Source organism: Salmo salar, chromosome 18, assembly GCF_965601325.2.
Source record: "Salmo salar chromosome 18, fSalSal1, whole genome shotgun sequence".
Classification (NCBI taxonomy): domain Eukaryota; kingdom Metazoa; phylum Chordata; class Actinopteri; order Salmoniformes; family Salmonidae; genus Salmo; species Salmo salar.
Genome location: NC_138308.1, coordinates 17,555,875 through 17,682,698, shown reverse-complemented (window position 1 = coordinate 17,682,698; position 126,824 = coordinate 17,555,875). Strand labels below are relative to the sequence as shown.

At 42.6% G+C, this 126,824-nt stretch overlaps 1 protein-coding gene across 2 annotated transcripts; it reads right to left on the bottom strand.

The window, feature by feature from the left end:
- Positions 1–5,203: 5,203 nt before the first annotated feature.
- kcnq5a (potassium voltage-gated channel, KQT-like subfamily, member 5a) lies at positions 5,204–116,590 on the bottom strand. Of its 2 annotated transcripts, XM_014154578.3 has the most exons (14): positions 115,942–116,589; positions 46,097–46,187; positions 42,288–42,414; positions 35,406–35,581; positions 35,061–35,186; positions 33,166–33,276; positions 32,951–33,046; positions 30,314–30,408; positions 29,124–29,150; positions 23,762–23,997; positions 21,949–22,057; positions 18,679–18,810; positions 13,866–13,992; positions 5,204–12,251 (listed from the first exon to the last, which is right to left on the bottom strand). In XM_014154578.3, exons 1-14 carry the CDS (start codon positions 116,277–116,279, stop codon positions 11,139–11,141), a joined length of 2,904 nt encoding a protein of 967 aa, XP_014010053.1. In that variant the 5' UTR covers positions 116,280–116,589; the 3' UTR covers positions 5,204–11,138. The 2 variants fall into 2 exon arrangements, with proteins under 2 accessions (XP_014010053.1, XP_014010054.1); XM_014154579.3 differs by lacking the exon at positions 29,124–29,150 and having other exon boundaries at positions 115,942–116,590.
- Positions 116,591–126,824: the final 10,234 nt, after the last annotated feature.

Here is a 126,824-nt window from a genome sequence, read left to right as displayed (position 1 = left end):
CTTTGAGAGGGTCTTCTCAAAAACGGGACAAATAATTACTGAGAGAAGAAACCGCATTATCCCCTCAAAAGTGAGGCAGCTTGCATTTCTGAATGCAAATCTTTCATAAAAGCAAAGTATGGTCATCATTGCTGTGTGCTGCTGGTTATAACATGGCAATAAGGAAGAGAGAGAAAAGAGGGACCAGTTTAATGTTTTAAGTGGGATGTTGGAGTTTTGCACATTGTTATTTATTTTTCTTTGATATGGTGCAATACTCTATTATTATGTTGTTCAGATTGTATTCGTTTTGAATTGTTACATTTATATGCACTTTGTTTATATACGTTAAAAAAGTTATACTTCAAATGCACATGGGTAATAGCATCCTTCTTTTTTTTACATTTATTTCAATTTGTGGGATGTTGCAGTTTTGCAAATTGTTATTTATTTTTCTTTGATATGGTGCAATATTATATTATGCTGTTCAGATTGTATTAGTTTTGAATGATTAGATTTATATGCACTTTGTTTATATACATTAAAAAGTTATACTTTAAATGCAAATGTTTAATAGCATTCTTTTTCATAACAAACCAATTCACTTTTAAATACATTGTGGTTAAGGTAGAGTATGATTTCATTTAATAATTTAATTAGAATTGTTTTAACACCAATCATAGTCAAACTATTGCAAACTGTTTGACTTGAAAAAATAGAGCCGTTTGGGAGCCAAAAGACCCGGCTCCTTTTGGTGAGCTGAGCCGAACGGGTCACTGAAAAGAGCCTGAATGCCCATCACTAATCCACTGAACACCCCTCCAACTCGTAATTACTAGTGGTGAAACTCTTCTATCATCCCTGAGCTCCAACTTCTCCCACATACTGACCTCTGATGTCACCTACTAAGGAAATTACCTCAATAATAGCATGTTTGGCAGGTGTTAAAGAAAGGTTAAATAAAAAAAATAATAAAGAAATCGGCAGGTGGGTGTGGCTTGAAGCAATGAGTGACGTATTTAAAGGGCAGCAGTGTATTTTGAACCCACAAACCAACCCCTCCCTGTTTTTCAACTGGTCGTTCAGAGCAGCACTGTTTCCGTTTAATTGAACATTCAACTAGTTTTTTTTTCGTGCTGAACGCAGCCCTTTGAGGACTTCAAGTTAGGCGTAGTGCTGCATTTATAACAAAGTGGGTAGGTGTTATTTACCACATATGATTGGGAAAAATGTACTTGAACCCCCCTCAAACTCGTAATTACTAGTGGAAAACTTGTTTATCATCCCTGAGCTCCGACTTCTCCCACAAGCATGATAGCTGTACTTTTAGTTCATGGATGACACAGCTTGTTTTTTAGCCAGTCAGCGTTTCTCAATAAGTTCATAGCTCATGAATGCATCCAACTGGTATTTACGACTTCACAACTGGTAATTACCACCTTCCCACTTGGTTATGAAAGCAACATGAACCAGACTTAGAGGAGCTTCCTCTTACACAGACATCTTAGCATAGTAGGGCATAGGCTGTAGTATCAAAGATGGTGGTGTATATTGACTGGTGTATATAGGAGAATCCCCCTCCATCACCCACCTTTGACCTTCTAATCCAATGGGTTTTGAGAAGGAGGCGAGGAGAGAGGAAGCGAGGAATCAAAGAAATGCAATTGAGATTCTTCATATGGCTCTGCCTCTCCTCTCTTGTAGGCTATTATCTATATTGAACAAATATATAAACGCGACATGTTACAATTTCAAAGATTTTACTGAGTTACACTTCATAGAAGGAAATCAGTCAATTGAAATAAATGAATTAGGCCCTAATGGCCTGGGAGGGCATAGGCCACCCACTGGGGAGCCAGCCCAGCCAATCAGAATTAGTTTTTCCCCACAAAAGGGCTTTATTAGACAGAAATACTCCTCAGCACCCTTCCTCCCCCTCAGACGATCCCGCAGGTGAAAAAAATGGATGAGGAGGTCCTGGACAGGCGAGGTTACAAGCTGTCTGTGGTTGTGAGGCCGGTTGGATGTACTGACAAATTCTCAAAAACAATGGCTTACGGTAGAGAAATTTCTCTGGCAACAGCTCTGTAGGACATTCTTGCAATCACAACATGCTAATTGCACGCTCCCTCAAAACTTGACATCTGTGGCATTGTGCTGTATGACAAAACTGCATATTTTAGAGTTGCCATTTATTGTCCTCGGCACAAGGTACACCTGTTTAATGATCTTGCTTTTTAATCAGCTTCTTGATATGCCACACCTGTCAGGTGGATGGATGATCTTGGCAAAGGAGAAATACTAACAGGGATGTAAACACATTTTGGGGATCTTTTATTTCAGCTCATGAAAAATGGGACCAACACTATACATGTTGCTTTTCTATTTTTGTTCAGTATACTTAAAGTGACAGGTCTGTCCAAGGTACTTCTCAGACAGCCCGCACTTGGCTGCCAAGCTTTCTGTAGGCTGCAGAAAGATCTGGCTTTTGTGAGTTGAGTGCCCTATGCAGGGTTGCAAAGGGACGGTATATTACTGGTAACTTTCTAAGTTTACCAGTAAACTACCAGAGTTTTTGTAACTTAAGGATTTTATGGGATTTTAGGATTTTATCACATTTTTTGTATTTTTTTATCTAGTGGCTTTTTGAGTAATTCAGATTATCACAGGTGTCATTAATTATCTCTGGCCCTCTTATAAAATAATAAAATAAGATGATTTTAAAATCAAAAATAGAATGACAAAACTGTAAACATTATCTTAAATACAACTCATCAACTTAGTGAATACGATTGATGTTTAATATGAGAGTTTCAACATGAAATATCCTTTACATATTGTTCACATTTTTATTTATTTAACAATGTCAATGTCACACCAAACTGGTGACAGTTGTGAAAAAGTAAATAGTTGGAAGAGATGCAGAGTTATCTATTTGTTAATTGTCTTACTTTTTATCTGCATTGTTGGGAAAGGGATGGTAAATGAGCATTTCACGGTAAAGTCTACACTTGTTGTGTGTTACGATCGTGAGGAAAGACGGACCAAGGCGCAGCGTGATTAGAGTTCCACATCTTTAATATACAGTGAAACTTCCACAAAACAATAAACAAACAACGAAACGTGACCTAACTGGTGCAACAAGCACATACACAAAACAATATCCCACAAAGCAGGTGGCAGAAAGGGCTTCCTAAATATGATCCCCAATTAGAGGCAACGATTACCAGCTGCCTCTAATTGGGAACCATACAACTCAACAACATAGAAATAGAATGACTAGAACACCCCCCTAGTCACGCTCTGACCTAAACACCATAGAGAACCAAGGGCTCTCTATGGTCAGGGCGTGACAGTACCCCACCCCAAAGGTGCGGACTCTGGCCGCAAAACCTGAAACCAGATGGGGAGGGTAGGGGGGGTGACTAGTGTCGGTGACGGCTCCGGTGCGGGTCGTAGCCCCCGCCCAGACCCAGCCATGGCGCCGGGCTGAACACTGTGCCTGGACATCGGCGCAGAGGAAGGCTCCGGCCTTGGAGCGGTACTGGATGCCGTGCCTGGACTGGGCACTGGCGCAGAGGGCTCCGGCCATGGAACTGGGTTGGCCGCCATGCCTAGACTGGGCACCGGCGCAGAGGAAGGCTCCGGCCTTGGAGTGGGACTGGATGCCGTGCCTGGACTGGGCACCGGCGCAGAGGGCTCCGGCCATGGAGCTGGGTTGGACGCCGTGCCTGGACTGTGCCTGGACTGGGCACCGGCGCAGAGTAAGGCTCCAGCCTTGGAGCGGGACTAGACACCGTGCCTGGACTGGGCATCGGAGCAGGTTGCACCAGACTGATGACACGCTCCTCAGGTCAAGTGCGTGAAGCCAGCACAGGACGTACCGGACTGGGGAGGTGCACTGGAGGCCTGGTGAGTGGAGCCGGCACAGGTGGCACCGGACTGGTGACACGCACTTCAGGGCGAGTGCGTGAAGCCGGCACAGGACGTACCGGACTGGGGAGGCGCACTGGAGGCCTGGTGCGTGGAGCCGGCACAAGTGGCACCGGACTGGTGACACACACTTCAGGGAGAGTGCGGGGAGCTGGCACAGGACTCTCCAGACTGCTGACAGGCTCTTCAGGTCGAATGTTGTGCAGAACACACCTGCACAACATCTCTCTCCTCTCAACTTCTCCATCGCCTCTCTGACAGTCTCTGGCTCTTCAGGGCGAGTGTGGGGAGCTGGCACAGATGCACCGGACTGGTGTCACGCTCTTCAGCACGCCTGCGCTGCAGCATACTCCTCTCCAACATCATTCTCCAATATCCCTCCTCACACTGCTCCATCGACTCCCAGGCTCTCTCCTTGGCTCGGCCGACCACCCCTCGTGCCCCCCCCAAAAAAAATATAATCTTGGGGTTTCTGTGGCCGCGGTCCCCGGCGTCGTCGCTGTCCTTCCTGAGTCCTCTGCGACTCCCGCCAAGGAAGGGTCTCGTGTCCTCCCATGATTTCTTCCCAGATCCAAAACTCCTTTACCTCCATCACACGCTGCTTGGTCCTTGCTTGGTGGGATATTCTGTCACGATCGTGAGGAAAGACGGACCAAAGCGCAGTGTGATTAGTGTTCCACATCTTTAATATACAGTGAAACTTCCATAAAACAATAAACAAACAACGAAATGTGACCTAACTGGTGCAACAAGCACATACACAAAACAATATCCCACAAAGCAGGTGGGAGAAAGGGCTTCCTAAATATGATCCCCAATTAGAGGCAACGATTACCAGCTGCCTCTAATTGGGAACCATACAACTCACCAACATAGAAATAGAATGACTAGAACACCCCCCAGTCACGCTCTGACCTAAACACCATAGAGAACCAAGGGCTCTCTATGGTCAGGGCGTGACATTGTGTTTGGCGCATGTGACAAATAAAAATGTATTTGATTTGATTCCTCATTAACCTTATGTCTATCATCTAGAAACCCATGGACAATATGGACACAGATATTACAAATTAATACTTTATATGAATACATTTTTTAAAGTTAATCAAGTGTAAATTACCAGAATTACCATAGATTGCCATAGATTACCTGTTAATTACTAACATTACCGGAAATTCTGATAACTTTTGTAAACTACCAGTAGTTTTGCAATCCTAGCCCTAAGCCTCTTTTTATAGTGCAACTTGGTGTGGTTATACAGTATTTCATTCAAGACATCCAGACCAAAAAATACTTTCATGTTTGTAGTTTATTGATGTATAATATTACAATTCATTTTGTATTTCTCCTCCACAGAGATCTTGTAACCTCTGTTATGTGCATTTTAATACATTAATTTGAAAGAATTAGGAATGTTAACATTATCAACCATGTATTTTCAAGGGCAATTCTGATGTATTCATTATCTCCAGCACCAAAACAGTATCGACATACACTGAGTGTACGAAACATTAGAAACACCTTCCTAATATTGAGTTCCACCCCCCTTTGCCCTCAGAACAGCCTCAATTCGTCAGGGCATGGACTCTACACAGCGTCAAAAGCATTCCACAGGGATGCTGGCCCATGTTGACTCCAATGCTTCCCACAGTTGTGTCTAGTTGGCTGGATGTCTATTGGGTGGTGGACCATTCTTGATACACACGGGAAACTGTTGAGCGTGAAAAACCCAGCAGCATTGCAGTTCTTGAAACAAACCGGTGCGCCTGGCACCTACTGCCATACCCCGTTCAAAGACACTTAAATCTTTTGTCTTGCCGATTCACCCTCTGAATGGCACACATACACAATTTATGTCGCAATTGTCTGAAGGCTTAAAAATCATTCTTTACAATTATCCTGTCTTCTCCCCTTCATTTACACTGATTGAAATAGATTTAACAGGTGACTTCAATAAGGGATCATAGCTTTCACCTGGATCCACCTGGTCAGTCTATGTTATGGAAAGAAGAGGTGTTCCTAATGTTTTGTACACTCAGGATGTTTCTCAAAATGCATACAACTGTGCTCCGAGCACGCAAATTGGAGCATGGGAGGGTCAGAGTATGAGCCAAAATCAAAGTATGCGAAACGGAGCACTGAGAGCACTTCTTGAATGCGTACTCTGTTTAAGTAATAATGCCCGGTGTTTGGATGATATATTGGCACTGGTGTTATAAATGCCAATATATCCTCCAAACACCGGCTTCAAGGGAATTATCACTTTTATTCAAGGAGTTACCAACATATTCAAATAATGATTGACATATTTTCATAAAAACATTATTTTGATAAATGAATTCATATCATTTCATTCTTCCACAAGATATAGTCCCGACACAAATCTAGGGTTGCTACACAAGCCGGCTGGTCGTTCGTTCTATTGGTTCGGTTGCTAGAGACGCGATCCAGTCGTTAGACCTTTTTGTTCTGTATCCATGGACGCGACTCAGTAGTTTGTTCTAAATGTTCCATTGCCATACTGGCTGGCAACGTTCTTATTCCTCGTTTGATAGCTAGCCAACTACGGCTAACTACGGCCAGAATAACAGCAAAGTAGCTGCATTTGCGATTGTTTAAACTGTTTTCTAGTGACATTTATTTAGATACATCCTTAACAATGAGCTAATGATGCGCGATTTCGCCTGGCATAGAAAATGTGCTCTCTCGTTAGGACACTGTTGTTCATAGGAGCTAGCCAACAACACAGCTAACACAATCACTTCAGTCTGAAGCTAGAAAGACTGCAAACTAGCTGCTCTTCAACTTCATTTAGTTTGACCTGTTTTCTGTTGACATTTCTTTGTATATATTCATAAAAATGATACCAGCTGATTCATGATTTCGACTGGCTAAGAACATCTGTCTGCCTGTCTGTCTAGTCCCGACTCCCGACATGTTCATTACTATGGGACAGCCGGAGATACATTTAAATATTGAAACAATGTTGCAAATGTTGGAGGACAGACTGCAAGGTTTACACAAATCTCTGCTGTTGAAAACCAAATGATAGTCTAAAAGAAATGGGAGATAATGTGTAGATGCTTTTTATAGTGGAGATCAAGTTTAGAAATTGCCTGGCTGGGTTGATGAGACAGTGGATTGCGCAGTGAGAGTAAATAGGTATTTCAATGTCATAGCATTAGCCGGTGGTAACTTGTGGAATAGACACCGGCTGGAATGTGGTTTTAACCAATCAGCATCCAGGATTAGACCCACCCATTGTATAATAGTACATATTTTGAAGCATGCATCGATGCAAGCTTCAATTGAAAGTATGGAAAGTATGCAAAGAAATATGACGCAGCCACGTAAAAAATGACGGCCATTATTTAAGCTGAAGCGAGAGAAAATACACTCTGAATTCAGAATGAAATGTTGCCTATTCACATCTCATATGTTGCCTGACTACAATATTTTATCTTGATACGTTAATAAATACATGCTGTGTTAATGTTTACCTGCCTACGTACCGTAGATCTCAAGCCCATAATAAGTCAATAGGGCTAACTGTCTAGCTACTACTTTTAGCTAGCCAGATAGCCACAAAGAATAGTTAGCTAGCTACCCATGAAAACTTGACATCTATCTTGCATAATATTCATTTTAGGTCATTTTTTGTTTAGTCTATTCTTGCCATTGTCCTGGCTGGATGAAGGTTCAGGGAATGGGGAAGTGAAGCGTGAGGTAATACAGTAGGGGGTGCTTCTCAAACGTAATGTTGTATGTCCTGTAGTCCTGTAAATGTTTTATACATTCTCCACACTCTCGTCCTCACAAGAACATACTCAAGAGAAAGCATCAGAGAATGCACTCAGAGCATGAGAGTGTGGAGCAAGGTAGTATGCATATGGAGAAACACCCTCAGTATATGTGAAAACAGTGCGTTTCTATGATCTGTGGTTAAAAAGATAATAGGGAAAGTCCTAAAAACAGGGTAGGATTAAAAGTAAAGAAAACTGTGATTTTCAAAACCTGCAATGACTTTCTAGCCAGAGCGAGGGTATTTTCATGCTCCCCACATCACCGCGAGTCTCATAGTCTTAGGGAATCACTGTTAAATAAATGTTTATTTTTTTACGTTCACATAGAACTTTTTTACTTTATATATATATGTTTTCTAGAAATGCGCCATTTTCACATATGAAGACACTATAATTGTGCTGGAGATAATGAAAATAAGGTTGAAAAGTGTTGGAATTGCCCTTTTAGGCCTGTTTTGGATAATAAATGACAGTACAAGTGATATAGAACATGTACTGTAGTAGATTTGCAGCCATTAAAAGTGTGTTATCCAAGTTTCAGAAACTGAACTTACACCTGTATGAGTTATTCTACGTAGCTAAGCACTGTAGCTACATATACAGCCCAGTGGAGAAAATATAGATATAATCATATTAAAACGCAAGAAAGGCACTGTTAAGCATTTACAGAAGAAACTAAGGGAAATGAACCATTAATTAACCAGTACATTTTATATAACTTCAGTCTGCAGACCAAGCATGACATTTCTTCAAAGGAAGACTCCATACTCTATAGTTAACTAAACTCAGCCTTCTTCCAATGGAGCAGACCTCTACAAGTACCTCCTGTCTGTCACATTGTTTTGATTATGTATCTGAAAAACATTTCATTACAGAGCATAAAACCACCAGTTACATATGCAGGTTCCAAAGTCTCCAAACGATTGTGCTTTCAGTTGTGCATTTATCGTACCAACTCTGCTCAAACACTGCGGCCATAGTCATATAATATCCCATTTTAACACACAGCTATGTAGATTTTGCAGGTCACATACTGTATTAACATAAATTATATACAGGTAACTGCCAAAATAAAGGAAACACCAGCATAAAGTGTCTTAATAGGGCATTGGGCCACCACGAGCTGCCAGAACAGCTTCAATGTGCCTTGGCATAGATTCTAACGTCTGGAACTCTATAATTTGGTGTTTTGTTGATGGTTGTGGAAAACGCTGTCTCAGGCATCGCGTTTTAGTATCTCCCATAAGGGTTAATTGGGTTGAGATCTGTTGATTGAGAGAGACACACACACATGAAAATATACTACAGTTTACTGTAGAATACTACAGTACTTACTATAGAAAATAATGATATAGTAAAATGTAGAATATTATACTACACAATGTAGTATCCCTCGATCATGTGTAGTACTTACTATAGAAGGTTGTAGTATAATGTAGAATACTATAGTAACTACTAGAGTATTATCCCGACAAAAAAACACTAGTAAATACTACAGTAATGACTGAAAATATACAAAAAAATGTTAACTATAGTAAATACTACAGTATTTCATTTGTATATACCCTGACCATTCCCCTACTCAATATCGCAATTTGTGCCACCCATAAGTGAGAAACCTACATGCCAAGTATAGACCATATATTGTGTTCCTTACAGGTTATGGAAAAGAGCAGAAGCTCTGAACTATCCGTTCAGACCCCAGTCCTACCTACCTACAGGTTATGCAAAATGTGCTCTTTTATTAGTTCTCCAGAAGGTTTCTTGAAGGAGAAAGCCTTCACTTCTGTCAAAGATTATAATACAATAACACTATAGTAAATACTACAGTAATGTCAGCAAAAACACTACAGTAAATACTACAGTATATTACAATCTGCAAAAACACTACATTAATTACTACAGTATATACTACAGTTTTCCTTTTACTACAGTATTTACACTATAGTTAACAGTAAATACTACAGTAAAGTCTGCAAAAACACTACAGTGAATACTATAGTATTTATACCAGAGTATACAATAGTATTTTGTCATGTGCGCACAAACACGCACACCCTTTAATAAACCCTTCTGCTACTTTGAGACACCTGTTTCAAAGTCACTGAGATCTTCTAGCCATGGGAGCCAAAATAATAGGCAACTGGACTTTTTCTATACATGACCCTAAGCATGATGGGATGTTAATTAACTCAGGAACCACACCTGCGTGAAAGTGCCTGCTTTCAATATACTTTGAATCCCTAATTTACTCAAGTGTTTTCTTTATTTTGGCAGTTATCTGTACATATTGCATTCTACAGTGTAATTGTTAATCAGCTAAGCCAAGTGCACTTATGCACCATAAAAACAAATGTGTTGAATGGAAGTTGTCATCGTTAACTCCACAGAAGACATTTAAGACTGTTGTGTCTGTCTCTTCTTCAAGAACAAAAAAGGTGCAACATAGAGGAAATCAAAATGTCTGACACAGTTTTGGGCATATTCTCACTCAAGAGCAGTCATCTGCGTTCAGGCTGAGTGGCAGTCAAACAGTGCTGCTGCCTGTGTACCACAAGGCAGTGGTACACATGAGCTGTAAGACAAGAAACCCTGCATTCTGTAGTGTTTATTGTGACCTACAACTGCAGTGTACCACAGCCTTGTTTCACTATCTACTGTATCACAGTCATAACTGATCTTATTTGGCTGCTGTTTGTCTTTCACTAAATGCCTTTAAAAGTCAAAAACAATGAATCCTACTGGAGCACGCAATCAGCAAATTGGATTTGTTCAAAATCAAATGGCCTCACAAGATTGTAGAATTTATTAGGAAAATAATTGACAAATTTACTTCAATAGGGTTATCTTCTTATGTTAATATCAAATTAATTATTGTATTATCTATTACTAATGGTGAGCTTGTTAGGAATACTTGGGTAATAATAGCTGACTGCTCCAAATTGCCTCTCAAGGGTTTGGAAGATACATGAATGGAACATGCAGGTAAACAGGTGAGATGTGGGCTTATGAGGTTGGACTCAGCCATCATAACTGTGGTTCCAAGGCTATCGAAGGGGCTCGGGGGCTTGAATGCTCTCGACCCTAAAGTGCGGTTTAGACATGCGGTGGTCATGCATAGTCAAGAGAGCAAACAGTACCCCTATCTGACCATCCTCTCTTTTGTTCAATCTTCCTCCCCCATCTCCCCTTCCCCTGTTAGTTTCTCAGCTTGTTGCTGTTTTAGGAAATAGTCCATGCAATGATATGCATGAGAGCACATCTTTTGTTGACATCTCAAACATCTTAAAAACAGAGTTATAATCAACAGTTTCAAATCTTTTTTTCTTTTTTTTTGTCCAGTGAATCCTTTATGCTGGATGGTCGTATTAGTAATGTGTGTGTTGGGGAGAAGGGGTTATTTTATTCACTCCTATGGAATAGTTATTTTAGTCGTACATGGGGAGGCTGGTTGAGGGACTCTGCACTGTCCATTGTGGTGATGTGGGGCCCGGTCAAACTGCTTGAGGACCCCCCATCTTCAGTCAGCAAGAGGTCCAAGCAGCCAGTACCGTCTGCTGTGGGATGGGACAGGAAGCCACTCTCCTGGGACAGGAAATCAAACTGGTCCACCTGCGGCTCCAGGTCACAGACGGTGATGAAAAGGTCTGTCTCACGCCAGTTGCTAACGTCGGGGTTGCCATGGGAGCCATCACTGGAACTGCTACTGTTGCCGAGCGGGGAGGACAGGTTGGGATGGTTGTCTGCAGATGGCTGGGTAAGGTTGTGTGCTGACCAGGACTTCCCCAGACCCTGTCCCTGTCCCCGCTCAGAGGGTACCCCCTCACATCCAGAGGAGAGCAGCAGCAAGGGGTCCACCTCCAGGCTCAAGTGCCTCCTCCAGGGGCCCTCTTCCCTCAAGTGGGGCTTCCCCCTCAGCTGCACTCTACTCTGGGCATGTTCCCCCTCTCTGTCCTCCTCTCCATCGTCCACCCTGGAGCCCACCATCACAGAGGGGCCTGAGCTCTCCTCCAGCCTACCCCTTCGAGGAGCATCCGGGGTGGGGCAGAGGGGGCGTCTGTGCTGGGGGCCAGTGGTGGGCAGCTGGAGAGTGGCGGCACCAGCGGATGGTGGAGGGGGCAGGAGGTTAGAGAAATGAGCTCGCCTGGGGAAACTACTGGGGGTGACGAGGAGCGGGTAGGGGCTATCAGGGGGCAGGAAGGGCAAGGGTGTGAGGGATGCGGTGGAGGCAGGGTAGGAGGGGGGGCAGGTGTTGAGGGTGAGCTCGCTGGGGGCCAGTATGAGCTGGAGGCCCCTGGGGAGATGGTCACCTGTTGTTGACCGGGACATACCCCCACCCCCTTCACCTGGATGCCCTCTTACACCCTCCCCTCCCAGGGGGGAGCCAGAGGACAGGTCCTTGCTGAGGATGGAGCTCTGGTAGTCGGATGTCTGGTGCTCCAGCTCGAAAAGGGGCAGGGAGGAGAGGGTGAGGGCAGAGGAGCCCTGCCTGTACACATCTAGCAGAGAGTCCAGCTTTGACTCTATGGACGTCACCTGGGGGGGGGGGGGGGGGGTTGACAGTTAAAAGCAACAAGGGTTCACTGTGCAAGTGACAAACACACACTATAGACACTAAACAAAAATATAAACGCAACAAGCAACAATTTCAAAGATTTTACTGAGTTACAGTTCATATAAGGAAATCAGTCAATTGAAATAAATGAATTAGGTCCTAATCTAAGGATTTCACATGACTTGGAATACAGATATGCATCTGTTGGTCACACCTCTCAACATCAACTGTTCAGAGGAGACTGCGTGAATCAGGCCTTAATGGTCGAATTTCTGCAAAGAAACAACTGCTTAAGGACACCAATAATAAGAGACTTGCTTGGGCCAAGAAACACGAGCAATGGACATTAGACCGTTGGAAATCTGATGAGTACAAATTTGAGATTTTTGGGCCAGACCGTGTCTTTGTGAGATGCAGAGTAGGTGAACGGATGATCTCCGCATGTGTGGTTCCCACCATGAAGCATGGAGGTGGTGGTGTGATGGTGTGGGTTGCTTTGCTGTGATTTATTTAGAATTCAAGGCACACTTAACCAGCATGACTACCACAGAATTCTGCAGCGATCCCATCTGGTTTGCTCTTAGTGGGACTATCATTTGTTTTTCAACAGGACAATGACACAACACACCTCCAGGCTATTTGACCAAGAAGGAGAGTGATGGAGTGCTGCATCAGATGACCTGGCCTCCACAATCACCCAACCTCAACCCAATTGAGATGGTTTGGGATGAGAGTGAAGGAAAAGCAGCCAACAAGTGCTCAGCATATGTGGGAACTCCTGCAATACTGATGGAAAAGCATTCCAGGTGAAGCTGGTTGAGAGAATGCCAAGAGTGTGCAAAGCTGTCATCAAGGCAAAGGGTGGCTACTTTGAAGAATCTAAAATCTAAAATATATTTTGATTTGTTTAACACTTTTTTGGCTACTACATTGATTCCATATGTGCTATTTCATAGTTCTGATGTCTTCACTATTATTCTACAATGTAGAAAATAGTAAAAATAAGAAAAACCCTTGAATGAGTAGGTGTGTCCAAACTTTTGACTGGCCATCGAAAGTGAGCATTTGTCCACTGAAGTCAGTTACGACGCCGAACTGCAGTCAGGTCAAGACCCTGGTGAGGACCACGATCATGCAGATGAGCTTCAGATGAGCTGGCGTGGTTACATGTGGTCTGCGGTTGTGATGTCGGTTGGACATACTGACAAATTCTCAAACACAACGTTGGAGATGGCTTATGGTAGTGAAATGAACATTACGTTCTCTGGAAACGGCTCTTTTGGACATTCCTGCAGTCAGCATGCCAATTGCACGCCCCCTCAAACTTGACATCTGTGGCATTGTGCTGTGTGACAAAACTGCACATTTTAGAGTGGCCTATTATTGTCCCAAGCACATGGTGCACCTGTGTAATGATCGTGCTGTTTAATCAGCTTCTTGATATGCCACGCCTGTCAGGTTCATGGATTATCTTTGCAAAAGAGAAATGCTCACAAAATTTCAAGGATATTTTATTTCAGCTCGTGAAACATAGGACCAACACTTTACATGTTGCATTTATATTTTTGTTCAGTATAATTGACTCAAATGCTCACCTGTCTCTCCACTTTACACACACGTCCCAGCATACTCATGTCCCCCAGTGTGTCCCCATCAGGGTGAAGCTTGTCCCTGATCTTTTTGTCCATGGGGATCTGGCCCTTACCCAGTATCTGATCCACCCTGTGATACACACATTTCATTGAATTAAACACAAATAGTGGACTTTGATAGCCAGTTGGTACATTATATTTTCACATGGTTCAGACAGGTGGTTTTACGTGTGAAGTTTCACATGTACTTTTTTCTTTCTTGACAAAAATAATTCCCCACATGTGGCATTTCTTTCACACATACATTTTCCCACTTCCACTACATCTGGTCGCCCATTCAGGTCCGCACCTGATTTGATTTGATTTAGCCCATTCAAATCAAATGTTATTTGACCGAGACGCACCGCGACAGAAAGACAATCTCATTTAAAGCATCAGAGCCAGCGAAATAGCGCCCCTCTGTCTCAGTATTTTTAGACCAAGTATCTGATGCTGTCTGGACCAAATGAGTATGGCATGTCATACTATTTCTGGCCAGACAGAATCAAATATTGTACATGGGCTATAATGTAGGGGGGCGCTGTTTCGCTAGCTCGCATGTTTTCTCCGGTGACATAGGTTTAGCAGAGAGGAAGAGACGAAGCGAGAGGGCTCACTCTCGCCAACATTTGTCCAGAATAAGCCCAATGTGTTTCTATGGGAATAATATACAGAAATAAGGTTTTCGCCTGCCTTCCGCCTTTGGTACAAAAACGTCCATTGTTAGGGTGGAGACGTGCATCTCGTTATTATATACGGATCTCTGAGTTCAGCCTTTTGCGAATTGGAAAGGAAAGTTGTTAGGATGCTGGAGTCCCCTAAAATAAATGGATATTTCGCCGTTATAGGCTATAATTACTCCTGTCTAAATAAAATAATAAAAAATTATTCACCAGGGAGCATGACTTAGCCACAGAGGATCATTAGCTTATTTTATTTTTAAATAGCTGTGTATTGTTTCAAATCACAATCGTTTAGGCCTATGCCTATTTGGGAAGCCCGCAATTTGGTTAACGCGTGTGGCAATATGTCTAGCTGATTGAGTTGTGGCTGTCAGTGATACGCATCTACAATATATGTGAAGATAATGTGTCTTGAGTATAATTGAAAATGTTGCATGAAGAAGGGGAGTGGTGTGTGGCAAAGATATGGCGCATCTCTATCCAGAATGTACTCAGCTGTCTCCCGCCAATTCTGGCGCATTCATTGTTTCATTGTGTGAATTGTTTTCCCTTTGATTGTTTATTTGTTTGATCAATTCCCCATAACTTATGTCACCAGTAGGGCTAGCAAATGTACAGTTAATCCCCCATCATTTGGTTATATGAATTTCTGCTAATGCATGTTTTACTTATGCTACAGTCATTCTCAGAATTCCCAACCTGCTCTATTTGTGAGAAACACGATGTTTTATTTCATAACCATTACTAGTTTTGTAAAAAATATATATATATATTGTATTTTGTTTGGAGTGCTCCATGTGAGCAATGAGCACATGTCTGGTTTTGTCTTTCCTGATAATGTTGGCGAGCACGTGCACCTGAGCACACAGAAGTAGGCCTACTTGGCCTGCTGCGTGCAAAAGTAGGAAAGTGCCCAATTAGCAATGTTTGATTTCTGATTGTCATAATTTATCACGTCCACCTCTAATAAGCTGAGCTTAGTCATTTTTTCTTCACCTCACACAGAAAGTCAATGAAGTCAGTTTTTTTAACATCCATTGCTAATGATAGCTCCTCGGTATATGAAAAATATTTCCAAAACTGCCGGCCTGGATGATCACCAAGCCTAGTTGAGAAAGAGCAAAATGTCATGATCTGATGACTCCATATATCTAGTGGAAACTTCATTAAAATACAGCGGTCTGTCCGGAGCTCACTGGTGCGGAAAACTCAGAGAGCCCGGAATAGGCTAGTTGATAGATATAATGTTGCTACTTCGCTAGCTTCTTTAACTTTTAGATTTTTATCGTTTTACTTTTTATGATTAACCAGGTGACAATGATTTTGAGAGACGAAAACGTTATTATTTAAATGAAACTGTTCCACGAAAATGCACATAATATAATCATAACTGGCATGCAGATCGGTAAAAGTGGTAGAAGAAATTGTAAGCTTCCTCAAACTTGAAACTCACGAGCTGCCTATAGTCTTTACTATAACACTCATTAAAACAATTGTGAACGCGCAAGCGTGTGCACACATAGGAGGTCCCTGAAAAAAACGTGCCTGCCTATGGAAATCAAATGCCCCTCCAACTGATTCCTTCTGGCGCTGGCCCTGCTCCCATCCTGGGACCGGTCAGGGCCGACCCTGCTTAGCTTCCGAGGCAAACCAGCAGTGGGATGCAGGGTGCTATGTTGCTGGAATGAATGTGCCAAAACTTGCAACTTGGAACAAGGCAGTGAAAGCAAAGGCCAGGGTAACATCACCAAAGATATGGAAAACTGCAAGAAGTGGTTTCCATGCAACATTTTGTTTTGCTACCAATACTTTAGGGTTTATGTTTTGCTTTCGATATCATTATTTTTGTTTGCAATACTTAGAATTGTGTCCTCTACTTCTGTAGTTTTGCTTGATATTGACCATCCATGATATCAACATTTTAGTTTTAACCATGTCTATATGGTTAAACAAACATTTTTCAAATCAGGAGAATAACATTATTCCACATGTGAAAGTGAGATTTTCACATGTGGAGTTCTCTTACATGTGAAACTGAAATTTTGATTTTCACTCTCTCATGTGGAATTTCAAGTTCAAATGTGCAAAAACGATCACATGTAAATATATAATCTGCAGTTTCACATGTGAAATTAAACACACGTTCACATGTAAAAACTGCAAATTTGACATGTGTTTTTTGTAAGGGCAGGCTATAGTTAAAACACAATCATACAGTGTTTCTAAACTACAGTTTAAATCAACTACAATGCAATCTACAGTGCATGATAAAAAACAACAATCTGCACCAACTAGTAACTACAGCCATTCAGTTCACAAAATATCCATGTTGAGAGCAGAGGAGACTGGTGGGACGAGCTATGGGAGGATAGGCTCATTGTAATGGCTGGAATGGAATTCATGGAACAGATTCGAACATGTAGATTCCATATGTTTGATGTGTTTGATACTACTCCATTCCAGCCATTACAATGAGCCCGCCCTCCTAGCCTCCTCTGGTTGACAAAATCCTTAGTCATTAGCCAGTCCTTTGAAGGAGGAAAATCGATTCTGTTAGTAAAGATACAGCAGCAGCTGTCAATCTATTTCCCCGAAGCACAGCAACATGCAAAAGATTTGAAACAGACCACACATTCATAACAGCTTTTCTTCTACCACACGCTTGGCGAGATGTTACACACGTAACATCTGCTTGTTGAATGCGTCCGTTGGTTAGAAAGCATATGTCATCAGGGAGTCCAGAGCTCCTACAACTGGGTTGCTTCTGGGAAAGCAGTGTCTCCTGTCTAGTCAATATGCAGAACTATAGTGATCGAAATCAAAAGATCTAAAAGTAACTAGATAGTGTAAGCAATATGGTAGAAACTCTTCTAGTCCCATTGGAAGCCTGCAGGTTGAGCCATCACCATTTCACCTTTAAACCTATCCTGTCTCTGTGGATCTACAAACACAGGCTTTGTGCTCCCTGATGGACACATGGACATAGTACCATCTCCTTTCAAACTCTGTCTTCTGTGTGAGGGACCGGGGACAGGGTGGAGTTGGGGGTAGTGGCTAGGGGGTTTATGTTATTAGGGGTTGGTGTGGGAGGGGGGTTGTCTAACCCTGGGGCGGACTTCCTCCTGGCCTGGCTGTAATATAATTGCAGGGAGGGGGAGGACATGTTCCTGGGTTTGCTGCTCAGGGTGTGGCCCACTCCAGTGTCCAGTCTGTATGAGAGAGACATGGGGGTCAGATACAACACACACACACACACACACACATTCAGACTCTTGAAGCGTAGCAAAAAAGGACAACTACAGGCACCACGTACCCGCTACAATTACATTCTCCAAAACAGACTAACTACTAGAATCCACTAGTAGATTCCACTCTATTAATCAGTAAAAGTACACAATGTAATGTCATGTCTAACAGGATTATATCACTGATATAACCGAAGACAACAATCTAAACTCCTGAAATGTTATGGTTGGTTAGTCTCAGACAATAACGCAATGCAAGAGACTACAGTCACACATAGAGATGTATGAGATGTCTACAATTAGGCGGGGGGGGGGGTTGTCTAACCCTGGGTCAGACTTCGTCCCTGGCATGCACTTCCTCCTGGCCTGGCTGTAATATAAATGCGGGGGGGGGGCACAGCCTGGGAGGGAGAGGTACATAGGAGGGTCAGATATATACACACACGCAAACACACACGTTAATGAAGTGGAGAAGGTGAACATACGTATATAGAAAGGTGTGTGAGTGCGTGTGTTTCAGTGTCTGTGTGTCTGCTTGTGTGTGTAGTGTGTGCACTCTTAGAAAAAAATTGGTTCCAAAAGTGTTCCTTGGCTGTCCCCATAGGAGAACCATTTTTGGTTCCCAGGATAATTTTTTTTTGTTTCCACGTAGAACCCTTTTGGGTTCCATGTAGAACCCTCTGTGGAGGGTTCTAAATGAAACCCAAAAGTGTTCTACCGGGAACCAAAAGGGTGCTACCTGGAACTCAAAAAGGGTTCTTCAAAGGGTTCTCCTATGGGCACAGCTGAAGAACCCTTTAGGTTCTAGATAGCTCCTTTTTTCTAAGAGTGTGTGTCTGTGCATCTCACCTAGTCTGTAGACTCTTGATTCTGCAGAGCATATCCAGGTGTCCTGCAGAGTACTGCTCTATCACATCCTTCACATCGTATGGACGCAGAGTCTCCTTAAACTTCTTCTTTGCTACATGAAACTTCATGATCCTGAGTGGAAAAGAAGGGAGAATCACAAAGAGAGCCGTCAATGTTCTACCTGTCATCTCTAAGTCAGCCACTAGAGGGTAACAACAGCTTAACTATGCATAACCCTGTATGTTGGCAAGAAGCTGACAGTTGTTATTGTAGCCTTTATTTTTGTGTATTTAAACATTTTTTAAAACAAGACCAGCTTTCAAAAATATATTTCTCAGTTTATTTTATCTTTCTTGAGATACAATCAGTTCTTTGCATCACTTCTTGTTTTTGTAACTTTTGATTTTATTTAACCTTTATTTAACTAGGCAAGTCAGTTAAGAACAAATTCTTATTTACATTGACGGCCTACCAAAAGGCAAAAGGCCTCTTGCGGGACCAGGGGGTGGGATTAAAAATAAAATAAAAATATAGGACAAAACACACATCACAACAAGAGAGACAACACAACAGTACATAAAGAGAGACCAAAGACAACAACATAGCATGGCAGCAACATATGACAACACAGCATGGTAGCAACACCACATGACAACAACATGGTACAAACACAAAACATGGTACAAACATTATTGGGCATAGCCAACAGCACAAAGGGCAAGAAGGTAGAGACAACAATACATCACGTGAAGCAGTCACAACTGTTGTTGCTTTTAAAAAAGAATTAGGCTATCTTTATTATTTTTAAACTGGATTAACATCATACATTGTAAGTTCCATCACATTTACATTATGTATGTATGATAATGCATAAAAAAAATCTAAAGTCAAGAACTTCCCATTGTTCACCCCCTCCTCCTTTTGTTTTGATGGTTCTTCTCATTTTCAGTTCCATCCATCAGTTCCTAATTTGTTTAAAAACTTTTTCACCAGGTGTTGGATCTGGTTCGGTGAACAGAACCAAAAACCGGAAAATAATGACATTTCACATTGGATTATTAACTACATAAAGGTAAGATGTGTTTTTAATTCTGGTGCCGCTCCGCACACGGAAGCTTGTTAGCTAGCTAGCTTCTCTGGTCCAACGTTAATCCAACTCTGAAGTTCAGACATTCAGAGTTCCTCCACAGAAGCTGCTCCTCCGTAGGTATAATTCTGTGGGCCTAATTCAGATAATGCATGTCATCACAAAATGCCCAGCGCTTCAAGCCAAGCCTCCTCTTTCACTCTCTCCCAACCTGCAAAATGTTAGTTGCATCTCGTACTCTACACTTGTCTTTCCATCACGAATACAAACAACTCACTGAGCAACAGCTTGCCTGCTCCATAGCAAGCTGCCCTATCTGCACTGCATAATTCATGAAGTAATTTAATGTTGAGCTAAATGTAAAGAAAACAATGATTTCAGAGGTCTAAAAAGGAACAGAAAGGAATGATATAAACAGGTATTTTTGGGGGGGTTTGAACCGGTTCAGAACATTATTTGGCTGGTCAGAACAGTGGAACGGATGATTCTGCTCAGAACTAAACGACTGGAAAATCATTTTGGTTCCAACCCCTGGCCTTTACCTTTTATTTTCAGAGCATCAGTTAAAAAAATATTACTCAGATATTTTCACAAGAACATTATGAAACCTTAGCTCATGTCAACAAAACCTGACTGAGCTATGTTGAAACCAAACCATGCTAGAATTGTATTATCCCTCAACCTTAATGTACTGTACAAGTACAACTACTGCTGGGTAAATAATATTGATGCAGGTAAGTGGATCTACAGTTGGTTCATTCTGACCCCCTGATGGCTTCAGAATTGCTCCAGTTGCTCATTAGCCTCACTGTATAAATGAAAACCATCATGACAGATGAGCTACTGCAATAATAGTTCTGACTGAGAGGGTGTCAACCCGACACCCTGGGAAAGCCAGGGGCATGTCTCCACTCCCGTTGCCCATTGAGGGGGCCTGCTGAGTGGGCAGGCTGGGCCAGGGGAGAGGGGGTCCTCTGGAGCAACAACCTGGTGTTGGGAATTGGGGTGTTGGCAGCCAATCAAAATAGGACATCTTCCGACACCGTCAGAGAGAGGTGAGGGAGAGGGGGAGGTAAAGGAAAATGGAGAGTCCGAGGGAGGGAGGGAGAGAGAGAGAGAAGAGGTAGTAAAAAAGAGAGTGAGAGGTGCTGAGTGAGGGAGAGGGGGGAGGAGAGGGAGAGACAGTACCATTAGGGTGGCCACATTAGTAAACAGAGACACGTTGCTGGTGCGAGAGTGAGTAACTGGACAGCTGTAACAAAAAACACAGCCCCCAAAACTGTACTCCCTGACCTCTCACTGAGTAAACAGAATCCCCTGAAGCACCACAGAGCCTCACAGCAGTAGGCTGTGGACTGACAGAGACTGTCAGCGAAAACACCTCCCTGGTCAGGCAGACAACCACAGTACCGTAGTATCCACATGTCTTGCCCTGTGAGAGTATGTGAACAACATAGAGGAGGTCCATGCTCTGGATCTGGATCTAAGAACCTGGAAGGCTCAGATATATATTCTTACAATATATGTCTATGTTTACGATTGTTGTAGTGTATGCATTCGCTATGTACACTGTTTACAACAGCCAAGCCCTGAACAAAATAGAATGAACGTTTTACAAAGGATTGTGTAAGAAAACACAAGTCTACATAGAGATTTGTATAGAGATATAGATAAATCAAATCAGATTCTATTCATCGCATGCTTCATAAACAACAGGTGTGGACTAACAATGAAATTCTTACTTACGGGCCCTTCCCAACAATACAGCGAGAAAGAAAATAGAGAAATAATAGAAAAGTAAAATGCCATTCCATTCACTCCGTTCCACCCATTATTATGAGCCTTCCTCCACTTATCAGCCTCCACTGCTATATACAAGGAGTACCAGTACAGAGTCGATGTGCAGGGGTACGAGGTAATTGAGGTAGATATGTACATATAACCAGGAATAAAGTGGCAGATAGTAAACAGTAGCAGCATCGTATGTGGTGAGTCAAAAAAGTTAGTGCAACAAGGGTCAATGCAGATAGTCAGGGTAGCTATTTGGTTAACTGTTTAATGAACTATTTAGCAGTGTTATTGCCTGGGGGTAGAAGCTATTCAGCGTCCTGTTGTTTGAAGACTTGGTGCATCGGTATTGCTTGCAGTGGTAGCAGAGAGAACAGTCTATGATAAGCACTCACCTGACGGCTCTGATGACAGCCTTCTGTGGAGCTGATATGTCCTCCATGGTGACATCACAGTGGCAGCCCCTGTCGTCGAACGTGTCATCATTCCCCATTCCTGTGTCCACTGAGATACAGACAGAGGGGTTGTGTCAAATTTACTTGTCTCTTATACTGCCATAGCCCGCTAGTCAGCTTCCAATTGGCTCTTTAAACCCCTCACCGTTGCATCTCTTCCCGAGGTCATAATTACAAAAGAGAATGCATTCTAAATTAAAGGTGTCCAAATAAGGTGTCCTTCCTGACAGACTTCAGCTCCAAGCTGAAATTCCACAATATAATATTTCAATATAAGTTGGTAGCTTTCCATTTTCTCCTCAAATGAAAATTGGATCTCTAGGAATGGTCAATAATTGTCCACTCAGCTGTATGCGTGATGAGCGAAGGATGCATACATCACTTAGCCAATAATATGAGAGTTGTCAGAGTTTCTCAGGTTAGATTGATTTTTAATAGGATAAGTGTCCTGAAGAGCACAGATAAAGAGCATAGATATACAGGGGAGAGGCGGGGTGACAGAAACAGGGAACTTCTCAGCCAAACACTTCCCCCCCTCTATTAGAAGGTTACATACAGCTTGAATTCTCTGTTACAGTAGAGGTTTATACACTGAGTGTACAAAACATTAAGAACACCTGCTCTTTCCATGACATAGACTGACCAGGTGAATCCAAGTGAAAGCAACGATCCCTTTTTGATGTCACTTGTTAAATCCACTTAAATAGTCAGGGGGCTGGAACATAATTAAAAATAATTTGTAGACTGCAAATTGACCTCAAGAAGCCCAAACAGATATGTTTGACTAAAACATAATTTCAAAACTTGCTTACATTTGTATACAATCACATATCTCTCTATTATGCGTGGGAATACTTGGGAACAGATTTCATCAATTAAAATCAATTGGAGCTGATTTCCTGGTGTTTTTAGTCTTTTATGTCCAACAATGAAAATTGAAAAATAAGTTACAAACAAATATGATTATTTTTTGCTCAGAAAACGTGGGGTGCAAAATAGGTACGGGGGCAGCGTCGTTGGAGTAGAGATGCCAAGCAGCCCAGGGTACGAGGTGACACGTGCAGACAGACACAGACAGAAATTGCAACATGGTGAAGAGATAGGGTACACGTAATCATACACACACAGATAGAGTTGCAAAACACATACACAGACAGACATATACTGGGCGTACAAAACATTAAGAACACCTGCTGTTTTCATGACAGACTGACCAGGTGACAGAAACACACAGGTGAAAGCTATGATGCCTTATTGACGTCACTTGTTAAATCTAACTTCAATCAGTGTAGATGAAGGGGAGGAGACAGGTTAAAGACAATTGATTGTCTATGTGTAAGGACAACCAGCAAACTTGACACAAATGTGGGAGGCATTGGAGTCAACATGGGCCAGCACACTTTCGGCACCTTGTAGAGTTCATGCCCCGACGAATTGAGGCTGTTCTGAGGGCAAAAGTCCGGGGTGCAACTCAATATTAGGAAGGTGTTCCTAATGTTTGGTATACTCTGTGTATATGGCAGTGGACTGGAACTCCATATGTCATGTTGGAGGATATTGTTACTTCTGTGTATTGCAAGTCTTGACTCATTAATCTACCCTTGTGGGAAAAAAAGCTCATACCGTATACACACGTATGTACACAGGCATGCACACACATACACACACATTCACGTAACCCCCCCCCCCCCCCCCCCCCCCCACACACACACACACACACACACACACAGAGGCACACATCCTCTCCACTCACCTTCGGAGGGCGCGGTGCGTGATTGGCTCTTAAGGCGTAAGGAGGGTCTAAAGCGGGTGCGGTCATTGAAGCTCCAGCTCTTCTGCACCTTGGCAGGGCTGCTGCGCGTCTCAGCACCCGCCACATTGTTACCCGGGGAACAGCGCCGATCGTTGTTGACAGACGTCTGGCGGCTCTTCATACTCTGGCCGCGAGGACTTGCCATACGAACCCGCTCCTTAAAGCTCAACTTAGTACTAAAGAGAAAGACAGAGAGGAAGAGAGAGAGAGCGAGAGAGAGAGAGCAAAAGCCTCTTATTATGCATTCCCCCTGAGAGAGACAAATGTGTGCAGACAGAGTGTAGTCACAGTGTAGTGCAGTGTACTGTCCTTTCCTTTCCTCAAACATTACAAACATGCTTACCTCATCCACAATACACTCAGAGTACCCCATCTACTCTCTAAGACAGTGGTCCCTGGTCCCCTGGTCCTGAGGAGATATAGGGTGTGCAGGCTTTTGCTCCAGCCTAGCCGACTAAACTCTACGATTTACGAACGTTGTGTGTAATTGCGAGCTTTTCTTTGCGTTCTGAAATCAGTAGTTTATGATAAAAATGTTATGTGATGTCGGAGCTCTAATCCGCCCACACTAGTCGACGCTCAACTCTGTCGTAAATCACAGAGTTGAGTTTAATCAACTAACGCAAGCCCAGCACTAAAGGAGTTGAATCAGCTGGGCAGAAACAAAAGCTTAAACTCTTCAAAAGAAGTTCCTACCTAGAACCATAAAGGGTTATTCAATTGTCTCCATATGAGAACCTTCTGAAAAGCACTCTTTTTGCTTCCTAGTGGAACCCACCACTAATACAACGTTAAACATTGCCTTTGGAAAGTATTCAGAACCCTTGACTTTTTCCAAATGTTGTTACGTAACAATCAATCTACACACAATACCCCATAATGACAATGCAAAACCAGGTTTTTGAAATTCTTATAAATGTATAAAAAAAAAAAATCGGAAATATTACATTTACATAAGTATTCAGACCCTTTACTCAGTACTTTGTTGAAGCAGGTTTCAGGTTGGATGGGGAGCGTTGCTACACAGCTATTTTCAGGTCTCTCCAGAGATGTTTGATTGGGTTCAAGTCCGGGCTTTGGCTGGGCCACTCAAAGACATTCAGAAACTTTTCCTGAAGCCACTCCTGTGCTGTCTAGGCTGTATGCTTAGTGTCGTTGTCCTGTTGGAAGGTGAACCTTCAACCCAATCTGAGGTCTGGAGCGCTCTGGAGCAGGTTTTCATCAAGGATCTTTTCATCTTTACCTCAAGCCTGACTAGTCTCCCAGTCCCTGCTGCTGAAAAACATCACCACATCATGATGCTGCCACCACCATGCTTCACCGTAGGGATGGTGCCAGGTTTCCTCTAAATGTGACGCTTGGCATTCAGGACAAATAGTTCAATCTTGGTTTCATCCGATCTTGTTTCTCCTGGTCTGAGAGTCTTTAGGTGGCTTTTGGCAAATTCCAAGTGGGCTGCCATATGCCTTTTACTGAGGAGTGGCTTCTGTCTGGTCACTCTACCAGAAGGGCCTGAGTGGTGGAGTGCTGCAGAGATGGTTGTCCTTCTGGAAGGTTCTCCCATTTCCACAGGAACTCTGGCGCTCTATCAGAGTGACCATCGGTTCTTGGTCACCTCCCTGACCATGGCCCATCTCCCCCGATTGCTCAGTTTTGCTGGGTGGCCAGCTCTAGGAAGAGTCTTGATGGTTCCAAACTTCTTCCATTTAAGAATGATGGAGGCAGCTGTGTTCTTGGGGACCTTCAATGCTTCAGACATTTTTAAGTACCCTTCCCCAGATCTGTGCCCCGACACAATCCTGTCTTGGAGCTCTACGGACAATTCCTTCAACCTCATGGCTTGGCTTTTGCTCTGACATGCACTGTCAACTTTGGGACCTTATATAGACAGGTATGTGCCTTTCCAAATCATGTCCAATCAATTGAATTTACCACAGGTGGAATCCAATCAAGTTGTAGAAACATCTCAAGGATGATCAATGGAAACAGGATGCACCTGAGCTCAATTTCGAGTGTCATAGCAAAGGGTCTGAATACTTATGGAAACAAGGTATTTCTGTTTATTATTTTTAAAACATTTGCAAAAATGTTGCTTTGTCATTATTGGGTATTGTGTGTAGATTGATGAGGAAAAACATGTATTTAATACATTTTAGAATGAGGCTGTAACGCAACAAAATGTGGAAAAAATTGAAGGGGTCTGAATACTTTCCGATGGCACTGTATGTGGAACTATTTCACCACTAAAAGGATCTACCTGGAACCAAAAAGGTGTCTCCTATGGGGACAAACGAAGAACCCTTTTTTTCTAAAACACCTTGTAGCTCTCCAGGATCTCTATAGTAGCTCTTGGGGACTACTGTTGTAGAGATCAGTGTTCCAAGACAAAGACAATAACCAGGGAACACCGCAAGATCTACAATTTATACAGATGCATAGAAGCACTCTTCCTATTTATACTGTAAGCTAGTGTCTCAGTATCTGTAGGACACTTAGACCTGTATTGTGCCAGTGAGCCTGTGCTTAGACATACTGTAGCTTTATAGATGGGTGGGAGATGCAGACAGCCTCTACCTGAGACACACCCTAACCCTTGCCGTGACAACAAGAGAAGCATGCAATACTGTGAACCAATCAGATGGCGTGACAGCAGGCCCAATGGTCAAGCTTGATTCTTCAGGCACCAATGATCAGTGAGCAAACTCCCAGTTTCTGTGGAAACTTCAGGAGGGAATATTGCGCTCCAGTAACCATTAGGAAGTTATTCATGATAACAGGGACCTTGCCCAAGCCTAGGTAAAGGAAGATGCATCAATGCCGTGTGGGATGAGTAGGGTCAAAGGTCAGTCGGGGTGGTGGTGACCATTTTTTTATGAGGACATGCATTGGCACCATGCAGCCAAGCCAAGAGACCTCAGCAGACAAATGGAGGTCTAGATGGACTGTAGATTTTATGGCGATGAAAGACTGTTAAGAGTTCTGATTTCTACACACAGAACTACTTCCACTATATAAGGGGACCGGGATACAGTTATTTAGGGGTTGTGTCTGATAAGGGGGTCCAAGGGAGGTGGGGGTCGAAACCAACAGGCAACATGTAACAGGCAGCAGTCCCATTAGACAAGCAAAGGGCTAATATAATTATTTAATGGGGAGGGGGTAGGTGGCAGTTTTGGGGTTCTCTCATCATCCTCCATGCACCTGGCAGTTAGTCAGCATTCCCAGAGCTCATGTGACCAGGGAGGAGAGGATGCTGTGTAGTGGGTACTTCCTAAATGTCCGTGCGTAATACCTTCTGAAGCGCCTCCTATTACTATGAGCCTTACTAGGGAGGTAGGGAGGAAGACAGATAGAGGAGGAAGGGGTTAAAACACCAAGGAGTGGGGAAGGGAGGGACGAGAGACATCTGTACGGTCAATACTGTCAGAAGCAGTGGAGGTTGCTGAGGGGAGAACAGTTCATAATAATGGCCTGAACGGAGCAAATGGAATGGCATCAAACACCTGGAAACCATGTGTCTGATGTATTGGATACCATTCCACTGATTCTGCTCCAGTCATTACCACGAGCCCGTTCCCCCCCCCCCCCCCCCCCCCCAATTAAGGTGCCACCAACCTCCTGTGGTCAGAACTATAGAACTATGGTCTGATTATATACAGTAGCTCATACACCTTTAGCTGTAGGAGTTGCAATACAAACCATGAGAGTCATTTATGGTGGTTGTGTCCTTACATTCCAGATAGTCAGAAGTCAGAAGTTGTGAAAAGAGCAGAATAAGCAGACACACCCCAATTCTCATACTCTCACACATATAAACAGACCACCCACCCACCAACTCACCCACACAACAACCCACACACGTGCACTCACACGCACGCACGCACGCACCCACACACACCCACAAACGCACGCACGTGCACGCGCGCACACACACACACACACACACACACACACACACACACACACACACACACACACACACACACACACACACACACACACACACACACACACACACACACACACACACACACACCACACACACAGTGTTTAGCTTTTTAGTGCTTGTTGAGTATATAAGTCAGTTTTACCAGACTAATTTGCTACTGTAAAGCAATTATAACATTACCTAAGTTCTCAACCGTTGATGTGAGCGATGCTTAGGAAAAATCCTATTATACAGCTAATTGTATAGTATACATTTTAGGGTATGAAAAGCTGGGCTATAATTATGATTTCTAAAGCTCTCGCCTAATTGACTAAACCACAACAGTTACTTGAGAAGCCAATGAAAGCATACAAAACCTCAGGACTTCTAACAGCTTGGAGGATTAGCAGGGAATGACAGTTTGGTTGTGTGTGTGTGTGTGTGTGTGTGTGTGTGTGTGTGTGTGTGTGTGTGTGTGTGTGTGTGTGTGTGTGTGTGTGTGTGTGTGTGTGTGGTGTGTGCCTGCGCATGTGCTGTGCATATGTCTCTCAACATAAAGTCCAAATTTAGCTGCACTGGCATGACACGAGGAATCCACCGTTGCTAAAGGAGCCCTGTATTGTAAAAACAATAACCTGAAATCATACTTAAAGTCACAGATCTCTCTGTCTCTCCCACCTCCTCCTTGTCTCTCGGGCCTGCCGACCGAGACTGGTGTTTGACAAGTTAAATAAATACCCTTGGAATGGAAAACGCGCGTCATGGTGCAGACATGGTACAGACGCTGGTTTGCACATAACACACACATATTGTAGAAACACACACACACACACACACCCATAGACAGTGTAGAAATACGCACACAAACCTCTCTCACACACACACACACACACACACACACACACACACACACACACACACACACACACACACACACACACACACACACACACACACACACACACACACACACACACACACACACACACAGCAAGCAAGCAAAGAAACACACCCAGAAACTCTCTCAAACACGACAGAGACACAGAAAAGTGGTACTCCAGTCATGGTGGCTTGGAAAGCCAGGAGCCAAGAGAGACCATGGTGCTCTGAGAGACAGAGGCTGCTACACTAGAGAGCCATTTCTCAAACCAGGACGGCGACTTTCATAGCACCGTTGTTCCCCTCTGACCAGGGACTGATTCTGACCAGGGACACCAGGTGAGTGCAAGCTCTGGCTAAACAGTGACTTTCAAAACAATTTGAAAATAAGGGTTCAGTTTCAACACGTTTATCAACCAGCATAGTTCTTCTTTTTAGAGTGAATGTCTTTGAATGAACCATTGCGTGATGTGTGTAGAGGCGAGTGCTACAAACCTGCTAATCGTCTCACCCTGTTCTTTCCTTTAGGTGTTAGTGAGAAGAGAGGAGAGAGACAAGGGAAGAGATATCAGTCGTTAATGACAGAGTCTACAGGGTCTCCCTACACCACACACAGGGACAGAGAGATGAAGGAGTCAGCCAGCTTCATACTGTAACGTCCTCCCTGTGTGTATCGCATGCGGGACATGATGTCAGAAGACAAACCGTCAGGCTTGAAGAACACAAACTACTACAGTCAAAGCCTTGTGCAAGACCAATGTTGTCAACTAGTTTACAGAACATTGCAGCAAGCAATAGCTGTGCCACTCAACTGGGCTCGGAAAGCACCGGCAGACAGAGATAGAAGATAGAAAGGTGTGTGTCCCTACAGAGATAGAAGATAGAAAGGTGTGTGTCCCTGGTCAAAAACTGGTTTAATCAATGTTGTTTGCACGTCACTTCACCCCCAAAATTCTATGTGATGACATTGAATTAATGCGGATATTGGTAAAATGTTGTGTTGATTTCACGTTGAATTCACATTAGTTGACAACTCAACCAAAGGTAATTCAAAGCTAGACGTTGAACTGACGTCTGTGCCCAGTGGGGTGTGTGTGTATATTTGTGATTGAAAGAGCAGATGTTTGTGTTTGCGGCCACACTGTATGTAGACCTATAGGGTATGTATGTGTATGTTTGCGTGAGAAAGAGCGAGCGATAAAGCGGGTCATCCTGTGAATATTTCCAGGATCCTCTCATGTGCCCTAAAACACACCCTAAAATCTACAGAGAAAACATGGATGTCATTTCAAGACAACATAAGCTAGAAAATGTTCATGTTTGTACACTCTGTTTTACTTTCAATGTTTAAATGAATTAATGAAAGCAAAGTATTTGTAAGTTGGTTCTTTGTGTGTGGGCGCCTGGAAATATTGGAATATTTGATGACTGTGAGCCTTTAAAAAAAAAAGTTCATATGAAAGTATTGTAACCATACAAGTATCAAATTATAATAACAGCAAAATAAGTATAGGAAGGAATGTCAAAAGGAGTTGACGAGCTGATTAAAACTCAAGTAGGGAGAAATATCCACAAGGGACCAACCGCTAAAAAAGTAGAGCAGGAAATTGTGAAAAAAACTAGATGAGCACAGAGACCAAATAGGAAGAGAGCAGAGCAGCAGCCATACTTTAGTTGTTACCTACTTTGCAGGACTGCAGGTATGCAACGCCTTCAAATGAGGCTTCCAGGTAGCTATGGAAACCGAGTTCTCATCAGCAGCATAACTACGCCAGACACACTACGTGCAGAGTCAACAGAAAACAAAAGAAAAACAGAGAGAGAGAGAGAGAGAGGGGAGGGAGAACGGGGGGATAATAAAAAATAAAACAAGGCCAGAGGGAACGGAGGAGGGAGGAAGGAGGATTGGGGTAGAGAAAGAAAGAAAGAAAGAAAGAAAGAAAGAAAGAAAGAAAGAAAGAAAGAAAGAAAGAAAGAAAGAAAGAAAGAAAGAAAGAGAAATAAAACAAAGAGAGTGATTAGTAAAACCGGTGGTGTCAAGGCATCATGGGGCGGGGGGAGGGGGGGATACATGCCTGAAGGGGGAGTGGGCGCCCTGGTAGTGCTGCCACGTGGCACTGAGGTAGGTACGGGCACCGTCGGTGGAGTAGAGACGCCAAGCAGCCTGGGATATGAGGTGACACGCATAGAGAGACATACATAGACGGGAGCAATGGCAATATGGTGAGGAGATAGGGTACACATAATCATACACACACGGATAGAGGTGCACAACACATACACAGACAGACACACATACAAAGAGTGTACAAAACATTAAGAACACCTGCTTTTCCACATGGATTCAGCTGGTGAATCTAGGTGAAAGCTATGATCCCTTATTGATGTCACTTGTTAAATCTAACTTCAATCAGAGACGATGAATGGGAGGGGACAGTTTAACAGAGGATTATTAAGCCTTGACACAATTGAGACATGGATTGTGTATGTGTGCCACTCAGAGGCTGAATGGGCAAGATATTTAAGTGCCTTTGAATGGTGTGTGGTAGACGCACCAGTTTGTGTTAAGAACTGCATCGCTGCTGGATGTTTCACGGTCAACAGTTTCCTGTGTGTATCAAGAATGGTCCACCACCCAAAGGACATCCAGCAAACTTGACACAACTGTGGGAAGCATTGGAGTCAACATGGGCCAGCATCTCTGTGGAACGCTTTTGCCATATTGGTCCATGCTTTGAGGCTGTTTTGAGGGCAAAAGTGGGGAAGGTGTTCCTAATGTTTTGTACACTCAGTGTATATACAAAGCGAAAGACCAGGGGCTAACAAACAACAGAGGTAACACATTCCTGCCGACTGCAGATGTAAGTCCATCTGTCGAGAGAAAATATCTGGTCAGATGAAGAAGTGTTGAGGTCCTTATCAACTCAGCCATACTATACAGAAATGATGAATAGAGCAAATGGAGTTGCCTTTTGCGGGCCTTAAAGCGGTGGAAAAGGGGAGCTAAATTGAATACATGAATCAAACGAGTAGCCTAATCGTTTTTTTTCCTGCTTGATGTTAAAATCTCTTGAAAAACAAGATCTGTGTGTGTTTTGTGTTTGTTTTTGAGGTCATTGTGTATGTTGCGTTGATGGGGTATTGTAATAGTCCAGGTCTTGTCTGATAGGATGAGCTATTGCGTAGAGGGAAATCCACCCAGGGCTCTAGTGGAAACAGCTCATAAATATCACCTCTGTATTTCCTTTGGACCTGAGAGAGGACAAAGAGTCTCATCCACGATTAGGTATCGACTACACACAAACACACGTACGAACACACACACATACTGTACACACACGTGCATGCTTCTACACACACACGCATACACATACAGTACCAGTCAGAAGTTTGGACACAGCTACTCATTCAGGGGTTTTCTTTATTTTTACTATTTTCTACATTGGAGAATAATAGTGAAGACATCAAAACTATGACATAACACATATGGAAACATGTGGTAACCAAAAAAGTGTTAAACAAATCAAAAAATATTTTCTATTTGAGATTCTTCAAAGTAGCCACCCTTTGCCTTGATGACTGCTTTGCACACTCTTGGCATTCTCTCAACCAGCTTCATGAGGTCGTCACCTGGAATGCATTTCAATTAACATGTGTGCCTTGTTAAAAGTTAATTTGTGGTTTATTTTTCTTCTTTATGCGTTTGAGCCAATCAGTTGAGTTGTGACAAGGTAGGAGTGGTATACAGAAGATAGCCCTATTTGGTAAAGCTGTCATCAAGGCAAAGGGTGGCTACTTTGAAGAATCTCAAATATAAAATATTTTTTGATTTGTTTAACACTTTTTTGGTTACTACATGATTCCATATGTGTTCTTTCATAGTTTTGATGTCTTCAATATTATTATTGACTGGTACTGTATATAAACACACACACTCTGATACAAAGACACGCGGGCATGTTCACTTACACACACACACACACACACACACACACACACACACACACACACACCACACACCACACACACACACACACACACACACACACACACACACACACACACACACACACACACACACACACAGAACAGTTCAGTGGTAGCAGATGGCACTGTAAATGGAGAAGACGGGATCATAGTAATGTCTAGAACAAAATGAATGGAATGATATCAAACACATCAGATACCTGTTTTTTAATGTGTTTGATACCATTCCATTCACTCCAATCCTTCCACCATTATCAGCCTTCCTCCCCTCACCAGCCTCCAATGGAACAGTTATAGCATGTCTGGTGATAAAGTTGTTAGTGTGTGTTGTGTACCTGGATGAGGCTGGCTGCTGGGTTCCTCCTCTTCTCAAAGTGTTTTTGTCTGTGCTGCTCCTGTACCTTCAGGGCAAAGCCTGAGCCCAGGATACCCTGTACACACACACATACACACGATGGACTGAATCTGTGGGTCTTGACACCATGTTTGGTGAATCAACTTCAAACTGTGTGTGTGTGTGTCTGTGTCTGTGTGGCTGTCTGTGTCTCACGGCAGGCAGGGCGAAGAAGGAGATCCCCATCAGAGCAAAGCCAGCTGAGATCAGACGACCCGTCCACGTCTGAGGAGTCTTGTCTCCGTAGCCGATGGTTGTTAGAGTGATCTGGACACACACATCATCATCACAGAGTTCAGAAGTCACAACACAATAGTTACACTGTAACTCCCACAGCCCCACAAGATGCACAGAAAAACTCAATTATCCACCATTACCCTAGGCCAGTGTTTCCCAAATGCCGTTTTGTAGTATTTGGGTAAATTCCATTTTCAATTCAGTCAATTCCTTCCTGAATAGAAAGATCCACCCTATAGAGCCCTCCAGGACGAGGTTTGAATAACACTGCACTGTGTGTTGTGTATTTCAGTGACCTCCTTTCTCTCCCTGTCCCTGTCTCCCCTTGCACATCTAATAGCCCAGTCTCCCCTGACAGACACTGTAAATTACATTCATCGATTGGGTAATTTTAGCAGGTCTGAAGCAGTGGGCATTCATTGTTTGTGTCGACATTGTATAAAGTCTGGTAAGTAGTGCCTGGGAAAGGGAACGAGAGGTGTTTGAAGACCAGCCAAGCATGACCTTGTAGGTCTGTTACCATGCCACATGGTCATTAAAGGATAAGTTTGCTTTTTACAACCAAATGTGCATTTTTTTATGTAAATGTGATGTTAAGGGTCCAGATTTAAAAAAAAGCGATTTCACATGTTATGGGAAACTTACCCCAACTTACCCCAAACTTACCCCAATCATTAATTTCCTCATCCTCGTTGTGCAGTACGTGGTCTCTGAAAATGGGGTCTCTGAAAAAACATGCACGAATGCTTGAAAAACAACCAAATACGTCCTTTTAGAAACGGAAACGCTCTCAGTATAGTGATGCAGGTCTTTAGCTGTTGTACACGTGAAATTGTGTCATTCCAAAATGTGTCCGCAACGTTATTCCATTTTGTGAGACTCAAGCCGTTTTCCCATATCCAGCTGTTCCATTCGCCGTGAAGCCTGTTGCTACATGTAACTGCCAAAATAAAGGAAACACCAACATAAAGTGTCTTAACAGGGTGTTGGGTCCCCATGAGCCGCCAGAACAGCTTCAGTGAGCCTTGGCATAGATTCTACAAGTGTCTGGAACTTCCTGTGTGGAAGCACCTGCTTTCAATATACTTTGTATCCCTCGCTTACTCAAGTGTTTCCTTTATTTTGGCAGTTACATATAGACCGAACAGACAGGTATCTCTCAAGTCACAACACAATGCAATATAATGTTGCGGATAAAGTTCAGAATCACACAATTTCATGTGTACAACTTATAAAGACCCGCATCACTATACTGAGAGCTTTTCCATTTCTAAAAGGACGTATTTGGGTGTTTTTGGAGCCTTTGTTCATGATTTTTCAGAGCTCCCATAGTACACAACCAGGAATCCCTGATTGGGTGTACGTTTCTCCAAAACAAGTGAAATTGCATGTCTGGACCCTTCTATAATGTGCTATTTAATTAATGTTTTGTTGTTGTTGATTTTGTTGTAAAAATAAATATCTTAAGGTCATATTATAGACTGGTCGGCAAGTCCAGTAATGATATTAAAGCTAGTCTGTCTCTTTGTCTTTCAGAGATGGGCTGGTTAGGTTGTTTTCTTGTATCTGCTGATTAAACTTCAGTCCTGTGAATATCAATATGGGCTACATAGAAACATCTTGATCAAACTACACATTATTGTGTGTATGTGAGGAGTGTGCACGTGTGTTTGTGTGGTGTATGCATGGGCCAGTGTGTGTGCATGTGTGTGCGTGTGTGTGCGTGTGTGTGCGTGCGTGCGTGCGTGCGTGCGTGCGTGTGTGTGTGTGTGTGTGTGTGTGTGTGTGTGTGATGTGTGTGTGTGTAGACTCACTGTGCCCCACCACAGAGCATCGGCATAGGTGGCAAAGTCTTTGTTGAACTCCTTCTCCACAAGATAGACCAGGAATGAAGAGAAGATAAGCACCAGGAACCCAATGTACCAAGCTGTCACCAACTCCTATAGGAAATCAATGTATTATTCATGTAAACAAATACATCCGATCTCACTGTATTTGTTGTGTCAACCAGGTCCTAAATCCCTAAAGATCAAGTTGCGGTGACAGTGAAGAAAACATTCACTAGCAAGAAACCTTGAGAGGAACCAGACACTAGGGAGCTCATCCTCCTATTTGTTATAGGAGACAGAGTACATAGGACTATGTAGGCATGGTCGTACCTTACTGTGTGCGTAGACAACAGATCCCAGTAGTTTCCAGGTGCCCCCTCTGCGGTCCATGCGCACCATTCGCAGGATCTGCAGGAAGCGAAGGCTCCTCAATGCCGAGGTGGCAAAGATGTTACCTTGGCTACCCGCTGACACCACAGCAATGGAAGCTATGAGTACAATGATGTCTGGAAAGAGACAATGACAGATAAAGGGGAATGGGGAAAAGTCACTAAAAGCAACTTCAATACTATAGTAGTATTTACAGTCTTGTAAACTTCCATGAGAGCCTACCGATAATGTATTGCAGTGTGTATGAATGATACATGTGATACTATCACACAAAGGCGTAACTTTGTGTTGCATATTGGGTCAATGGCTTCCTTAGTGTTCCCTTTATTTTTTTGAGCAGTGTATATATATATATGCATAGGAACTGAGAAGTGGTCTGTGGTCCCCACCTGCAGAACCACTCCTTTATTGGGGGTGTCTTGCTAATTGCCTATAATTTCCACCTGTTGTCTATTCCATTTGCACAACAGCATGTGAAATGTATTGTCAATCAGTGTTGCTTCCTAAGTGGACAGTTTGATTTCACAGAAGTGTGATTGACTTGGAGTTACATTGTGTTGTTTAAGTGTTCCCTTTATTTTTTTGAGCAGTATATATACATTTGCAAAAATCGATTTGTCATTATGGGGTATTGTGTGTAGAATGATGAGGAAAAGATGGAATTTAATGCATTTTAGAATAAGGTGACAAAATGTGGAAAAAGTAAAGGGGTCTGAATACTTTCCGAATGCACTGTATCTGCAGTAGAAGCCTATTGACAAGGATTTTTTTAAATGATGTCGGTGTCGGGAACATGATTCTGAATATGCTTCACATCAAATCAGAACAAGTAGTTTTTTGTCATTTGTTATCGCCAGTTTTTAAGGACACGTAACTGTGGAACATTTGGTCAATTTAGTTAATTTGTTGATGGTGCTGGAAGTGCCCAGTCGGATATTTCCTTTTCGCTCTCTTTCTACTCTCAAATCTGAATGGGTCTCTTGGATCCGAACTGGCACGTGTCTGTTTACGTCTGTTTTTAAACTTGCCTTTTCGGAACAGGTCTGATTGTCCTCGGGTCCATTTGGAACGGCTCTCTGTTTTTTTGGGACCCGTTAAGACCTCTAGCTTGAAGAAATGAGTGACGTATTTAAAGGGCAGCAGTGCATTTTGAACCCACAACCAAACACCTCCCTGTTTTTTAACTGGTTGTTCAGAACAGCACCGTTTCCATTTAATTGAATGTTGCAATACGTTTTTTTCATACTGAACTCAGCCCTGGTGACTTTGCTATAAATAAATAGGCTGAAGCATGCCTATCTGTATTTGTGCTAATCATTAGCTAGATCAGTGCTTCCCAAACTTTTTCAGTCATGGGCCCCCTTTTATCATGGGGGAACATCCTATCATGAAACGGGGACACCTTTTACTCATCAAGAAACAGTACATACAAACACCAGTATCTGGTTTCTCTTCCAAATTGAAATCAAGAATAACATTTTTATAAAGGAGAAATAAACCAGTTTACTGTTGCAAGGGGTGAGCCAATTTATTTTGTAGGTTTTCTCAGTTGAAATAAAATATAATGGTGATTTTGGAAGTATTGTTAGGGTGATTATTAGGTTGCATAAACATGATGAGTGCTATCCCCCTTCAATTTTGGCCTTCACATTTGTTTTCTAAACATAAATAGGTTGCTGCTGCTGGTCAGAGTCTGTGAGACAGGCAGGCTGCCTCTGACTGGGGAGAGAAACAGGCTTGCTTGAAACTACTGGTTTCAGAGAAACAGCCCTTCTCTAATTCTGTAGCCTACAAGAAACCAGTTGTTTCAAAGTTTATAATACTACCAAAGTTGTCTATGAACTCACTAAATTGAGCCCAATATAACCATTAGCAGTTATTCATCGATTTTCGCACTCATCACTTAGCAATAGAAACCTTCTGCATTTAAAAAGTGGTATATATTTATTCATGCTTATGAATTTACCATGTTAAATGTGACTGTACTTCTTTACTTCTTACAAGTTAGCTCACAGAATTAAGGGTTTTATTAAGAAGAGAGAGGAAAGAGAGAAAGAGAGAAGCTATTGCTCCATTCTCCTTACAAACATTGCGCAACTTTCTTTCCCTTCACTAACCACGGCCTCTGAGGACCAGGCCAAACCAAGCATAATTGGCGATTGGGGGATCCAATCATAAAATTAGGAATAGATTAGTACTGTGTAGTGTAAAGCCACAGAAAGCCAGTAGCTACTGTAGGAAAATAATTTCCAATTCATCAAATTTATCATGGTATATTATCGGGAGGGTCAAATTGACTGTTGATGCCCAACACCGGAGAGAGGGCCAGAGGCCTCAACTGTGTTGATCTGGAGCGCTAAGACTGGTTAAGAAAATAGACATGTGTACTGGAGGAGTCATCACAGGGATCTAAAGTACCTAGTATTCACTTTCATATGATCAGAGGAGAAAGGGAAGAGTATAAGAGATAGAGCGAGAATAAGAGGGGCTGTCCCGCCCTGGCCATAGAGAGGTTTTTTATTCTCTATTTTGGGTAGGCCAGGGTGTGACTAGGGTGGGCATTCTATGTTCCTTTTTCTATGTTCTTTATTTTCTATGTTTTGGCCGGGTATGATTCTCAATCAGGGACAGCTGTCTATCGTTGTCTCTGATTGGGAACCATACTTAGGTAGCCCTTTTCCCTCCTTGTGTTGTGGGAAGTTGACTTTGTTTATGGCACATAGCCTTTAGCTTCACGGTTTGTTGGGTAGTGTTTATTGTTTTGTTCGGCGTCTTTTCAAATAAAAAGAATATGTACGCTCACCACGCTGCACCTTGGTCCTCTCCTTTCAACCGATGTGACAGGGGCAAAGAGGGACATACTTAGGGCCATCACAGCGAGGGTCCTGAAGCATACAAACCACTATTGCTCCTACAGTAAACCACGATAATATTGTTACGCTCAAATTCACATCAATCACATTTCAGCAAACTCATTTCAAACTCTGAAACTAACCTCTATTGAAAGAAGACATAGATTGTGATCTAGGTTTTTGGAAACTGTGTTTATCCTTTCTTTTATGAGAACTCAATGCCAGCTTCTGTTCTCCCTGTTTGTGTATTTAAGTGCATTATCTTTCAATCAGAAATCAGCCTTGTTGAAGATCTCTTGGTGGAGTGATAGGGCCTTTGCAGTGCAGCACACTCAACGATACAAAAATATACAGTGCCTTCGGGAAAGTATTCAGACCCCTTGACTTTTTCCACATTTTGTTACGTTACAACCTTATTCTAAAATGGATTAATTAAAAATGTTCCTCATCAATCTACACACAATACCCTATAATGACTAAATGAAAACAGGTTTTTATACATTTTATCAAATGTATTAAAATAAAAAACAGAAATACTTCATTTACATCAGTATTCAGACCTTTTGCTATGAGACTCAAAATTGAGCTCAGGTGCATCCTGTTTCCATTGATCATCCTTGAGATGCTTCTACAACTTGATTGGAGTCCACCTGTGGTAAATTCAATTGATTGGACATGATTTGGAAAGGCACACACCTGTCTATATAAGGTCCCACAGTTGACAGGGCATGTCAGAGTAAAAACCAAGCCATGAGGTCGAAATAATTGTCAGTAGAGCGCAGAGACAGGATTGTGTCGAGCACAGATCTGGGGAAGGGTACAAAAATGTTTTTGCAGCATTGAAGGTCCTCAAGGACACGGTGCACTCCATTATTCTTAAATGGAAGAAGTGTGGGAGATGGAAGAACCTTCCAGAAGGACAATCATCTCTGCAGCAATCCAACAATCAGGCCTTTATGGTAGAGTGGCCAGACTAAAGCCACTCCTCAGTAAAAAGCACATGACAGCCCACTTGGAGTTTGCCAAAAGGCACCTAAAGGACTCTCAGACCATGAGAAACAAGATTCTCTGGTCTGATGAAACCAAGATTGATCTCTTTGGCCTGAATGCCAAGTGTCATGTCTGGAGGAAACCTGGCACTATCCCTAAGGTGAAGCATTGTGGTGACAGCATCATGCTGTGCGGATGTTTTTCAGTGGCAGGGACTGGGAGACTAGTCAGGATCGAGGGAAAGTACAGGGATCCTTGATGAAAACCTGCTCTAGAGTGCTCAGGACCTCAGATTGGGGCGAAGGTTTACCTTCCAACAGGACAACGACCCTAAGCAGCCAAGACAACGCAGGAGTGGCTTCGGGTTTGAAAGTCCTTGAGTGGCCCAGCCAGAGCCTGGCCTTGAACCCGATCGAACATCTCTGGAGAGACCTGAAAATAGCTGTGCAGAGACGCTCCTCATCCAACCTGACAGAGCTTGAGAGGATCTGCAGAGAAGAATGGGAGAAACTCCCCAAATACAGGTGTGCCAAGCTTGTAGCATCATGCCTAAGATTCGAGTCTGTAATCGCTGCCAAAAGTGCTTCATCAAAGTACTGAGTGAAGGGTCTGTATACTTATGTAAATGTGATATTTCATTGTTTTTTATATATACATTTGCAAAAATGTATAAAAACATGCTTTTGCTTTTGCCATTTTAGAATAAGGCTGTAATGTAACAAAATGTGGAAAAAGTCAATGGGCCTGAATACTTTCCTAATGCACTGTATTTCACTAGATTATTTCACTAGATTTCATTACGTAAACTGTATTTGAAATGCATGCATATACATTTGCATCTTTGCTCAAAGCATTTAACACCTGACAATATTCCAGAAATGCATGGCTATGACATCTAGTCTACAGGGTGGCCAAAGTGGTTCCTAATTCGGCTTCTTAAATGACTCTCTAGGTATTGATCAATGGAGATCATTTTTGGGGCCCCCAAGCCAAAACTTTGCCGGTGATATAATTGAAATTGTGATGAGTAAAAAAAATATTTCGATTTCACCTAATTCACACCCAAAAATGTATTGTTAAAACATTTCTAGCCTGTCTATATATGAGTAACAGGGTTGACGTGTTACGCTCGACCCACTCAGTTTTTCACCACAAAACACCAGAACATTACCAAAAAGAATAGAACCAGCTCACCTGCTTTTACGCTACGATTTGATGTTCAATGTTTCTTTTGAATTAAATATTTTACTAAAGTTCAGTTCAGGTTACCAGGGTTGACCTTAAAATGAGGGACAGACCTAAATGAATCACTAATCACATGAAAAAAAAAAAATTCAGAAAGTTTGTCAAAGCAACGAAATAACTAGGGCTTCACAATGATGGTTCTAGAAGTCCTAGAGGGTGCACGGAGGGACATGTCAAAATGCAGAATTTTGGCATTTTAGCAAGTCTTTATTCATATTGAAAATCATATTTATTAAATCTCCATGTGGTCTATATTATAGGCCACTTCATTTTATATAACAGGCTTTTAAAATGTAATATTGGTGCATCATTTCTACTTAACATATCAAAGGGACACAAAAGGCACTCATTTCGTGGAACCACCCAGTACACGTTAAGTTCTGCCTCTTGGATGTTGGCTGCAATGCACTCCTCAAGTTTGTTTGTTTTTGTCATATGCACATGAAAGACATGGAGTTACTACATGACCAATAATGTATCATGTTTGTAGTAATTTTTGTAGTCATTTAAATGCATGTAAATGCATGTTAGTGCTTTTGGTGTGTGTCAAGTACATTAAAAAGGCATTTTGATAAAATATATTGTAGCGGTGGCAGCCTACTAGAAGACTTGGAGGTGTGGCTTGTTGGGGGCGTGGCTTTGTCATAGTGTATTTTGTCATGCCAGTTAATGTGTTACAGTATGTTGTGTTCTGTGATTAAAGGTTAAGCTTGTACACTGCCAGTTCTGCGGTTTTAATGAGACTGACATACGTGCATGTGATACCAAAGAACCTACTAGACAGTCACCATTTTGTTCCAATATAACTTGGCAAATTTTGATATTTACTATACATTTTAATTAAAAATATATTTATTACAAATACATTTAAATGCATATTGGAATATATTTTAAATATATATTCTAAAATGCGTTCTTTAATGTATTTCAGAATGTGTTTTGAAATACATTAAATACATTTCTGATGCATTTAACATATATTGTGATATGCATTTGACATACATTTATATACTGTATACAGGTAACTGCGAAAATAATGGAAACACTTGAGTAAATGCCGGATACAAAGTATATTGAGAGCGTGTGCTTCTACACAGGTGTGGTTCCTGAGTTAACGTCCCATCATGCTTAGGGTCATGTATAAAAATCCGTTATTTTGGCCATTATTTTGACTATACCTCATGGGCTATAGCTATGGCTATACCCCATAGGATGACAATGCCCGCATCCACAGGGCACGAATGGTCACTGAATGGTTTGATGAGCATGAAACTATGTCAACCACATGCCATGACTGTCTCAATCACCAGATCTCAAACCAATTGTACACTTATGGGTGACTCTGGTGTGGCACCTGAGAAAGCGTTTTCCACCACCATGAACAGAACACCAAATTATAGAATTTCTTGTGAAAAAATGGTGTCTCATTCCTCCATTAGACATTCAGACACTTGTAGAATCTATGCCAAGGTGCATTGAAGCTGTTCTGACTCGTGGTGGCCCAAAGCCCAAATAAAAAACACTTTATGTTGGTGCTTCCTTTATTTTGGCGGTTACCTGTATATTTCAAATATATTCCATAATATATGTTGGAATATACAGTAGATATTTATTTTACATTTCCGGTATGGGTGCACACACACACACACACACACACACACACACACACACACACACACACACACACACACACACACACACACACACACACACACACACACACACACACACTTACCTATAACACAGAAGGGTTTCCTGGCAAAGCGGAGTCGTCCCTGCCAGCCCCTGTAGCGACTGCAGCAGCCTGCGCTCCATATCCTGATGATGTACTCCAGCCCAAACACCACGATCATCACAAACTCCTACAAGGCACACATGATATCATAGACCATTATTGTCAGTCAAGAGGCGACAGGAGACAGTTTAATATACTGCAAAATGGTATATTTATTCCAGACAGTTTTAGTATAAAGGCAAATGATTAATAATGATCACCAATAATCAATATAGCATCTCGGGTTGTTAAGTTTGATAAACTATAGTTGCAGTAAATTAAATGTCTCCATTATTCATGTGTTTTAATTTGTGCGGTGCTGCAAAATAACAAGAGAGCAGTCAGGAAGATTAGTATGCAGAGTGTTAAGTCTGTGTTGTTTCACTGTAGCACACACACACACACACACACACACACACACACACACACACACACACACACACACACACACACACACACACACACACATTATGTTCATTACGTACTCTTTTGACTCATCACATACGCTGCTGTTACTTTTAATCTATCATGTTGCCTAGTCACTTTACCCCTACCTACTGTATATGTCCATATCTCCCTCAACAACCTCGTACCCCTGCACATCGACATGATACTGGTACCAAGTGTGTATCGCCAAGTTATCGTTACTCATTGTGTATTTATTCCTCCTGTTATTATTTTTCTATTTCTATTCTATTTATACGTATTTTTCTCTCTACATTGTTTCACTTCAACACACACATGTACAGTTCACACACACACACACACACACACCACACACACACACACACACACACACACACACACATCGCAGTTAGAGGCAGACCCAGTAATTAATATGTTTGCAGTCCATCAGTGCCCCATGTAGTGTACAGTAGAGAGGCTGTAATTTCCGTGGATGATAAGAAATGACACAGGTCTACACGCACGTCAGCGTGTACCTGCCCTTGAATGTAACAGTGACATGCTTGCATCCCGCTGACCTCTGCGAACAGTTTTTAAGATTCATTACAGAAAATGTAAAAAATATTACATCCCAAATTGACAGTAGCCGACACCATACCAGCATTTCTGGTCAGGAGACACTTCAGGCAACTACTCTGTAACTGTCTACTGCTTCCTTTAGCTTATTTCAGCCAATATCCTTTGGGTCCCTCATTGACACTATAGCTCACATGAAGACCTCCTCCTGCCCCTTGGACGTGATCCCTACTAGACTACTCAAAAAGGTTATGCCTACTGCTGGCCCCAACATTCTGTCTATTGTAAATAGCTCCTTGAACTCTGGCTCCTTTATAGCTTTAAAGTCAACAATGACCTAATGTTGGCTGCCGATGCCGGTGAATGCTCTATTCTAGTTCTTTAGGATCTGAGTGCCGTGTTTGATACTATTGATCATAGCATCCTTGTTGACCGGCTAGAGAGGTGGGTGGGAACCTCCGGCATTGCCCTCGACTTGTTCAGGTCATATCTACGTGGCAGATGTTTCTCAGTGAGCATGGGTGGTTTAGTATTGTCCCAAGCACCTATTCACCACGGTGTCCATCGGGTCAATTCTGGGCACCATCCTTTTTTCCCTGTACATGCTTTCCCTTTGTGACATCATCCTCAATCATAACATTCAGTTTCACTGATACGTGGATGACACGTAGCTTTATTTACCAAGCATATCCAGTGACGAAGCCAGCGTAGCTACCCTTCACCAGTGTCTTGCTGACATCAAATGATGGATGTCTGACCATTTTCTCCAGCTCAATGATAAGAGATGTGTTTTATTTGGCCCTCACCTTGCCAGAACCCAGATTGTAAATAACCTTGGTCATTTGTCCACCAATGTAAAGCCTACGGCCAGAAGTATCTTAGTGTCTTCTTTGACCCTGACCTAAACCTCGAGCTGCATTTACAGAAGATTGTCCAGTCTTGCTTTTATCATCTAAGAAATATAACTAAAGTTAAGTATTTTATTTCAGTGAAATCAAATCAAATTGTATTTGTCACATGCGCCAAATACAACAGGTGTAGACCTTACAGTGAAATGCTTACTTACAAGCCCTTAACCAACAACACAGTTTTAAGAAAAATACATGTTAAGTAAAAAATAGATAAGTAAAAAATAAGAAATAAAAGTAACAAATCTGGAGAACGTTATACATGCTTTGATTTCCTCACACCTAGATTACTGTTACTCTTTGTATACATGTCTCAGTCAGGAATCTCTCCATCGTCTACAGTTTGTTCAAAATGCTGCAGCTCGGCTTTGAACAGACACCAGGAAATGCAACCATATCACACCTATTTCAGCTTCTATACACTGGCTACCAGTCACTTTTACAATCGATTTCAAAATTGTATTAATCACGTTTAAGGCTTGGTTTAGCCCCATCCTGTATCTCCAGGACGCAGCCTGAGATCCTCTGGCAGGGAACTGTTGACCACTGTCTAGGTGAAAACTAAAGGAGACTGGGCATTTGCCATTCGGGCCCCTAAACATTGGAATGGTCCATCAGAAGAGATCAGGTTTGCAGATTCAGTGCTTCTTTATAAATCTCCATAAAGATGCTTTAATGTATCATTTGAATTAGCTATCTTTTTTTATTCTCCTTCCTCCTTTCTTTGTTAGCAATTGTATTTATTTCATTATGTGAAACCTTCCTTACTTGTACTGGAAAGCGCTATACACATAATAATAATAATAATAATAATAATAATTAGAAAAATACATCTCTGAAACGGCACCTTTGTAAAAATATGTGTATGTCCTAGCGTCCTGCCCATGGGGTGTACATTTACATCAAGCTGCCTAACACAGAAAGAGGAGACAGAGTCCTGTCCCTAAGGGCCATTCTGGCCTCGGACAAGGCTTCCTTGTCCAATGCTTACTTACTTCTTACTTATATGTCCTGCAGCCTTGAGGGGAAATGTAGTGGTAGGTACAGGACATTAGGTGCTCATGCTGCTTGGGGCCTTGTCTCTGACATTCAGATTCAAATGAAAACAGAGTTCCCCATAGAATAGTGTTTATTATCCTACAGTCTGTCTGATCCTCTGAGCCTGGCACACACACTGTGCTCTCATCAGTAGGGATACACACACGCGCACACACACCTACGAGCACAGACACACACACCTCATGCCCCGTACACAACTCCGTTGGGATATGACCTTTTAATTCAATACAGGAGAAACATATTGTTTTAGGTGATAATAAAACCTGTTTCGTTGAGTTACTTTTTACTCAACTTGTTTCTCTAACTTTCTAGCAAGTCAAGCTAGCTTACAGAGCAGATAGCTAGCTAAAAGCTAGACTAGGTTGAAGATACTGTAGCTAATGACAATCTAATATCATCAAAAACAAAACGTCATTACCATCACAATAACTAAAATGGGAAGCAACAGTCATATAATATAACTGGCTTAGCAGCCAATGTGTATTATTTAATATAACTAATAAAACAGTACTCACTTATAGGAATGGGTAATTGTTTACAAGTTGCTAGCTATCCCATAAAGCCATTACCGAAAACGACATATTTTCATCTTGTTCTGTGGTTTGGTAACTTCCTGTTCTATTGACGGACTCTGGCTGAACTGAAGACGACACAAAGTTTGAAAAAATTCAAAGTATATGGCATCCGTTTTGGAACGGAGTCTTCAACTGCAAGGGGGCGCTGCGATTCCACTCAATTGAAACGGTCCCCATTGAAATGAATGACATCCAACGCAATGCAACAGACTGCTAATTTGTAATGTGAATGAGGCATTATACTCACCAGGATGAGCAGAAAGTGGTTGGACAGGTCCTGATGGGCAGGGATCGTGGAGAACACTGACAGAACCAGACAGCCAAACACCAAGATGAACCTGACAGAGAGAGAAACAGACATACACTACATTAGATAACACATATATCACCTACAGATAATACGCAATACACATGAAATCAAGGTCAGGTCGCGCTGTCAGAAACCCCCCCCCCCCCAGCTTTATTACTGTAATGAGGTACACTGCTGAGGATAAAACTGCAGAACAAGCAGTTAACACAGCATGAAAGTGTGTGATGATTATACTGTGTTAAACTCTTTTCTTCCTCTTTCTTCATCTTCTGCTCACCTTTATTGCTGCCTTTTCCCTTTTCTCCCCTCTTCTCCATCTCTTTCTCTCTAAGAAAGTCCACTCTGCCTAGGGCTATGGCTGGTACAGGATTTTTCCATTTCATTAAAAAGACTGTTCATCTTGTCAAGAGTCAGCAAGAGGCATTTTGTTATTCTCTTTGTCTTATGACTTGCTCTTCCCTCACGCTCTGCTATGAGTGTGTACGTGAGTGTCACTCTTTAAGTCTTATCTCCACAGCTCTCACCCCTCACCCCTCTTCCATCTTTCCCCTCGCTCACCCCTTTCTCCTCTACCGTCTCCCTTCTCTCCTCTGTCTCCCTCTTCCCTCTCTCCCCTCTCCTGGAGCTGAACTCAGCCCTTTCTCCTCTACCGTCTCCCTTCTCTCCTCTGTCTCCCTCTTCCACCTCTCCCCTCTCCTGGAGCTGAACTCAGCCCTTTCCCCTTAGACGGTGATTCATAACATCATTTATTTTCCATGGGATTCATGTGAAATATTAGGGTGAGTAAAGGGCTGTTGGCGGTCCCCTCCAGGCTGAGTTACAGTAAACCTAGAGACGGAGGTGAGTTAGGGCATGGTATGGACCTAACAGCCGGGGAACATAGATAGAGCAGCAGACACTCATACGCCTTTACTGTCAGAAAGACCAGGCATGGCCACCAGATCCACTCCCAGCTGCTGCTCAGAGAGTAGGTGTGTGTGTGTGTGTGTGTGTGTGTGTGTGTGTGTGTGTGTGTGTGTGTGTGTGTGTGTGTGTGTGGTGTGTGTGTGTGTGTGTGTGTGTGTGTGTGTGTGTGTGTGTGTGTGTGTGTGTGTGTGTCTGTAGATGAGGAGAGTTTTACACTTTATTGTGTTGCTATTTTTACAATAATACAGATCAATGATACATTTCACAAGATCAATCTAACACAACGTGGAATCAACAATGGGTTGCCACTTTTCATCCCACATTGGCACAGAACCCCTTTCTATTGTGAAATATCAATGTGTGTCGTGGCCTGTGGATGGACTTTTATCCCTGACACACCACAACCCACCATGGGTCATTACATTTGGATTAGTTGACAGTATGACTGACACCTCTGTAACTAATGACCTCATCGATGACTGGACCAATCAATCCATCAATCAGTCCCTGGACAGAGGGATCGATAACCAACTAATCACAAGGAGGATCAATCATTGTCTAACTTGTTGTGTCTAACTTGCTTGTGGCTGGTATGTATGGTGTGTGTAAATTGCATATCTCTGGCATCTTTCTAGTGTGCAACTGGTTGAGACAGAAAAACAGAGGCAGAGACAGAGAAAGACACAGAGACAGAGACAGACAGAGAGAGAGACAGACAGACAGAGACAGAGATGGAGACAAATACAGAGATGGAGAGGTGAAGTGCCTCTCTCTCTCCTCTCGTAATGATGAGCGCACAGAAGAGCAAAGACAAAACCATATAAAGCCAAAACGCCCCTAAACCTCATACCCAACTTAATGGAATGGAACAGCCAGTGTGAGTGTGTTAGCACCGTAGGAGTGTGTTCTGTTGGAGTGCCGCTCTGCTTCCCCGGTTTAGGGGGATGTGGCTGGGGAGATGGCTTCTGGTCAGGGTGGAAGTGGAGGAGAAAGTGAAGAAGGCAAAAATTGCAGGGTCTAGCTAACCATGCCTTGTAGGTCCTTTAATATATCATTTTATTGTTAGTAATTCTTCCGCCCCAAATAGTCTCTCTTTGTCAATGATCCATGAGCAACATTATAGAATGGACTGACACACACACACTCACACACAAAACACATCTTACCATCCTGTTTCATCTGGGCCGTAAATCTCCCTTAAGCGGACTCATCCAACTGGGAGAAGATTTAGAGTCAAGGAGCAGAAATACAGCTGTGTGTGTGTGTGTGTGTGTGTGTGTGCATGACCGAAAGAGAGTGTGTGTATACTGTAAATGGTATATGTCAAATTTCAATCAAATGTATTTATAAAGCCCTTCGTACATCAGCTGATGTCACAAAGTGCTGTACAGAAACCCAGCCTAAAATATGTAGTTTGTGTATATTGATATGCAATGTGTCTGTGTCATGTGCGTGTCTGTGTGTGTGTTTGTGTGTGTGTGTGTGTGTGACGGATCAGCTATGTGAGAGGTCAGTGTTTTCCACAACATACTGCCTGGTACCATTATCTATTTCCTCCTTTCTTTTGATGCCAGCCATGCCATGCCAGCCCTTCAATCAGAGAGAGAGGGAGGGAGGGAAGGAGGGAGGGAGGGAGAATAAGGCAAGTGCTAAAAATACAAACAAAATAGATAATACTGAAAGGAGATGGAGAACAGGACAGTGTGAAATAGCAAATTCATTTTAAGCACTTTTCTATGTACAATTATCAATTTTCTGAATATTCCAGTGATTGAATACCGACACGTGAATATGTGGAGTGGAATTAGAAAGGCTTCTTAGGGTAACGGTAGTGCAGATATGATCAAACATTCTGCTATAAATACACAACAGCATTACATGGCAGCATGGAGCACCCTGACGACAACCTCTGCAGTGTGCCTGCGTGTGTGTGTGTGTGTGTGTGTTTGGGATTGTGTGTGTGTGTGTGTGTGTGTGTGTGTGTGTGTGTGTGTGTGTGTGTGTGTGTGTGTGTGTGTGTGTGTGTGTGTGTGTGTGTGTGTGTGTGTGTGTGTGTGTGTGTGTGCTGTGTGTGTTTGCTTTCCTGTTTTTGCCCACTAATGTAAGTGACAAATTAAAGCTGGCCCTGAGTATGTCTGTTTCTGGGGAGAGAGAGCGAAGGAGAGAGGGAGAAGAGAAGAGAAGAGAAGAGAAGAGAAGAGAAGGGAGAAAAGAGTTGAGAAAGTGAGAGGCACAGACATATTGTCTCCTTGCCAAGAGTCTATTAGTTCATCCCTGTGTTTTATCAAGTGTAGTGTAATATCTTACCTGCTGATGGGAGCGATAAAGCACAAGGTTTTATTTCTAAGCAACTACTTAACAAAACACACCAGGGCCAAGGCCACTCAGACTGAAGAGACAAACGTTCTCCAAATGAAAAACCACAACCCCTCAGTCTTCCAAACATTCTCCAGACGTTCTCCAAGTGAACAACCACAACCTCTCAGCCTTCCAAACTTTCTCCAGACATTCTCCAAGTGAACAACCACAACCTCTCAGCCTTCCAAACTTTCTCCAGACGTTCTCCAAGTGAACAACCACAACCTCTCAGCCTTCCAAACTTTCTCCAGACGTTCTCCAAGTGAACAACCACAACCTCTCAGCCTTCCAAACATTCTCCAGACGTTCTCCAAGTGAACAACCACAACCTCTCAGCCTTCCAAACATTTTCCAGTGGCGTCATTAAGCCTGGGCTTCTTGGGCTTCAGCCCCGGACGTTTTTGGTGCAGCTCCAAACCTTTTGATGGTCCAATAAAAGTATTATTATTGTAATTTTCTTTTTCAGTCTAATATGTGTTTCCATAACCACAATTCACTTGTGCTGTGCAGCTGGATGTGTAACAACCACACTCTAACCTTGATTGATTTTAGAGCTGTAATTTACTTTTCACTGATATTTATTTATGACAAAAATGAACAAGACAATATCCTGCGCAAGGCAGTAGGAGGCAAGAAAACCCTGGAGTGATGCGATGCCTGCTGTGATTGGTCAAGATTTCACAACGCAGTGGACCGTTTATGTCCCTTGTCAATGTTATCACTCAGCAAAATGCCTGTTACTCAGTCAGAGTCTGCAGTATAGCACACAGTAAACATGTACATTCTGAACTTCTTTTCCGGAAGAGAGGCAAATAAATCTTGCAGGTTGAGCACGAGCAGGCAGCAGTGAATGAGGTTTGTGTAGCTAACTAGCTAACGTTAGTCTCCCTCAGCATATGGTTGGCTAATGCTAATAAGCTAGCGTTAGCGCTCAGCATCGTTAAGCTGTTAGGTTATTTAACAGTATATTTTGTGAATGGGCAAGCTAAAGATGTTGATATGTCATGATATAAGGAAAAGTGTTTATTTCTAGCGTGTATTTGGGTTTCGTTTCTGTAGCTAGCATGGCTGGCTAGCCAGTTCCGTAGCTACTGGCTGGCTTGCTGAAATTATTTAATTTAGCTTTTATTTGTATTATTCTTTCTATTCACTTAGCTACTTACTTTTCTATTGTTGTTGCATTGATGACAGGTTAACCTGCAAGTCAGCATTTCATTGCAATGTGTACTCCATGCATATCATGTGTATATGACAAATAAACAAACTTGAATTTGAACTTACAAGGGAAGTGGGAGGGCAGCCAGAAAGAGAAGGAAAATATGGACAGCTTTGTGGTTAGATTGTAGGTGAACAACACATTGAAAATACATACAGTTGAAGTCGGAAGTTTACATACAGCTTAGCCAAATACATTTAAACTCAGTTTTTCACAATTCCTGACATTTAATCCCAGTAAAAATTCCCTGTCTTAGGTCAATTAGGATCACCACTTTATTTTAAGAATGTGAAATGTCAGAATAATAGTAGAGAGAATGATTTATTTCAGATTTTATTTCTTTCATCACATTCTCAGTGGGTCAGAAGTATTTATACACTCAATTAGTATTTGGTAGCATTGACTTGAAATTGTTTAACTTGGGTCAAACGTTTTGGGTAGCCTTCCACAAGCTTCCCATAAGTTGGGTGAATTTTGGCCCATTCCTCCTGACAGAACTGGTGTAACCGAGTCAGGTTTGTGGGCCTCCTTGCTCGCACACACTTTTTCAGTTCTGCCCACAAATTTTCTATAGGATTGAGGTCAGGGCTTTGTGATGGCCACTCCAATACCTCGACTTTCTTGTCCTTAAGCCATTTTGCCACAACTTTGGAAGTATGCTTGGGGTCATTGTCCATTTGGAAGACCCATTTACGACCAAGCTTTAACTTCCTGACTGATGTCTGAGAAGTTGCTTCAATATATCCACATCATTTTCCTACCTCATGATGCCATCTATTTTGTGAAGTGCACCAGTCCCTCCTGCAGCAAAGCACCCCCACAACATGATGCTGCCACCCCCATGCTTCACGGTTGGGATGGTGTTCTTCGGCTTGCAAGCGTCCCCCTTTTTCCTCCAAACATAATGATGGTCATTATGGCCAAACAGTTCTATTTTTGTTTCATCAGACCAGAGGATATTTCTCCAAAAAGTACTATCTTTGTCCCCATGTGCAGTTGCCACCGTAGTCCGGCTTTTCTATGGCGGTTTGGAGCAGTGGCTTCTTCCTTGCTGAGCGGCCTTTCAGGTTATGTTGATATAGGACTCGTTATACTGTGGATATAGATACTTTTGTACCTGTTTCCTCCAGCATCTTCACAAGGCCCTTTGCTGTTGTTCTGGGATTGATTTGCACTTTTCACACCAAAGTACGTTCATCTCTAGGAGACAGAACATGTCTCCTTCCTGAGCGGTATGACAGCTGATGGTCCCATGGTGTTTATACTTGTGTACTATTGTTTGTACAGATGAACGTGGTACCTTCAGGCGTTTGGAAATTGCTCCCAAGGATGAACCAGACTTGTGGAGGGCTACAATTGTTTTCTGAGGTCTTGGCTGATTTCTTTTGATTTTCCCATGATGTCAAGGAAAGAGGCACTGAGTTTGAAGATAGACCTTGAAATACATCCACAGGTACACCTCCAATAGACTCAAATTATGTCAATTAGCCTATCAGAAGCTTCTAAAGCCATGACATCCTTTTCTGGAATTTTCCAAGCTGTTTAAAGGCACAGTCAACTTAGTGTATGTAAACTTCTGACCCACTGGAATTGTGATACAGTGAACTAATCTGTCTGTAAACAGTTGTTGGAAAAATTACTTGTGTCATGCACAAAGTAGATGTCCTAACCGACTTGCCAAAACTATAGTTTGTTAACTTTTTAGGGTATAGGGGGCAGTATTTTCGATTTCGGATGAAAAGCGTGCCCAGAGTAAACTGCCGAATACTCGGGCCCAGAGTCAAATATTTGCATAGTATTAGTATATTTGGATAGAAAACACTCTGAAGTTTCTAAAACTGCAAAAACCTGAGGAAAATCCAACCAGGAAGTGGGAAATCTGAGAATTTTAGTTCTTCTTTTGAATCCCTATAAAACTACAGTGTCTGTGGGGTCACGTTGCACTTCCTAAGGCTTCCATTGGTTGTCAACAGCCTTTAGAACATTTTTTCATCCTTCTCCTGTTACTCGGCAGAGAATAGTAGCTCAGTCAATGAGTGGACTGCCTATGGACAAAGGGCTTGGGTATGCGCGAGCCCGCGAGCGCGCCATTCCTTCTTTTTCTCCTGGAATGAATACGCTATTGTCTGTTTGGAATATTATCAACTTTTTATCTTAACCTGTTATGGCTAGGGGGCAGTATTTTCACGGCCGGATAAAAAACGTACCCGATTTAATCTGATTATTACTCCTGCCCAGAAACTAGAATATGCATATAATTATTAGCTTTGGATAGAAAACACTCCAAAGTTTCTAAAACTGTTTGAATGGTGTCTGTGAGTATAACAGAACTCATTTGGCAGGCCAAAACCTGAGAAGATTCCATGCAGGAAGTGCCCTGTCTGACAATTTCTTGGCCTTCTTGATTATCTCTATCCATTACAGGGGATCTCTGCTGTTACGTGACACTTCCTACGGCTCCCATGGGCTCTCAGAAGGCGGCAAAAAGCTGAATCGTGGCTTTGCAGGCTCTGGCTGAAAAAAAGTAGCGCGTTTGGATAGTGGCTGCTCACAGTACTGTGAGACTCAGGCGCGTGCACGAGGGGACTCCATGTTTTATCTTTGAACGAAAACCACCGCTCCTGGTCGGAATATTATCGCTTTTTTACGAGAAAAATGGCATAAAAATTGATTTTAAACAGCGGTTGACATGCTTCGAAGTACGGTAATGGAATATTTAGAATTTTTTTGTCACGAAATGCGTCATGCGCGTGACCCTTATTTACACTTCGGATAGTGTCTTGAACGCACGAACAAAACGCCGTTATTTGGATATAACTATGGATTATTTTGAACCAAACCAACATTTGTTATTGAAGTAGCAGTCCTGGGAGTGCATTCTGACGAAGAACACCAAAGGTAATCAAACTTTTCTAATAGTAAATCTGACTTTGGTGAAGGCTAAACTTGCTGGGTGTCTAAATAGCTAGCCCGTGATGCCGGGCTATGTACTCAGAATATTGCAAAATGTGCTTTTACCGAAAAGCTATTTTAAAATCGGACACCTCGATTGCACAAAGGAGTTCTGTATCTATAATTCTTAAAATAATTGTTATGCTTTTTGTGAACGTTTATCGTGAGTAATTTAGTAAATTCACCGGAAGTGTTCGGTGGGAATGCTAGTTCTGAACGTCACATGCTAATGTAAAAAGCTGGTTTTTGATATAAATATGAACTTGATTGAACAAAACATGCATGTATTGTATAACATAATGTCCTAGGGTTGTCATCTGATGAAGATCATCAAAGGTTAGTGCTGCATTTAGCTGTGGTTTTGTTTTTTGTGACATTATATGCTAGCTTGAAAAATGGGTGTCTGATTATTTCTGGCTGGGTACTCTGCTGACATAATCTAATGTTTTGCTTTCGCTGTAAAGCCTTTTTGAAATCGGACAGTGTGGTTAGATAAAGGAGAGTCTTGTCTTTAAAATGCTGTAAAATAGTCATATGTGTAACAGCTGTCTTCAGAAATGGACCAAGGCGCAGCAGGTATGTGAATACTCATATTTAATTACAAATAAGGAGTAAAGCATCCACTTAACAATACAATAAAGGTGACAACAGCTACAGTTCTGCAGGCTATAAACGCAGTGCAAAAACAACCACCCACAACCCCAAAGAAAAACACACACACCTATATAGGACTTCCAATCAAAGGCAACTCAACACACCTGCCTTCAATTGGAAGTCCCAATCAACAATACAAACATTCCCATACACAAAACTGCCACGTCCTGACCCCAAAACTAAAACAATAGCTCCATCTGCTGGTCAGGACGTGACAATATGTTTGAAAAATTGAAGTTTTTGTATTTTTGAGGAATTTGTAATTCGCGCCACGCCTATCATTGGATATTGGAGCAGGTGTTCCGCTAGCGGAACGTCTAGATGTAAGAGGTTAAAAAGACCCTAAGGATTGATTGTAAACAACGTTTGACATGTTTCTACGACCGGTAATGGAACATTTTGACTTTTCGTGTCCTGATTTAAGCTCGCACGTTATGCCTTTGGATAGTGATCTGAACGCAATAACAAAACGGAGGTATTTGGACATAAATGTGGAGTATTTCAAACAAAATGAACATTTCTTGTGGAATGCAGGAGTGCAAAGGTAAGAGAATATTTATAATACTAATTCAGAGTTTTGTTGATGCCAGAACTTGGCGGGTAGCTGTATAGCTTGCTTCGATGGCTGAGCTATGTACTCAGAGTATTGAACAATGTGCTTTCTCCGTAAAGTTATTTTCAAATCTGACAAAGCGGTTGCGTCAAGGAGTAGTGTATCTATAATTCTTTCAATAACTGTTGTACATTTTATCAATGTTTATGATGAGTATTTTTGTAAATTGATGTGCACAAGTTTTGGTGGGAATACATTTTCTGAACATCACCCGCCAACGTAAAATGCTGTTTTGGGATATAAATATGAACTTTATCGAGCAAAACATACATGTATTGTCTAACATGAAGTCCTATGAGTGCCATCTGATGAAGATCATCAAAGGTTAGTGAATATTTTAGCTGTACTTTTGGTTTTTGTGATGCATGTCCTTGCTTGGAAAATGCCTGTGTGATTTTTCTTGTGAAGTTTATGTCCTAACATAATCTAATTTTATGCTTTCGCCGTAAAGCCTTTTTGAAATCGGACAATGTGGTTAGATTAACTAGAGTCTTATCTTTAAAATGGTGTAAAATAGTTGATTGTTTCAGAAAATGAAATTATGAGATTTTTGCTGTTTTGTATTTCGCGCTATGCTATTTCACTGGCTGTTGAATAGTGTGTCCCGCAGGTGGGACGGTCACGTCCCACCTAGCCCAGAGAGGTTAACAAGAAAAAATAAAAATTACTTGTGTCATGCACAAAGTAGATGTCCTAACAGATATGTCAAAACTATAGTTTGTTAACAAGAAATGTGTGTAGTGTTTGAAAAACAAGTTTTAATGACTCCATCCTAAGTATATGTAAACTTCTGTAAACTGTAGACCCTTAAGTGTCCTCAAATGTTATGTAATCAAAAAATCTGAAAAGAACTGACAAAATGAAATGAATCATAGATGTCTTGTACCTTATTCCATTCTACAGGTAAATTGTTTTGTCTCATGTCTTCTTGGTTTTCTTTTAGTTGAGTTGAGTTGCCCTGGTCGTGTTAGTAAATTTAAAACGAATTAATGACATGTTGCACCTCTACCTTGCTACCTTGTAGATGAGCCAAGGAGGATGACAGATGAGAACAACAGGCCAGTGGAGCACTTAGAACAGCAGCAGCCAGGGGCAGCTGGTAGGGAAGAGGATGCTTTAGGTGACCCAGACATAGGCCCAAAACAAGTTCAGCTACTCCAGTATCCCCTTGACTGTTTTGGATTGAAAAACTAAAAGAGACACACCAGACAAGACACAGAGGAAGCAACAGAAGAGTAAATGATGGAGAGAAACACCAGACAAGACACAGAGGCAGCAACAGAAGAGTAAATGATGGAGAGAAACACCAGACAAGACACAGAGACAGCAACAGAAGAGTAAATGATGGAGAGAAACACCAGACAAGACACAGAGGCAGCAACAGAAGAGTAAATGATGGAGAGAAACACCAGACAAGACACAGAGACAGCAACAGAAGAGTAAATGATGGAGAGAAACACCAGACAAGACACAGAGACAGCAACAGAAGAGTAAATGATGGAGAGAAACACCAGACAAGACACAGAGACAGCAACAGAAGAGTAAATGATGGAGAGAAACACCAGACAAGACACAGAGACAGCAACAGAAGAGTAAATGATGGAGAGAAACACCAGACAAGACACAGAGACAGCAACAGAAGAATGGATGATGGAGAGAGAGAGACACTAGACACGACACAGAGACAGCAACAGACGAATGGGATATGATGGAGAGAGACACCAGAAGAACAGAACAGGCCATAACAGAAGAGGATAGACAAAGGAGACAAACAAGAACCTGAGACAGCAACAGACAAGACACAGAGCAAGTGGCAGAAGAGGGCAGATGGAGAGAGAACAGAGGTTGGTTGAGCACAATTATACTGTATTACTTCAAGCTGCTCTATATATTCTTATTAGTTATATTTGCTCAAATTATAGCAGGTGAAATACAGACAGTGAAAAAGTACAACATGGTTAACAAAGATTTTGCAAGTTGAAAAAGCCTGTAAAATTACTTTTAAAGCAATTGTTTACTTTTACAACCAGGATAGGACAAGAGAGCAGGGTAGACAAAATAGACAGCAATATAGAATACTAAGAGCAACAGACCACACTGAGAAAGCGATGGAGAGAGACAGAGGAGTGGTGAGCACACAGTAGACTGTTTCACTTAAAGCTGCTCTATTGATTCGAATTACTGCACTGTGTGTGTGTGTGTGTGTGTGTGTGTGTGTGTGTGTGTGTGTGTGTGTGTGTGTGTGTGTGTGTGTGTGTGTGTGTGTGTGTGTGTGTGTGTGTGTGTGTGTGTGTGTGTGCGAGAGAGAGAGAGTGAGGGTGTTTGGGTACTGTGGGTTTCTGTGTTTGTAGTTGTTGAGCGGTATGGAGGTTTTTTGCAATACACTGTGAATGTACTGTATGTGTTCCAGAGTAGAGAGACCCACAGTAGCTACTGTAATTGAGTACTGGCCGTGTCTGCTGTGGCAAGTGGGGAGGTGCGTGTTACCTTTAAAATATCTATTCTCAATGTTCTGATCTCTCAATGTTCATCTCAAAGTGCATCAAATTATGCATTTAGCTGTTGAAATTCCATTTAATTTGAGAGGAGGATTCCCCTGGACCCACCTCCTGGCTTAGGGCTAAGCCCCAAATATGTTAAAATCCTAGAAATGCCACTGCTCCAAACATTCTCTAAATGAAAAGCCACATCACCTCAGCCTTCCAAACATTCTCCAAAGGTTATCCAAATGAAAATCAAAACTCATCAGCCTTCCAAACTTTCTCCAAATGTTGTACATCAATCCACTTCCTATTCAGTGATCTGAAACCAGAGGAGGCTGGTGGGAGGATCTATGGGAGGACGGGCTCATAGTAATGGCTGGAATGGAATGAATGGAACAGAATGGAAACCGCATGTTTGACTCCGTTCTATTCCATTCCAGCAATTACTATGAACTCACCTCCTATAGCTTCTCTCACCAGCCTCCACTGTCTGAAACGTATGGAGATCACATGGATAACTAAGAGAGATTCTAATGGCAAAGAGAGAGATCTTTAATGAACCAGTTCAAGTGGCCAAATTTCCATGATGCTGCATGAGGCTTTGAAGGTGCAGAAAAGGAGGGAGTGCGTGCTCTTAAAATTAAGGTGTGTGTGTGTGTGTGTGTGTGTGTGTGTGTGTGTGTGTGTGTGTGTGTGTGTGTGTGTGTGTGGTGTGTGTGTGTGTGTGGCTGTATGTCCGTGCATGAGAGAGTCAGAGAAATAGAAGGGGGGGGGGTCTTTTCCATGTGTGGAGCTAAAATCCTGCGCTAACTTGACCCAGACAGGGATACTGAGTAAAGCCAACAGCTGAGAAGGTTCATAACTGAAGCTGGGTAACACACACACACACACACACAACATTGCACAGCAGATTCTCATCAGCACACCCTCTCCACTACTGGTCAACGCCGCACTGTCAAGCAGATGTCAAGGAAAGAGAGAGTGTGTGCATGTGTTTGTGGGAATGTGTGTGCCTGTGCCGATTGCCTGTGAGTATGTGTACCATACAATGCAGAGACACTTCAACCATGTAACAGCAGATGGGTGCAAAGGGGAGATCCTTAACAATACGTTTAGAAACGTTTAGAAACCCATCTCGTTCTTTATCCTGGAAGTAAAGGGACTCAAGGGAAAACAGCTCTCTAAAAGTACTCGCTCAAGTCCAAAGGAGTTGGTAGAGTTTTTCTCCATCCCTACAGAAGCCACACATTGAATTTTTCTAAACATTATTCTGCGAGTCTAAACCATCTAGATATACTGTACTGTTCTTTTTCTATTTCTGGGCTCTAACAGTGCAGACCTAGGTTGAAATATTATTTGTTTTATTTCAAACATTAGCTTCTCTGGATGTGGTTTGCACTTTTGGGATTAATCCATTGGTTCCATTGCACTGATAAAGCTAAATTTAAGCTCATCTAAAGTATTTGAAAGATAACAAATAGGCTACTATTTCGGCCCAGACATGAAACATATAATAACATTTTGTGTAGCAAGCAGATTCTGTACCTTCTGACTAGGCATTCCAGCATTACTTACAGGAAGTCCTTTGGGTTTACATTAAGGACATGATTTATACCTCATAGTTTTTCTTTGGCAAAATGTGCAGTGGGTATATATAGTAATAATTCACAACCAACGAATAGACCATAGGGATATATGATTGAGTGAATACAATACTCATAACGCTTAATTGTGTTTAAACCTGTGCCAGACCGGAATCATATTGTCGTATATCATTTTTTTTTACACTTGTTCTCAATATCTCAGCAAAATTGGTATTTTTAAGTTAATTTGCAGTGCCTATGGTTAAACTAAGAGGGGAAATAAAGCTGTTTCTGTGTGTTCATGTGAGCTTGTGAGAGTCTCCTGTCTGATGATGGAGAGTCTGCGGCTGTCTCCTGTCAGAGCGAGACAAAGGGTTTCTAAAGTGCTACTGTACATACAGCTGCTCCAAACTCCCCACAACTTCTATAACATCTGTGCCGTTTCGACCTTTTAAACTGTTGTGCCTATGGGTGTGTGTGTGTGGAGGAGCTGGTCTGTGGAGCAGTTCAGGAAAAAGACACTATCATTTCATTATTTGAGGAATGGCCAATTGATTCATTGATTGTTGTTGTTTTGTCAGGGGTGATGGAACCATCGTGCAGAGACTGACCCTGCTCACTCGTCTGTCCCACTCACGTCACCATGGTAAGACGGGGTAAAGGAGGTGACACACACGCACACATCCCCTTAGTATTCCAGGGCATCTGTCCTCCATCCATAAAACTCCCTCCCCCATCCATGCTACTCTGTTAAATTAAACCAAACAGTGTTAACAGACAGAAAAAGGCTTTATGCAACAGCTTCCAAAGGAGGTAGTACCTGATTGACACACAACCCACGTGACTACACAGAGAGCTGTGACTCACTGGTCTGGTTACTCGGGCTTAGCCCAAAACATTTGAGAACCAACCTTTTGATTGGTTCTCATATGAATGCTATTTGCATGCGCAACGCCCCCCACGCTTCCTCCACTAAAGAGGTAAACAAGCCAAGCTAAAGTTAGGCTAGCTGACTAGAACTGTAGGGAGAAAAACCGATGGAGCTTTCTGAAAAGAAGATAGAGAGATGACACTGCCACATAGCAACGACCAGGGGCACAACTTTGGTTTTAGAAATATATATATATATATTTTATCCAGTCAGATTAACACTCCAAACAGTTTACCGGACCGCTAGGAGGCATCCGCATGGTCCTAAAGCACACCGTTGCCTCGTTTTGTATCACATTCCAATGTTAAGACTGGGGGGCGACAAAAATGCAATTTCAGAATGTGGGGAGGCACATGTCTAATTTTCCAGCTATCTAGCTAGTTCTAGTCTTCAAGAAGCTAGGAAAGCAGTCTCCAATTCTGACAGTCGTGTCCCTGCTAAAGGCTGTGGTGGACGGAGGACCAAATCTGCAAGTAAAAAGGGCCTGGGTCTCAGAGTGGTGGTTGTAGAGGAAAACAAGAGCGCATGCGACCTTGAATTTGGAATTCCAGGGGAGTTGGTTGGGGAAGACCAGGACAGATGTGTGCCTTAGTCCTATACAGCTCCAAAATCATCGGAATCCTTGTGGATGAAGTCCATATGAACTACACATGGTATGTACAATGACCTAGAAGTGTACTTCGAAGGTATAGAATGGCACATCGATGGATACACGTAATGTTGGAATAGAAATTATAGTGATGACACACCAGTGAATGATTGATTGAAAGTGCATGAAATGTTTGCATGATAGGCCTATAAGACATTAAGTAGCCTAAATAAAGTGATATTACAGCATCATAAAGGACTGGGTGGCAGGCAGCATAAGGGATGAAAGAGGCACTACAGAAAGAACTTTTACTGGATTAAATTATGGGAACCGCGCACATAACATTTTCTTAAGCAAGAACTACTAGTGTTATAATCAAATGTCCTTCAATGTCTTTATATTGGTACCAATTATACACTTATTCTGAATGAGGATGGGAATTAACAATCTATAGCCTACTGTTTTATCACACTCAGCACTCAAAATGAAAACCTGCCTTTCTGGTGAGTTTCTGCAAGCTTGGAGAACTGCATTCTTTGGTGAAAGAAGATGAGATTACTATATATGAGCACATGATGTTCAAAAGTGGTATCAGAGAGTTAAACATGAGGAGCTACAGTGAGGGAAAAAAGTATTTGATCCCCTGCTGATTTTGTACATTTGCCCACTGACAAAGAAATGATCAGTCTATAATTTTAATGGTAGGTTTATTTGAACAGTGAGAGACAGAATAACAACAACAAAATCCAGAAAAACGCATGTCAAAAATGTTATAAATTGATTTGTATTTTAATGTGCTAATCTAATAAACATCTAATTCTGATGTGAGACTGTGACAGCTTGTTTTGTGCATTAGTAGCTAGCTAGCTAGAATGCAAGGGTGATTCACATCATTGCCCGACAATTTAAACCCCGCCTTATCTCAGCTCACTGGTCATCATAGCAGCAACCACCCGTAGCATGCGCTCCTGCAGGTATATTTCACTGGTCACCCCCAAAGCCGCCTTTCCTTCCAGTTCTCTGCTGCCAATGACTGGAACGAATTGCAAAAATCACTGAAGCTGGAGACCCATATCTCCCTCACTAACTTTAAGCTCCAGCTGTCAGAGCAGCTCACAGATCACTGCACCTGTACATAGCCCATCTGTAAATAGCCCATCCGACTACATCATCCCCATACTGTTATTTATTTTTTTGCTCCTTTGCACCCCAGTATCTCTACTTGCACATTCATATTCTGCACATCTATCACTCCAGTGTTTAATTGCTAAATTGTAATTATTTCACCCATATGGCCTATTTATTGCCTTACCTCCCTTATCTTACCTCATTTGCACACACTGTATATATCCTTTTTTTCTCTATTGTGTTATTGACTATATGTTTGTTTATTCCCTGTGTAACTCTGTGTTGTTGTTTGTGTCGCACTGATTTGCTTTATCTTGGCCAGGTCGCAGTTGTAACTGAGAACTTGTTCTCAACTAGCCTAGCTGGTTAATAAAGGTGAAAAAAATCCAAGAAGGACATCCAAGAAGGAGAATTAATAACTTCACAGGGATAAGGAAATATTCAGCATATAATTAGCTAACTAGTTAATTTACAACTAAAACATACATTTGATTAGCTGGCCGATATCGAGTTGATAGCAAGCAAACTAAAGGTAATAGTTCGCTGGCTTTCTATGAGCTGAACAATGCTAGCTAACATTAGCTATGCTATTCTACTTGCTAGACACAAGATCATAACATTTAACAGGTTGCAGTTGTCTAATATGTCACTTGTTTTAGTGTAGAAGGGTTGTTATAACGTTTTGAAAATGTGTGTGATGATTTATGCACCCTATTCATTGTGTTAGCGGCAAACCGTGTCCGAACTCAGAAGGTTTGTACTAGCTACTGTGTGTGTTTGCTTATCCGGATGGGCTGGCTGGAATTGGAAGGGCTGGGGCGGTCCTATGTAAAACAATAGATCATGATTAATTCAATTCGAAACGGGGATATCCAACCAGCGTAGGGTGCCACCTTAAAGTCTGAGGGCACAGCCCCTTCATTATCTACGTTTCGTGTAGACACATCAAAGCAGCCGTTCAAGACTCTCAAGTCAGGAAGATTTCAAGAGCTGGTGTCTGTCAGACTAGTACAACCAATAGCAGAGCAATACACAGATGTACTGTACATGTATAAGGTCATTTTAGCAATTGCTTTTATCTATGTGTGAATGAAACCCACTGATAGTTGGGGTAATCATACGTCAGAAAGCAGTGGCTACGATTCCTTATCTGAGCCTTGCCAAAAAGAAAGAAAGAACAAGAGTGAAAGCCTAACCAGTGTGAGGTGCTAATTTGCTGACTCTAGGTCTGCTCTGCCGATGTATTACAGAGAAGAAGGGGTTAATGACCCATAAAGGAATGGAAATATCACCCTCCATTTTCTTGAGTCGGCATGAAAAGGTTCTTATGGTCTATATATCTGGAGCTGTATTGGCGGGGCAGTAAAATACAGTGTCACTAGTTATGCTGAGTGGGCCTCCTTCATATACTGTACACTCACTCATCCCGTCACAGGCTTTACCCCCATCAATAGCAGATAGCCCTTTATCAGCATTGAGTGCACACACAGAGAGAGAAAGAGATATAGAAAGAGAGACAGATAATAATAATAATAATAATATATTAGAATGAAATAGAACAGAATAGCATAAAATAGAATGCTAACTGGTCAAATTCCCAGAATTCCCCACCAAGGAACAGTTTAGTTAACCTTGCCATGAGTTGACCGTGTGTCTGCCAGTGGAGGCTGCTGAGGGGAGGACGGCTCATAATAATGGATGGAACAGAGCAAATGGAATAGCATCAAACACATGGAAATCATGTTTGATGTATTTGATACCATTCCACCCAATTAAGGTGCCACAAACCTCCTGTGGTGTCTGCATTTAACAGAGGTCTCTCTTGGAGACATCACAGCCAATAACATTAAAGTAAGACAATATGTCTAGCAGAACAAGCATTCCAACAGTAGGAATATTCAGAATGTCCTAATCAGTCTGCCTCTGAACTTGCAATTATGGGAAAAATAAACAGTAGGGATACATGCCGGGCTATTGTGATGGTAGTCTCCAAATAAAGCAGATGAGGGATTCGATGAGAGGATTGGAGAAAGGTGCTGGTGCGTTCCAAAGACACCACTTCAGGATAGATAAACACAGATGAGAACCTTTGGCAATGAACCCTGTGATCTAAATAGGAACTTTGATTGGTAAAGGGAGGGGAGCTAGGACCAGTTTATGCATGTGCATGTACAAGTGTGTCTTTGTGGGTGCATGGGACCTTTGTGTGTCTTACGATCGGACCCAACGTACACACTCTGGGATGCAGAGTAGCAGGAGTAGGCCTTTATTGTTGGAGTGCGTCTCCTTTGATGTCTATGGCTGGCCCAGACCCATGCAGCCCTATCACAGCATCAAGATTATTCCAGCTGATTACTGACTGAATCACATCAATATCGCTCGTGTTATCTTTATTAACGCCACTCTGACTCTGTCAATGTTTTCAGTGTGTCTCATACGGGAAAAGAATTCTAATATATTTTGAGATACATTTTTTAGGATACATGTGAAATTGGCCAAATAATGTATAAAACATGTATTTAATCAATTTTAAATACATTCCAAAATATATTACGGAATGTATTTAAAATGTATATATAAATGTATATCACAATATAGGTTAAATACATCGGAAAATGTATTTATGTATTTCAAAATACATTCTCAAATACATTCAAGAATGCATTTTTGAATATGTTTTCACATCCATTTATCGATATATTGGCTAAATATATTTTAAAATGTATTTGGAAATGTTTTGTAAAATATATTCCAACATGCATTTAGATGTATTTGTAAGAAATATATATATTTAAGCTATTTAATAAAGCTGACAAGAGGCACTTGTAGTCTTTCTTTTTTTTACCTCTTGAGATGGCAATTTTCATATATATATATTTTTACTTTTACCCCTTTTTCGTGGTATCCAATTGGTAGTTACAGTCTTGTCTCATCGCTGCAACTCCCGTACGGACTCTGGAGAGGCGAAGGTCACGAGCAGTGAGTCCTCCGAAACACAACCCAGCCGCACTGCTTCTTGATACAACGCCCACTTAACCCGGAAGCCAGCCGCACCAATGTGACAGAAGAAACACCGTACACCTGGCGATAGTGTCAGTGTGCCTTGCACCTGGCCTGCCACAGGAGTCACTAGAGCACGATGGGACAAGAACATCCCTGCCGGCCAAACCCTCCCCTAACCTGGACGACGCTGGGCCAATTGTGCGTCGCCCCATGGGTCTCCCGGTCGTGGCCGGTTGCGACAGAGCCTGGACTCGAACTAGGATCTCTAGTGGCACAGCTAGCACTGCGATGCAATGCCTTAAACCACTGTGCCACTTGGGAGGCCTCGTGCAAAATGTGTTTTTTTATGAAGGTAAACATGTGCTCTTTATGACAGTCGCTCACAACAAAGGGCACTAACATAGAAAGAGTCAACAGCATATACATTTCCCAGGAAGGTCTGCTCTAAGTCTTTCTATGCAGCCCATGCTGACAGGACTACCACAGAGACAGTCAGACGGATGGACGAACGGACAGACAGAGATGCACATATATTTACCCTTGAGTTGCTATGACACAACATGCCCTAGAGGGGGTGTTGCATACCCCCCACTAGACTACCAGAGAGACCACTGCTCTGTGCCCATTAGGTGCCCGCTATTCCACTGCTATGTGCCTATTATGCCATTTGTGACCCGTTTCAAGAAGCTAGGCATATGTTGCATGTCACTACTTCACAGGAGAAGCATTTGAACATTTATGTGAACTATCATGTGCCTTAATAACTAACTTGTATGCCATCTGCAAATATGAATACAATTGTTAAATTACAAGCCCAGTTGATTAAGCCACGGTAAAAAACAGGAACCTTCCTGCTAGCCATGATTGGCTAAGATAATGGATAGGCTGAACATGCCGAGAGATGAGTTCGGATTGGTAGGCCAATGGTCTGCCATGTAACACTCTTCTGTCTATAATATGAGCTGCTCAGTATGTGTAGATAATACTTGCTACCGCAGATTTTTTTAAATATATAACATTAGCCATGGAGATCTGCAAAAGGGTTGCTACTGCTCTCAATAACATTGCTGCCAAGAATTTAGCAGGCACTATTGACAAAGATGGACTAGCTAAACTATCTTACCCGTATAAATGGGTGGACACTTCTCCCTCTCTGTCATGGATGCCATGGTTGCCCTTAGTTTGAAGATGTAATCCGGAAACAGGTGTTTTATACAACAGCCTTCTGTGTGTTCTCTTTCCAACTCCGTCTGCATATTTGCAATCAAACGCCAGAATTTTCTCCATCTCCTGAGCTATCATACTCTAATTTCACTGATTTCAAAACTCTGTCCTCCAGAAAGTGGAGAGCAACACTCATACAGTTGTACTACGTGATGTCTTTCAAAAAAGCCACATTAGAAAGGATTACCTACACATACTGACCAGCTCATATTATAGACAGAAGGCCCGCTACATGGCAGACCAATCCAAAATGATCTCTCGGCATGTCCAGCCCACACATTATCTGAGCCAATCATGGCTAGCGGGAAGGTTGCTGGCTTTTTCTGTGGCTAAACCAACTAGGCTCGTAATTTAACAATTTTATTCATATTTACAGATGGCATACAAGTTTGTTATTAAGGCACATGAAAGTTCACATTGCAGAAGGCATTCCTGCCAACCCCCAAAATGCACATGGCTCTCGTGTGAAGTAGTGACGCACGGCATACATTTTGTATCTCTTAGTCTTTTTTTATCCAATGTAAAAAACGCAATTTCAAAATTTGCTACATAACACTGAATCGAGACGGTGGGTCACATTTTGATTTGTGCATGGTATCAGCAATTCAACAAAACAATGCACTTCAGATAACTCGTAAATACGCTGACACCAAGTATTGTAAACAGTGGAATAAGTTACAGTATATAATCAAAAATAAATGTACATGAATATAAAAATGTAAATACAATAATGTCTGTGATTAACAACAATAGCTTGCAGTTATTGTCCTTTTAATGAATAAAGGAATCTGATTATCAGCTTAAAAGGTTTAACAATTTCAACAAAGCAAAAGGACTGTTTTGCAATGTCATTATTTAAAGTGATGAAAGCTGCTAACTAAACAGAGAAGATGAGAGGAGAGGAGAAGAAAATTGAAGAAAGGAGAAGAGAAAGCACACAGAAGTGCTATTGTGTGTGCTTTCCGCCCTCAGAGATTTACACCAGGGCTGGCGTCTGGGTGGCTGAGATACAGTGTACATCTCCACTAAAACATCCAAGCATGGTAAGGATAGTGACGTGTACACACACACATACACACACACACACAAACACGTGCACGCACGTGAACACACACACATACACACACACACACAAACACGTGCACGCACATGAACACACACACAGTTACACACACACATTCAGGGGAAGTGCTGAAGAGAACTGTGTGGCCACATGCCTTTACACTTGCATACAACTTAAGCTGTGCTCAGCTGTTGCCGACTGACAGGAAAGCAGCCAGAACAGTGTGCATGTATGTGTGCGTGTGTGTCCACACACTCAACTGCCTACTATTTCCTGAAAAGTCTATTACGACAGCAAGTGCAGCTGCCTCTCACAATGATATTTCACAGTGGAAAATTATGCTGTCTAATCTGACTGGAAAGTAATTTAAAGCAATATAGCTCAACAGCTAAGCAGCTCAGCAGCAGCGTATGAGTGTGTGGGTAAGCATGCCTAAGAATGCATAAGCATTTGTGTAGGGCCGGCTCCAGCATTTTGGGGGCCCTAAGACAGATTTGGTTGGGGGCCCCCCCACCAAGTGGGCAACACATTTTTGTGGCCTCCCTCTTGAGTGAGGAGTAAAAAATGTAAGTTTTAAAGTTAATTTCCTGCAGTGCCACACATTTTGCCATAGGACAGAAAGAAAATGATGAAATGTCATAACAAATTTAATGCAATTCTACAAATTTTTTCAACGGGCAGAGAGAAATGTTTGCCATTTTAAAACTAATTTCCTGCAATTCTACACATTTTGCCTTGACTTATTTCATGTTAATGATATCTAATTGAGAGTGACTAACAAAAACAATGGGGGCCCCTGGAGGTCAGGGCACGTGGGCACCTGCCATGTGTGCCCAGTAGGTATTCGGCCATCATTACTACAAATTTCGATAAATAGCTAGACTAACTTACCAATCTAAAAACTTGTTAGCTAAAATGGCTAATTGAGTGACTGTAAGTGACTGACAAGACAAAAAGAAAAACTGCTGCTGAGCTGGTTAGCTGTTGAGCTATATTCCTTCAAATTACTTTACAGTCAGCTTAGACAGTTTCCTTTTCTACTGTGAAATATCACTGTGAGAGGCAGTTGCACCTGCTGTCGTAATAGACTGCTCAGGAAATAGCAGGCAGTTTGCACAACCAAATTGCACAACCAAATTTCAAACTTGCACCTTGTGTATTCCATTATTCTAACTCTCAACATTAAGTTGAGACCCCAACTGAGTTCCTATAAACGTAGTTGGGGGCCCTAAGCGACCACTTATGCCTGGAGCCGGCCCTGCATTCATGTGTGTGTACAGTACCAGTCAAAAGTTTGAACACATATTAACTGTGAGTGTAAACTATGCACATGAATGAGTATCGTGTGTGTGTGTGCTCTCGACAGAACTGCGTTTTTAATTGATGTGGTCTTCTATAAATACATAGTCACAGTGTAGACCTTTACCTGCTTACCTGGGTGTCTGCAGCACAACTACCACAGAAGATTTTGCTCCAGAGCACCACAAACTGCTGACACACACACCTTTTACTCAGCATCCATCATACACACCTTTGTGGACCTAGAAGATACACACCTTACACACAACCCATTGAATACACACCTTTTACTGAGCAACGATAGTACACACAACCTTTGATTTGCACTAGGAAGATACACTACCGTTCAAAAGTTTGGGGTCACTTAGAAATGTCCTTGTTTTTGAAAGAAAAGCACATTTTTTGTCCATTAAAATAACATCAAATTGATCAGAAATACAGTGTAGACATTGTTCATGTTGTAAATGACTATTGTAGCTGGAAACGGCTGATTTTTAATGGAATATCTACATAGGCATACAGAAGCCCATTATCAGCAACCATCACTCCTGTGTTCCAATGGCACATTGTGTTAGCTAATCCAAGTTTATCATTTTAAAAGGCTAATTGATCATTAGAAAACCATTTGTAAATATGTTAGCACAGCTGAAAAATGTTGTTCTGATTAAAGAAGCAGTAAAACTGGCCTTCTTCAGACTAGTTGAGTATCTGGAGCATCAGCATTTGTGGCTTCGATTACAGGCTCAAAATGGCCAGAAACAAAGCACTTTCTTCTGAACCTCGTCAGTCCATTCTTGTTCTGAGAAATAAATTCTATCCCATGCGAGAAATTGGCAAGAAACTGAAGATCTCGTACAATGCCATGTACTACTCCCTTCACAGAACAGGGCAAACTGTCTCTAACCAGAATAGAAAGAGGAGTGGGAGGCCCCGATGCACAACTGAGCAGGAGGACAAGTACATTATAGTGTCTAGTTTGTGAAACAGACGCCTCACAAGTCTTCAACTGGCAGCTTCATTAAATAGTATCCGCAAACACCAGTCTCAACGTCAACAGTGAAGAGGCGACTCCGGGATGCTGGCCTTCTAGGTAGAGTTGCAAAGAAAAAGCCAGATCTCAGACTGGCCAATAAAAAGAAAAGATTAAGATGGGCAAAAGAACACAGACACTGGACAGAGGAAGGTTGGAAAAAAGTGTTATGGACAGACAAATCTAAGTTTGAGGTGTTCGGATCACAAAGAAGAACATTCGTGAGATGCAGAAAAAATGAAAAGATGCTGGAGGAGTGCTTGATGCCATCTGTCAAGCATGGTGGAGGCAATGTGATGGTCTGGGGGTGCTTTGGTGGTGGTAAAGTGGGAGATTTGTACAGGTTAAAAGGGATCTTGAAGAAGGAAGGCTATCACTCCATTCTGCAACGCCATGCCATACCTGTGGACAGCACTTAATTGGAGCCAATTTCCTCCTACAACAGGACAATGACCCAAAACACAGCTCCAATCTATGCAAGAACTATTTAGGGAAGAAGCAGTCAGCTGGTATTCTGTCTATAATGGAGTGGCCAGCACAATCACCGGATCTCAACCCTATTGAGCTGTTGTGGGAGCAGCTTGACCATATGGTACGTAAGAAGTGCCCATCAAGCCAATCCAACTTGTCGGAGGTTCTTCAGGAAGCATGGGGTGAAATCTTTTCAGATTACCTCAACAAATTGACAACTAGAATGCCAAAGATCTTCAAGGCTGTAATTGCTGCAATTGGAGGATTCTTTGACGAAAGCCAAGTTTGAAGGACACTTATTGAAGGACACTTATTGAAGGAAACTTATTTCAATTAAAAATTATTATTTATAACCTTCTCAACGTCTTGACTATATTTCCTACTCATTTTGCAACTCATTTCATGTATGTTTTCATGGAAAACAAGGACATTTCTAAGTGAGCCCAAACTTTTGAACTGTAGTATATATAATACATCAAACCGTAGTCTTTAAAAATACACTTTATTCAAACCCACTGGGCACGTTTTACTGTGCATCTAGGATACACACCTTATCAGACACACACTTCTCTCATATAAATGTGCTCAAACTTTATTACTTAATTTCATTCCAGAAACTCTCACACAGTAATAATCAAAGTAATATCAAACACATTATGCTGTGATATGTTTAAACATTAATTCACTCGAATTATCTCTGCTACAATCTATTATCCGAAACATGAAATGTTACACAACAACCTACAAGGATCAAATTGCTATTTTACCTTTGAGAACTATTGAGGCAAAGCACATTAACCAATAAACCTGCTGAGACACTCCATTCAGAAGGTAATCTGAACCTCAGCCAAACTCAATGACTGAGAAAAAACATCTATGAGTATTTAACGTCATGTACTTTTGGTTGAAATAACTTTATTGATACTATAGGGCTTAATGTGTTGACGTGTTGGGAACGGAGGGGGGTGGGGGGGGGCAAAGAAAGCAGGAAGGGAAGAGACAGATGAGCAGACAGTACATAGGAGGCTGTATGAGGGGCCGTTTGTCTCGTGGGCAGAGTGTGTGGAGAGATTTTCCATCCATTAGTGTGGCCGTGCTCCCAGAGACACACACACACACTCTCGTGTGTAACTTCTCGCAATTCCACTTACTATTGTTAATAAACTACTGATGCGTGTTAATGTTTGCATGTATGTGTGTGTGCCAAGAATAATAAAAAGACAACAAAGTTCTCTTTTACAAAATGATTGACAAATGATTCAAAGTACTGTACTCACCTACGTATGAAACAGAGACATGTGAACAGGGCAGGACCAAGGAAAAAAAGGGAAGAGATGTAGAGATTAGAACAACATACAACCCAGCTAGCACATTTGGATCCTTGGAAGTTGTGGGAACGTATGTTTTTGGTTTCCCATTGGTTCTGGGAACAAAGCCAAATGTTTTCGGACTGGTGAAACCCGAACAATTTTTAACCGTTCTTCGAACGGAAGTGAACATTTTGCCTGTTGTGGGAACGTTCATTTTTAGGTTACACGGAGGTTCTGAGAACGTTATACTATGGTTGTTGCCATGTTTTTTATAACTCATACAAAGCTGTTAATTTCAGTCTATTCAAAAAGACCATATTTCAAAGAAAACAAGCACTCATTAAGATCAGGTGTGGCCAATTAGTGGGCGTGGCCAACACACCTGAACACACTTAACAAGATGGAGGATAGAGAGAGTTTTGTTGATGATGAGAACGGAATGTATAGGTTTTTAAATAACATTCTTAGAATGTTCTCTGAATGTTACTAACGTTTTCTTGTAGTTTTCTATTGAACGTTTCCTTAATGTTCTCTGAACAATTTGAGAACATGACTTTAAATCGAGCCATGAGGAAACCTGTAGGAAACGTTATGCTGAAGTACTGAAATTCCCACAGAAGAAAAAGTTTCTTAACATTGTCGGAACAATGTGAGAACATGACTTTAAATAGAACCATGAGGAAACCTGTAGAAAACGTTATGCTGAAGTACTGAAATCCCCACAAAACAAAGTTGTTTCTTAATGTTCACTGAACTATTTGAGAACATTCCCAATGTCAAACCAGCTGGAGAACCTTCCTAGAACATTACCAAAAGTGAAATTAAATGTAACCGTGTTTGAACTTTTAGGAAATGTTCTGTTAAAGTTTTGAAATACCAAGAAAATAACATTTTTTTGTCAAGTTCCTTAAATGTGCTGAGAATGTTTTAAAGCCAAGCAACTATCCGGCACCATCTCCAGAAAGTTGTGGGAAGATTGTATGCAACATAACCATAGGAAAACTATGCTCTCACCAAGCTCTAAGAAACATATGGTTCTCAGAACATTATGTGCTGGCTGGGAAAGTACCACAGTTCACATTCTCCTCTTCTGGCTTACTCATGGGCCCTGCATATCTACTGTTATTTTATACTAATGCATAATTTGGTATGGTAGGTTAGGCCATCTATGGATACTTTAGAGTGTTGAATCCTTCTGCAATTGAAGGTAAGTCGAGCATAAACAGAACCAAGAGTGATAACTAGTAATGTAAGTGAATTTGTTCTGATCTGATGTGTTTCAGACTGTGATCCAGCACAGTGCTGCAGTAGTCTTGTTGTGGAAAAGGACAGTAGCACTACGTAATGGAATCTCTGCTGTGCTGTCTCGTGTCTAGCTTATAGTTTGTCCTGTCCCATCCATCGTTTGACACAACCAGACACATACACACACACACACACACACGGTAGTGTCTGTAGACTCCTGTGTGCCTCTGCGTCTGGACATCTGGACAGAATCACCCTCTGCCACAGGCACGGTCTGGGCCATATACAAGACGGACAGATAAACACACACACACACACACACACACACACACACACACACACACACACACACACACACACACACTACACTCACACATACACTCGTGCACACACCATCTCTCTCTCTTTCTCTCTCTTTTGCTCTCTCTCTTGTCCTCTCTCTCGTTCTGCCTCCTTGCCCCAATGTACATACACACAGCACTAATGCCATACAATCTAACCAAACGTGTCTCCATATACAGACACATTCAGGAAGTAGCACACACACACACACACAGACTCCAAGCTCAGACCATAATAAACACTATGTTTTATGGTGAAGGCTCCTGTTGTTGTGTGAACAGTGTCATTATAGCAGGTTGTGGGGACCTACAGGGGACCCATTCAGACTTCCATTCAGTGTTAACTTAAATGACAAATACCAGATATAAAGTATGTAAAAAAGTTAATGGACCTATATATGTTTCTTTAATGTAATCGTTGAGATCTAACAATCACCAAAATAAAAGCTAAACAGTCAGGAAGACTTGAATTCCAAAAACATTGAATTTAGCAATATAGATTTTGTTTTGTTTTTGCAAAACAACACAGCATTAGCTGTGGCAAAATGCAGTGAATTATAGGAAATTAGCTTCAAAACAAAACAAAATTCTCATAGCTCCATGGCTAAATATGCAAAATTACAGGAAATAGCTTTAAAACTGTGAAGATTTCTCTTAGCTCCATAGATAAATGTGTGGAATTGCAGGAAATCGGTTAAAAACGCAAACAGCCTCTAAAATTCAGCCCGCCGATGGGTCGACCGTGCCCCCTGCTACGCCCCCTGCTACACCCACCACCTAAGCCCCTTTTTTGATTCAGAAAAAAACCTCCCAGATCCGGTGTTCCCGGGCCTTATTCAAAGCCCACACCGGCAGAGTGCTGTATTTGATGGATCGTTTACAGGGGCCCCAATGCATCTGGGATGTATTCCCAGTTTTACCCCCGTTTATGGAATTATCATACCAGGGACACATAGATCCCATCCTCCGTCTCCCCTGGTTTTAATCGCCTCTAAAATGGGGCCCACCTTAAGGGGGCCAGCCGGTGAGGTTATGCCCACACAGACGGTCTCATTATGGGGCTTGGTGGTGGGGTCATACTCCCTAAGCTGACATATATAATTGTTTTAAGAAGGTCAGACCATGGATCATTTAGCTATTGGATTTAGAATTATAGGACCATTTTAGGTATAAAAACAAATATTGAAAAATGATTTGATAAAATATTGAATTCAGCCTTTAGCCCATAGAAACGTATAGAATAACACTTTCATAAAAGACAGACAAAAAATAAATCATAAGGAACAAGTGTCTGTCCTATATCTAAGAAATCTCAGGAAATATATATATATATATATATATATATATATATATATATATATATATAGATAGATAGATAGATAGATATATAGATAGATAGATAGATATATAGATATATATGCAGTACCAGTCAACATTTTGGACACACCTACTTCTTTATTTTTACTATTTTCTACTTTGTATAATAATAGTGAAGCCATTAAAACTATAACATGACACAAAGTAGCTACCCTTTGACTTGATGACAGCTTTGCACACTCTTGGCATTCATCCAGCTTCATGAGGTAGTCACCTGGAATGTAACAAGTGTGCCTTGTTAAAAGTTAATTTGTGAAATTTATTTCATAATGTGTTTGAGCCAATTAGTGACAAGGTAGTGGTGGTATACAGAAGATAGCCCTATTTGGTAAAAGACCATGTCCATATCATGGCAAGATCAGCTCAAATAAGCAAAGAGAAACGTCTCTTTAAGACATGAAGGTCAGTCAATCTGGAAAATGTCAAGAACTTTGAAAGTTCTTCAAGTGCAGTCGCAAAAACCATCAAGCACTATAATGAAACTTGCTCTCATGAGGACCGCGACAGGAAAGAAAAACCCAAAGTTAACCTCCGCTAGAGGATAAGTTCATTAGAGTTAACTGCACCTCAGATTGCAGCCCAAATAAATGCTTCACAGAGTTCAAGTAACAGACACATCTCAACATCAACTGTTCAGAGGAGACTGAGTGAATCATGCCTTCATGGTCGAATTGCTGCAAAGAATCCAGTACTAAAAGACACCAGTAAGAATGTTGTGACTTTACTTTCATTACTTTCATTAATCTGATGACTGTTATTTACCCAATTAAATGAATCATATAACAATTAACTCATTAGGATTTGGGGCACCACGGAAGAGGTTGTTTAAAGAGTTACCATCTCCCGAATTGATATCAATAAACAGTTATCTTATTAATCCCAACCTCTTATCATATCATCATTCTGAACATTCGTAACCTTCTTTGTTCTGCAAAAACCCCAGCCTTACTCATGATTCAGTACTACACACATTGGTTTAATTATTTATTTACTAGCTAACTAAATAATAACACAGAATAAACATACTCCATTTACATGAGACAAAGGTCCCTAGTGGACTGACAAAATATAACGGCTTGTACACAACAACATGGAGAGGGAGAGAGACAGAGAGAAAAAGACACTTACCGTCGATACATTTCAGAACTATTCTCACAGTAATCATATCATTTGCACACATTTTTTGTCCATTAAATAGTACCCGCAAAACACCAGTCTCAACGTCAACAGTGAAGAGGTGACACCGGGATGCTGGCCTTCTAGGCGAAGTTCCTCTGTCCAGTGTCTGTGTTCTTTTGCCCATCTTGGCCAGTCTGAAATATGGTTTTTCTTTGCAACTCTGCCTAGAAGGCCAGCATCCCGGAGTCGCCTCTTCACTGTTGATGTTGAGACTGGTGTTTTGCAGGTACTATTTAATGAAGCTGCCAGTTGAGGACTTGTGAGGCGTCTGTTTCTCAAACTAGACACTATAATGTACTTGTCCTCTTGCTCAGTTGTGCACCGGGACCTCCCACTCCTCTTTCTATTCTGGTTAGAGACAGTTTGTGCTGTTCTGTGAAGGGAGTAGTACACGACGTTGTACGTGATCTTCAGTTTCCTGGCAATTTCTCGCATGGAATAGCCTTCATTTCTCAAAACAAGAATAGACTGATGAGTTTCAGTAGAAAGTCTTTGTTTCTGGACATTTTGAGCCTGTAATCGAACCCATAAATGTTGATGCTTCAGATAGTCAACTGGTCTGAAGCCAGTTTTACTGCTTCTTTAATCAGAACAACAGTTTTCAGCTGTGCTAACATATTTGCAAAAGGGTTTTCTAATGATCAATTAGCCTTTTAAAATGATGAACAATGTCTACACTGTATTTTAATGGACAAAAAAGTAGCTTTTCTTTCAAAAACAAGGACATTTCTAAGTGACCCCAAACTTTTGAATGGTAGTGTATATTATAGCAAGTTATCTCTTATGACTCCTAAAATCACATTCCTATCTTAACAAAAACACTTTCCTATTTTTTTATATTATATGCACAATGTATTGGATGGAAACTTGACAGATAAAGGGGATATAATTTCCAAGTTACAGTATTTCGTTCATACCATTTTTAATGACATCACAAAATAAAAACCAATATAACATTCATTTTCTATAGCTCCCCACTGACCATTCCCCACATTCTTATGTTAGAAATATTGTTCCAGTATTCACTTCTGAATGTGTTAGAGTTTCGGCTGTAAAAAGTATGTTAACAAAGAACATTCCTTGGTGGGTTTTACTGGAAGGGGAGAAAGAGCCCCCTTCTCTTTTAATTTACAAAAGGGTGTGAACTGTCAAACTGGCCCAGTTCCCTCCTTCCCTTTTCTGTGGGTGAGAGAAGGTCTGGTTATTGTCAACCATTGCCAAGCTGATCTGACCCATTGTGATTCTCACAGGACAGTCATGAAAAGAAGAAGAGACTTGCTTGGGCCAAGAGACACAAGCAATAGACATTAGACTGGTGGAAATCTCAAATTTGAGATTTTTGGTTCCAACCGCCATGTCTTTGGGAGACATAGTAGAGAGTAGGTGAACGGATGATCTCTGCATGTGTGATTCCCACCGTGAAGCATGGAAGAGGAGGTGTGATGGTGTGGGGGTGCTTTGCTGGTGACACTGTCAATGATTTATTTAGAATCCAAGGCACACTTAACCAGCATGGCTACCACAGCATTCTGCAGCAATACGCCATCCCATCTGGTTTGCGCTTAGTGGGACTATCATTTGTTTTTCAACAGGACAATGACCCAAAACAATGAAAACAAGTGAAGGAAAAGCAGCCAACAAGTGCTCAGCATATGTGGGAACTCCTTCAAGACTGTTGGAAAAGCATTACTCATGAAGCTGGTTGAGAGAATGTCAAGAGTGTGAAGAATCTCAAATATAAAATATATTTTGATTTGTTTAACACTTTTTTGGTACTACATGTTTCCATAAGTGTTATTTCATTGTTTTGATGCCTTCACTATTATTCTACAATGTAGAAAATAGCAAAAATAAAGAAAAACCCTTGAATGAGTAGGGGTGTCCACACTTTTGACTGGCACTGTATACCTTTTGCACATATTTAACCCCTTATTTTTGTTGACTCAAAACTACTGCACCTCCAAACCTCCTTTCATCACATTACAAGTCATTATTTTACGTGTCTTCCCGAGTCAAAATCCAATGTCCCGAGATACATGTAAAATAAGGCAGTGAGTTGATGAGTTCATATTGCTAACAGACAATAAAGTGTGAGCCAAGAAGTCTCCTAAACGACTAGAGCTGGGCTGTGGGTTTTTTAATGGACAGCACGAAAACACTGGGAGACAAGTTGATGAGTATCTGTTTTCAAACACACTAAATTAACCCGTTTCTAGGGCATATCACCAAGGTTTTTTGCCTCACTGTCTTGGTTTTGCTTTCTATTTCTGTCGTTACAGTCTCGTTTCGAAGTTGCAGGCCTCCGTTGAACTCCAAATAACCCCTGGGGCTAGGCGAGGGATAAACACAATGCTTTTTCTTGTCAACACATTGCTGTTTGTTTTGTCTGTTTCTGCAGATTTGGGCCAATAAACTTTAACACTAGCTGCAGGGGGAAGTATACATTGAGACTGTCAGGGAACGGCTGAGTGTGGGAGGGAGGGACGGGTGTGGGCTTCATTATGTATGACTGAACTGAGGACTTTTCTCACCAGCAACTACTCTTCCAATTTGGACAAACGCCACGTACTGTGAAATGACACACAGCCATATGGAGCTGATCCCCTCCACTCACTGTGAGTAGATATCAGAGCAGGGGTGAATTGTTGTTATGACTTGGAGGGATGCTTGGATTTCAACATCTGAAACAGTCAGTGTTGTGATGTGAGTCACTTACTGAGTCAGATAATGACTTAAGTGTTGTAATTTAAAATCAAAATGATACTCTGTGCTTTAGTAGCTATTTTAGCAACTCTCTCTCAGGCTGTGTTTGTGTTTGTGTCAGTGTGTGTGTCAGTGTGTGTGTGTGTGTGTGTGTGTGTGTGTGTGTGTGTGTGTGTGTGTGTGTGTGTGTGTGTGTGTGTGTGTGTGTGTGTGTGTGTGTGTGTGGTGGGGGGGGGGGGGGGGAGGGGGTTACAGCACAGAATGAATTCCTGAAACCTCTGGGAATTAAAACAGCCATCAAATGAATCAAACATACAATGTGTGCTGCCTATGTCACTTCCTATTTACCTCTCTATGGGGGCTTAATCTCTTCTGTAGGTAGTGGTGGTTTTATAGTGCATTATTGAAATTCTCTCTCTCTCCATCTCTCCATCTCTCCCCCTCACTTCTCTGCTGACCATCCCCTTTCTCATAACTTTTACTTAACTATCTCTTGCAGATTCCCCACCTTCTATCCCCCCTCCCGTACTCCCCCTATCTACCTTACCACTCTCCACTCACCTGCCCTCTCTTTTTCCGCTTGCCATTTTTTCCCCTTCAGTATTAGGCCTCTCTCTCTCTCTCTCTCTCTCTCTCTCTCTCTCTCTCTCTCTCTCTCTCTCTCTCTCTCTCTCTCTCTCTCTCTCTCTCTCTCTCTCTGAGTGTATGTCAAGAGATTATCAGTGTGTGAGGTTTGGAGATCAGCAGGAGAGGACACAGCTGTAAGTTCTGTAAGGGGTTCGGTGTGATGGTGTGACCCTGGAACGGGTGAGGGGGGTAACAAGCATGTTTATGTGTTAACTGAGAGCCCAGAGAGGGTGGTGTGGTCAAACAATATGTCAAGGCTTGACAGGGCTATTCTAGTCTTCCTGCTGGTTGAAGTCAAATGTCATGCTAGCAACAACCAAACAACAACAACATACAACACTATACATTACTATTGAAGGAGCTTGGAGTTTGAGAGAAGTGGCGCGTTGAATATGCAAATCATGACCATGATCATTATCATCATCATCATCACCATCATCACAGGATCAGACCGAAATACGTCAAGACTAAAAGTAAACGTTGCAAACTCTTTTCTGGAACCATAGCTACATGTATATAAAAATATATAGAGCAACGTTTAAATTACAGGAGTACCCAGCAGTGGAGGCTGCTGAGCGGAGGAATAATAATGGCGAATGGAATGGCATTGAGCACATAGAAACCATGTGTTTGATGTACTTGATACCATTCCACTTATTCTGCTCCAGCCATTACCACCAACCTCCTGTGGTACCCAGAGGCAAAACCCCAGAGCACACATATAGGTGAAAAAACCATCAATATGGGCACTCCCGTGAACATCATAGGCACATCATTAGCACAACATTTGTCCATACCACTAGTTTAGGTTTACATAATACAATCAATACGTAATTGGAACTAATGAAAAAAATGTATCACCCCATTCATAGACATAATGATTAAGTCAAAGGGAAGATTTCCCAAGTGCGTAAATCAAAGGAAAGTATATAATTAGCCTGAGAGAAGGTTAATGATGGACTTATTTTTATAGCCAAGTATTTCCCCACAGCCTGCTCTGAGATGTAGTCAGTTGTACAACTTAATGCATTCAACTGAAACGTGTCTTCCGCATTTAACCCAACCCCTCTGAATCAAGGGGCTGCCTTAATCGACATCATCGGCACCCTGGGAGTAAACTGCCTTGCTCAAGTGCAGAACGGCAGATTATTCCACTTTGCTGGCTACGGGATTCAAACTAGCAACCTTTCAGTGACTTGCCCAACACTCTTAACCACTAGGCTACCTGCCACTCCTAGCAATGCCAGCTACAGTATGTGCAACTTTCTGCTGGCTGACTCAGAGGAGCCATCCACACCAGCTGCTCATAGCCTTCAGTCATCACCATAGACGAGAGACTACTCTCTCACATGCAGACAAAAACAGGAAACACACAATGTTACAAAATCATACTTGAAAAGATCTTGGATTATGCTAAACAAATAAAGGTTGGTTTCTCTCTCACCCCCCTTATCTCTCTCTCTCTCTCTCTCTCTCTCTCTCTCTCTCTCTCTCAATAGCTCTCTCCATCTGTTGTGTTTAATAACCTATAATGCTTTCTACTTTTTGGCAGATGCTTTTCATGTGAAATGAAAGCGCTTCTCTCCTCTAGGAATCCCATTCAATACTTCAACAGCTATTACATTAGACACATGCACACACACACACAGTGAGGCCAGAGTAAACCGACATCTACTTAATCACTCAGGCCTCTGATATTAGCCCGTCTGTTAATGTACAGCAGAGTCAACACGTTCTCATGATGAACAGAAGAAAGAGGCAGAGAGAAGAGAGAGTCATCCGGGAGTGTATCCCTCCCGTTCCAGCTGCCCATTCCGAGTCTTGTCTGCTCACACACATTCATCAGCTCCATAATTAGCTAATTAATCAAACACACAATGACTAACAATGTCTACGGCCTTCTCCTCTCCTCTCATAGAAAATATACAGCGTCTACTACTTTACCCCCTCCTCTCCCTTCTACTCCCTTCCCCTCCTCTCCCTTCCCCTCCTCTCCCTTCTACTCCCTTCCCCTCCTCTCCCTTCCCCTCCTCTCCTTTCTACTCCCTTCCCCTCCTCTCCCTTCCCCTCCTCTCCCTTCTACTCCCTTCCCCTCCTCTCCCTTCCCCTCCTCTCCCTTCTACTCCCTTCCCCTCCTCTCCATTCCCTCCTCTCCCTTCTACTCCCTTCCCCCTCCTCTCCCTTCCCCTTCTCTCCCTTCTACTCCCTTCCCCTCCTCTCCCTTCCCCTCCTCTCCCTTCTACTCCCTTCCCTTCCCCTCCTCTCCATTCCCTCCTCTCCCTTCTACTCCCTTCCCCTCCTCTCCCTTCCCCTCCTCTCCCTTTTACACCCTTCCCCTCCTCTCCATTCCCCTCCTCTCCCTTCTACTCCCTTCCCCATCTCTCCCTTCCCCTCCTCTCCCTTCCCCTCCTCTCCCTTCTACTCCCTTCCCCTCCTCTCCCTTCTACTCCCTTCCCCTCCTCTCCTTTCCCCTCCTCTCCCTTCTACTCCCTTCCCCTCCTCTCCCTTCCCCTCCTCTCCCTTCAACTCCCTTCCCCTCCTCTCCCTTCTACTCCCTTCCCCTCCTCTCCCTTCCCCTCCTCTCCCTTCTACTCCCTTCCCCTCCTCTCCCTTCCCCTCCTCTCCCTTCTACTCCCTTCCCCTCCTCTCCATTCCCCTCCTCTCCCTTCTACTCCCTTCCCCTCCTCTCCCTTCCCCTCCTCTCCCTTCCCCTCCTCTCCATTCCCCTCCTCTCCCTTCTACAGTAGTTATAGTTTCTATGAGATCCCCTGTCAGAACCTAAGATATTCTGTGGTAATCACAGTTTTAATGAGGGTCTGTATATGCAAATGTGTGTGTGGAGTTGAGGTGCTGACAGTATCGTTTGTCTGTCGGTTCCATGGCGACACATATACGGTTACACACACCGTTAATTCCCTTCCTCTCATAACCGTACCACAGCCCACTGGAGAATCACATACACACACACCGTCGCTAAACAAATCCATGGCAACTAGCGAAAGGGGTGGGGACTCCTCAAAATACATATGGTTACCAAGAGAAATATTACCTAAATGGATATCAGATTCCTACCATTTCAGCACTAGAGAGGAGGCATATGAAACGAGGGCTGAGTCAAAGATCATTAACAGCCTTTGATATCGCTTAGCCATATCTGATATAACCTTGTTAAACTCCCACATAACCCCACTGGCCTTGCAGAGGTTTAGTGCAAGAGGGGAGCCAGAGGAACAGCCAACGACCATCATACACACATATCCACAAAAGCACCAAACACATGCGTGTGCACACACTTGCACGAATAAATGTAGAAACAACTGATTTAGTAAATGAACAATGAAAACAATGAATGATTGAACAAATGAATGAGGAACAGAGGAGTGAGGGGGATGATTGACTGAAGGAGGTGGGTGGGAAATGGGTAGGAGTGAAATTAATGAATTACAGATTAAATCAACAAAAGAACAACTGCACAATGGACTGTGAATTCCCAAAATATCCATCTCTCCATCACTCTCTCTGTCCCTCTTTCCTTCCCTCTCTCCATCCCTCTCTCGCTCCCTCTGCCCCAGAGGTCACTGTTTCTCAGGGCCCGGTGGCCCTCTAGGTACAGTAGGTGTCCCGCCCTGACCTTAGAGTTCCTTTTTATGTCTCTATTGTGGTTTGGTCAGGGCGTGAGTTGGGGTGGGCATTCTATGTTCCCTATCTATGTTTTGTATTTCTGTGTTTTGGCCTGGTATGGCTCTCAATCAGGGACAGCTGTACATCGTTGTCGCTGATTGGGAGCCATACTTAGGTAGCTCTTTTTCCACCTGTCTGTGTGGGAAGTTGTTTTTGCATTGCTGTGAGAAGCCTGTGAAACTGTTCATTCGTTGTGTTGCTTCTTGTTTTGTTTTTTCCTGGTTCACTGTTTATATTAAAATATGATGAACCCAACCCACGCTGCGCCTTGGTCTCATTCCAACAACGGACGTTACAGTAGGCTTGGGTGGTATACCATATACTGGGGTATTTGGAAATATATAAATCGTTTTTCAATACTGTCAATACCATTGAAACTACTTCTTTGAAGTTTTGAAATAAACTTCAATATTTGTAGCTACTTTTTAATTTAGTACCTACAGTCAACTTCTGCAATACGTTAGGAGATAAAGCATATTGCGTTCTTCATTTCACCCAGTCACATGGTGTTTGTGTACACCCACATAAAAAATGCTATAGCATACTTTGTTATAAATACTATAGTATTGCCTCCGATGTCAACAACTACAGACCAGTATCCCTTCTTTCTTTTCTCTCCAAAACACTTGAACGTGCCGTCCTTGGCCAGCTCTCCTGCTATCTCTCTCAGAATGACCTTCTTGATCCTAATCAGTCAGGTTTCAAGACTGGGCATTCAACTGAGACTGCTCTTCTCTGTGTCACGGAGGCTCTTCGCACTGCTAAAGCTAACTCTCTCTCCTCTGCTCTCATCCTTCTAGACCTATCTGCTGCCTTTGATACTGTGAACCATCAGATCCTCCTCTCCACCCTCTCCGAGTTGGGCATCTCCGGCGTGGCCCACGCTTGGATTGCGTCCTACCTGACAGGTCGCTCCTACCAGGTGGCGTGGCGAGAATCTGTCTCCGCACCATGCGCTCTCACCACTGGTGTCCCCCAGGGCTCTGTTCTAGGCCCTCTCCTATTCTCGCTATACACCAAGTCACTTGGCTCTGTCATATCCTCACATGGTCTCTCCTATCATTGCTATGCAGACGACACACAATTAATCTTCTCCTTTCCCCCTTCTGATAACCAGGCGGCGAATCGCATCTCTGCATGTCTGTCAGACATATCAGTGTGGATGACGGATCACCAGCTCAAGCTGAACCTCGGCAAGACGGAGCTGCTCTTCCTCCCGGGGAAGGACTGCTCGTTCCATGATCTCGCCATCACGGTTGACAACTCCCTTGTGTCCTCCTCCCAGAGTGCTAAGAACCTTGGCGTGATCCTGGACAACACCCTGTCGTTCTCCACTAACATCAAGTAGGTGACCCGATCCTGTAGGTTCATGCTCTACAACATTCGCAGAGTACGACCCTGCCTCACACAGGAAGCGGCGCAGGTCCTAATCCAGGCACTTGTCATCTCCCGTCTGGATTACTGCAACTCGCTGTTGGCTGGGCTCCCTGCCTGTGCCATTAAACCCCTACAACTCATCCAGAACGCCGCAGCCCGTCTGGTGTTCAACCTTCCCAAGTTCTCTCACGTCACCCCGCTCCTCCGCTCTCTCCACTGGCTTCCAGTTGAAGCTCGCATCAGCTACAAGACCATGGTGATTGCCTACGGAGCTGTGAAGGGAACGGAACCTCCATACCTTCAGGCTCTGATCAGGCCCTACACCCAAACAAGGGCACTGCGTTCATCCACCTCTGGCCTGCTGGCCCCCCTACCTCTGAGGAAGCACAGTTCCCGCTCAGCCCACTCAAAACTGTTCGCTGCTCTGGCACCCCAATGGTGGAACAAGCTCCCTCACGACGCCAGGACAGCGGAGTCAATCACCACCTTCCGGAGACACCTGAAACCCCACCTCTTTAAGGAATACCTAGGATAGGATAAAGTAATCCTTCTAACCCCCCCACCTTAAAAGATTTAGATGCACTATTGTAAAGTGGTTGTTCCACTGGATATCATAAGGTGAATGCACCAATTTGTAGGTCGCTCTGGAGAAGAGCATCTGCTAAATGACTTAAATGTAATGTAATGTATTGACTGTAGTGTTTTTGTGGACTTTACTATAGTATTCACAGTACTGTTTTTGCAGACATGACTGTAGTATACTGTAGTATTTTAACTGTCTAAAATGTGCTAAATGCTCCACAGTTGTGCATTTGGTTTGCTAACTTAGTAGCTAGTTATATGGCTAAGTGGTTAGCTTCTTGCAAAATCAAGCATCTCCTAGTAACCGCAGAGAATATCCTCCTGATCAAGAACCTTGCCGTCTAATATTTGCTTTGTGCGTGCAGCAAACTGTGAGTAGCATTTTTTTGCTACTTTATGTCAGAGACTATATAAAATGTTCGCAATGCTCTCATTAGCATTTAGCTAGCATTTGCCATGAGATTTTACACCTACTTCCAGGCTGTATCACAATCGTCCGTGATTAGGGAGTCCCGTAGTGTGGCACACAATTGGCCCATCGTCATCCGGGTTTGGCTGGTGTAGGCCGTCATTGTAAATAAGAATTTGTTCTTAAAACTGACTTGCCTAGTTAAATAAAGGTACAACAAAAAAAATACTTGTTAGCATTGCTAACCTTCGGTTTACAGAGGATCAGTGGGGTTTGAAAATAGTGCCCCTTGTGTTCAGTGCCGGTATTACCGAATATCTCGGATGGCACAAGGTCGGTATGAAGGTAGGACAATCTGGATACTGTCCAAGCCTACCTATAGGTAATTGTATCCCCCTCCCTCTCTGCCTCTCTCTCTCTCTGACCCTCTTTCCCGCACTCTCTCCGTGCCATGTCACTGTTTCTCAGGCCCGAAGGCCCGCTGGGTAATTTTATGTGAAGGCTGTGTCTCGGAGGCTAACTCCCTGGTACCAACCAGAAGCCACACGACAGAGCCCCTAATCCCCACCATTTACACAGCATAATCCTGTCTGTGAGAATGAGTGTGTGTGTGTGCGTGCGTGCACGTTCGTGTGGTGTGGGGGGGGGGGGTTGTCCATGTTTGCATATGTCTCGTCCTCCTGGGTGTATGTTTGCTTTGACGTCATCAAAGACAAGCGGTACAGTACATGACTAGACTGCTATTTCCACTGTGGCTCCCATTTGCAAAAAGGACAGGGATGCAAATAAACAAACAAACATTGACTAAGACAAACACCAAACCTAAACAGATGAACCTATCAACTGTCTTACCAAGAGCCCAAGATCTACATAGGACGCAATTTTCCTGAATTGTATTCAATTACACATAATTGAAAGCCATTTCTAAAGCTGTTACAAAATTGATGCTATTCATGTAGCTTGGGATTCGATAGAGAAAATGTTATCACACAGAACATGTCATGTGTTTGAGCTAAGTATCAACAGCAAATTGCTATCTAGTGCTGATTTTCCAGTGTAACATTTCTAGAGTTGATTCAGGAGTTAAATTAACTCTGTGAAGAGTTCAATTAGCACTCAGCGGTGTAAAATAACTCCTGTGTTAATAACCAGAGTTGAGTGTGATTGTCATTTTACTCTGTGTAGAGTAAAACACTCAGACACTCAAAATCACGCCCATCATTATCATACTTCCCAGCATGCTTTATTGCAGATTGATTTTTAGAATTGTTTGTTTTAATATCTGTGTTTTTGTATGTACATTGATTGATTGATTGATACACAACATATATTTTTCAAAACTAATCCAATCTGTTAGTAGTTGGACTTATTGCACCCGTTACTAAGATGGTTGTTCCAGTTTAGATAGTTTAGGTAGTCTCATTTATTAATCTTTCCTACCTTGGCAGTCATTCTAAATAGAGGTCGTGGGTGACTAATCGTTGGAAATCCTAACTCTGGCTGGATTCCAACAGGAATTACATATCACTGCCAACATAATATGACTTGCCTGATGTGGCCTGCAAACCAGGAGTTTCAGACAACTGTGTTAGGGTAAAGCTAGGCTGTCAAAGTATGGCCTTATTATATATGTAATATATTGTCATAAAAAGTTAAATTGTAACGCTAACATATTCACTTAGGCACTCACTTGGTGAAAGCTAAAGGACTCTCTGTCACTAGCAAACACAGTCATGGGTGATACTGATAATTCACTCGAAAGGCACCCTGGAAAATAAGCAAATAAGGCTTTAAACCCTACAGTGTTAAAACAACACCCAAAGAAGTTACTGTAACACTGCAGGTGTTACTTCCCTAACACTGAGAAAGTGTAACGGCATCAGCTCTAAGCAAAGTGTTAACTAAACTCTGAAATGTGTGTACCTGTATAGACTCTGAAAACGTGTTCAATTGAACACTCTCAGAGTTGATTCAACACTGGAATGCTAGAAACATTCCAGGAAGAAGTTCTCCACTGACCCTAGATCAGAATCTAGGGGCAACTTCATACAACTCTGTTGAGTATAAACACTTAGCTAAGGAGCAACATTAGCTAAAGAGCCAATCCACTATCAGTCCACTATCAGTCAGTAGATGTCCCTTCAAGCTTACAGTAAAGCATAACGCACTACACTACTTTACCCAAAACATCGTGAGACAGTTAGGCAGCGAGTTAGACGGCTGTAAAAGACTAGTAAAGAACTTTACAAGGCTTTGAGAATTTTAACACACTCCAGTCCACACTCAGTTTCCACTGTAAAAGTATTTGAGGGAGTTGAGGAGACAAGAGTGGGAGATGGAGGGAGTGTGGGATAGAAAATAAAGAGAACGCAAGTGCACGAGGGAGGAGAGTGATATAAAGGGAGAGAGAAGATGAGGGGAGAGTAACGTAGCAAAGTGTGAGAAAAGGGGTGAGAGAAAGAAATACTGAGGTAGTTGAGCATTGTAAGACAGAGATATTGGAGATAGATAACAATGAGTAAGAAAGGTCTTGAGATGTATCTTGAAGTCAGTCATATTCTAAATGTCTGTCTGTTGTACGAGACAGAATCAATGCGTGTCCAATTCACTCACACGCACACTCAAACATATAGAAAACATCCCCCTCACACTTGCAAGCATTGTCACCCTTAACTTTTTCATCAAACGAATCAACCCACCACCCCCACATCCACCTAGGCTGGCTGGCTTTGTGGGGTTATGAGAGCGTATTTGATTGACATGACCAAGTGAGCACATTATTATTATTATAACCAATAGCTCTCTGTCACAGGAAGCTGTGAGCTGTGTGGGAGCAGACTGGGTCACGTTTACCCTATAAAAAGGTTTCATTCATTTACACACACACTTAAAATCCTCTCTCCAATATTGCACAGATTTAGTGGGCGAGCTATGGCAAACATAGAAAAATTAGGTTCTGACACTCATAGCAAAACACGGGCTGTAAATGTATGTTTCATCCACTGCAGTATATTGTAGAATTATATGTATGGGAGCCACTGGTTTTATGAAAGCACATTCTGTAAATGTTCACATATCTGGTATTACTCATCTCATATATATATATATATATATATATATATATATATATATATATATATATATATATATATATATATATATATACTGTATTCTATACTATTCTATGGTATCTTAGTCACTTAATGTTTACATATCTGGCATTCCTCATCTCATATGTATATACTGTTTTCTATACTATTCTACGGTATCTTAGTCCGTTCCGCTCTGACATCGCTCTTCCATATGTATATAGTCTAAATTCATTCCTACTTAGATTTCTGTGTATTGGGTATATGTTGTGTAATTTGTTAGATATTACTTTTGAGATATTACTGCACTGTCGGAGCTAGAAGCACAAACATTTCGCTACACCTGCAATAACATCTGCTAATCACGTGTATGTGACCAATAACATTTGATTTGATTTAATTTGTAGAATGTAGGTGTTGTTAACCTAAGACAACCTTCACTGTGCAGACTTGCCTCAGACGCTAACATTGGCATCCTAAACAATCCATTTCATTGAACTTAGAATATATTAGATGTCTCAAACGTTAAAGCCCATTTCTTGTGTGTCCCTGTGGCTCAGGTGGTAGAGCATGGTGTTTGCAACGCCAGGGTTGTGGGTTTGATTCCCACGGGGGCCAGTACAAAAAAAAAATGTTTTATGAAATGTATGCATTCACTACTGTAAGTCGCTCTGGATAAGAGCATCTGCTAAATGACTAAAATGTAAAATGTACATTCATTCTCCTATTTACAAAGTATACAATATTATATACAGTAGGTCTGATGGTGTGAATGAGATCAGCAGAATCCCAGTAAGAAATCATCATGGGGTGGAATGATTTCATACTCTATTTGTCTTTATGGACTTGACAGTGGAGCATCAATAGCCCTCCATATCAGCTTACAAAGCAAAACCATCAGACATAAAACCAAGTAGGGGAACTTATTTCATTTAATTAGCAGCTTTGCATTCTGGCTAGACTATGGGTTCTGAGATGTTAGCTTGGCAGGGCTGGACTCCATTACTTCCCTTGTCTACTTTTGTAGTTGCTGCCCTATTTCTCCACAAGTCAGTCCTTTACACAGAAGTGGTGACCATGGCAAGTTAACAAAGAAAGAAGGAAATGTGCTTCCTTCTCCACACACACACACACACACACCTCCCTGCATTAGTGCTATAGTAAATAATTGAGTTTCTATCGGACTCGTTGCTGTCTTGACACTGATTATAAGGCGATCTGCGACCGTCGCTTGGGAAGGGCCAGTTATTGCCGTGGAAACTGCTGATGGACAGGTCTGAGTGGTAAAGGGATGGGGGGATGGGGTACACCTGTAGGGAGGGTGGACTAAGACCTGAGAGAGAATGTCTCACCCTATGTTTAAGAAAGGCCTTTTTCCCTTTATTCAGATTTCAACCTCTCACTTTCAGTTATTTGAAAAGGAAATTATCTCCCAAATATTGCTATTTTTAAAACAAGCCATAGAAAGTTGGTTGCAATTTCAATTTAATCCACCAGAAAAGACAGAACAAATAATACAACAAATATTGTGGTTAAACTCAAATATACTAATTGATTAAAAAAAACATTACTTTTTTTATTTTTTTATTTAAAAAGGTATAATCTTCGTAAATGATATCATAAATACGACTGGTGGTAGGTTTATTTGAACAGTGAGAGACAGAATAACAACAAAAAAATCCAGAAAAATGCATGTCAAAAATGTTATAAAATGATTTGCATTTTAATGAGGGAAATAAGTATTTGACCCCTCTGCAAAACATGACTTAGTACTTGGTGGCAAAACCCTTGTTGGCAATCACAGAGGTCAGACGTTTCTTGTAGTTGGCCACCAGGTTTGCACACATCTCAGGAGGGACTTTGTCCCACTCCTCTTTGCAGATCTTCTCCAAGTCATTAAGGTTTCGAGGCTGACGTTTGGCAACTCGAACCTTCAGCTCCCTCCACAGATTTTCTATGGGATTAAGGTCTGGAGACTGGCTAGGCCACTCCAGGACCTTAATGTGCTTCTTCTTGAGCCACTACTTTGTTGCCTTGGCCATGTGTTTTGGGTCATTGTCATACTGGAATACCCATCCACGACCCATTTTCAATGCCCTGGCTGAGGGAAGGAGGTTCTCACCCAAGATTTGACGGTACATGGCCCCGTCCATCGTCCGTTTGATGCGGTGAAGTTGTCCGGTCCCCTTAGCAGAAAAACCGCCCCAAAGCATAATGTTTCCACCTCCGTGTTTGACGGTGGAGATGGTGTTCTTGGGGTCATAGGCAGCATTCCTCCTCCTCCAAACACGGCGAGTTGAGTTGATGTCAAAGAGCTCCATTTTGGTCTCATCTGACCACAACACTCTCATCCATTTTCGTCTCATCTGACCACAACACTTTCACCAGTTGTCCTCTGTGTCATTCAGATGTTCATTGGCAAACTTCAGACAGGCATGTATATGTATTCTTGAGCAGGGGGACCTTGCGGGCGCTGCAGGATTTCAGTCCTTCACGGCGTAGTGTGTTACCAATTGTTTTCTTGGTGACTATGGTCCCAGCTGCCTTGAGATCATTGACAAGATCCTCCCGTGTAGTTCGGGCTGATTCCTCACCGTTCTCATGATCATTGCAACTCCACGAGGTGAGATCTTGCATGGAGCCCCAGGCCGAGGGAGATTGACAGTTCTTTTGTGTTTCTTCCATTTGCGAATAATCGCACCAAATGTTGTCACCTTCTCACCAAGCTGCTTGGCGATGGTCTTGTAGCCCATTCCAGCCTTGTGTAGGTCTACAATGTTGTCCCTGACATCCTTGGAGAGCTCTTTGGTCTTGGCCATGGTGGAGAGTTTGGAATCTGATTGATTGATTGCTTCTGTGGACAGGTGTCTTTTTTACAGGTAACAAGCTGCGGATAGGAGAACTCCCTTTAAGAGTGTGCTCCTAATCTCAGCTCGTTACCTGTATAAAAGACACCTGGGAGCCAGAAATCTTTCTGATTGAGAGGGGGTCAAATACTTATTTCCCTCATTAAAATGCAAATCAATTCATAACATTTTTGACATGCGTTTTTCTGGATATTTTTGTTGTTATTCTGTCTCTCACTGTTCAAATAAACCTACCATTCAAATTATAGACTGATCCTTTCTTTGTCAGTGGGCAAACATACAAAATCAGCAGGGGATCAAATACTTTTCCCCCCCACTGTGTATATATATATATATATAAACATATATATATATGTTTACATACACTTAGGTTGGAGTCATTAAAACTCATTTTTCAACCACTCCACAAATTTCTTGTTAACAAACTATAGTTTTGGCAAGTCAATTAGGACATCTACTGTGTGCATGACACAAGTAATTTTTCCAACAATTGTTTACAGACAGATTATTTCACTTATAATTCACTGTATCACAATTCCAGCGGGTCAGAAGTTTACATACTGTACACTAAGTTGATTGTGCCTTTAAACAGCTTGGGAAATTCCCAAAAATTATGTCATAGCTTTAGAAGCTTCTGATAGGATAATTGACATAATTTGAGTCAATTGGAGGTGTACCTGTGGATGTATTTCAAGGCCTACCTTCAAACTCAGTGCCTCTTTACTTGACATCATGAGAAAATCAAAAGCTATCAGTCAAGACCTCAGAAAAAAAATTGTAGACCTCCACAAGTCTGTTTCATCCTTACGAGCAATTTCCAAATGCCTGAAGGTTCCACGTTCATCTGTACAAACAATAGTACGCAAGTATAAACACCATGGGAACACGCAGCCGTCATACCACTCAGGAAGGAGATGTGTTCTGTCTCCTAGAGATGAACGTACTTTGGTGCGAAAAGTGCAAATCAATCCCAGAACAATAGCAAAGGACCTTGTGAAGATGCTGGAGGAAACAAGTACAAAAGTATCTATATCCACAGGTAAACGAGTCCTATATCAACATAACCTGAAAGGCCGCTCAGCAAGGAAGAAGCCATAAAAAAAGCCAGACTAAGGTTTGCAACTGCACATGGGGACAAAGATCGTACTTTTTGGAGAAATGTCCTCTGGTCTGATGAAACAAAAATAGAACTGTTTCGCCATAATGACTATCGTCATGTTTGGAGGAAAAAGGGGGAGGCTTGCAAGCCGAAGAACACCATCCCAACCGTGAAGCACGGGGGTGGCAGCAGCAATTTCAAATGATGTGGATATATTGAAGCAACTTCTCAAGACATCAGTCAGGAAGTTAAAGCTTGGTTGCAAATGGGTCTTCCAAATGGACAATGACCCCAAGCATACTTCCAAAGTTGTGGCAAAATGGCTTAAGGACAACAAAGTCAAGGTATTGGAGTGGCCATCACAAAGCCCTGAACATTCCATAGAACATTTGTGGGAAGAACTGAAAAACCGTGTGCGAGCAAGGAGGCCCACAAACCTGACTCATTTACACCAGCTCTGTCAGGAGGAATGGGCCAAAATTCACCCAACTTATTGTAGGAAGCTTGTGGAAGGCTTCCCAAAATGTTTGATCTCAGTTAAACAATGTAACTTCTTCGAGCTAGGGGGCAGTATTCGGAAGCTTGGATGAATGAGGTGCCCAAAGTAAACTGCCTGTTACTCAGGCCCAGAAGCTAGGATATGCATATGGTACTGATAGTACTCGATAGAAAACACTCTAAAGTTTCCAAAACTGTTAAAATAATGTCTGTGAGTGTAACGGAACTGATATGGCAGGCGAAAACCCGAGGACAATCCATACAGATTTTTTTTATTTTCAGCTCACCCCTGATTACTATGGCTGTCAATGGGAATATAAAAGTAATACCTCCCAGATTGCAGTTCCTAGGGCTTCCACTAGATGTCAACAGTCTTTAGAAAGAGTTTCAGGCTTGTTTTTTGAAAAATTAGCTAGAATTTGTAGTTTTAGTATGTGGCTCCCATTTTAGCTGTAGTGTTTGTTGCGCGTATTGGTGAGGGCGCGTACTCCGTTATTTATCTCCGGTAATGTCTCCGGTATTCTCTGTCTTAAATTGTATCGTTTATTTACATATTAGGGTACCTGAGGATTGATTAGGAACGTTGTTTGATATGTTTGGAAGAAGCTTATTGGTAACTTACGGGATTCATTTGTATGCATTTTGAACGAGGGAAGCCGGTGGATTACTGAGTCAAGCGCGCCAATGAAACTGACTTTTGTGGGATGTAAAGAAGGACTTTATCGAACAAAAGGACCATTTGTTATGTAGCTGGGACCCTTGTGATTGCAACCAGATGAAGATCTTCAAAGGTAAGTGATTTATTTTATCGCTATTTCTGACTTTCGTGATCCCTCTGCTTGGTTGGAAATATATGTAATGCTTTTGTGTGCAGGGCACTGTCCTCAGATAATCGCATGGTGTGCTTTCGCCGTAAAGCCTTTTTGAAATCTGACAACGCGGCTGGATTAACAAGAAGTTAAGCTTTTAAATGATGTATGACATTTGTATTTTCATGAATGTTTAATATTACAATTTTTGTCATTTGAATTAGGCGCTCTGCAATTTCACCGGATGTTGTCGAGGTGGGTCGCTAGCGACACGTCTAGCCCAAAGTTAAAGGCAATGCTACCAAATACTAATTGAGTGTATGTAAACTTCTGACCCACTGGGAATGTGATGAAAGAAATAAAAGCTGAAATAAATAATTCTCTCTTCTATTATTCTGACATTTCACATTCTTAAAATAAAGTGGTGATCCTAACTGACCTAAAACAGGGAAATTCTACTAGGATTAAATGTCAGGAATTGTGAAAAACTGAGTTTAAATGTATTTGGCTAAGGTGTATGTGAACTTCCGACTTCATATAAATATATACTGCTCCAAAAAATAAAGGGAACACTTAAACAACACAATGTAACTCCAAGTCAATCACACTTCTATGAAATCAAACTGTCCACTTAGGAAGCAACACTGATTGACAATAAATTTCACATGCTGTTGTGCAAATGGAATAGACAACAGGTGGAAATTATAGGCAATAAGCAAGACACCCCCAATAAAGGAGTGGTTCTGCAGGTGGAGACCACAGACCACTTCTCAGTTCCTATGCTTCCTGGCTGATGTTTTGGTCACTTTTGAATGCTGGCGGTGCTTTCACTCTAGTGGTAGCATGAGACAGAGTCTACAACCCACACAAGTGGCTCAGGTAGTGCAGCTCATCCAGGATGGCACATCAATGCGAGCTGTGGCAAGAAGGTTTGCTGTGTCTGTCAGCGTAGTGTCCAGAACATGGAGGCGCTACCAGGAGACAGGCCAGTACATCAGGAGACGTGGAGGAGGCCGTAGGAGGGCAACAACCCAGCAGCAGGACCGCTACCTCCGCCTTTGTGCAAGGAGGAGCAGGAGGAGCACTGCCAGAGCCCTGCAAAATGACCTCCAGCAGGCCACAAATGTGCATGTGTCTGCTCAAACGGTCAGAAACAGACTCCATGAGGGTGGTATGAGGGCCCGACGTCCACAGGTGGGGGTTGTGCTTACAGCCCAACACCGTGCAGGACGTTTGGCATTTGCCAGAGAACACCAAGATTGGCAAATTCGCCACTGGCGCCCTGTGCTCTTCACAGATGAAAGCAGGTTCACACTGAGCACGTGACAGACGTGACAGAGTCTGGAGACGCCGTGGAGAACTGCCTGCAACATCCTCCAGCATGACCGGTTTGGCGGTGGGTCAGTCATGGTGTGGGGTGGCATTTCTTTGGGGGGCCGCACAGCCCTCCATGTGCTCGCCAGAGGTAGCCTGACTGCCATTAGGTACCGAGATGAGATCCTCAGACCTCTTGTGAGACCATATGCTGGTGCGGTTGGCCCTGGGTTCCTCCTAATGCAAGACAATGCTAGACCTCATGTGGCTGGAGTGTGTCAGCAGTTCCTGCAAGAGGAAGGCATTGATGCTATGGACTGGCCCGCCCCTTCCCCAGGCCTGAATCCAATTGAGCACATCTGGGACATCATGTCTCGCTCCATCCACCAACGCCACATTGCACCACAGACTGTCCAGGAGTTGGCGGATGCTTTAGTCCAGGTCGGGGAGGAGATCCCTCAGGAGACCATCCGCCACCTCATCAGGAGCATGCCCAGGCGTTGTAGGGAGGTCATACAGGCACGTGGAGGCCACACACACTACTGAGCCTCATTTTGACTTGTTTTAAGGACATTACATCAAAGTTAGATCAGCCTGTAGTGTGGTTTTCCACTTTAATTTTGAGTGTGACTCCAAATCCAGACCTCCATGGGTTGATAAATTGGATTTCCATTGATTATTTTTGTGTGATTTTGTTGTTAGCACATTCAACTATGTAAAGAAAAAAGTATTTAATAAGATTATTTCTTTCATTCAGATCTAGGATGTGTTGTTTAAGTGTTCCCTTTATTTTTTTGAGCAGTGTATATATATATATTTGCAAAAAAATATATGGGGGATTGGAAGTGATGCAGACAATTACATTGATGGAAGCTACAATATATCTGCAATATTAAAGCTGATCTACCTATAAAAAAAAGTCCTGAGAGAGACACTATCACCCTAAAAGAGGGTGGCTTTTTTTCTTTGACTCTGCAACTCTATGTTTTTTATCATGCTTTGTTTTCTTTCACTTATTCCTCCTCTTTCCCTTCCAAGTGTAGGCATGAAGTCTATTAGAATCCAGCCGTTAGCTAAGAGAAGGGTACGTGCAGACAGACACGTACCTTCCTCCCCCTCTGTGCAGACATTATGATCTCTTCCTCTAATTTAGTTTCAATTAGAAATGGATTATGTACCAGCTGCATTACAGCAAATGGGGGTGGTTTTGTTTGCTTTGTAGTATTAGCTGGGTTCCTTTTCCTAATTATGAAAAATAAAAGTGATTTATAATGGAAAAAAGAATAAGTCCACACACACACACACACACACACACACACATAGTGTCTCTGGCTGCCAGAGAAGAGGTATAAAAGGATAATAGTTTTACAGCCTGCCCACCACATGCTAAATCCAGCAATTACTTCAAGGCCCCGGAATATATACAGTATATTTTTTCATATTTGTTTTAATGCACACAAACACTTTGGCCATTGTTAGAGTCCCACAGAGCTAGGAGGAGATTGATAAATCATTTTTATTTGAAGTCACACACAATGCCTCCCAGCACCACAGACAAAGGGACACACACAGACACAATGGAACAAAGACAAACAGATAGATACACACTTCAAAACAGCTACAGACACACCCACACACTCAAATATCTACATGTATGCTTTGAGGACATGACTTGCTGGATTACCATATTGATATGAGAACATCTGGGACATTCACTCCCTCCATCTCCACATGCTGTGGTAACGGTTATGGTGAGAAACGATTTACATAATGTTGCCATATGGGTATAAAAGAAATAGAGAAATGTTAACGTGAATATAACAATGCTACAGGGCCACTCACCATATCAGAATGCTGCGGTACCACTGTACCAACCAAGTATTCTGCTAGCATACAGACAAGTGTGATGACAAATGTCTAGTAATTTGGCACAGTAACTCACTGTGGGACTGAGCTTTATTACACACACACACACACACACACACACACACACACACACACACACACACACACACACACACACACACACACACACACACACACACACACACACACACACACACACACACACACACACACACACACACACACACCAAGAAACTAGCGCTGGTCCCCATATGTTATAAGTGTATTCCAGCATCCCTCCACTTGCAACATAACCAAGATATTAATTCAGAAATTTCAATAATAGCCACATTGCAAAACAAACAATATTGCTTTCTGGGGTGGCATTGTGATAACAGCAGTGAAAATGTGAATAGTGCTGATGACATATTAAGCAGAGATGAGAGAGAAATAGAGTACACGCACACACAGACATCATTAAGATCTACTACTCCACAGCTCTCTAAAGATGTCTCCTCTGTAGCTTTTTGGTGGCTACAGAGCAGCTTGTTATAGGTAATTGGGGAAGAATCTGTGGATGAGACATGTTGTCGTGGAGATGTGGATGTTTGCAGTAAATGTACTATATGAGGGCCAGAAAACATCACATATGAACTCATATAACCTAACAGAGAGCGAGAGAGCGAGAGGAGAGAGAGAGAGAGAGAGAGTCCGATAGCATTTTGTAACTCATATCATAAATCAAATCAAACTGAACTTTATTTGTCACATGCGCCGAATACAAGTGTAGATCTTACCGTGAAATGCTTACTTACAAGCCATTAACCAACAGCTTTAAGAAAGAGCTAAGAAAATATTGACCAAATAAACTAAAGTAAAAATAATAATAAAAAGAATAAAAAGTAACACAATAAAATAACAATAACAAGGCTATATACAGGGGGTACCGGTACCACGTCAATGTGCGGGGGTACAGGTTAGTTGAGGTAAGATTACACAGATGAGGGGGAGTCATAGATACTGTATTCTTTCTATACTAATACTAATACATATGCCATCTCTGCATTTTTGTGCTGCCTCCAAGAAAAATGTAGACACAGCTTTATGTCGTTACACAATTTCACAAAGGAACAAAAGATCAATAGTCTATTCACATAATGGCTGAACGGCCAGGGATCCTCACACTGGAAATCCTCGACAGCAGGTGTCTCATAAAAGCAGGTCTCCCACTGTGCATAAATGACAGAGCAACAAGCCACAACAAGCCGCTACTGATTCAACTTTATTAGAGACAGAGTGGGAGAAAGATGGGGAGTGTTGGAGATAGACAGAGAGAAATAAAGAGAAAAAGAGAAAAAGAGTGAGAGAAAGCCGCTGAAAGCCAACACGCACTCACACACTCACTCACTCACACACTCACTCACACCAACTGTGTGGGTATGTGCATCTCTCCGCATGCGTACATGTGTGTACTATGCGTACATGTGTGTACTAGGTGTACATGTGTGTACTATGCGTACATGTGTGTACTATGCGTACATGTGTGTACTATGCGTACATGTGTGTACTATGCATGTGTAGTCAATTATGACGGAATAAAAATTCAATATAAATTGCTCATAAAATGATTCTCAATTTTCCAATAAAGCCAGTAACGATTGTAGGTTTTCCATCTCCTTCTAAGTGCCAGGGACAATAACTATTTTTCACAATCCCAGGCCCTGTTCAAACAAACATAAATTATCTCAGCCTACCCAAACCTCTGCACGGCTGCTTCCTCCCTTATACCATACTATCTAAACAGTGTAGCTAGACAAGTTCTGTGTGCAAATAAATGTGAGGGGGAGAGAGAGAGAGAGAGAGAGCGAGAGAGAGAGAGAGAGAGGGAGAGAGAGAGAGAGAGAGAGAGAGAGAGAGAGAGAGAGAGAGAGAGAGAGAGGGAGAGAGAGAGAGAGCATTATACCGAAGAGGATGACGTCATCCTTGGATGAAGAGAGGTGAAACAAGTGTCAGATTTACACTCTGGACTCTGGACACACACACACACACACACACACACACAACACAACACACTAATACATCCCCCTTTTATTTTATTTTACCTTTATTTAACTAGGCAAGTCAGTTAAGAACAATTCTTATTTTCAATGACGGCATCTGTCCTCCATCCATAAAACTCACTCCATCCATGCTACTCCGTTAGGTTAAACCAAACACACACACACACACACACACACACACACACACACACACACACACACACACACACACACACACACACACACACACACACACACACACGCACCTTGTTATTCAAACACCCAGCTGTCTTGTTGTGCCAGGCTCACTTGTCTTGGCTGGAGTCCTGGTAGCTTAGAGAAACAGACCCTCAGAGTGCATTAGGCTCCAGTCAATGGACTGGGCCCAAAGCCTTGATGCACACACATACACACATACACCAATCCGCAAACACACAACCATCAGAGACACAATGCACATACCAACAACAATAGACAGACACAATGACAGACAGACTGACAGGCACTCTTTCACACACACTCACTTTATATAGCACAATGAGCTTTTTATTTTGCATAATTTGAGTCACTGACTTCCGGTTAGGCCCTTGGTTGCTAGTAGCAACGTCCACTTTTGGGAGAACTGATCTGTGGGGTCGCCTTACACACCACACACACCTCACTGCACGACAGGCTGTTCTAAACCAGAAGGATGCTGAATAAACACACACATTAAACACACACACACACACACACACACACACAAATATACCACATTGTAGTATACCACATGCAGTAGACACACTCTTGCCATCACATTAGTGAGACTGTAAGGTAGCATGTGTACATGTGAACGTTCTTCTTAAATTTCCGGCATAAGTCCAATAAAGGGGATGTTTCCCAGCTGATAAAGTCACACGCCGGGCTGTAAATAAAATAAAAAAATAGAAGCACCAGATGAACTTTAGGAGCACCAGGAGCACCAGATAGATAAACGCCTATATTGGGTCTATATGAATTCTAGCTAGTTTTGAAGCACATGTTGTACCCTAGAAACACATGTGTAACACTGCAAATACATTAGTTTATTATAAATGCTAAAATGTTGGTAAAAACACCTGTCATTGAAATGACAAAGTAATTTGTGGAATATTGTGTTTCTACATTGTGTAAAAGCACTATTTTGCTTTTGTACATTGCTTTTGTAATATTGTACATTGTCTCTTTAGAAGAATCCGGTTTGTGATGACAACATGCATTCATTGCTATGATCATTGATCTCCTGAAGAAGATATCCCTGTTCCTTTCTTTCTGTGCCACCAAATGTTTGGATATACTGGTAAAGTATAACTTTGATAAACAACTATAAATAACTATTGATTTTCTGGTTCGTTAGGAAAGCTATAGTTAGATATTTGTTTTTGGTTGTTGAGTCTATTAGTCCATGCCCATTTCATGCTTATCTTCTTAAAAAATAAATAGTTTCAGAAAATTCTGTGAAGTTAGCTAGCTAAGTCATTGACCTCGATTGTAGTATACCCCTCTGTTTGTTAACTAGCTAACCACTGAGGTAACATGACTGAACAAAGTGTAAACAAATGGTTAACAACACGCAAGTAGTTTTAGAACGGCCCACAACATGATTTATAAATGTAAAATGTCATCCCGGTAATATGGCCCGAATCTTTTGACATGGTTGGTCTAGAAGCAATCTGTTTTCACTGTAGTAATGGTGCAACCATGACGCTAACCAATCTGTATTTGTTTGTTTCTCTAGGGCACTCAGAAACAACGGTACAGCGAACCATTATCATTGCATCAATTAATATCTGGGAGATTTTTTTCATAGTCGCACAGTGCTCCCAAAATAAAATTCCTGGTCGCAGAGCAAAATATTTTGCTGCATTTGCGACCAAATTGGTGGCACTTTACAGCCCTGGTCACGACACAGCGTTCAAGTGTCTATCTATATGAACTCTGAACACAGCCTTGATACAGCAGCCTTGGGAAGAGTCCCTGACAGGAATGGTATCCATGCAGATTCACCGTTTCTGATGGCTCTGCCCACTGGGCACACACTGGTTGAATGTTATTTTGATGTAATTTCAATGAAATTCCATTGAATCAACGTGGAATGACATTAAATTCATGTCTGTGCCCAGTGGGTAGTGACAAATGGAAAATCTATCGATTTCATTAAGCTACTAACACACATGCAAAGATTCCACACTCACTGAACTTTATAAGAAACATTAATGTGTTGAAAATCCCAAATTGTTTGCATAGTTAACTTACACACAGCTCTGACACACACACTTACCCCACCAGACATGCCACCAGGGGTCTTTTCACAGTACCCAAATCCAGAACAAATTCAAGAAAGCGTACAGTATTATATAGAGCCATTATTGCATGGAACTCCGTTCCATCTCATATTGCTCAAATGAACAGCAAACCTGGTTTAAAAAACAGATAAAGCAACACCTCACAGCACAACACCTCTCCCCTATTTAACCTAGATAGTTTGTGTGTATGTATTGATATGTAGGCTACGTGTGCCTTAAAAAATGAAAAAAATTATGTTTTATGTAGTTCTGTCCTTGAGCTGTTGTTGTTTATTAATGTTCTTTATTATGTCATGTTTCATGCTTTGTGTGGACCCCAGGCTGAGTAGCTGCTGCTTTTGCAACAGCTAATAGGGATCCTAATAAAATACCAAATACCTAAATACTAAAAGGACGTTTACTGGCAGACGCGCCACAACAAAGAGCAATCTTAAACCTCAAAAACGCAATATGCGCTCATGATTCAAGTTTTCTTTTGATTCACAGCAGCTTGAAAAAAAAGAGTGTGGACTGGGAAATGATTTAAATATTTAATTTAACCAAAAGTCTGTTAATGTGCTTTCAATGCATATTTCATCAAGACAGGACACATACAGAGGGAGGGAAGAATGTCTGGATGATCATCAGAGGCCGGCTCCCGCAGAGGAGGAGAGGAGCGAGGGATGATGTGGTGATATGGAGGTTGAAATTCCATTTCACTTAACCTCAACAACTTTTCATCAAAGACTAGGTATGCCTTGTTCACTTGTGCTGCCAAAGAATCACTGATGAGCAAACCGTAGTAGTTGAGCAAGCCCCAATGACAAAGGCACAATACGTGAGAAAGATAAAAGACACAGATGAGGAAAAACGCCAACCTGACTACTCTCTCCCTCTTCTCCTCTTTCTCTCATATTTTTTTCTCTATACATCTTCCTCCCATAATACCTTTCTTCCCCTCACCCTCCTGACTCCCTTACTTTCTCTCCTTCTCCCTCAATCTCTCTCTCTCTCTCTTTCTTTCTTTCTGTCTTCCACTCTTTTTTACTTTCTTTCCCCCTCTCCCTCCCTTTCGCTCTCTCCTCCTGCCTGTGTCAGGTTGGCTGGGGAGTAGCCGTGATACTCGTCAGGTTCCTAACCACCCATTACACTCCCAGGCAGGTTGCTAGACACATGGCAACAAGGTCCACCCTCCTCAGGCCAGGGCATGAGAGGTCACTTCCTGCTAGGCCAGGGGTCACGTCAGCAGGTCACCTGGAAGGGTTTTCTAGCAAACTATGAGACCAGCTTAGGAAGCAGATAAACGATCGTCAAAGGAGAGATGGGAAAAGAGAGAGAGGGAGAGAGAGAGAGAGAGAGAGAGAGAGAGGACAGGGATGGATATATAAACTCAGCAAAAAAAGAAACGTCCATTTTTCAGGACCCTGTCTTTCAAAGCTAATTTGGAAAAATCCAAATAACTTCACAGATCTTCATTGTAAAGGGTTTAAACACTGTTTCCCATGCTTGTTCAATGACCCATAAACAATTAATGAACATGCACCTGTGGAACGGTCGCTAAGACACTAACAGCTTGCAGACGGTTGGCAATTAAGGTCACAGTTATGAAAACTTAGGACAATAAAGAGGCCTTTCTACTGACTCTGAAAAACACCAAAAGAAAGATGCCCAGGGTCCCTGCTCATCTGCGTGAATGTGCCTTAGGCATGCTGCAAGGAGGCATGAGGACTGCAGATATGGCCAAGGCAATAAATTGCAATGTCCGTACTGTGAGACGCCTAAAACAGCGCTACAGGGAGACAGGATGGACAGCTGATCCTCCTCGCAGTGGCAGACCACGTGTACCAACATCTGCACAGGATCGGCACATCTGAACATCACACCTGCGGGACAGGTACAGGATGGCAACAACAACTGCCCGAGTTACACCAGGAACGCACAATCCCTCCATCAGTGCTCAGACTGTCCACAATAGGCTGAGAGAGGCTGGACTGAGGGCTTGTAGGCCTGTTGTAAGGCAGGTCCTCACCAAACATCACCGACAACAACGTCGCCTATGGGCACAAACCCACCGTCGCTGGACCAGACTGGACTGGCACTGACGAGTCGCGGATTCGTCTCACCAGGGGTGATGGTCGGATTCGAGTTTATCGTCGAAGGAATGAGCGTTACACCGAGGCCTGTACTCTGGAGCAGGATCGATTTGGAGGTGGAGGGTCTGTCATGCTCTGGGGTGGTGTGTCACAGCATCATCGGACTGAGCTTGTTGTCATTGCAGGCAATCTCAACGCTGTGCGTTACAGGGAAGACATCCTCCTCCCTCATGTGGTACCCTTCCTGCAGGCTCATCCTGACATGACCATCCAGCATGACAATGCCACCAGCCATACTGCTCGTTCTGTGCATGATTTCCTGCAAGACAGGAATGTCAGTGTTCTGCCATGTCCAGCGAAGAGCTCAGATCTCAATCCCATTGAGCACATCTGGGACCTGTTGGATCGGAGGTGAGGGCTAGGGCCATTCCCCTCAGAAATGTCCGGGAACTTGCAGGTGCCTTGGTGGAAGAGTGGGGTAACATCTCACAGCAAGAACTGGCAAATCTGGTCCATGAGGAGGAGATGCACTGCAGTATTTAATACAGCTGGTGGCCACACCAGATACTGACTGTTACTTTTGATTTTGACCCCCCCTTTGTTCAGGGACACATTATTCCATTTCTGTTAGTCACATGTCTGTGAAACTTGTTCAGTTTATGTCTCAGTTGTTGAATCTTGTTATGTTCATACAAATATTTACACATGTTAAGTTTGCTGAAAATAAACACAGTTGACAGTGAGAGGACGTTTCTATTTTTGCTGAGTTTTTTATATAGATATATATATATGAATCACCGATGCTAGCTGCCCATGGGCATAGTTTGGTATTTTGGTATTTTATTAGAATCCCCATTAGCTGTTGCAAAAGCAGCAGTTACTGTTCCTGAGGTCCAGACAAAACATGCCTGGACACTGTCAGCTATTTTATCGCAGTGAAAAAGCACAGTACTTCACCCTAAGCCCTTGCCTGTCTGTCTCATGGTGAAGAAAATGTATTTGTGTTTGGAGAAAAGCGTGTAGGTGTGGGGCAGGTGAGAGAGCCCTGCTTGAATCAGGAAGGCTGTCAGGGAAATATCAGGATGACTAGCTAACGCAACAGCAAGATGATGTGTGTGCGTGGGAGGGGTCTCTAAAGCACGCACACAGGCACACAAACTCCCCTGCCCTCAATTACAATCTCTTGAATCAGCGGAACTTCCTTATGCTGACATACAATCAGAGAGTTAGGCTGAGTGATGGGCTGAGGGCAGGGGGGTATTCCTGCATGGTGAGATCTGACAGAGTGATTGCTCCAGTGTTGCTGGGCAAGGGAGTCCTGGGTAGCTCAACCCCAACTGGAATGCATTTTGTGTGGGCAGAGAACACTCAGAGTGGTCTGTCTCTATCAATCAGCTTCACAGTCAACTGGGGGAACTGGCATCTCTCCTGAGGGTTTAGTATATGACTAATAGGCATACACACAGATCCACTAACATGTTCTCAGCACAGTGATTTCAAGAACCTTTTATTACATACACACACATTGCCACAGAAAAACATCCAGTCACACACTGAAACACACATGGGTGGATAGGGAGGTGTATAATGTGAACGTCAAAGGTTGCAAATTCAAATCTCATCATGGACAACTTAGCAACTTTCAACTACTTACTCATTTTTAGCATCTTTGCAACTACTTAGCATGTTAGCTAACCCTTCCCCTTCCCCTAACCCTAACCTTAACCCTTTTAGCTAGCCCTTCCCCTAACCCTAACCTTAACCCTTTAACTTAACTTCAAACTTAACCCTAACCTTAACCCTTTGACTTATCTTCTAAACTTAACCCTAACCTTAACCCTTTAACTTAACTTCTAAACTTAACCCTAACCTTAACCCTTTAACTTAACTTCTAAACTTAACCCTAACCTTAACCCTTTGACTTAACTTCTAAACTTAACCCTAACCTTAACCCTGACCCGTTACAGATATTTTTCCATTAAATGGTGTACCCCCTATGACTGTGGGCTACACTAGTTTATTTAGATTTGCTTAGAATTCCATGGCATTACTTTATAGTATTTTATGGTATGAAGAATACAATTGAGCATAGCTGAATAAAATAGAAAGGATATTTTCTCCAAACAATTTGAGGGAGTGCGCACATGCGGCTATTCTGTGTTGAGCGGTTAATTTAGAGTTATTTATGTAACTTTAGTTGTGATACAAATGTTAGGCTATATGTTTTGATTTTTCATACATTGTAAGGCTGCATGATGTGACTAATGATGATTTGAAAAAAGTTGCATGAAAGGCATGAGCTCTGCTTTGTTTTTTGCACAGGCTGTACACATTTCATCAGTCTCTCATTCACAATTTGACAAGCACTTTATAATGCCTCGAATTTCCTGGCTGCATCCTCTTTTGGGGTCGTAATACCCCTTTTAAAAAATCCATGCATTTTGCGGCCGGTGGCCGTTGAGCCCTTGGGCTGAATATAATAACTATAATTCCCTTCTCCAGGCTGCGTGCCAAAGCACCTCTCACTCACGTGGCTCTCCATCACATGATTGGGTCTTTCTCACAGGCTACAAGTGAAGACAGACACATCGGGGACGCAACTGCGAGCGTCCTTATCCAATTCCGAGGTGCATTTTGAAGATATTGAAAGAACTGTCCACATTTACTTTTCATCAGCCAACAACATAAATAGGCCTACTGAACAGCAAAAACACTAGCCTATTTTAATCTACTATCCCCCATAGTATAAAAGTTTAACTATTCTATTCTGTGCGAGAAAAAAATATTCCAAACAATCTGGGAGAGTTGTGGGATGCAATAGACCCCAAATGAATACAACCACTAGCATCAACAAAACCTGTTTTAAGCAATGAGCCTGACGCAACAGATCAGAACGTTTCGCTTAAAATGTTGATAAACTATTAGGCTATTTCTTCACATTATAGGGGAGCAATGTGCACATAGCAGCAGGCTATAAGCCTTGAATGTTCCATTAGCAGGAAAACATAATTCTCAAAAGTGACCACAAATGCAATTGTGCATGTAATGCTTTTATTATAAAGGTGCATTTTAATGTTGAAAATGATCTTCCCCAAACTTGAAACTCACGCTCTACGTAGGTATGCCAGTTAGGCTCTACACCCGTTGTAAACTGGATTCATGTGCTTTATTTTAAGAAGTTATTTGGACACTTTAGTTTTGATACAAACCTTACCAAAACATATATAGACCTATGGGCTAGGCTGCATGAGGTGTGAGACTATGATATGAAAAAGTCGCAAAAAAAAGAATGCGCTGTTTGCCTTAAAGTGGGGAGGATTCACAAGTGCTAATATATCATTCCCAAGTGATAGGCTAATATTGTTACCCTATTACACTATTCTTGATTTAATGATATGAGATGTGTCAAGGGAGAAGGGGTGCTTTCATAGACGCGAGGGTCTCTGTGCATGCATTAGGGTTGGTGTATAAGGAGATAGTTTAAAGATTAAGAGATAACCATCTCTCTCTTCCTCACAGGCACCAGGCTCTCTCCCCTTCCTTCTCTCCCTCTACCTCTCTCTCTTTCTGGGCGCAGATGAAAGAAAAAGCTCAGCAGGGATGTGGTGACTGGGTTGTGTCACAGAGCCTAGTAAAGGATCAAACAGTGTCTCGTTCACCTAATGCCTCTCTCTGTCCGTGTCCGTTCATAATCTCAGTGACACACTGTTTATGTGCCTCTTCCTCTCTCTCTCTCTCTCTCTCTCTCTCTCTCTCTCTCTCATCCTTTCTTCCTCTCTCTCTATTTTGCCTACTTTGTCCATAGGGTACCTGCCAACACACAATGTGCCTTTTAAAAGTGAAACAAAACCCTGGGTGTTTTATGTGTATGTGGGTTGTGTTTAGTTGACCTTGAGACAACAGTGACACAAAATGGAGTAAAAATCGAACTGAGTTACAGTGTAAATAAGGTTAGTTCTAAAGTAATGTTAATGCAGCTAATGTCAGAGTACCAACAAGATGAGTTGTGTTACCTGTCAATGCACTGCAGAGTCTCTTGAATCAATTGTGCTGACGCACTTAAGCTAAGCATCTGAGCAACACAATCCAGTTATCATTTCTGCGTAAGCGTCCGCTTACACATACACAAACATTTACTTAGTACAAACTGGCTCTTCATCACAATCACACACACAAACACACAGAATAAGTCCGTGGAAACTTACTTTGGTTCCTAGGCTAGCACATGATGCAAATTGGTGATTCTGTCCCGGGTCAGAAAATCTGATTACCCAAACACACAGCAGTACATTTTTGGATCGTAATGCCATTATTGATTCAATAATGGAGCACTATTTGGCAAGTGTAGGGCCTGGTATTTATCAGATTCATGCTAGAGTGGTCGGATCAGACCTGCAGATATCAACGACTCAGGGAAATCCAAACAGGCTTAGTGAGGGGAGAGTGGGGTTGGGGGGGACTAAGGCTGATAGAAGTTGATAGAAGAAGTTGCTAATAGAATCAGATCTAAGGTCAGTTTTATGATGCAGAAGGTACAGTTGAAGTCGGAAGTTTACATACATCTTAGCAAAATAGTCGAAGGACCTTTTATTTTTGTACATTTCATTTTGATATGAAAGAATCTTCCAAGATGGAGTCTCAGATCCGCCAGAATGGCTTTCACTTCAGCAGTAATACATTTATGAACTTCTTTGAGGAAAAGATCATGATCATTAGAAAGCAAATTACAGACTCCTCTTTAAATCTGGGTATTCCTCCAAAGCTCCATTGTCCTGAGTCTACACAACTCTGCCAGGACCTAGGATCAAGGGAGATACTAAAGTGTTTTAGTACTATATCTCTTGACACAATGATGAAAATAATCATGGCCTCCAAACCCTCAAGCTGCATACTGGACCCTATTCCAACTAAACTACTGAAAGAGCTGCTTCCTGTGCTTGGCCCTCCTATGTTGAACATAATAAACGGCTCTCTATCCACCGGATGTGTACCAAGCTCACTAAAAGTGGCAGTAATAAAGCCTCTCTTGAAAAAGCCGAATCTTGATCCAGAAATTATAAAAAACTATCGGCCTATATCGAATCTTCCATTCCTCTCAAAAAAAATTGAAAAAGCTGTTGCACAGCAACTCACTGCCTTCCTGAAGACAGACAATGTATACGAAACGCTTCAGTCTGGTTTTAGACCCCATCACAGCACTGAGACTGCACTTGTGAAGGTGGTAAATGACCTTTTAATGACGTCAGACCGAGGCTCTGCATCTGTCCTCGTGCTCCTAGATCTTAGTGCCGCTTTTGATACCATCGATCACCACATTCTTTTGGAGAGATTGGAAACCCAAATTGGTCTACATGGACAAGTTCTGGCCTGGTTTAGATCTTATCTGTCGGAAAGATATCAGTTTGTCTCTGTGAATGGTTTGTCCTCTGACAAATCAATTGTAAATTTCGGTGTTCCTCAAGGTTCCGTTTTAGGACCACTATTGTTTTCACTATATATTTTACCTCTTGGGGATGTCATTCGAAAACATAATGTTAAATTTCACTGCTATGCGGACGACACACAGCTGTACATTTCAATGAAACATGGTGAAGCCCCAAAATTGTTTCAGACATAAAGAAGTGGATGGCTGCAAACTTTCTACTTTTAAACTCGGACAAAACAGAGATGCTTGTTCTAGGTCCCAAGAAACAAAGAGATCTTCTGTTGAATCTGACAATTAATCTGGATGGTTGTACAGTCGTCTCAAATAAAACTGTGAAGGACCTCGGCGTTACTCTGGACCCTGATCTCTCTTTTGAAGAACATATCAAGATTGTTTCAAGGACAGCTTTTTTCCATCTACGTAACATTGCAAAAATCAGAAACTTTCTGTCCAAAAATGACGCAGAAAAATTTATCCATGATTTTGTTACTTCTAGGCTGGACTACTGCAATGCTCTACTTTCCGGCTACCCGGATAAAGCACTAAATAAACTTCAGTTAGTGCTAAATACGGCTGCTAGAATCCTGACTAGAACCCAAAAATGTGATCATATTACTCCAGTGCTAGCCTCCCTACACTGGCTTCCTGTTAAGGCAAGGGCTGATTTCAAGGTTTTACTGCTAACCTACAAAGCATTACATGGGCTTGCTCCTACCTATCTTTCCGATTTGGTCCTGCCGTACATACCTACATGTACGCTACGGTCACAAGACGCAGGCCTCCTAATTGTCCCTAGAATTTCTAAGCAAACGACTGGAGGTAGGGCTTTCTCCTATAGAGCTCCATTTTTATGGAATAGTCTGCCTACCAATGTGAGAGACGCAGACTCAGTCTCAACCTTTAAGTCTTTACTGAAGACTTATCTCTTCAGTAGGTCCTATGATTGAGTGTAGTCTGGCCCAGGAGTGTGAAGGTGAACGGAAAGGCTGGAGCAACGAACCGCCCTTGCTGTCTCTGCCTTGCCGGTTCCCCTCTTTCCACTGGGATTCTCTGCCTCTAACCCTTTTACAGGGGCTGAGTCACTGGCTTACTGGTGTTCTTCCATGCCGTCCATGGGAGGGGTGCGTCACTTGAGTGGGTTGAGTCACTGACGTGGTCTTCCTGTCTGGGTTGGCGCCCCCCCTTGGGTTGTGCCATGGCGGAGATCGTTGTGGGCTATACTCGGCCTTGTCTTAGGACGGTAAGTTGGTGGTTGGAGACATCCCTCTAGTGGTGTGGGGGCTGTGCTTTGGCAAAGTGGGTGGGGTTATATCCTGCCTGTTTGGCCCTGTCCGGGGGTATCATCGGATGGGGCCACAGTGTCTTCTGATCCCTCCTGTCTCAGTCTCCAGTATTTATGCTGCAGTAGTTTATGTGTCGGGGGGCTAGGGTCAGTCTGTTACATCTGGAGTATTTCTCTTGTCTTATCCGGTGTCCTGTGTGAATTTAAATATGCTCTCTCTAATTCTCTCTTTCTCTCTTTCTGTCTTCCTCTCGGAGGACCTGAGCCCTAGGACCATGCCTCAGGACTACCTGGTATGATGACTCCTTGCTGTCCCCAGTCCACCTGGCCGTGCTGCTGCTCCAGTTTCAACTGTTCTGCCTGCGGCTATGGAACCCTGACCTGTTCACCGGACGTGCTTGTTGCACCCTCGACAACTACTATGATTATTATTATTTGACCATGCTGGTCATTTATGAACATTTTAACATTTTAACATCTTGACCATGTTCTGTTATAATATCCACCCTGCACAGCCAGAAGAGGACTGGCCACCCCTCATAGCCTGGTTCCTCTCTAGGTTTCTTCCTAGGTTTTTGGCCTTTCTAGGGAGTTTTTCCTAGGGAGTTTTTCCTAGCCACCGTGCTTCTTTCACATGCTTTGCTTGCTGTTTGGGGTTTTTAGGCTGGGTTTCTGTACAGCTCTTTGAGATATCAGCTGATGTACGAAGGGCTATATAAAAATGTATTTGATTTGATTTGATTTAGCCAAATACATTTAAACTCAGTATTTCAAAATTCCTGACATTTAATCCTAGTAAAAATTCCCTGTCTTAGGTCAGTTAGGCTCACCACTATATTTTAAGAATGTGAAATGTCAGAATAATAGTAGAGAGAATGATTTATTTCAGCCCATGATGCTGCCACTCCCGTGCTTCACGGTTGGGATGGTGTTCTCCGGCTTGCAAGCCTCCCCCTTTTTCCTACAAACATAACGATGGTCATTATGGCCAAACAGTTCTATTTTTGTTTCATCAGACCAGAGGACACTTCTCCAAAAAGTATGATATTTGTCCCCATGTGCAGTTACAAACCGTAGCTTGGCTTTTCTATGGCGGTTTTGGAGCAGTGGCTTCTTCCTTGCTGACAGGCCTTTCAGGTTACATCGATATAGGACTCGTTTTACTGTGGATATAGATACTTTTGTACCTGTTTCCTCCAGCATCTTCACAAGGTCCTTTGCTGTTGTTCTGGGATTGGTTTGCACTTTTCACACCAAAGTACATTCATCTCTAGGAGACAGAATGCGTCTCCTTCCTGAGCGGTATGACGGCTGCATGGTCCCATGGTGTTTATACTTGCGTACTATTGTTTGTACAGATGAACGTGCTACCTTCAGGCATTTGGAAACTGCTCCCAAGGATGAACCAGACTTGTGGAGGTCTACGATTTTTTTTCTGAGGTCTTGGCTGATTTCTTTTGATTTTACCATGATGTCAAGGAAAGAGGCACTGGGTTTGAAGGTAGGTCTTGAAATACATCCACAGGTACACCTCCAATTGACTCAAATTATGTCAATTAGCCTATCAGAAGCTTCTAAAGCCATGACATCATTTTCTGGAATTTTCCAAGCTGTTTAAAGGCACGGGCAACTTAGTGTATGTAAACTTCCGACTTCAACTGTATATCTATGGGCAACCTGTATCCAGAGTAAGTTAAGCACTCACAAGCTCATCACATATCTACAGGACCAGACCCAGCCAGCCTCCTACCTGTTCCCCCATCGCTCTCTCTCTTTCTCTGTAAGACATACCTACAAGGATCGCACACCAGTAATCCTGAGCTAAGTTCAATGGAGACATTCAAAGGGAGAGAAGTGGTCAGCCCACACACACACACACACACACACACACACACACACACACACACACACACACACACACACACACACACACACACACACACACACACACACACACACACACACACACACACACACACACACACACACACACACTCCCCAGTGTCACATATATATCAATACACACAGGCATAGGCAGCTTCCCATACACACACCTACGCAGAGAGTAAAATGACCTCCCACACATACACAAACAGCAAGGATTTATAAAATAACACACAAGCACACAAAAAAACATCTGTGCCTGAGCTCAGGTTGGATATCACTGCAGCATTTTGATAAATGTAAAAATAGCAGTGGAGACATTTCTTTTACATGTGCATTTAGATATATTTATCTAGACTACAATGGGAAAATGTGCTTTCGGGGGTTAAATCCTTCCGAGAGATGTTCCTGTGTGTGTGTGTGTGTGTGTGTGTGTGTGTGTGTGTGTGTGTGTGTGTGTGTGTGTGTGTGTGTGTGTGTGTGTGTGTGTGTGTGTGTGTGTGTGTGTGTGTGTGTGTGTGTGTGTGTGTGTGTGTTAGTGGTCTCTAACCTACAGCTCAGCACTAACTGAATGAACCCACTCGGGGGCAAAATAAAAACTTCCGCTGGAGTAAGCACACCACTGTGACTTATTGAAATGACCAATGAAAAATCCATTCGCTTTGAAGGGAGCCACCAGACTGAACCTCAATGGAATTAAAGCACACGCATTTATATAACTTGATCTCGAAGTGGCAATAAAAATGAACATAGACTCTATTCTTCTTTACTGTGGTCTCTCATCAACTACAAAGCAAATGATCTGAGGACAAAGTGTTTTATTTGCGATATTTGAAGCCATTACAATTGGGTTCTCGTATTACTTTAAATAGTACCTTATTACTCATTGTGAAACCAGACAATTGTCTACTGTCCCCAACCTCAAGGACAACACACTATCATGAGAGGAAGGAAGCAGAACAGGGCCCCTAGAGTTAAATTTGTGTTAAGTGCCTTCTTTTAGGGGAAAACAGCAGTAGAAGACACTTGATATTCTGTGTCAGCAACCCAACAGTTTCTAGTTCATATCCCACAATATCTGGGATTCGAACCTGAAACCCCCTGAGACCAGGGTCCGACTATAACCTCAAACCTCAACAATTATCCATCCATCATTCCTCTGGGAGTTCATGGCCTCTTAGTTGGTTTTAGTGTGTACTAGCTGTTACCAGTGCTGCAATTCAGACACGAGCCCAGTGCGTTTTTAGCTCTTTACACTTTTGAAATGACTTGATTGACTTGAGTCTTTATTGTTAAAGCCAAAAGCTATAATAACCTCAACCTCACACAGTCAATAAGAAAGAGGCATAGAACTCAATTAGACGGGGAGTTTATTGCGCGAGCAACAAGACTGCGGATTTACAATTAAAAAAAATATTAAGTGAGTGCTTTGGGCATTTTCCTGCTATAGAATAGATTCACTATGTGCATGTCATGACCGTGATTGATTATTTACATTGGCTAGAGATAGCCCAAGTGTCACGTGTGCCTAGGATTCTATTTTTGTTATTTTTCCTTATTCCCTCGTGTGTGCTTTATTTTGAATTTATTAACCTAGAAGTGCTTTAAATACAGTATTTGCCTATTCAAAATGTTGTGCTGTGTTTTGGATTACTTATTATTTACTTATTTGAGTGACTTCCTTTACTGTGAATCGGTTAACCCCTTTTAAATGTTTGTCTCATTGTGTGGATGAGGGAATGAGTGTGTAAATTAGGAACCTGAGCCTATTTGATTCTGTGATCAGACATATGGGCTCCCGAGTGGCACAGTGGTCTAAGGCACTGCATCTCAGTCATCTATTTCTACACGTGGCCGTGGCCGCGTCGCATAGAAAGAGTTTTCTGAGAAATGCTAGATGTTCCCTGCATAGATGGCGAGGAGCCTCCTTGTGTGGTACAAAACATGGGTCTTTCCTGTAACGTCCAGTAATGGACACCAAAAATCTTTGGTTATATCACATTATCTGGCGTACAATCTGTAGCTATGGTTAGGGAAGATGTAAGGACTTCACCCCGGTGACCCTGCTGTCCCGCATGAACAAATAAAACTTCAACATCCTGCTTCACAGCCCATCTGTGTTCCCCATCTTACCCAACCTGACAGCTCAATTTCCTACTTCACACTCCACACCATGGCCATGAAGCAACTGTAGTCTTAGGAGACTGTTAGTAGACTGTTAAAACTTCTACTAACACAAAATTCATCACAAATGTGTGTAAGTAGACTGTTTTAACTTCTATTAATACAAAATTCAGCACAAACGTGTGTGTGTTTTTTTATTTTACTAGGCAAGTCAGTTAAGAACAAATTCTTATTTTCAATGATGGCCTAGTAACAGTGGATTAACTGCCTTGTTCAGGGGCAGAATGACAGATTTTTACCTTGTCAGCTCGGGGATTCGAGCTTGCAACCTTTCGGTTACAAGTCCAACGCTCTAACCACTAGGCTACCTGCCGGCCCCTGTGTGTGTGTGTGTGTGTGTGTGTGTGTGTGTGTGTGTGTGTGTGTGTTCGTGTGTGTGTCACAGCAAGACATCAGACCAGCTTAATTCAGTTCTCTCTAAATGTCATCTTATATAATTGAAAGCATATATGTGGGTGCAATGTATTTTAGTGCTTCGCATCCCATGATGAGAAATTTGATCTCTAACTTTGACTGAAGGAGTCAGATAACAGAAAGTATAACATTCTACACAATAGTTCACCTGACACAAGACTGAATCCAAACGTTACACTGTTGATTTTATGTGCATTTTACATTTACTGTGCTTTTCGCCATATTTGTTGATAACAAAATCTGAAAATACTCTGGATACATTCAGTAACATGATTGGACTATTGCTGGAAAACATGGGGTAAGTGCAGCATGAGACTAACTAACTGGTGTCTCCAAGTGGACACACACCTCTCCAAAGTGTGCACAGTTTCAATGCATTTTTATGGCTGAAAGAAGAGTCTTCAACTATAAGGTCTTTTAGCTCTCCTAGTTGTGCTGCTGAGGAACTAGAGCAAGCACACGTGTAGTTGTTAAGTTTGCAACACAACCCTGCATCCCTGCCATCACACAATTTCTGTTGTTGTTTATGCAATCCAAAAAAGGTCCATTATATATCGCAATGTGGGTCAGGTGGGCATGATTCCAAAGCTTGTTCTATTGCCAACATGACTAGCCAAGTTATAAAGTATGATCTTACAGTGTTAGTCTTTCACAAGGCAATTCAGAGAAACAGACCGTCATTTTGGTGCACATAGAGAGGAGTCGTGAGTGCATTCAGGTGCGTGTGAAGAGACACATTTTCTTCACAATAAACAAACATAGAGTCATTCTGTTCAGAACAACCCAGGGTATGACGACTTGTCGTCTTGTAAATGTACATCAAACATAGTGATCATAGACGTTGACACTGTATACGGACTCACGGGTGTTCGTCTTGCTTGTATGACATGAAAGCAGCATTTATTATAATCCTCATCTTTCAAAACACATCAAGTCATCTTCATTTACAGCATTTCCCCCACTCAGACAACAAAACATGTGCAAAAGTTGCCCAATTACCGGGAGGGATGGGGGCAACTTCTTGTCTCGCAAGCTGCTCAAGTTTAGAACGGCTGTCAGTGAAAACCCATACAGCGCTGTGAAGCACAGAGCCTGAGCTCGGACGTCATGTATAACATGTTACTGTACAGCCACTACGTTCCAACGTAGGCGCTTTTAGTGCCCAACTCTGCCATTTTCAACCCACAAAGGGGTTAAATATAGAACTTTTAGGGGTGCGATATATGAAGCAAGCAATAGAAACCTTTTTGGTTCTATCCAGAGACGTATTTTCTACAACAGCAGCATCCAGCTGTTACAATGAAACAATTCAGAAAAGGCACTTGGACACACACACACACACACACACACACACCAATATCATTTATATGGTGCATATTGTTCAATATGTTTTTTTGTTGTTGTAAAGGTTCTATAAAGAACCATGCTTATAAGGTTCTAAATGGAACATTAATTGTGCTATAAAGAGCCTTTTCCTACGGTTCTATAAAGAACCATTAAAAAAAGGTTCTATATAGCCCCCAAAAAATTGTTACGCAATGTTTACAACCCTTTTTGGGGCTATATATTATCGTTCTTTATATAATCTTTATGGAGAATGGTTCTATAAAGAACCTTTCTAACTCTTAAATGTTATTTGTAGAACTATACAGGCGGTTTTATTCTAGTTTAATAGCCATATTATATTGTTAAAATTCTATAGGTTTTATTAACGTGTTTATTAACAAGTTGAAGTTAAATCAGGTGTGTTAACTCTGGAATGACAGGGGGTCCCTGGGGAGAGCATTGGGAACTACTGACTCAGTCAAACGTTCTCAATTGACACAAGGCCATATGTGAGTCTGTCACAAGACACCATCACTGTCCATAGTCCTATATAACATGTGATATAGCATAATACAACAGATTAGATCAACTGGGATGACACTCTCACACATGGTTGTACAAAAAGAGCTGTAAACAAACCACGCTGCAAAATATTACATATGAGCTGCTGCCCCTAAATTTTAATTATCACTTAAAGTGTGGAGAAAAAAAACTTTATTGAGCGGCAAGGAACCAGTGAAGAGCTCAAAGTGTCAGTATGGTTCCACATAGAACCATCACCCTTCCCTTGAGGAACCCACTTTTTTGAGTACACTTACTTCACTTGCACAAAATCTCTAATCATTGTCTTTCCCCCTCTGTAGCTCTGTGCGCTAGAAGAATTCCCAGCAACAGGTGACTGATGAAGTAGCCTACCATTAAATTACTGTTTAAATCTGTTTACACGAGGCCTACATGATAACAGCTTGTATACTCACACGAAGGCGTGGTAGATGAACGCCCATGCCCTGGGTCTCTCCAGTACATTATAGAGGTAATTCTGGAGACGACGGTAGTGCGCGTTTCTGCGCCCGCTCTGCGCGCTGTAGATGAGCGGCTTCCCGAGCAAACTCAACCGGGCGTCCTTTCGCCTCTCCGCGCCCCCTGCACCTGCCGCGCCTGGCGAGAGCATCCCGTCTCCGACTCGAACAGCGTTGTTCATCATCCTCCGTCCAGACTCCACATCTTTCAACCTATAGTTCTGAGCCCGACGCCCTGGAGAGGTTTTCATCCAGAGCCCAGAACTGGCTTCATCGCCACTGTGGTTGCGGGGCATGGCATCACCAATACCGGCTGGGGATGTGCAGTAACCACGGGGACGTGCACATAGAGTATAAAAGAGTTTGCACAAAGAGGTCTGTTGGAAAAGCAAACTAAGGTGTAGGAAAGAAAAGCATACTGCTATATTGATGAATGAATGTAAATAACTATAATTAACACTAGGCTATTTTATGCTGTCATATACTGGGGTTCGGTGCGGTAAGTAGAATTCTGGGGTTTGGAGACTTCTGTGCTCACGGCGCTTTGGGCATCTGCGTGAGGCGCGGGAAGAGCGGGGTTATGAAGGAGTGTCAACGTCTCCTAGACAGATATTTGGCGAGGGGAGGGAATCACCCGACACTCACTCATCCTTCCTCCCACCCTCCCTCTCTTTCTCTTTCTCTCCCCCTTTCTCTCTTTCTCTGACTTCGTAATATCCACGCGGCTCTGGATTTGCACAGACAGACAACCAGCTCGATGTTTCTGAACCCGGTTCAAGCTTGCCTTCCAAAGTGGCGCTTAGTTTGGCTCTTCAGTGCGCGCGTATTCAATCATGGCACAGCAGTTGTGTAGAATATTGAATCCCTCGAAAAGAAAGTATGTGGAATTAGAGAACAGCAACAAGCCCATGGCTACCTGGGAATTGTATTGAGGCTTCAGCAGAGCAGGGGACAGGCACGTGTGGTGCTGAGGAAAACCTATTCAGGAGTTAATCATCTGTATTCTGAAATGCTGCCTCAATATAATACATTTTTCAAACACCTGAAACAGCTTTTTCCTGCAATCTAGACCCATTTATAATTCTGCTTTTTTTTCTGCATATCTAAGCTCACATCTTGAGTTGTCTGTATCCTCCTGACTGGTAGCTCTTATATTTAAAGAAACAAAATATGCTTCTCTGCATCTATGCAAAAATCTGGGTAAAAGTTTGAAAGGAATGTGAGTCTTATTAAGTAGGTCTACTTTTCTAAAGTCTGGTACCTTGCCATCAGACATGCCAGTTAAGATAGTAATAGTAATATTAGGCCTACAGAGAAAAAAACTGAAGACAAATCTGAGGGGGCACTTTCCCCTGTGCCCGCTATGGGCATGATGCCTCTGCCTGTAATCTTATCCAAAATATCAACGGGCACCTGTGGATTGGGCTTCAATTAAGTAAGGGATAATCAACAAGGGGATGTGCATTCTATGGAAAATAATGAACAAGGTGGAAGGTGTGTTCCACCACTCGCTAGCAGAGACACATTCCCATAATTATATAAAATGTTACACCAAGTTTAAAAGTACAACTAAAATAAGAACAAAACATTTTCTGAGTTTTTGGTCCATATGACATGCCTAAACGATAAAATGAAAATATTTGTTGTTCATTTATTGTATTATCATCCAAATATCAGTTTAAATCATAACAATATTATTCATTTAACTCAAATAATATTTCATCAAAAGCAAAAGCCTAAAAGTGTTACTTTTTGCTCCCTGCTCCCCGCTCTCCCTCCCCTACGCTTCCATTTTAATGATTGTGAACACAAATAAGATTAGTTCATTCAGAACAAAACAAAGTTGATATTACATCACAAATAACTTGTGTCAATAGAAGAGGGCATAAACCTCGGGTTGGTCCAGTTTAGCACTGTCCTCCCTCCTACTCAATGTATCCCAGATTGTCAGACTCTCTTGTAGCCAGAATATGGGCAATGAGATTCATACGTACCCAAAGTTTTTTGGTTGGACTTCCTTCTTTTTTTGTTTCCGTTTCAAATATGACTATCTGTCCTCATTTCTCATTTATGTACATTTATTTGATATTTTTTGCGTTTATGGCTGCAGGTCACACGCTCCTCAAACCGCAATTCATATGCAACAGAGTTTCTCTGCCCACGTGATCTCAAGTGAAACACCTTATATTGTAGACTATTAGGCCTACGGAGTGGAATAAATTATATCCACACAAATACAGTGGCATCCTTATGAGAGGATATAAAACACCAGATGAATAAATACAGTGGATTTGAGAAGAGACTTGGCTAGAGGAGCACAGCAAGTGACTGTGTGTGTGTGTGTGTGTGTGTGTGTGTGTGTGTGTGTGTGTGTGTGTGTGTGTGTGTGTGTGTGTGTGTGTGTGTGTGTGTGTGTGTGTGTGTGTGTGTGTGTGTGTGTGAGCATACATGCATTTACTGTGTTATGTCAGATGAGGGAGCTTTATGGACAGGGTGTCTACGAAGATAATGTCTTTCAGGAGTGACTAAGTTACTAGTAGGCCATTACCGAGCCATATCCCCTGCCTTTCTCAGCAGGGCAGAAGGCCATCATCCTGTTCTCTAATATCAGTAAGACCACAAGCATCTGTGAAACTACTTCAGAAGGGCAATTTGCACAGCGTAAGAACCATACTCTCTACATCACTGTTGCGACTGTACCTCTCATTCCGGAGCAGTCCTAGCAGGACCACTAACTGTCCTTTTAGTATTCTGAATCTGCTATCTGTGTCATAACAAAAGTACCCCATCTAGTGGTGACAGATTGACATCACAAGAAGTCTGGGTTGTCTGTTTTCTTGCATGCTTATTATAGCATGAAACTAAGTCCCCATGTCACTTTTGCTCTACTGTTACAATAGTCAATATAATCATGGATGCATTCAAAGGGTAAGAGTGATAAAGAAGTCTTTAGGAAGACTTAATTAAATGTGTAAATCCACTCATGAAGCAGCAATGGAGGTCAATAAACTTGCATGTTAGCCTGCAGGTCTCCCTTCAAAGCAGCTAATCTAAGCATCCACACATACATGAACTCCTCTCAGTTGTCAGTCATATAGCCTTGTGGGATCTATCAGCAACTCATCTTCTTTTATTCTGTTTCATAAAACCAATGGTTCTACAAAATGAATTAGATGATGCACCAGTTTGGAAAAACTGCTAGTAGAAATTATTCAACCATTGGGCATAACACAGTATATGGGGAGTCTAACAGAGTGAGAGAGTGAAAAGGGAATAGAGCGAAAGAGAGAGAGAGAGAGCAAATGTACTACAGACAGTGGGAGAGAGATAGATAGGGAGATAGACCGAGACCAGTGAGAGACCAGTTTGGTTCATGGAATGTTTAGGCCTCTCTTCGTCCTGTGCCATACTTTTTCGGAGCTGCCGGAGCATGGCACAGCCATGAGGCAGAGCATGAGGCCAGACAAGCACCCTCATAATGTGTGCCATTAAAATACTGAGGAGATTACATGGCTATCGGGATCAAGGCAGGGCCCCATGAGTAATGATTCTTAAAACATTAGCAGTGGACGCTAGCGGGAGATGAGTTCCAGACTTGATATGCTCCTTAGCATATTTTCTAGATCCAGGTTATAAATCAGATTATTTTTATAGCAAGAGATTTTTTTTACACCACAGTGGTCATGATTTTGATACATAGCGGAATGTTGTGCCAGGCAAGGAGATTGAGCACCTTCTCACCTCCAGCTGAAATAAACTCAGTTCAAGTTAGCAACCAAACAGGGTTAGAGTTAGGGTGTCACGTCTACTCCCGCTCCTCCCCTCCAGCTTTCGACATCGCCAGTATACTAACCACCGGTCCTGGTAACCATCATTATGCGCACCTGTTAGCAATCATTACGCACACCTGCGCTTCATCATGAGGCACACCTGGACTCCATTACCTCACTCATTACCTCTCCTTTATCTGGCACTCTCTTAGGTTCTTTCCTCAGGCAGTATTGTTAATTGTCAAGACGCTACACCTATGTTTTATCAGTCCATGGTCTTTGTTATATTAAACTTACCACCTGCTTCTCGACTCCCAGTGTCTACGTTACAGAATACTGCCTCACAAAATGGAAGCAGCAGGAAATCAGAACACCTCCCAGACGGTTGATGAGCAGAGATATCTACTTTGTCAACACCATGACCAGCTAGCACAACTGGGGACGGCTATGGAAGAGGTTCAACGTCTTGAACATACCCGAGAGGTGTTGCCTTCAACTAGCAGAGGATACTCTACCACCAGTGGAGCCAGCACACCAGCCCATTCAACAACCCGTCCAGGTCAGCGATGCCCGTTTGTCCCTCCCGGATAAATATGATGGCACCCCATCTAAATGCCGTGGCTTCCTACTACAGTGCTGCCTCTACTTTGCGCACCAGATGGGAGCGCAAACCACCGAGAGGTCCAAGGTTGCCACGGTCTGCTGACTGGGTAGGCGTTGGAATGGGCCACGGCCGTCTGGGAGAGGAGCTAGATTCACGAGGGGTTTATAGTTCTGTTCAAATGTATTTTCGATCATCCACTGGAGGGCAGAGAGGGAGGTGAAAGCCTACTCCAACTACTGCAGGAGGACCAGACTACTGCCGAGTACGTGCTCACCTTCCCGGACAGTAGCAGCATCCAGCGGATGGAATGAGCCAGCGCTTCGGAATGCTATTCAGAAGAGGACTGTGCGAGGAGGTCCAGACAGAACTGGCCTGTCGAGACAACCTATCCTTGGACGCACTCATTGCGATATCCGTCTGGATGACCTACTTTGGGATCATCAGCACTCATCAATTCTCTCCCTCCCTCAGGGAACACTTTGAATCAGAGCAGAACGTGTGACCCCCTACCATAGAGGTAGGGGTCACACGCCTCGCAGCAACACAGACGGAGACAGCTGGGGCTTTGTCTCTATTGTGGTCAAGGAGGGCTCCAGCAGTGTCCAGTATGTCCCAACTCAGGATCCATGAGAGCAGAGGGATGGTCATGTGATCTTCCACGTCCTGGGGCAGGTGTGAGTATCACTTTCTGCCAAACCCTTTTTGGTGTTGCATGCTAGTTGACTGTCCCTCATGTACTGTTTCTACTGCGTTAGTGGATTCCGGTGCCACGGCAGACTTTATTGACCCGACCCTCTCTTAACATCACCTCATATCCGCTCTCCTCTCCTTTCCCGGTTCAAGCCATCGATAATTGGCCATTAGGTTCAGGGACCATCACACACATCACCAAACCACTCACCCTCACCGTGGAGTCCATCTTCATCGCCCTTGGGACTGTGCCATCGACCTGCTTGCAGCCTCTGCGCAGACGCATCTACCCTCTGTCAGTGGCTGAAACAATGGCCATGTAGGAGTACATCCATGAGGCACTCCAACAAGGTTTTAGCCGCATGTCCACTTCTCCTGCGTCTGAAGGATGGAGGGTTACATCCGTGTATTGATTAGAGGACTCAATGAGATCACAACCAAGTACTGTTACTCTCTCCCGTTGGTGCAGGCAGCCATCGAACAGCTCCGCAGGGCCCAGTTCTTTACCAAATTGGACCTGCGGCATGCATACAATCTCATCCGCATCCAGGAGGGGGATGAATGGAAGACAGCTTTTAGCACTGTCTGGTCTCTACGAGTACTTGGTGATGCCATTTGGCTTAGCCATGCTCAGTCAGTGTTCCAGGCATTCATCAACGAGATGTTCCGGGACATGCTCAGTCGCCAGGTGGTCGTGTATATTGATGACATCCTGGTCTACTCGGCTACCTTGGCGGATCACATCACTCACGTCCGCGTAGTCCTGGAACCGCTCCTGGCTAACCAACTGTTTGTCAAGGCTGGGAAGTGCCAGTTTCATCAGGAGGCTGTCTCCTTCCAAGGCTACTAAATTAGCCTTAGGAGTGAATATCAAGAAGGTAGATGCGGTCAGGTCATGGCGAGTCCCAACCACCATAAAGGGGTTACAACTGTTTTTGGGGTTTTCCAACTTCTACCGCTGTTTCATCAGGAACTTTAGCTCCTCTCACCTCTCAAGGGTGGTCCCCCATAGGTTGGTGTGGAGTCCAGCAGCTGACAAGGCCTTCCGCCTACTGAAGGGACGTTTCACCTCCGCCCCATTGCTCAAACACCCAGATCCCACATTACCCTTTGGTGGAGGTGGACTCTTCAGAGGTGGGCATGGAGGCAGTTCTGTCTCAAGGTAATCCACAAATTGTATCCGTGTCTGTATTACTTTAAGAAACTGTCCCCTGCAGAGGAATTACTACGTCTGCGATCGCGAGCTCCTGGCGATGAAGTTGGCATAAGAGGAGTGGAGACACTGGCTGGAGGGCGCCAAGGATCTATTCGTCATCCTCACCGACCATCGGAACCTGTAGTACATACAGACAGCGAGTAGGCAGAATCTGCGCCACGCGAGGTGGGCCTTTTTCTTTACGAGATTTAACTTCACGCTGACCTATCGCCCAGGTTCAAAGAACGGCAAAGCCAATGTCAAATCAAATGTATTTATATAGCCCTTCTTACATCAGCTGATATCTTAAAGTGCTGTACAGAAACCCAGCCTAAAACCCCAAACAGCAAGCAATGCAGGTGTAGAAGCACGGTAGCAAGGAAAAACTCCCTAGAAAGGCCAGAACCTAGGAAGGAACCTAGAGAGGAACCAGGCTATGAGGGGTGGCCAGTCCTCTTCTGGCTGTGCCGGGTGGAGATTATAACAGAACATGGCCAAGATGTTCAAATGTTCATAGATGACCAGCAGGGTCAAATAATAATAATCACAGTGGTTGTAGAGGGTGCAACGGGTCAGCACCTCAGGAGTAAATGTCAGTTGGCTTTTCATAGCCGATCATTCAGTGTATCTATACCGCTCCTGCTGTCTCTACAGAGTTGAAAACAGTAAGTCTGGGACAGGTAGCACGTCCGGTGAACAGGTCAGGGTTCCATAGCCGCAGGCAGAACAGTTGAAACTGGAGCAGCAGCATGACCAGGTGGACTGGGGACAGCAAGGAGTCATCAGGCCAGGTATTCCTGAGGCATGGTCCTAGGGCTCAGGTCCTCTGAGAGAAAGGAAGAAAGAAGGAGAGAAAAAAAGAGAGGGAATTAGAGAGAGCATACTTAAATTCAAACAGGACACTGGAGAAATACTCCAGATATAACAGACTGACCCTAGCCCCCCGAAACAAACTACTGCAGCATAAATACTGGAGGCTGAGACAGGAGGGGTCAGGAGACACTGTGGCCCCATCCGATGATACCCCCAGACAGGGCCAAACAGGCAGGATATAACCCCACCCACTTTGCCAAAGCACAGCCCCCACACCACTAGAGGAATATCTTCAACCACCAACTTACCATCCTGAGACAAGGCCGAGTATAGCCCACAAAGATCTACGCCACGGCACAACCCAAGAGGGGGCCAACCCAGACAGGAAAACCATGTCAGTGACTCAACCCACTCAAGTGACGTACCCCTCCTATGGACGGCATGGAAGAGCACCAGTAAGCTAGTGACTCGGCCCCTGTAATAGGGTTAGAGGCAGAGAATCCCAGTGGAGAGAGGGGAACCGGCTAGGCAGAGACCGCAAGGGCGGTTCGTTGCTCCAGTGCCTTTCCGTTCACCTTCACACTCCTGGGCCAGACTACACTCAATCATAGTACCTACTGAAGAGATGAGTCTTCAATAAAGACTTAGAGGTTGAGACCGAGTCTGCGTCTCTCACATGGGTAGGCAGACCATTCCATAAAAATGGAGCTCTACAGGAGAAAGCCTTGCCTCCAGCTGTTTGCTTAGAGATTCTAGGAACAATTAGGAGGCCTGCGTCTTGTTACCGTAGCATACATGGAGGTATGTACGGCAGGACCAAATCGGAAAGATGGGTAGGAGCAAGCCCATGTAATGCTTTGTAGGTTAGCAGTAAAACCTTGAAATAAGCCCGTGCCTTAACAGGAAGCCAGTGTAGGGAGGCTAGCACTGGAGTAATATGATAATTTTTGGGGGTTCTAGTCAGGATTCTAGCAGCCGTATTTAGCACTAACTGAAGTTTATTTAGTGCTTTATCCGGGTAGCCGGAAAGTAGAGCATTGCAGTAGTCTAACCTAGAAGTAACAAAAGCATGGATTAATTTTTCTGCATCAATTTTGAACAGAAAATGTCTGATCTTTGCAATGTTACGCAGATGGAAAAAAAGCTGTCCTTGAAACAATCTTGATATGTTCGTCAAAAGAGAGATCAGGGTCCAGAGTAACGCCGAGGTCCTTCACAGTTTTATTTGAGACGACTGTACTACCATCAAGATTAATTGTCAGATTCAACAGAAGATCTCTTTGTTTCTTGGGACCTAGAACAAGCATCTCTGTTTTAAAAGTAGTTTAAAAGTAGAAAGTTTGCAGCCATCCACTTCCTTATGTCTGAAACACAGGCTTCCAGCGAGGGCAATTTTGGGGCTTCACCATGTTTCATTGAAATGTACAGCTGTGTGTCATCCGCATAGCAGTGAAAGTTAACATTATGTTTTCGAAAGACATCCCCAAGAGGTAAAATATATAGTGAAATCAATAGTGGTCCTAAAACGGAACCTTGAGGAACACCAAAATGTACAGTTGATTTGTCAGAGGACAAACCATTTAAAGAGACAAACTGATATCTGTCCGACAGATAAGATCTAAACCAGGCCAGAACTTGTCCGTGTAGACCAATTTGGGTTTCCAATCTCTCCAAAAGAATGTGGTGATCGATGGTATCAAAAGCAGCAGTAAGGTCTAGGTGCACGAGGACAGATGCAGAGCATCGGTCTGACGCCATTTAAAGGTAATTTACCACTTTCACAAATGCAGTCTCAGTGCTATGATGGGGTCTAAAACCAGACTGAAGCATTTCGTATACATTGTTTGTCTTCAGGAAGGCAGTGAGTTGCTGCGCAACAGCTTTTTCAATTTTTTTTGAGAGGATTGGGAGATTCAATATAGGCCGATAGTTTAAAAAAATATATTTTCTGGATTAAGGTTTGGCTTGATGACCATCTCTACGGTTCGGGAGAGGGTCCTGTCCAGAGTGCACCCATAATCCCTTCCCCTCAAGTCATAGCTCCTGTGGTCTGGGACGTAGCTGTGGACATTCGCCAGGCCCGCACCCACTACCTGTCCTCCTGAGCACATCTACATTCCCATGGGGATAAGAGATCAACTGGTATTTCTCGTACTATTCAATCTATCTCCGAGAAGTATTGGTGGCCTACCTTGGCGCAGGACGTTATTCGCTATGTCAACTCCTGTTCCGTATGTGCCCAAACCAAATCTCCCCGCAATGCTCCAGCAGGGAAACTCCTTCCCCTTCACATGCCTCAGTGTCCCTGGTCTCATCTACACATTGACTTTGTCACCGATATCCCCTCAGACAGTTTCCCCACCACCATTTTGGTGGTTGTGGAAATATTTTCCAAATCCTGTCGTTTCATCCATCTCTCTGGGCTCCCTACTGCTCTCCAGGTCGCGGAGGTACTGTTCCAGCAGGTTTTCCGGCATTATGGCCTTCTGTAGGACATCGTCTCCGACCATGGCCCCCAATTCACATCACGGATCTGGAGCGCCTTTATGGAGAAGCTCGAGGTCACGGTCAGCCTCACTTCCGGGTATATGCCTCAATCTAACAGGCAGGTGACGAGGATGAACCAGGAGCTGGGGTGTCACTGGCAGGGAGAGTGGGCCCGACTCCTTCCATGGGCGGCGTATGCCCAGAATTCATTACGTCACTCGTTCACTGGGCTGACTCCCTTCCAGTGTTCTTGGTTTTCAGCTGGCCCTGGCTCCGTGGACCCCAGGCCAGACTGAAGCTCCTGCAGTGGATGAGTGGTTCCGGGGCGCAGAAGTGTGGCGTGAGACTCCAGCTCGCCGTCCACCGTCAGAAGGCGCAGGTAGACCGCCATTGCAGTAAGACACCATGTTCCATCCTGGGGATCGTGTCTGGCTCTCTACCAGGAACCTCCTACTCCGCCTACCCTGCAAGAAGCTGAGCTCCCGGTTTGTAGGGCCGTTCAAGGTTCTCCGGAGGGTCAACGAGGTGACGTATCGGTTACAGCTTCCCAGTGACTACTGTATCTCACCTTTTCATGTCTCCCTTCTCAGGTCGGTGGTTCATGGTCCCCTGGCTGATGCTGGCTGACACCCCTCCGCATCCCCCTGGACGTCGGGAGGTCCTGCCTATGCTGTCAGATCCCTACTGGATTCTGGCCGTCGTGGGGTTCGGCTCCAGTACCTGGTGGACCGGGAGGGGTACGGCCCAGAGGAGCGGTGTTGGGTTCCGGTGGAGGACATTCTGGATCCCAACATCTGGGATTTCCATCTTCGCAGCCCGGCCCGCTTCTCATCCTCGGGGCCGTCACTTTGGCCGGTGTCATCCGTTACTAACCACCGGTCCTGGCATCAATCATTACGCGCTTCATCATGAGGCACACCTGGACTCCATTACCTCCCCTTTATCTGGCACTCCCTTAGATTCTTTCCTTAGACGGTATTGTTTGTTTCATGTCAAGACGCTACTCCTGTTATATCGTTCTTTGTTATATTAAACGTACTAACTGCACCTGCTTCTCGACTCCCAGCATTTACATTACATAGGAATATAGTTAGGCTGTGTGGATAATTAGTTTAACTATTGCAGAGCTTAACAAGGTTAACAATGGATGATGCTTGCAGTAGGTTTATTTGAGGGCTCACAGTATGACATGTCAACTATAACATTGATACCAATTCACATCATTTATCCACTTGCATGATCTATCATCTACACTGAGTGAACAAATCATTAAGAACACCTG

Bases quoted from the DNA above. Each gene is read 5' to 3' on its own strand.
- kcnq5a (XM_014154578.3), bottom strand. From the start codon at position 116,279: ATGCCCCGCAACCACAGTGGCGATGAAGCCAGTTCTGGGCTCTGGATG. The intron at 33,277-35,060 runs GTGAGTCTACAC...GTGTGTGTCCAG, and splicing joins ATGCTCTGTGGTGGGGCACA to ATCACTCTAACAACCATCGG. The intron at 33,047-33,165 runs GTGAGACACAGA...GTGTGTGTACAG, and splicing joins CCTTCTTCGCCCTGCCTGCC to GGTATCCTGGGCTCAGGCTT.